Source organism: Podarcis vaucheri (genome assembly GCF_965113315.1).
Source record: "Podarcis vaucheri genome assembly, chromosome: 7".
In the NCBI taxonomy this organism is placed as follows: Eukaryota; Metazoa; Chordata; class Lepidosauria; order Squamata; family Lacertidae; genus Podarcis; species Podarcis vaucheri.
In genome coordinates, this window is record NC_138765.1 from 61,564,499 (window position 1) to 61,708,677 (window position 144,179).

Here is a 144,179-nt window from a genome sequence, read left to right on the forward strand (position 1 = left end):
TCGCACTAAAAAGCATGTTATTTCCCACACTATACATTTAAAGCATGTTCAAAGCACATTTACAGCACATGGCTCCCCCCCCCCCGAATCCTGGGGCCTGTGATTTCCCACTCACAGAGCTACCATTTCCAACACCCTTAACAAACTATCGTCCCCATGATTCTTTTTGGGCAAGGGAGGGGAACCATGTGCTTTAAACATGAATCGAGTATGTTTTTAACGTATTGTATAGCGTGGATCTGTTTTAATTCTAAAAGTTGCACTGGCTTCATTCAACCAGCTGATGGCACCAATAACCTCAAGATATCCAACAAGGAAAAGTGTGTAGGGTTTTGTTTTTAAAGGCAGATGCACGTGGACTGTAAAACAATCAAGAAATAAGAGCAGTGCCATTTACCTGTTTACAAACAATTGTGCATCGCTAAGGAAGCAAGAGATTGTGTATACTAGTGGTCCCCCCCCAAAAAAAAAAGTTTGGGCCACCATGGTTGCGTAAGCTCATCCCCAGTACACCTTACCCCACCCTATAAAAAGCACTACTTGGAATAGCAGTTTGCACAACTCACTAAGGAAGATAATAACGCAATAAAATTGAAAACAGTAACAATTCATTAATTATCGGATTCAAAATCCAATTAAAACTAGTCAGTTTAATTAAGTCAACAAAGCTGATGAACTTGATCCAGTGAAGCCAGCTTTTCAAAGTCTGGTAGTTATTTGCACCTCCATTCCCCCCTCCCACTGCCCCCTTGCCTCTTAGCGCGCGCCCCCCCCCCAGTCATCCCCCTGCCAGGGGCAGCAGCACCACCCACTTTGGGAACCAATGGTGTATGCCAATACAGTGGAACCTCGGGTTGCGAACATGATCCGTGCGGGAGGCACATTCGCAACCCGCAGCGCTGTGTCTGTGCATGCACGTGACGGGATTCAGTGCTTCTGCGCAAAGCACAATTGTCTATTCATTTCCTGGCTCAGTCCAAAGTGCTGGTGCTTACCTTTACAACAGGAAATTAGTGGCTGGGGAACTGCAACATTGGGTCCAAGCACAGCCCTTCAGGTCTCTCTACCTAGCCCTCACTCTTTCTCCCCAAGATGCCACACGTTTTGTTTGCACCACCAACTCCGGTTTGCCCCTGCCTTGAATGTTTTTGCTTGGATGCTAGGTGCCTTGGAATTCTGATAATTTTTCTTGCTTGCCTGGATGGAAGATAGAGAGGGGTGTGTCGAAACTAGCTTACTGTACAAAGCTAACGTTTACAACAATGGCTCTGTATCAGATTACAATAATAATAATGATGATGATAATAAATCAAAAGAATATCTTGGGAGAAGGGTGGATAATGAATTGTAATAAGAATAATAATAGAAAATGGGCCTTTTCTGCAGTGGCTGCATTTGTGGAATGCTCTTCCCGGGGAGGTTCAGGGGACACCTTCATTATCCACCTTTAGGTGCCAGGCAAAAACGTTACTCTTTAACCATGCCTTTGGCTGATTGATATCCAGTGCCCTTTTAAAATGTTACAGATAGGTAGCCGTGTTGGTCTGCCATAGTCAAAATAAAAAAATTCCTTCCAGTAGCACCTTAAAGACCAACTAAGTTAGTTCTTGGTATGAGCTTTCGTGTGCATGCACACTTCTTCAGATACACTGAAACAGAAGTTGCCAGATCCTTCTATATAGTGAGAAGGTGGGGAGGGGTATTACTCAGAAGGGTGGTGGGAATGGGAGATAGCTCAGCTAAACTGGCAACTTCTGTTTCAGTGTATCTGAAGAAGTGTGCATGCACGCGAAAACTCATACCAAGAACTAACTTAATTGGTCTTTAAGGTGCTACTGGAAGGAATTTTTTTATTTTGACTTTTAAAATGTGTTAGGGAGAAGGAGTTCTTGGGTTGTTCTTGTTTTTGTTTTTATTATTTATTTTGTGGTTTTATGTTGTAACCGCCCGAGACCTGCAGGTGGTATTCAAATTTAATAGATAGTAGTAGGAAGACAGGAGTGCCTGGCGTGCTCTGGTCCATGGGATCACAAAGAGTCGGACACGGACTAAACGACTAAACAACAACAAAGTAGGGATATATATAAATAAATAGATAAATAAAGATAACAAAGTAAATATATGGGAAATGGCGGACAGGGGTGGGGAAGAAACAGCTGTAGCATATTAGATTACTTTAAACTTAATCCCCGTCACCATTCTCATCCACCCAAATAATACCGCCTGCTTCAAACAGGGCGCCAGATTGCGGCTCTCCCAAGAGTCACTTCGCCCACACCCAAAATGGCGGCCGGAGGCATCGCGTATGGGCAGAGCGACGGAGTCCCGCTGTACCCAGCCAGCCCTTAGCCATCACAGAGGAGTAACTGAGAAACACGCACCGCCCCCTCCTTCCCCCCTCCCCCCCCCCGCGCGCCACAGCTCTGTGTGTCGCGCCGGCGCCTCATGGTGACGTCGCCGTTGCATAGCGATGAGGCATTAGCGCTTCCGGGGTGTGGGGCAGGGCGGCGGGGGGAGTTTCCCCGATGGGGTTGTTGTCCTGACTCCCTCGCAAGGCCCGAAGCGATGGGAAGCGGCAGGGGCGGCCGCCGCCAGCAACGCTCACGCCGCCGCCTCCGCTCCTCCGACCGCTCCTCGCCGCTGTAATGGCGGCCTTCACTACGACCAGCAACGAAGCCGCTGCTGCCGCAGGCGCGCTACCGCCGGAAGGTCTCGGAGCCGAGCCGGTGCTGGACGAGTTCACGGCCCCGGCGGAGAAGAGCGGCTCCCTGGAGCGGAGCCGCGCCAGCGTAGAGCGCCTGTTCCGGGTCCGCCTGGCCATCCTGGGGTCGCTTAGCAGCGGCGGTTGGGCCGCTCTAGATCTCGGGCAGCAGCAAAGCGCCGCCGCCGGGCGCAGGATCTGGCTGAGCCTCCGAGGCCAGCGGGAGGACGTTCGGGCCGCCAAGGTATATTTGGGGGGGGGAGAGATGTTAATCTCTTATTTGTTTTAATGCATTCATACCTTATCATCTCTCCAAAGCAGTTCAAGATAGCTTATCCATTGTTCGTTAGTTTGTTTATTTCCTTTATTTCCTTTAGACCACCTTTTTCTACTCCCAAGGAGCTCAGTTGTTCTCCCCCCCCAATCCCCATAGCAACAACCCCGGGAGGTAGGTTAGGCTGAGAGGAAGTGACCGTGTCCCCAAGTCACCCAGTGAGCTTCATGGCCCAGTCGGGGGGTTTGAATCCTGGTCTCTTCCAGGCTTCTGCCTGACACACCACTGCACCTCCTGCTCTTTGTCCTTACCACAACCCTGTGAGGTTGTAGAAGCAGAGGACATCCAGTGCAGAGGAATGTCGAGGGTTCAGGGCAGATGAAATAAAGGGCTTCTTCATGCAGCGCATAGTAGTAGGCAGGCAAGGGAGGGTGTATGTGTATTTAAATTTTACATGAATATCCCACCTTTCCTCCAAGGAGCTAAAGGTGGCAAACACACTTTACTTCCTCCCCAATAATCCTGTGAGTTAGGTTGGGCTGAGAGTGAGTGACTCGCGGGAGGTCACTTAGTGAGAGCTTCATAACTGAGTGGGAAAATTGGCCTCCCATCTCTTAGTCCAGCACTGCACCACAACAACTCTGGACGGCTTCTGTTTTAATAAGGCTGTGATATATTTGTGTATATAGGGAAATGATTTTGATTCAGTGGCAGAACATTTGCCTTCATGTAAAAGCTCCCATCTTCAAACCCTTCCATCACAAAGCAGGGATGGGAAAGACCTCCAACTGAAACCGTGGTACTAACAGTCAGTGTTGACAATACAGAACCAGGTGGATGAATGATCTGACTCAGTATAAGGCAGCTTCCTGTATTTGTGTATTTGTATATAGCTGAGGTGGGGAGGCTGTAGCCTTGTTGCACGACAGCTCCCACAATCCCTGGCTGTTGTCCGTGTTGACTAGGCTGATGGGAGTTGGGGTCCAACAACATAAGGACAGTCACAGGCTCCCCCGTCCTTGGTATATTGTGTGTAAAATAGAGAGAGAAAGCCCAAGTCATGCTGGGTAAGATCAAATGTCTCTCTAGTCCAGTATTCCCCGCCTTGTCTCTGAGAAGCCTACAAGCAGGACTGACGACCTTCTGCGTGCAAAGCAGATGGTGTACCACTGAGCTACATCCCTTCTCCTTATAGATGAAGGCAGGAACCCTTTCCTGTTGTTGCTCCCCAGCAATTGATATTGTTATGGCACCATGTGTGTAAATGGTTCTTTTTTTAAAAAACGGATATGACAGCTTCCTCTCTGAGGGCTTAAAATCTAAACTATACACAGGGAATGGAGGATAGGGAGGAATGAAGGCTGGGGAAGATTGTGATATTTTAACAGCATGTGCGTTGGCTTAGTTACATTAAGGTGTAGTATAGGGGGATGATCCAAAAGTTTCCTGGGGAAAAATAGAGACATTATGATATCTGAACCTGGAGGCTACACATAGCCATTTTGACTAGTAGTTGTTGATAGCCTTACTGTGTGCGTGTGTGTGTGTGTGATGTAACACCTGTTATTATATCATAGCATTAAAGCAACCAAACAGCTCTGCTAACAAGTAGGTTATGATCCCAGTGCAGGCATAGGCAAACTCAGCCTTCCAGGTGTTTTGGGACTACAACTCCTATCATCCCTGACCACTGGGACCTGTTAGCTAGGGATGATGGGAGTTGTAGTCCCAAAACATCTAGAGGGCCAAGTTTGCCTATGCCTGTCCTAGTGGGGTACTATCTTACACTGGTTTACAATATATGAAAGTAAGGTTTAACAAGCCAATTTTCATTGGGTCATTCATTTCCTTTCATATAGCACCCACATACACATTCAGATCTGTCTGTCTGTGCACACACAAATACTAGAATTTAGTGTGTATATTACTCATTTTGAGTCCATGAGATAGGGTGGGGTGTAAATGAGTTTCCTTCTTCCTCATTCAAGTATGTGTGTGCATACGTGCTTGCACATATAGACATGCGGAAAAGGGATTTATAGAACACCCTATCCTAAGTACCCGGGTGAGCTGTATATATTTTACACCTGACAAGAGAATGGTTTTTGCACACCCTTACCATAAGGGCTCAAGGAGATTAATAGCTTCAGATACAATAGAACATGATTATAACTCAGTGGCCTTAAGGCCTTGAGATAGAGTATTTCTCTTGTGTACAATGTATGTCAACAAAATGCACATGAATCTTATTGTGAGTATCTAAAAATACAGGCAACAACTGTTTTATGTTTATCCAATCTGCGTGGCGACGGGGCCAACTGATGCATGCTCCGCTGACACGCAAGGATCCCCACGCAAAACGAGGCTCTTTAGTCAAGGCGAACTATATGTATTTGAGTGTGTAGAAAATAAGCACAAGAGGGATATATTTGCTCTATAGCATGCCTTATTCTGAGGGCTCAGGGTGAGTTAGAGCCACTCAAAAAGTGTGAGAAGCCTGCTGTTTCAGGATGAGCTGTTGCTATGTAAAATTTTGTAGTGGACAAAGGTCATGAATCTGCCTTGGCAGCATCCCATCAATTTTAACAATTTTTAAATGTTAACACTCAGTTGGCACCATGTTAACTTATCTTATGGAGAGCCAGTGTGGTGTCGTGGTTAAGAGCGGTAGTCTTGTAATCTGGTGAACCGGGTTCGGTCTCCGCTCCTCCACATGCAGCTGCTGGGTGACCTTGGGCCAGTCACACTTCTCTGAAGTCTCTCAGCCCCACTCACCTCACACAGTGTTTGTTGTGGGGGAGGAAGTGAAAGGAGAATGTTAGCCGCTTTGAGACTCCTTCGGGTAGTGATAAAGTAGGATATCAAATCCAAACTCTTCTATCTCCTTTCTGGGGTCCTCAACAGCATGATCTACAAATTCAGCTGCTGCTGCCACCTGAACTAAAGCTTGCTGTAGTGGGAGTTGCTTTCAGAGGAACTGCCAAGCTTTCTCTATTGTAATCTTCAAAATCAGCAAAAGACTGTTTTCTTCTGCTAGACTTTTTGAGATGTATAAGGTTGCCCTCAACCAGGACTGTATCCCTCTGGGCATATGATGTGCTGATACTAGCAAGACTCTGCCCATCAATCTGGGGACTCAGTGTACGTTTCTTGATACCTGTTTGTACTTCTCAGTTACACAAATATTTGAGTATACTGTTTAGAGGGAGGAGGAAGAGATTTCTTTAAAAAAAAAAAAATGCAGTGGAACAGGAGCCTGAGCTGGTGGCTGGCCAGCAAGTACTTAGGGTGCCACTATCACAAAAAATAAGCATGTGGGTGACAGATGGAAGGAGAGAAACATGTGGCCTTGATGGTGCTGCCCTTCAGCAGTATTGTATAGTCATTTCTAGTTCCACAATTAACTGGCAAATCCTGGCCCATTATGAATTTCCAAAGACATGGGGCCAGCACTTGCCAATTAGTTGTAGAACCTTGTTAGTAGCAATTTGTGGGTTGTGGAAATGGTGCCAGCCCAGTAAGAAAAGAGAGAACTGCCAACACACAGTGCCCAAAATGAAGGAGGCGAAAAGCTTTGGAGTGATTGCCAGTTGTTAGGTTGGAGGAGCTTGAAATTTGGGCCACCCATCACTTCGGTTTGCAAAATTGTTATTTATATGTTTTTATGCATGGAATAAAACGGGACGCGGGTGGCGCTGTGGGTAAAAGCCTCAGTGCCTAGGGCTTGCCGATTGAAAGGTCAGTGGTTCAAATCCCCGCGGCGGGGTGCGCTCCCGCTGCTCGGTCCCAGCGCCTGCCAACCTAGCAGTTCGAAAGCACCCCCGGGTGCAAGTAGATAAATAGGGACCGCTTACTGGCGGGAAGGTAAACGGCGTTTCCATGTGCTGCGCTGGCTCGCCAGATGCAGCTTGTCATGCTGGCCACGTGACCCGGAAGTGTCTCCGGACAGCGCTGGCCCCCGGCCTCTTGAGTGAGATGGGCGCACAACTCTAGAGTCTGTCAAGACTGGCCCGTACGGGCAGGGGTACCTTTACCTTTACCTTTATGCATGGTGTCAGGGGTTCAGGAGCAGAGGCAAGGGCAAGGGAGGAAACAGAGAGCGAGGGGGAGGAGGCAGAAGAAAAGATGAGTGATGACGACGACCCGAGATCTCCGAGTCTTTCCAGTGAATCAGAAGATTCACAGAAAGGAGCACCAGTGGCCAGGGCAAGGGGGGAGCCTAGGGGGACACCCCAGGAAGATAGAGCCAGAGGGGACTCAGAGGGGAGCAGTTGGAGATCGGGACCAGCGTCACCGCCAGAGAGCAGGGAAGAGGAAGGGCGCCAGGGATCAAGCGCTGGCAGCTCACAACAGGAGGGAGGGCACGAGTCAGGGGTGGCCACACCTCCATCAGGGAGCGAAGAAACGGTCAGACGGAAAGTGGAAGGTTGGGCGCGCGCGCCAAGTTCAAATGCACAGGAAAGTGACGCAGTAGGCAGCCCGGAGAGGGAGCCAGGTCCTAAAGCCCGGCGCAAGGAGACAGAAGGGTCCGGGGGGTCGGCGTCGGAGGAGTCCCGGAGGGAGGAGACCCCGGGGGGCAGAGGGACCCAGAGGAGAACAGTCAGGCGGAAAAGGTGGAGCAGGGCTAGGATATTAGGTTGGTGCACAAGGGGCGGAGACTCAGACGGAGCTTCGCCGATCTAACCATAAGACGTAGAGTTGCACGCAGCAGCTTGAGAATGGGAACTGTAACTCAATAAAGACTTTTACTTAATGATCGCTGGCTAGCGTGATCCTCTGTGAGCTAGGATCGGGGAGCAACTCTGACACATGGAATAAGATTTTTTTTTGCTTCAGCCAAATAAAATATTTTCCTTAAATGGTACTGTTCTTGAATGTATGGAAAGAGATATGCTTATATAAACCTTTAAAAAATAAAATAATTATAGAGAAGCCGCTTAGTGCTTTATATAGGGGACATACTTGGCCATACATCCTTATGAGTGTGTCTTGCTTTCCTAACCGGCAAGTAAATTCCTTTCCCTTTATACAACTTATTCAAGTGTTTGGAACTAACATAATGGGGGAGTTGCCTTAGGACTTTTAGCAGTGGGGGAAGTGTACATTTTCTGGGTAGGAAGTATACCTTCCACTCCTTCCTCTCCCCCCCCCCCGCCAAAAAAATCCATTCGTGTTTGCCTTTGTGATCAGGTTTTGACAATTGTTAGACCCCTGGTTTGCCTAAGAGCCTAAGCATTTGGCATACAAAGCATTATAAAAATAGTTGCATGTACCCTGAAATGGGAATCTCTTTCCCTAAACAGCAGTTTTCTCCACACACACACACCCCTCTACCACTCAGCATAGGCACAAAGCATAGACAAGCATCGTCAGTAGTCAAGAACAGCAGGTGTCTAAGTCATCTGGGGGGCTCTAGGTTGTTGAAGGGTGTTCTGCACTGACTCCAGTGGCTTCCTTGGGGTTTCAGGCAGGTGATTGAACCTGGGCTTTCTGCATGCAAAATCACTGAACTACAATCCTTCTACCTACCAAAAATAAGGTGACATGAATATTTCTCCCCTTCCTTGTGTCAAGGGAGGATTGAAAAATACTTTTTGACATGTGTTTTATTGTTCAGATGGAGGGACGGGGAGGCAGGTAGACTCCATAAGTTTGAATTTATAATCCTCAGGCCTGGCTACATAACTGTCCATTCTTAGTTTGGAAATACTTTTCCAGCCCTGGACCAAAGTATGAGAATTGCTTTGCTACCACAGAGTTAAGCAATTGTCTTTCAGTGTGAGCTATTGTAATGTCTAGAGACATTGTGGGAAATAGGAAAGGTGATCAGCCCACAAAGTAATGACATGGCTAAACGACAAATAAGTTTTACACAGGATATATTTATAGTCACATGCAACTTCTTTCGAAACCCACAGAATGATACTTGCTTTACTCCTTAAAAATATTCAATGTGTCTGAGGCTTGTGCTGTTTTTGCCAGTTACAGCTGTACCTTGGAAGTCGAACGGAATCCGTTCTGGAAGTCCGTTCGACTTCCAAAACGTTTGGAAACCAAAGTGTGGCTTCTGATTGGCTGCAGGAAGCTCCTGCAGCCAATCGGAAGCGATTGAAGCCCCATCAAACATTTGGCTTCCAAAAATAGTTTGCAAACCAGAACATTTACTTCCGGGTTTGCAGTGTTCGGGAGCCAAAACATTCAAGAACTAAGCTGTTCAAAAACCAAGGTACAACTGTATGTAAGTTTGAGTTCAAACCCAAACTCATTCTAGATCAGCAGAAGAGCTGCTCAGATCTTCAGGAAGGGGCCGTTTCACACATTAAGGAGAGGCAAACACAGGAATGCCACAGAAATATACCTTAATGTGTTGGTAAGCATAGCTGTGTAGTACAAATTTACAAGCAGTTTTTCATGCTTACACTTTACACGGTTAGTTTGTAAATCAACATAAATGTGTTACAGGAAATGGCCTTAAGACTGGATTGGGGAGAGATTCACTGCATGTTCAAAGGAATTTTTGCTCATGTGTAGGTTGTTCTGTGGTAATATGGAAAATTCTAAAGAGTTAGGTTATTGGATGGTTTGTTTCAAAATATCTCTACCCTGCCTTTCTGATTTCAGCCCCCAAGGTAGCTTACAAGACAAAACACTTAGACAATAAAATCCTCATTAGCAATATTAAAACTGATAACTAAGTAGCACCATTAGAAGAGGTAACAATAAAATCAAATGCAATGGAAAATAAGTTGGTTTTAATTATGTTAACCCCACACTCAAGCTAATAAGGCACGCAGAACAGCATACATAATGTTTTGGATCACTAACCTTTTGAGACCCATGGGTACATTTGGCATTTTGAGCGACTGCTGTGATAGCTTCTCCCATCCCCACTCGAATGAATATATAAATTATTTGTGTTTCCATGGAGGTTGGGTAAAAGCTGGATCCGGTGGAATTAAAACATTTTCACTTGAATATGCATGATTTTACACAGGGCCCTCACCACCATCAAATTAAAGCTCACATTAGTAGACTACTCTGTAAAAAAACAACCCACAGATTCACTGCTCGCTAGCACCACTACAACATGGATCATCGTGGTTTTTAGAGAAGATGACAACAAACCAATGGCAAACTAAAAAATGCATATATAAACACAAAGGTGACCTGTGGTTTGAGAGAATTCCTTGTAAAATTATAAGGAAGCACCATGACAGAACTGAAAAGAACTGGATCTGTGAGTTTTATGGTTCAGTTAATGAGATCTGTGATTTGGAGTGGAGTGAGGGTACTGTGAAAAAACGATGTAATTTCAATATAATCTGTTTTACTAGATCTGGATTCACCCCCCTCCTTTCTCTCAGAGTCACATTTCTTTCTCTCCGGCACTACATTATTATTCTTGCACTCTCCCTTTTGAATCCAGCAAGCATTCCACTCCTCCCTGATTATTCCCTTTTCCCTTCAGCTCCTATTTCCCTCTTATCCTTTCAGCCACTCCCCTTTCTGCTCAGTTTCTCAGGTGCCTATCTGAGCCTTGAGAAGCACACAGAGCTAAAAGAGGAAGTGGCAAATAGTATTGCTTACCCTACTTCCTCTGGCACTTTTTTGTGCTTTGAAGGAAAGGTTCCTTGCCACCTCATCATAAAGAGGCTGGTGAATGCAGGCGGCACTGAGGTTTTGTGGGCACCAGGAAAGTACTCGAGGATGCATGGTGCCCTCAGGCACCATTTGGCAATCCCAACCTAAGGTCATTTAAGAGCAGTAAAACTTGTGTGTGGTATTTAAATAGCCCATCTGAAGAGGTGGAGGTGCTGACAGTTGCCTTGCTGGTGGCTCCTCCTTATGTTCACAGGGAAGGGAGATGGTGGAGCAGCAGCTGTGAAGATGGCCATGACAGTCTCCCTGACATATTTTGCTCACAGGGTGATTAGGTTTAGTTGGCACAGTTGAATATAGTTAGGGAGGTTATTTACAGGGTACAGTGGTACCCCGCAAGACAAACGCCTCGCAAGACGGAAAACCCGCAAGACGAAAGGGTTTTCCTTTTTGGAGGCGCTTCGCAAAACGAATTTCCCTATGGGCTTGCTTCGCAAGACGAAAGCCCATAGGGAAATCTCCGGGGACCTCTTTTAAATGCTAGCGGTGGGGAGCAAAGCCTTCCCCCCCCCCTCCGGCCTTCAGAAGAGGTCCAGGAAGGCTGGCGGGGGCCGAAAGGCTTTGCTCTCCAGCGCCAGCATTTTAAAAGCAGTCCGGGATAGCAGGGAAGCGCTTCCTGCTATCCCGGATGGCTTTTGAAGGCAGGAGAGTCTCCGCCAGCAGCGGCAGCGCTGCCGCTGCTGGCGGAGAGATCCGCGAAGCCTGGGCGCGCTGCGCACAGGCTTCTGCATGCCGGCAAGTCTCCGCCAGCAGCGGCAGCGCTGCCGCTGCTGGCGGAGAGATCCGCGAAGCCTGGGCCGGACAGCTTTTGAAGGCAGGCGGGGGGAGCAAAGACTTTCGCCCCCGCCAGCCTTCAGAAGAGGTCCAGGACCTCTTCTGAAGGCTGGCGGGGGGCAAAAGTCTTTGTCCCCCCTGCCTGCCTTCCCAGGGGCTTTTAAATCGCCCCGACAGCGGAGAAGTCCTCCGCTGTCCCAGGGTTTTTTAAAATGCTGGGGGTGGGAAGAAAAGCCCTTGTCCCCCCCCCAGCCTTCAGAGGAGGTCCGGGGACAGACTGTCCCTGGACCTGGTCTGAAGTCGGTTTCCCTAGGAACGCATTAATTGATTTTCAGTGCATTCCTATGGGAAACCGTGCATCGCAAGACGAAAAACTCGCAAGAAGAAAAAACTTGCGGAACGAATTAATTTCGTCTTGCGAGGCACCACTGTATTCTGAAAATGAGGTATTGCTGCAAAAAAAAAAAAAGGTCCTCTTTCTATCAATATGCACCAACCTAGTACCCAAAGGCAGAGGCACTAGAGCACTCAGACGAATTAAGTTTTAAGCCCAACAGATTTATGCAAGGATACTGTCCTTCAGATACCTCAGCCACTTAAAACTTTATACAGCCGTACCTTGGAAGTCGAACGGAAGCCATTCCAGAAGTCCGTTCAATTTCCAAAATGTTTGAAAACCAAAGCGCAGTTGCAGAAGCCCAATCAGACGTTCTGCTTCCAAAACCAGAAACCAGAACAGTCACTTCCGGGTTTTGATCGTTCAGGAGCCAGAACGTTCAAGAACTAGGCTTTTCGACTTCCAAGGTACAACTGTATGTTTAAAAAGCAGCTTTCTGGGGGCTTGTGAAAGATCCTGAAATGCCAGCATATCATGATCATCTGGCAAGACCTCATTTATGACCTCACCACAGCATTCTGAACCAAACAAAGTTTCTGATCATCAAATACAGTTGTTTGTATGATACATTGCAGTAACACTCACATTTCTGTGTGCAAGTTACCTTACAGTAAAACACACATTTCTGGTTTCCCTTCTCAGTACTCTCTTGGATGTAGGCACAAGAACAGCAATGCAAAAGAGCACGGGATCTTTTCTTTTTGCCTCAAGCAGTTGCCCAATTGTGGGTTTATTACTAAGAAATATACCATGCTATTTTTTTTAAGGGATAAAGCCAGAATGTTGCAATTGTTTCTGTTGTTTATAAGTAACCTCTTCAAAGCTGTGAAAATTTGTGTTGGGGATATTAGTACGAGAAGTACAGGATGAGTCCTTTAAAAGATGCCCCGTGGATACAAAGTACAGTGGACGCTCAGGTTGCGAATGTGATCTGTGTGGGGTGCATGTTCGCAACCCGCAGCGTGCACGACCGCCAAAACCCGGGAGTAACAAGTTCCAATACTTCCGGGTTTTGGCAGTCTGTAACCCAAAAAAACACAACCTGAAGCGTCTGTAACCCAAGGTATGACTGTACACATGTTCCATGAAGCCTTTTTAAAAAGACTCACGCCGTACAACTCTGTCTGAATGCAATGCAATGCAGTAGTATATGCTCATGATTTGAATATATGCTGCTGGACTTTATTTCTGGAGTTTATATTAAACTTTTTGTTCTCATAATCTGAAATACACTTATGTTGAAATGGTATTAGGGCATGCTCCTCCTCCTCCTCTTCTTTTCTCTCTCTCTCTCTCTCTCTCTCTCTCTCTCTCTCTCCTAGGACCCATAGTTGCAAACTAGGGATAGGTGTGACAAGGAGAAAATGGCATATTTGGTAACGTGTCATTGGACTTCTTTGGGAGAGGGAGGGAGAATGAGTCTTACATATGTTCTTCTAAACATGTTCATATGTTAGAGTTAGGAATTCTGTAGAGGCTGAGGGCCTTAGCTCAGTGGCAGAGCCCGTGTTTTGCCAGGTTCAGTCCCTGGCATCTTCTGATAGGACTGGAAAAGACTCCTATTGGAAACTATGGAGAGCCACAGTACTAGTGAGTTTTAAGTACTAACAGACAGGCCTATGGTTTGACTTGATATAAGGCAGCTTCCTATGCTTCTGTTGAGTAGGGCAGTGTTTCCCAACCACTGTTCCGCGGCACACTAGTGTGCCGCGAGATGTTGCCTGGTGTGCCGCGGGAAAAATTAAAAAATTCGAAAGATTTTTTTTTTAAGTCAAATTTTCGATTGGGGCGCCGTCACTAGATGACCCCTGGGGTTCCCTCCCTCCCTCCCTCTCTGCGCCTCCCTCCTCCTCCTCCTCCTCCTCCGGGGAGGCCCTTCCTGGCTCTCGGCCAAGGCTTGGCGGCTGCCACTCACTCGCTCGCCCACCCGTCCCTCCATCCCTGCACCCGGCCTCTCCCCCTCCGTCCCCGGCGCGGGGGCTGCCGGGATCCGTAGTCCCCTCGCCCTTGGGCTCCGCGCCCGCACGGGGTGCGCGAACTACGTTTCCCAGCGTGGCCTGGCGGGCCGGGCGTTTTGTTTGAAGCGCTCTTCTCCCGGCCATGGAATGAGCGCAGCGGCAGCGGCCGGGCGGGCAGGGGCTCTTCCGCGCAGACCCCGCGCAGCCTGCCTGCACCCCCACGGAGATCGGGCGGCAGGATGGAGCCCGGGGATCCCCGCGGAGGCGGAGCGGCGGAGGCTGCCCCCCAGGTAGGGCTGCGTCAGGGTTTTTTTATTTTTGTAATGCTGCATCCGCGCCGGAGGGGACGCATCGGACCGCGGGGAGACCCCTTGGCGGGTGTGCAAGGCAATGCATGCGTGCAGGCGTTGCATGGAGTGCAGTGCAATGCAATGGCAATGCGGCACCCTGCATGCATGCATGCAACTTCCACCGGTGCTCCGGACTTGGCAGGTGAGGGGGGTCCCCAGTGGGCGGCAGAGAGAGCCGGGAGGGCGAAGGGGAGCCGGGGGGAGCAGCGCTGCTCCCCGAGCCGAGCCCGGGGGGAAACTTCGGCGTCGTTGCGCCGGGTGTTGGAAGCGGAGGCTGGCGGGGGCCCCTCACCTGCAAAACCTGGTCGCCTCTCATATATTTCGTGCATTGCATTCATCGCCCGCTTTCTCCTCCAAGGAGCTCCCGGGGGCGCGCGTGGTTCTCCCCGTGTTATCCTCGCAACAACAGCCCTGCGAGGTGGGTCAGGCGAGTGGCCCAAGGGAGCACCCAGGGATTGTCCTGGCCAGGTGGGGTGATTTGAACCCTGCTCTCTGCCCGGTCTTCGTCCTCATTTAGCCCCCACATGTGCATGACTGTGCATGACTGAGGTTTTCCCCCCTCGTCTTGGCTATGGTGTGAGTCTGTGCTGTTAATTAATGGGGTTCTGCCTTTGGAGAAGATGAGCCAGCCCTCAAGGAGGTGATTATGTAATTTGCTAGCAATTCATGTCCCTCCCGGCGTGACGCTGCGCGCTGACGTCACGGGGCTGTAATGGTGGTGTGCCTCGAGAATTTTTTCATGAAACAAGTGTGCCTTTGCCCAAAAAAGGTTGGGAAACACTGGAGTAGGGTATGTGCTCTTGGAGATTGCGTGTGCAAATAAAGTTCGGTTCCTGAATGGAAATGCCCTTGGGTTTTTTGGTTTGTTTGTTTTAATAAGTCTCTTGCACCTTCCTCAATAAAGTGGTCACGACAGGGCTGCTTTTTTAAGAAAGAGGAAAAGCTCTCTTAAAAAGTGGACATATACTGAGATCTTCCATGGAATACCTGTTTTCCACCTGTTTCAGGAAGACCAAAAAGGTCATGGGGATTTCTCAATGAGTAGTTCATATCTTGCAGGTTGTGTAATGTTCTAAAAGAGTAAGTGATTTCAGAGCTGAACAGCTCTAAATTGGGGGGATGAGATATATTCTTGAAGGATAAGGATATCAGTAGCAATGTAAAATTTCCAAGAATTTTGAAGACATGATGGGAATTGGCTTTTCTTTTCTTTTTCCGGGGGCATGAAGCTTTTGGGGGAATGGGAAAATATGCAAAACTTTTCTTTTTCATCACACTTTACAAATGGAAAGTCACTTTGTTACTTTCAGAACTTAAAATGCATAACTTGGTTTGCCATAAAATTAACTTGTTTGTTAACATAAGTATCGTTTATTCAGATGATAAATACATTCTTAGCCAATGCTAAGGGGGGGGGACATGGTTTCAAATCTCTGCTCACCCAGGAAGCTCATTGGTTAGTCACTTTTTCTCTCAGCTTACCCTTTGTCGTGTGTTTTTGGGGGGCTGGGGGTTAGAACAAAGTGCAGGAGTGGACCATGAGAAAATGTTATTAACAGAGACCTGTAATGATATACAAGCTTCCGTAAATAGAACTTGTCTCGCATTATCAGTCTTTCCATGCAGTGTGCAGCCTTGTACAGTTCCCAGAGTGTTCAAGGCCTCACAAGTTCCCAATGTGAACAGTGTGACCCAGATTCCTCTGCAGTGTGTTTTGGTGTCTCTGCAGGTGCTTTAGTGTGAGAACGCACCAAGTTGCTGTGGTGCTTTAGTTCACTGTAGCCTCCAGGGAGCTGGAGCACAGGTTTCAGAGAGTCTTGGAAAATAGTTCATGTTCCTCAGGCCCAGCAGTAGCTCCTGTGCAGAGCAAAAAGATGGGGAAATAACTGAACATTGTGCCAATAACAAATTCTTATTCACAAGACCCCAGCTGGCTCATTGTGTAATGTTGCTGTTCTTAAATTGGTGGCAGAACGTGGCACCGTCATTGCTGCTGTTGAGCAGTTTCTGCTTTTCTGGCCCTTTTCTATTTGCTGGTGGTGAATCAGGGTTGACCCAACATAAAGGCCCTTTTAAGAGTTCCAGTGTGGCCTAAGGCACCCCTGCATCATTTTGTAAAAATGTGTAAACTCATCCATCTTCAGGGCTAGGAAGCTGGTGCATAATAATAAGCAAGAGGGAAGGCCCTTGCAAGGCTGCCGTTGCATGTCACAGTCAGGAATTACATGTGTACTCATTGGGACCCTGAAATTCACTTGTTGGTGGGTGATTATAATTAGGTTTGGAGGAAGTGCATCCTTTGAGTTCAATTCTCATCTCTGACAGGCTTGTTCTAACCAATGTGGTGAAGTAAACCTTAGAACAGGAGCTGTCAACCTTTTAGATCCAGGACACACTTCCAGTTTCTGAATTTCTGCTTGCCTACTTCATTTTTCTCCCTTTCTTATCTTTAAATAACAAATAAAATAAAATGGTGATGGTGCATACGTGTATATAACCAGGAGGTGACTGCCAGTGATTCCAGTATATTAGGTGACCCTTCAGATCCTTGATTGGCAGATTTGCTTTGAGTGATGTTCATTTCAAGGAGTGAGGGAAGTGAATTGTGTTGCAAGTAGATATCTGAATTAAAAGATGCCAGTTTCTCTAATTTTTCTTTCCTTTTTGTTGTAGGAATATATTAAAGGAATTTGTGAACCTGAATTAGAAGAGAGGGAGCATTATCCCAAAGACATGCACTGTATTTTTGTAGGAGCCCAGAGCCTCTTCTTGAACTGCCTTATTCAGGGGACCTGTGCTGATATTACTGTTGTGGAAATAGGGACCCTGAACATTAAGGGTGGTGCTGAACCTGTTGTCATGGCCAGAAGCCACGTTCAACAGTTTGTGAGTCTCTTCAGAAACAACACAAGTCTGCTGAACAGCAGAGAGTCAGAAGTGAAAAAACAGTTCAAACAACTTGTTGAAGCCCATGCGGATAAATATACAATGGACTTGTTGATCTTACCAAGCTCACTGAAGAGAGAACTACTTAGCCTTGCACAGAGCGAAAGCCAGAAAGCAGAAGGTAAAAATGTAGACCCTGCCAATTTTGATGGGACTCCAGAACTTCTTCCCAATGAAATACAGAAACGGTCTGCAATGAACAATGACTGCAGAACAGGTCACGAGGAAGCAAGAAACAATGCAGGTACCCCAGTCACTGAGTTAGCAAAGCAAATGGACACTCTCTTCCCTGATGCTCCAGAAAGACATTTCTTACCTATAAATGGACTGAATTCCTTAGAGACATCTGCGTGCAAAGAGAGACAGTCATGTAAAAGGAGGTCATCAGATGCTGAGGAAAGGCTACCAAAGAAACAGTTTTCTTTAGAAAACAATGTAGTAGTGGTTGATCTGGTCACTGATGAAAGCAGCGAGATGGATGGTCCGGGTTTGAACGCTAAAGAAGGCGATGAGATAAGTGAGGAAATGGAATACAACATTTTGGTGAACTTCTTCAAAAGCATGGGCTACTCACAACAGATTGTGGAGAAAGTGATTGGAGACCTCGGACAGTTGGCTGAGCCTCTACTGCTTTTGGAAGAAATTGAAAGAGAGAGCAAAAAGGTCCCGGAAGAGAAAGACCCGGTTGATGACCCACATTGGACTGCTGGGACTTGGGCAGAGAAAGATAAAGGTAGCTCCAGCAGCAAAGGCCAGCAGGACCGAGGTCTGAAATTAAAGCAGCCAAAGAATGCAGAACAAAACATGACCTCTGCTCCACGAGCACAGTGCAAAGTTGAAGGCAAACCGCATATATCAAACAGTGAAAACCAGACTCCTCTTTCTGGAAGCCAAAATCCACAATACAAAGGCTGCAGTAAAGCAGTCTCAAACTATTATTATGAACAGTCTCGTATTTCCCAAACAAATGATATAGAAAGTGACGGTCATGTGAATGCTTGTGATAGTATGCAAAGGGTAGTGAAAGGCAGGAAACCGAAAGAGCCCAGCTTGGTAGCAAGGGGGGGCTCGGAGACTCCACACCCACCAGTTGAGAAAGAAACTATGGTTCTTCAGGCATGTCCAGACCCCTCATCTGCGAAGCATGATCAGCATGGACGATGTAATCCTTTGCAGCTTGGAGCCAGGCAGTTCCCACCCCCAAAAACAAATCATCTCCTAGAGCATCTGCAAATGACTGCCCCTTCCTCAGAAAGGAGAAAAGGAGGGTCATACAGTCATCATGCTGACCCTTCAGTCACTGGGATTCAGAGGTTTAAAGAATCTTTGAAAACACCATACAAGTTGGAATTGAAAAATGAGCCAGGGAGAGACCACTTAAAGTACATAGTAATAGATGGCAGCAATGTTGCAATTGCGTGAGTATTGATGACTGTTGGGTTTCAGTAGCATTTCAGAGTGAAACCAGGTGTGGGAGGGGGGCTGAATTACAAAAAAGTGCATGTATTTAGAGCCAGGGTGGGGTGGGGAAGCAGATTTTACCAGGATTTTATCAAGATCCTTTATTAGGCATAGCAAACCACACATTCTCAAACAGACACCGTATACAAATTGTGCAAAATACGAACGCATAGCTTTTCCTGGTGAGAGGTGTGGGAAATTTAGATCAGACTCTATTCTCTCTCCTTTTGACATGTTGGACCATTTAAATGTTCTGTAGCAATGAATAATATCCAGATATCTAAAGTAAAGAAAACCTCTTGTTTTGTACTCCAATAGTTAAATGAAGATTGGCCAATGTGATGGCCAGACATGAATTTCTTAACCAGAAAAGCATTGGCAATATAACCAAACAGTTCCCTCAGCATGTGCCAGTCTGGAATATCCTGTTTGATTTCTGAGCAAGCCAGCTGTAGCACACTCTTAAGACATGCACTTCGGTTGTCACTCGTGCTTTCTTTATGGTGCTTGAGTTATGTGTCCTCAGCCAGTTCTTTACCCTGTTTTGGACTTGCCTCTTTTCACAACCATCATGCGTGCTTAAGCTTCACTGAGGAATATACTGCAGGTTCAAATCATCCCACTTGTGTGAATGAAAGCTACATAACGATTGAGATTGTTCCTTGTGCTTCATATATGTTAGCTTAATCATCCTTACAACAGCACTATAAGGAAGGTCATAATTTTATTAGTCACAGCTCAGGTGAGGGTGTGAGTAGGTTGCTGAGGCCACCCACTAAGTTCACCTTTGAAACAAGATTTGCGCTGGGGACTTCCAAGCAAACTGCTTACATTCATTGTTGCTATGCTTCATGGGCTCTGTCATATTTGTGATACGTGTTCATATTTCTGAAGCTTTCTGATTAACCTCTGAAAAGTCACCATCTCTCAGCCTTACCTGCATGAAGATTTCCTTGTAGGAAGGGTGGAATCCAGTAGCAGGGTAAATATAAATTGTCAGACTATTTGTCTTTTGTGAAAAGTGTGAAGAGGAAGGGTTATCGGAGGCATTTTAGACATGGCTGGGAAAACCTGAAATGTTTGTGGCCATCATTTTGGAGCTGGATTTCTTTTGGTTTTTTTACATGTTACATTTATTTAAGGCCCCATATGATAAGGGCTGTCTTACAATTGAGAGCCCTTCTCCGCATCCCAGCTTCAAGATTTTGGGGGGACTTTGAGCAAGACACCTTCAATTGCCAACTGTTAAACAAGACGAGGCAGAAAATTCCCCCTCAGTGTTCCCACCTTTCTAGCTGTCCTGTACAAAGTGAGGATTGCTGTGTGAATGAAAGAGTGGGCACTATTGGTCTTGGGGCTTGGCAGATATCCTCTGCTGCTCTTAGGGCTCTTCGACCTTGAATTGCTGAGTCTACTGTCATTTGCTTGCATTTCATGACCTTGAGTTCTAGTTTTACAGGAGAGAAAGAAAATACTGTCTCCACCTCAACACATGCCATCCTGTAGCAGCTTCTTTTGTAGTATGGAGCCTTCTTTCCTCTTACCTGTAGTATTGAACTAAAGGCATGAAGTAAAACTAAGCACTCCACCAAGCAATGCCAACAATAGTCTATAATAATAAATCAAGATCATGTACACACTTGCCCCTCCCTCTTAAAACTAGGGTTGTTATCCAGTTAAAGACATATTAATTAGATGGGTTTTAGTTGATTGGTGGATTCAATTTCTGTTCAGCTAGTAAAAAAATAATAATTCTAAAACACAGTGCATGTATAGATGATGCAAGCATGTGTCATGGACGCCACCTTAGAGCCATTCCATTTTGTTCAATGAAATTTGGGACTACTTCTTTTGTTTATGGTTGGCAGTTTTTTATAAGTACAGTACTTGTGTTCAATAATATACATTGTTGTTGTTTTTAAAGAGTCTTGTAGTGCCCTAAAGACTAGCAAATTGATGATGGTATAAGCTTCCATATTATCCTAGTTATATGAATACACGCAGAAGCTGCTACTTAACTAATCGGGACACATTCCTGGTCTAATTTAATCAGAATATTGCAGCACTTGTAAGACCTAATTTTCTCTTCTACTGTATGCCACTGACTTTAGAACAGGTTATTGCAGAACAGTTTTGTTTTGTTCGTAAATCATAGCAGTGGGGATTTGCTTACCTACCAAAACACAGAATGTAAATAATCTTTGGTTAACACTGGAGAGCCTCTTTTAGGTTCACTATAACAGTTGCTCCAAATTTTGACCCAAGCCATTGGCTATTGAAACAAATAGATGTTACACAACACCACACTTACTGTTGGGCAAACCTATTTCTTTTGATTGTGTTGGCACAAGGAAATGATGCAGCAGAATTATTATCATTTATTGTATTTATATCCTGCCCTTCCTCCCCAAGGAGCTCCTTTTTAACTGTAGGATCCCTGCATCATCTTTCAATGAAATTACAGAGTTAAAATTAAAACTAAGCCATGCAGTAATTCCAAAATTAAGAACCTGTGAGCACCTTAGCAGAGATCAGATCTAGCCACTAACTTGCAGCCCAAAAGCTTCCTGAGAGAAAGAGAGAGGTATTGACTACTCCAGAAAACCACAACAGACCTTTTACATCCAGACTAACAGGCAGGTAATTTCAGAAGGAAGGTGTTACATGAGTTCACTGTGACCTCACTAGATGTCAACCTCACCCCTGAAGGCAGTGGCCTTCAGGGTGGAACTACCCATTGCATGGATATATGTGTAACCAAAAAAAACCGCCCTGATTGCTGAATTTCCTAGGGAAGGGAAATTTTGAGTAGAGAAATTCTGGGTGTACATCCTGAATCCTGTCTATACCTTCAACACCAAATTGTTTTCCCAACGCAAGCTGCCTTTCCTCATTCCAGAGAACTTCCAGAGGCTTGTTTCTTCATTCCAGGGATTCATTTGGAGAGAACCAAGCAAATGCTTGGAACACGAGAGAGAGGAGAAATTAAGTACCCTATTCCCTAGTTTTGTTTTTCTTTTGCAAATCCCTCTCCCACTGAAAGAAAAACATTTCCTGGGAGTTTTCTTCCTCTCTGAGGAGAAATATTAATCATATTCTTCTAAATGAATTGTCAAGTGGCAAGAGCCCTTTTCAGGCATTCTACATCCAAGTAGAATAAATACACATTGGGGACTAGTGTGTTGGCTCTGCCTCCCCATAGCTAGTGTGATTGCCCTTCACAAGGTGGAGGATGAAGTTCTGAAGTGGGGATTTCTGTGGCCTCTCATTGAGAAGAGTAGGCTTTGCATTTCAGAAGATCACCCTCCACCTCATGGAATGCACCTGGAACAGCAATGGGGGGGAGCAAAGCTAGCACACTTGTCTCTGCTGCTGTGCTTTTGTGATGAAGATGATGCTGTGGCTTTATCCTACTGTAGGGGAAGCAGTAGTTGGGGTTTTGTTACATGTATCTGTTGTTAGGCCTTTGGATCAAGGCCTCTCTGGATGATCTCCACATTAGGAAGATGCCCATAGTATTCCTCAGGTCTGTAGTTAGAAATGTGCTGAGGAAGCCGGATAGGGGAGGTATTGTAGAACAGATGAAACCTAAATACAGGTAGCCCAATATGTTTAAATCTGTATTAAATATCAATATAGACTAGAGTTTGTAAAAGGAAAAGAAAAGAATCAATACTTGTCTGTTATTCCAAGCCCCTGTAGTAATCGACTAGAACAAATTTACTTGTTAGTGTGTAATTGGGTAGACTTTTGCCTCCATGTTTTCAGGACCAGAAAAGAGGTTTGGAGCCATAGGGCTGTATCTGAGGGCAGGGCCAGTGGCTTGGATGGACATGTCCTTCTGCCCAGCCAGTCAAACTGTCCACTGCCAATGATGTGGAGCTTCCCTTTCAGCCCACCAAAGAGGCAGGCAAAAGTGCCGGTGGCAGCCAGTGGAAGTGTTTAGATGAAGGAAAGGCTGGTCTGGCCCAGGGTCTGTTGAATCTGATGCCAGTCACACTGCCAGCCCATGGTGGCATCAGGCCTGATTGCTATGCCAGCTCCTGATTGTAGCAGCAATCATCCTTTTCTTCTCCCCCTCTACGTCTCCTCCCCCTGGCTTGCTGCTGTGCAGGGCTGCAAATGGGGCCATGGCCTGCCCCTCCACAAAACTCTGCTGGGTAGTGGCCATGGTTTGTATTGCAGGGACGAGACTCGCTGAAATTAGTTGACTTAAGTTCATCATGATTGAGTAGATTCATTGAGATCAATGGACAGAGTATACCCATAGTTGAAAGACGAGAATTCAACCAGGGCCTGGGTTATCCCTGAAGGGCCAGGTTTCTCAGGGGTTACATCCATGGTGCTCTTCTTCATTTCCTACAAAGATCAAGGCAATCTTCCTGAACTGTGCAAGTGTAAATTTGTCAGTGTGGTGTGGAATAGTTGATGGGATATTAACACCACCAAGTTCACTATCCAAAAAGCTAAAGGGCCAAGTTAGGGTAGTAAATATGAGGTTCTTCCAATGTTGTTGGATTCCAGCTCCCACAATCCTTGGCCATGCTGGCTGGGGCTGATGGGAGTTAGTCTGCTGGCCACTCTTGGACTAAATAAGGTAGCCTGTGTGTTGTCAGCACATGTTGCCAAGGCTGTAGTGCCTCACCATACTGCTTTTTAAGCTGAACAGGGGGGGCAATTTTTAGTTGTGATACTGCAGGGAGGGGGCAGTCTGTAATATGGGGGTGTGGAAAATGCACCATTGTGAAATCACTGGACTCCAGAATAAACTGCTATTACAAAGGGGGAGGGGGTGCATTAAAAATCCGCTGATGTGAACAATTTCTTAGTTCTTCAAAAAGCTCAGAAAATAGTGATGTAAAATGAAAGTCACAACTATGATTCATCTTAAATTCCAGTTTTTGCCCAGACTGGGACTAATGGGGAAGGGTATGCAAATAGTTGACACTGTGTAATAATTCTATGCATCATGTTTTAACTGTGAACTTATTAAAGGAAGTGTGTGGCCTTGATTGGGTATTTTGATACTTTTGCAATGATCACTGAAGGGTGGATATCGTGCAATGTGTAAACCAAGCAAAGTTGTGTGGTTTTGCCTCTGCCATTAACTCATGATTTATTTTTTCCAAAATTCTACATCTATATACAAAATAATAATAATAATAAAAATCCTTCCAGTAGCACCTTAGAGACCAACTAAGTTTGTTATTGGTATGAGCTTTCGTGTGGATGCACACAAAAGCTCATGCCAATAACAAACTTAGTTGGTCTCTATGGTGCTACTGGAAGGAATTTTTTATTATTAATATTATTATTTTGTTTCGACTACAGCGGACCAACACGGCTACCTACCTCTAACTAGTATCCATATATAGTGAGGTGATTATTTGCACCCTCAATTTCTGCTTATTTATCCTTCTCCCATATGCACATAAATAGAATAAACACCCATATCGTGGACCCCTCCTGTAACTCAGGATATTGTATAGAGAAGTCAGTGGCTGGTAGCCAAACAAATAGGATCTGTGACAAAACGTTGCAGTGTAGTGTCAGGGTGTCAGCATGCCATGCCATCTCCCTTATTTTCTCCTTTTCACCTCTCAACACAGAGTCCACATTCCATGTCCCCGATCATGCTTGGTTCTTGGTGGACTGTTCTTCAGATTCCTGCTTTAGAAATATAATAATAAAAACTTTATTTGGGTGTACTTCCGCAGACCTTGGTGCTCCCCCAAGTCCGCTGAATCTCTTTGCAGGGAGTCATGCTATTTTGGCTATATATGGTCCCACACTTGTTGAATGAACTTGGTATTAATCCTTGAGATAATTATACCTAGAAGTTATTTCCAGGTTAAAAGGGCCACTGATTATCACTTGCTGGGGAGCAACATTGCCTCATTCTCCTATGGACTTCATGGGGCATCTGATTGGCCACTGCAGGTCCCGGAAAGCTGAACTAGATTGGACTTGAACTGCTCAAGCATTGCTTGCCCTTATGGTCTTTGAATGTAGAGGGATAGGCTCCAGGCTGGTAAAGTGTAGAAAATTCTGTTCCAAAAAGTCATGATTAAAATATTGTGTGTTGGTATGTCAGTCATGACGCTTCATCCAGTCCTCCTTGCCCATCATACTTTGCCAATCCTCCAACCCACCTAGCATGAGTTGCAACTCCTGCTGAGAAGCAACAGGCAGCCTCGTCTGAGGACAGATATTTCTATTGCAGCTCTGCATTGATTGGCTCATTTTGCTACATCCAGGACAGAGATGTGGTTAAATGCACCTTTGCAGTGGAATGTTGATTTGTAAGGGGTCAGGCCTGAAGTACTGTCTCTTCCAGAGTTTCTGAAGGCAGCCTCCTCTGTGGATTGATCATTTGGGCTCACATAATTTCTCCCATTGCACAAGTGTGTCCTGGTGCATGGTTTGGAAATTATACCTGAGCAAATCTTTAAGGGTTTTTTCCCAAGAGGGAAAGAGGAAATAAAAGAAATAGGTGGTGGCAGGTGTTCTTCTTTGGGTTGTCTAGCAAGACAGTTCATAAATTGCTGCAAAGTACACGACATCAACTCTGAAGCTTCAGTGCCCTGTTTTCTTAGACTGCATCCACACTGGACATTTCCAGCACATGACTTCTCCCAATGAGACCAAGGAAGTGGGCATGTGCTTTTAATGGCTGGAGTGTATGCAACCTTAGTTTGGTATAATGGCCTTCAGCCTTCCCAGTTCCAAAGCCCACATTTAGTACAACATGGGGCCTGTTTTGCTGTTTCTTTCTCTATATCTTGACCTGGCCTTGGGCAAGCTTCTCTTTCTCTCACCTAATCTGCCCCTTGTTGCTTGCTGATTGTAACTAGCTTTGAAGCATACCAGGAAGGAAGTCTAAATAAACAAAGCTACCAAGAGTGAAGCACGTACAGCTGGTTTATTTTGTTCCTCCCAGTTACTAAGCTTGCAGTCCCTCTTCTGTTGCAAGGACATGAGTGTGCAATAAACATTTTAACGAAGAGTTATTACAACCCTCTTAGAGATCTTGAAATGTTGTGATTGACTATAAGGCTAAAACTACAAGATAATAGTCACGTGGGGTTTTTTTTCCTTGCAAAACTCCCTTTAAAAAAAAAACTGCTGCTCAGGCTGCAATCTCTAATGCAAGGTTGGTGTGTGTAGGGGGTGGTTTTGGACAGTTTTCCACCTCCAGAGCAACTCTGACTGCTGTTTGGCCCCATGGGAGGGAGAATGTTTTCACTATGGGGTCAGAAGGGGTTGCTGTTGCAAGTAAGTTGTTCAGTTTTAGTGTGCCAACAAGGAAAGTAAATAAGATGGTGGGAATGAGACACCAATGGGCCTGTGGGAACCCTGCTTTAAAAACCTTGAAGTAAGACAATACAAGAGAAAACAACTCTGTTTTTATGTAGCACTGAGCGGCATAACATAGTATTAGCTTTGCCAAGGGAGTTCCTGCACAAACATGACTGGTTACATAAGCCTAAATGTTTCTCTGTCACAGGTTAGCGGCAGCAGGACAAACAAGGGGAAGAGAAAAATTATTAAAGGGCAAGACAAGTAGAAAAGGGGGCAGTTTTCCATGGCTCTTTTGAGCTTTCCCATGTAGCTGCTGCAGCAGGGAGCCTTTTCTACTCATGGGGGTTTCTTGCGTGATCAAGGACCTTGGAAGATGGTTGTCCTTAATTGCATGGGAAGCCTTCATGACTGAACATGGAGAAGCAAGACATGGTGCCCGAGGGAGGCGCGGTCCTACAGAATTTTTCTACTTATGTTTCCCAACTGACTTCGATATAAATGACTTTGATATAATGTCCTTCCAGCATCCAAATTCCATAGACCTTTAGATTGGCTAACCCCCCCCCCCCCCATAAATCAGCGAGGAGTACCATTGGTGGACTGCATCATTTCATTTGTACAAACAGTTCACTTCTTACCTTTACATGCTTTTTCATCTTGTATGTTTAGCAGTTGATTTCTTGTAAAGCAGACTCTGATGATTAGCAAACATTACTCTGCTCCTTTCTTTCCTTTCTGCAGCCATGGTCTACAGAAGATCTTCTCATGTCGGGGAATTGCAATTGCTGTTGATCACTTTTGGAAACGTGGCCACAGAAAGATCACTGTGTTTGTCCCACAGTGGCGAACAAGGAGAGATTCTAACATTACAGGTAAAAGATCTAATGGGGTTGTGCTTGCTTTGGAGTTTCACAATTCCCATCTCCTGTGTTCAATTTTTATTTACAAAATGACACTACCGGAAGTAAGCTGGTACCTAGTAAACAATTTGGATTTGTTTAATTTTATATATAAAATAAAAAGGGACACAGGTGGCGCTGTGGGTTAAACCACAGAGGCCAGGGCTTGCCGATCAGAAGGTCGGCGGTTCGAATCCCCGCGGCGGAGTGAGCTCCCATTGTTCGGTCCCTGCTGCTGCCAACCTAGCAGTTTGAAAGCACAGTGCAAGTAGATAAATATGTACTGCTCTGGCGGGAAGGTAAACGGCGTTTCCATGTGCTGCTCTGGTTCGCCAAAAGTGGCTTAGTCATGCTGGCCACATGACCCCGAAGCTGTCTGCGGACAAAAGCCAGCTCCCTCAGCCTATAGAGCGAGATGAGTGCGAAGCCCCAGAGTCGGTCACGACTGGACCTAATGGTCAGGGGTCCCTTTACCTTTTATATATAAAATGGCACATCTTCCTAACATTCTGTCCTATATGAGCATGACCAAAAAACTGGATTCTGGGGAGGTTGTACAAATGAATGAATGGGGCTATACCATTTTAGTGAGGAGCTCCAAGGGCTTGCTGTTCTTTCAGCCTCTTTTCCTTCCTTCCTTCCTTCCTTCCTTCCTTCCTTCCTTCCTTTCTCTCTCTCTCTCTCTCTCTCTCCCCTTCCCCCTACCCCCCCATCCCCATCTCAGGGATAACAAAACAGACCTTTGTAAAAGTTAGTATAATGGGCACTCTTTGAATGCTCTGATTCACTTGATATAATAGTACATTGCAGTAGTTACTTTTCTGCCAAAATAAAATCCTGCACAAAACATCTGTTCTTTCTAAACTCAGTTCTTTTCAATGTGTTCTTTTTTATTTTCATTTTAATAGAACAGCATTTCTTAACCCAGCTCCAGGATGTTGGTATTTTGGCACTCACCCCTGCAAGGGTTGTATTTGGAGCCAGGATTGCATCTCATGATGACAGGTAAAAAGAGTTTGTGTACCTGATGGACAGTTATGCGACTCCTAATTCTTCTCAAGAGGAGCCATTTATTGAGTTGGGAAATGGGATACGCATCTGTTTTGTCCTGTTAACATATTATTCTGTGTTGCTTTTAAGATAGCATACCTTTGTGAGATGTGTTCCACTTAATATAAGTCTCCAGGTTCTGAATGTGAATGTATGAAGAAGCTATTCTAGGGACTTCTTCATACTAAGAGTGGGCTCTGCCACTGAGCTGTGGTCCCTTCTTCAATCCACTTGACCATCTCACAGTTTTGTTACCTCTTTTTCCTGCATATGCTGAAGTGTTGAACAGCCACACATCATTCATGCACATCTGATTCAGCTCACCCTCAAGGAAAACTGTGTAGTGTAGACTTGCCCTGTTGTTCTGCAGACTGAGCACTGTCCCTGTGTGTGTCCAGTTCTAAGTTGGTACAAAATGTTGCTGATCACCCTCTTTATTTTTATTTTTTTAATGTTTGAGTTATTTCATACATGATGCATTTGCAATATTTAGAAACCTTTTCTGGAACACATTCATTGTTATCTTGCCTTAATTTAAGAATTAATAATGAATTTAATTATAAACCTATAGCCCAAGTTTCCTAATGGATATAATTCCTGGAACAGGATCCAAAGATCTACTTTGCATATCGTTTAGTCCCAAGCCTTCTGTGAAACAACAGACGCTTGGTTCTTTTGTATGCTGGCCAGCTTACATTTAGGCATCCCCAGAACAATATATGGTCTGCAGCACTGTAATAATTATAGTAGTAATAATATCATCCTCATTTCCCATCCAGGCCCTGACCATACCCAGACCTGTTTAGCTTTAGTAAGGTGGCCAAATCATCAGCCACCTAGGAAGCACAGCAGCTGCTTTCCTGTGTGACTTCTTGCGGGTCACAAAACCAGGATTACTCGATCCACAGTAGCACATGGCTGCTTTGTTGCCCAGAAATTTATTCAGTGCAAGGATGCTGATTCTTCCAACAAATGTTGTTGTAGGTTTTTGCTACATCTCGCTGAAAAGACTGGAGGAGTTATTGTCACCAATGATAATCTCAGAGAATTTGTGGATGAGTCCACATCCTGGAGGGAGATTATTCAAAAGAGGTAATGTGTTAGTTTTGTTCAGTTACAAAAATGTGCAGTGGGCAGGTGGACAAGTGATTGGTTACAATATTTGGGGGGGGGGGACTGATAAAGGTTGCTTTGGCTTAATCACTTAATTTAGGTAGTCTTATTGATTTTGCCAGAGATGGGGAACCTTGTAGCCCTATAGTTCTTGGGCTCCAGACTTCCAAAACACATTATCCTCAGCAAGCACCGTCAGTGGTCAGGGGTGATGGGAGTTGTAGTGTGGCCACACCCTGCGAACTACAGGTTCCCTGCTCCTGTTTTATTTTGAGGTGGTTGGTGTTCCCTATCCAATTCCGTGTCTTTATTTCTCAGGTTTGTTTTTGGATTTGGGGCACAGGGCAATTGAATTTCCAATCAACTCTCTGCCATGGCTGGAACATGAATTCCCTGGTGGCAAAACCCCATCAGCACACATTCACCAGCTTTATAACCTGAGAGAGCTCATACTTAGTGAGCCACTTCCGGATAGAGCAGAGGGAAGCTTGGCCATCATGTGTCCCCAGCGTCTCACAGGCAAACTCCTGAAATCACTCTGTTGAGACTTCTTGTGGATTTTTAGATTCTGAGACTGTGAATGGCATATATCTTTGCAATACAATGTGGAACAGGTGATTGGGAAAAGACCCAATTCAACAAAGCAGTGTTTGAACTAAAGCTCTCCTAGGATTAGAACTGCAGTGGATTTCTGTGAGGCTGGATTCCGCCCGCTGAATTTGTGCTGCCCACAAGCATAGAAGTTCAGTACTAAAGTGCACATGTTGTATGAAGAACGTCCCAGGCTCAATCCCCTGTGTGTCTCTACAGTTAAAAGGATCTTTGATACTATAGCTGGGGAAGACCTCTGCTCAGGATCCTGGAGAATTGCTGCCAGTTAGAGTATAGCAGCCTTCCCCAACTTGGTGCCCTCCAGATATTGTTAGGCTACAACTCCCATCATCCTTATTAGCCATAGTGGCTAGGGCTTATGTGCTTGGATTCCGGTTGTCTGGAGAGCATCAGATTAGGGAAGGGTAAAGAATGGAGGACTAGTTAAACCTATGGTCTCATCAGGTTTAGGACTGTTTCATGATTTGATAGTGTCCTGCCAGAGAGCCCTCCCCGCAAAGAACACCAGCTGTATGTTTGTATAGTGTGTGAATGTTGAGATTACTTCTGTCTATAAATCTGAATGTTGCTTTCCTTCCTACTACTTTTCCTCACTGCATGTTTTGGTGTTGCAGGCTGCTGCCGTACACTTTCGTTGGAGACTTCTTCATGGTTCCCGATGATCCTCTGGGGCGAAATGGACCAGGAATAGAACGTTTCCTTCAGGAGGAAACCCGTTTCAGGTAGAGTACCCTGTGGGGCTTAAGGGGGAAACAAGCCACCATTGAAGCAAAACCCTTCGTGTGACTGAGAAGGTCAGGAGATGTAAATCACACCACATAAGACCTTAAATAGGAAGAAGCAGTGGTTTTGCAGGAGGAATTGCTTGTCGTCAGTTACCACAGCTATCTCTGTGTGGTGATGCCAAGTACGTTTGTATAACATTGGATTGTAACACTGAGAAAAGGAAGGCAAGTGTTCTGGTAACATCCTTTGATGTTAGATTGTGGTGGGTCACATGACGACATTGGACACACTGCAGTTGGGGCTGTGATGCACTTTCATGAATAGCTGGTCTGCTGCATCAGCTGTTAGAAGATCTGCTGCTTAGTTGCGGTGGGCACATGGAAAGTGCTTTGTTACCTGTGTCCGGTCTGCATCTGGGAGGGGCTCAGTTCTTTGTCCTTTATCATGTAAAGCTTTATTGTGCTTTCTTATGTTTAAAGGTCAGGTAAAAATGACTTGCATAAAATGTTGAATACATAAGCAAAGCAAGGTCTAATCTGAACCGCTGCTTCTATGCTATGGCACTTCAAGGTTAGAAAGTTCTGTAATTGTATTGGTGACTTGTAAAAGTCCATCAAATGCAGAGGAATATTTTATTATGATTAAATGTGTGCATCTTCCCTTATCACCAGCCATATCAAGATTATTATTATTATTATTTTAAATGACAAATGTGGAAAGAGACAACTTGAAATGTCAAATCAGTGTTACTTTCTCCTGAAAGCAAAATAAATTACTGTGTCATCCAGAGTTCTTTAACAAATTTAAACCTTAAATCAGGCTTCCTCAACCTCGGTCCTCCAGATGTTTTGAGACAACAATTCTCATCATCCCTGATCACTGGTCCTGTTAGCTAGGGATGGTGGGAATTGTAGTCCCAAAACATCTGGAGGGCCGAGTTTGCCTATGCCTGTTTTAGAGCATCTTTCTTTTTAGACCCCATGGAAACATGGGAGGTGGTTGTTCTCTTGCCTTCCTAGTTTGAAATGTTGTTTTTGTTCTCCAGAGGTGTTCCACCCCAACATGGCCATGGAAGTGGCGGCCCAACTCCTTTTGGGACATCGCATTTCCTGATGCCAACTGATGGTAGTGGACAGTTGCCAAAGAGCCCGTTACCTGGTGCCGTACCTGCCTTGACTATGTTTCCACCAGCACCTCATGCTAACCCAGCCCTCCCCCCGCATCCAAGATCTACTGCAGAAACAATCCACTTAAGAGAAGCCTTGAGAAAAATCTTCCCTACGTCCGAGCAGAGGGAGAAGATAGAAGAGATACTTGCCCAGCATCCCCACATGAGGGACATGAATGCCCTGTCTGCGATGGTGCTTGATTTGGGCTGATGCACACAACCGCAAAGCTTTGGATTCTGCAGTTTGGATTGTTAATGTAAAGATGCATATGAGCTGGTGTTAGGCCATCTGTGAATAGTCAAAACTTAATCCTTTTGTATAAAAAAATTGTTAATATTTGGATGATTCACTGATCCCCCTTTTTTATTCATCTAAGTTATGTTGCTTTTACAAAATTGTATTGATGCATTTTTTTTAAAAAAAGAAAACAAGTCTTTATTTCTGACTGGCTTGAAAATTGTTTACAAAACTTCAAGTTATTTGGGACATAAGTAGATCTGACAGCAGATCTAAGTTCTGCTTAAAATTGAATTCATATTTGCAGGTTTCTTAATGGGCATTATTTCTTCTCTCATTGCCTGATTTAATAGACAGAGGTGAATTTTCAGTGAGCAAATTATGGCCATTTCATATATCCTGGTCATGCAAGTGCTGGAGGTCTCCATCTTAAGGCAAAATACTTTCCTGACTACTGCATGCAAGCCCTTGGCTTGCTATTGGCTGAATTTTTACAATATCGCACAATCCAAATACAGGCTAATGGGGATAGCTGTGCCAATGAAGCTTCTGGAGAATGCTCAGGAAGAATATGTTAGAATTTTGTCACTTCCTGAAAACCATTGTAGTCCAATTTAGTTTGCTGGCTTTTATTACAATATGTGTTGTTTCTCAGTTTGGGGAAAAAACATTGGAAGGAAACATTTCTTCCCAACTTCTTATAGTGGGCAATAAAAACAAATTGTTTTATGGCATTACCACTTGATATCAATGAAGTTGTTGTAGAGCATTTGTACCGGTAGGAAGCTTTTGAAGCTCTGCTCAAGCCGAGTGCTCCTCCTTCCTTTGTGAGAAGCTACAAGGTGCTTCAACGCTTGGGTTCACATAGTACCATTTGAACACTGATTTAGTGTGTTTGGGGTACAATATGCAACCACATCTTTGGCTTGACCTGAGAGAATATATCCGTGACCTCATGGGTGGAAAAGTGGGGAGGGAAAGTCAGATGTACAACCACCTTAGAATGGGCCCTCACTGAAAAACCAGGGCATCTACAGCAGGGTTGTAGAACCTGCCTTTAAAATATATCTCAGCATCTTTCATAGAATGGGTAGTTGTGCACACATGCTTCCAGTAGTAGAAGCATGTTTAGGAATGCAAGGAGCAAAGTAAACTTGGAGTGGCACCAACTTTGCCTTGCACTGTTAAAGAACACCATCTCTTAACAATTCAACTTAAGGGAGAGGAAGGAAGATGGCACAAGTAATTGTCAAGGGAACAGTTCCATTGCTCCCCCACCCCATTTTAGCACACCAACAGTTGTCAAACAAGCCTCTTGACAAGTGTTCTTGGCTTTGCAGGAATTCCCCTCCGCTTGAAAGAATGATAAACCGGTCTGTTTAACCACAGTCATGTCTACCAGCTGCTTCTGTTTATTTACCCACCTTCCCTCCACTGAGCAAGAAGAATTTGCAGAAACAGCCATGCTGAATATGTTAAGATAGCAGAAATGTTTGTTGGAATTTTCTGAGGGCTGAATGCAAAAGCTTCTGCATGGAGATTCTGTGGAGTGTGTGACAGCTATTGAGTCATTTAATTAAGAAGCTCCAGCTAATGGTGAAATACAAGAGCTGATCTTTAATGGTCCGTGAAATAAAGTCATTAAAGGGGTGAGCTGTCAACAGAGGCTATTCACAGCAGGAATGGGCTGACTGTTTACTAGAACTGCCACTGATGCTTTAAATTTACAAATAGACTGTATATTCAGCATACCTTAAGGCAGGGATGGGCAGCATGATACCCTTCAGGTTTTTCTTTATTACATTCATATCCCTACCTTCTTTCCATCATGGGACCCAACAGGGTATACATGTGGTTCTCAGGCAGTCACCCATCCAGACACTGACTGGGCCCTAGCAAGGTGGTGGCTGCTGTGCCTTCAGACCCCATGATTAGGCATGATGGGAGTTGTAGTCCAACATACCTTCCACATTTGCTACCCTTGCCTAAGGAATAACAAATCTGTGTTAAGTGATACTGTATGCTTTTGCTTAAGACCCTGTGTTTATTGTGTAAGGCCAAGGTCCCCAAATCCACCATACTTTGCCAGAACCCTAAAAAGTGTTAGTGGTAACCAAGTTCACTAGAAGTGTGCTGGTGAGCTCTGGTGCACCCTATGCCCATCTCTCTAACCCACAAATAACACCAGCAAAATAGCCCTTTGAAACGTTTGCTGCAAGCATGGTGAATTTAGCAAAAAATCAAACAACTGAGAATCTGCATGATTTCTCAGTAATGGGGCTTTATTCCTTATACCATGAAAGGCCTGCACCAGGCTTGAGGGGTCAGCCCTCCACATAAGGGTGCTGTAGTGGCCTTCTTGTGGGGGAAATGCTTCTCGGACCCTGGGAGTGCTGCTCCGATCGAGGCAGGTTACTTCCATTTCTCACAATGGCTTGCTGCTATCCTGCAGTGGACATTTCAGTACAACTTCCCCAGAGCTGGTGGCCACAACATAGCAGAGGGGGAAAGAACCCATATTCCCCCCCCCTTTCTTGTAGTTGGTCTGAAAATACAAGTGAGAAAAGGCCAGTTTTATTTCCTATTTGGCTCATAACCCAACACAAACTGCTACACAAGAACTGTATCCATCCTACCAATGAGATTGTTATCTTTCATTTCCAACTGTGCTGTGCTTACAGAACTCTGTACGCACCTCTTCTTGTTGGGGCTTCCAGGTCAGGAGCACCCCAGACCCTGAGATTTCAGTGCCCAACCCTGAGACTTTGGGATGTCCCTTGTGGGTGTCATGGGGAGTGGTACCTCGTGATCCTTCCTCTGCACTCCCACCACTGAGCCCTGGAGACAGGTTAATTGGGAGAGAGGAGGTAGGAAGACTCATGAGAGAGTCAATGCAATAATTTGCAACCAGCTCCAGCCAGAATGATGCTTGCAAGGCACAAGTCCTCCCTCTGCTGCCTTGAGGGGACCTGGCAAGCCTAGAGACTTCATGTCAGCCCTGGAGGTCTGGCAACCCTATTCATGCACCCCTGAGCAGCCGGTGAGATGGGGCATGGCAATGGACATCTTGTCATTGCTACTAGGAAGGAATTTAGAGGCCTGCCTTCCCCCACCCTCGCCTCAACTTTTGTCGAGGGCAACAATACTGGTTTTGACATTCCAGGACTTCATCCGCTCTAGATCCTCTGAATGAAAATGGTCAAAATACTCGAGCAAACAAATCAACAGGAAATATCTTATGAAACAGTTTCAACCAAGATTGCTGCAAAAACATAACAAGAAGAGGAAGAAGATGGTGGCAGTTGGAAAGCACAGTTCTGGGAGGTGCTGTGAGTTCATCTCAAAGATACGCAAGGGAAAGGGAAGAGCTTCAAGGGACAAGCAAATAGTGCAGTGAATTCAGGCAGGTCAGCTCAAGGAGAACGCAGGTTCTGCTATGAGTTTCCTCTTTCTTCATACATGCATTTCACATTCCTGTACTGTTGTGCTTTGGTAATGAACGTCATCTATTGAAAGCTTGGCCCGGCAGCTTGCGACCACAAAGGGGCTGCATTATTTTGTGAAACTTGAACAAGATGATTTACAGAGCAGCTTAAGTCCAGGCCTTTGGTTAAGCTAATTGACTCAGCTGGCTTTGTTCCAAGTACTCTGTCTTAATTGGTTAGCAGCTCAAGCTGCTGGAAACCAGGCCTGCAAAAATAATACTGTAGCCTGGTAATAATGTCACTTAAGTCTAGCTGTGTTTATGTGGCATCTTCCTCACTGGACTTCCTAGATATGAAGATTCATGGCATGGTGTTCTGAGTGATACTGCTTGTATGCTGCTTATACTGCATCATGAGTGTTCTGTCAGTGGTGGACCATCAGTCTGAAGCAACAATTTCCACTGATTCCCTTATCCCAGAGTCATTTTAGCATGTAATTCAGTTATAGGATGGAGTGATGAAAGAAAGACAGACATCTGTACAACCCCAAACAAATGTGACTAAAAGCTTTGCTTAGTGAAGCCTCAGCCCAATAAAGGAGTGTGTCCCCCAACAAGGATATACTGCAGAACAGGGAAGACAGAGCAGCCAGAGGTGGCTATTTAAAATGCAAGTACCAAAGGTAGGACTGGACGGAAGGGCCATACTCAGTGGGAGGTGCATGCAGAAGGCCCCAGGTTCAATGCATGACGGTTAGGAAGGACTCACACCTCAAACCCTGGAAAACTGCGGCTGCTGATACTTATTTGGCGATCACTTGTAGCGGAGTAAGATTGTCTGCCATGAAACAGTCTTAACAGTGAGTCCGTAAGTGAGTGGAGGCCAAATTATGGATCCACACGTCCTTCCACGGTAAGGACATAGGTTTCCAGGCAGCAGTTGATCACGGTGAGCATTTGCCAAATGTGCCTTCCTCTTAGCACATTTCTCCCTTTCATCCTGAGTTCGAGCGTCTTCAAAGTGTTGACAAGGCTGAGCTAGAGTGATCAGTTATCTGATGGCATAAGGATGTTTCCTGTGTTCCTAAGGGAAGATCAGCTATAAATGCTTATAGCTCAGCGCTTTGTTCCAGCTGTGAAATACTGAGCCACAGCTGCCTTTACCTTTTCCCTCCACTTCTCTTCCTGCTTGTAAGCCTGTTTGTAAGGCTGGTCTTTCTGTCTCTTGTCTCTGCTATTTTTGTGTAAACCTACTCTGTCTATAAAGAAAGATATAAAGGCAGCAAGCAAGCAAATAAGTCATTTCCTTGCACAATGCCAACCCATGACTTAATTCTTCCCATACAATCCATTCCATAGCATATTGGTTCTGGACTCCACACTCTTTTGCTCTCTTTAGGGAAACTGAAGGTGTGAAGCAAGGCTGGGGAGGGAAGGCGCCCTGAGGACAGCTCCAAGGGCCAGTTTGACAGACCTGACCCTCTCCCTGCCTGTGTGAAAGGAAGTGTTTTATCAAGATAGATGCTGTGAACTTGCAGGGTGCCTCAGCCAGTCAAGAAACAAGCGTGCTTGGGAAATCCTACCGCAAAAGGGTTTGGAAAAACAGGTGTAACCTTCCACCAGTAGGTGGAGATAAACCCTCGACAATGCTGGTTTCTTTTTAGTTTAAACTAAGCATTAGCATCAGATCATCAGGCCTGGTTACAGATATTTCAGAAGTGGGTAGCCTCGGCAGCCTGCCTGTTGCCACTTTGGTGCCCTGGTGATGGCACAGGCAAACATTAGGAAAAGGCTATCAATGGCTAATAGCCACAATGGCTATGTTCGACTTCCACTGCTGGAGGTTACATGGCTCTGAATGCCAATTGCTGGAAATTACAAATAGGGAGAGTGCTTTTGTACTCAGATTTTGCTTGTAGGTTCCACACAGGCACCTGATTGGCTGCTATGAAAACAGGATGCTGGAATGGATGAGCCATTGGCCTGATCTAACAGACTCTTCTTAGGTTCTCACACAAGCATTAAGAGGAGGTTGGAAGCTGCAGCAATGCAGCCTCTGTGAGTCAAGCAGCAGCAGGTACTTTGGAGGGCAAACCAGGCATCAGCCCTGGGGTACATAAAGGTAAAGGGATCTTTGACCATTAAGTCCAGTCGCGGATGACTCTAGGGTTACAAAGCTCATCTCGCTTTACTGGCCAAGGGAGCCGGCGTACAGCTTCCGGGTCATGTGTCCAGCATGACTAAGCCGCTTCTGGCGAACCAGAGCAGCGCACGGAAACGCTGTTTACCTTCCCGCCAGAGCGGTACCTATTTATCTAATTGCACTTCGTGCTATCGAACTGCTAGGTTGGCAGGAGCAGGGACCAAGCAACGGCAGCTCACCCTTTTGTGGGGATTCAAACCACTGAACTTCTGATAGGCAAGTCCTAGGCTCTGTAGTTTAACCCACAGTGGTGTGCATAGCCCCCAACAAATGCCTCTGGGTGCTGGGTGCTTGGCCTCCTGTTTGTATTACAATCGTCCTTATATTAAAACATTGAGTGAACATGAAATGCAGCTGCGCAATCCTAAATCACTTAATTGTCAATTTATCAGTGATGACACCTGAAAAGTTCTGGGGGAACACACATGATGAGGCAAAGTGTACAGTGGTGCCCCGCAAGACGAATGCCTCGCAAGACGGAAAACCCGCTAGACGAAAGGGTTTTCCGTTTTGGAGGTGCTTCGCAAAACGAATTTCCTATGGGCTTGCTTTGCAAGACGAAAATGTCTTGTGAGTTCCTGCGGGGTTTTTTTCCTCCCCCCCCCTTTTCCCCAAGCCGCTAAGCCGCTTATCAGCTGATCCTAAGCCGCTTATCAGCGGATCCGCTAAGCCGCTTAACAGCTGATCCGCTAAGCCACTTATCAGCTGATCCGCTAAGCCGCTAAACCACTTATCAGCTGATCCGCTAAGCTGCTAATAGCGCTAATCCGCTAAGCCGCTAATGGGCTTGCTTCACAAGACGAAAAAACCGCAAGACGAAGAGACTCGCGGAACGGATTCTTTTCGTCTTGCGAGGCACCACTGTACTTCTAGGTGGGCATGTTAAGATCTGTGAAATAAAAATAACAGTATATTTTAATGACAGAAGTCCAACAGTGAGGGGCGAGCTCATTGTTTGGCAGGTACTTGCCTTCCCTGGTGCTACCCATGCAAGTTATTGATAAACAAAACCTTCTAGATTTTGTTTTATCTTAAATTGCTCCCCCATTTTCAAACACTACTGGATGCAGGGAATGGAGTTGGTGAAAATAAAGAAGATATGTGATAGAGGGGACCGATTGTTTTTAAGGAAAGGGCTGGTACTTTGATGTTTTTATTGTAATGATGGATGGATGGATGGATGGATGGATAGATAGATAGATGATAGATAGATAGATAGATAGATAGATAGATATAGATAGATAGATAGATAGATAGATAGATAGATAGATAGATAAGAGAGAGAGAGAGAGAGAGAGAGAGAGAGAGAGAGAGAGAGATATCATACTAATGATTAATTGTGTTGTTGTTTTTTACTGTTTGGTGGTTTTCACCCTTAAGGAGGATGGAAAGCAGAGCTGGTGAGAGGTGTGGCCTAGGAGGAGTCCTGAGGGGGGCAGACAGTGAGGTCTGGAGGGCCACATTTGGCCCCAAAATCAGAAGTTCTCCACCCCTGTCTTAAGTGCTAAAGCCACAATGTTACAGACTGTGCCCAATGCGCCCCAACCACTTTACATTCTCTATCCCCGCCACTTTTTTTTTTTGGATAAGCGTGTGTTTTACTAATTTTTCAATTTAACATGTGAAATTGGAAGAGGGAAAGCATCCAGCCGCAATCATCTGGCACATGTAAACTAACAGAGGGCACTTGAAAGCCTTGTTTACTCCAAAAAGACCAAAGAGAAATGCCAGCGGTGGCTGTCAAAACGCCCAACCAACATTCCACTCCTGCATCAGAGAGAACATTTGGCTCGTTCCCTGAACTTGTTATGCAATCTACGGGATGGGGCCCTGGGCTGCTGCTTTGGGAATATCTCCCTTACATAACATGGCATGGAGCCTTTCCTATGCAAGCTCACCAGGATCTTTCCTGGGACAAAACCCACCCCCTGCTTCTAGATGTTACACACACACACGACCCCCTCCCCCCACTTATCCCAAGAATGATACTCGAAAGAGGGTAAGCTAAGGTTACCAGATTTTTTTTCCAAGGAATCTGGGGACACTTTTCAACTTCAATGGATTTTGTATGGGGGCTGATTTGTAAATCTGGGGACTGTCCCCGGGAAACGGGGACGTCTGGTAACCTTTGGGTAAGGAAATAAATACTCTTTTGCCTTTGGAACTGTGGTTATTGGAACATGGTGCTCTTGTTTTCATTTAAGTTGTTTAATTAAAGCCCTTTTGCTGAGTTCAGCGGCAGTGAGAGGGCTGGCCCTACCATTAGGCAGAGTTAGGCAGCTGCCTCAGGCTGCACATGCAGAGGGGTGAGGAGTGGGCAGAGGTGAAATGTCCAGCGTGGCCTGGCCTGTGCTCCTCAAGCTAGGCTGAGGCGCTTGTAGGTGCAGTACTCTCAGCTCAATTACTGTCAAAGGCTTTTCTTTCTAGAATTCACTACACAGCTCAAACATAAATCAGGTTACAAGGTACGCAAGTCAGAGCACTATGGCATGTGGCTAGGCGTAATCTAACATATTGTCCCCAACACTTGACACACACCCTGAGCTCATCTTTTGAAGAGTAGGGTGGATGCAGTGATTTACATGGTTGGTGTCTGGAGCCTCTGGCAAGCAAGCAAACGAACCCTCCTGTGAGTAGGTTGGGTCTGCTTAAGTCGGTGCAGCCAGGATTGTATACCTGGAAGTGGAGATGTGTTGATCAGCTCACTGTCCTATCCATCCTCGGGTGCCTCCCTGGGGGTGCAAAATGCTCTGATGGGAGGCAGAGGTGCAGCTGCATCACCCAATTTGTCCTCCATTCCCAGAATGTCCAACATGACCAAGGCAAGACTTTTCCCTGCCAGATCCCTCAGCCCCTCCTTAGCATCTGGAACAGTGCCCCCCAAACCACATCAACCCTTCCCAGGATTGAGTTCCTCATTCCATTTCTCCTCCCCATCAGAGGTCCAAAGGTTCCCCACCCCAATCTAAGGAGTGGGGAGTGAATCAAGAGTCTGAGATCCTGAGGTTCAGCTACAAGGCAATTTCAACAAGATTCCAAGTTGCTTGCCCAAGCAGATTATCTGCTTATCAGTGGTTAAGCTGCATGGTTTCTTTATTTATAATATTGCTAAAAAGAAAATCAAATAAGCTTCAGAAATAGCCTTAGCTGAGGCCAGATAGCCAGCTCTGCTATTGCATTACTGAGAAGCTAATGTATTATGAACTGATGCCAAGATATTCCTGCGTAGCACAGAAGAAAGTAAATGGAAATTTCTATTTCTGGGATATGCTTTGCCGCATGCCATGCAATCATGGGAAATGTCAAGATCACAAAGAGTGCATAGATAACCCAGTTAATTAGGAATGTTTGATTTTTTTGTCCCGTCCCTCCAAATGGTTAGGATCTGAATATTGCCTTTATAGGATGGGTTAAAAAACAAGAAGAAAAGAGATCAACAGACAGACCTCCCCCCCCCCAAGTATTTTGTAAAGGAACTTGCAGAATGCTGGATAGAGAGAATGTGATTTTGCATTGGCAGTCAATCAGTTTTTTTTTTATCTCCCCGCCAATTTATTTTGCAACCACATTAAGTTCCCAGGCTAATAGAGGACACTGGTAGAGAGGCCTTAAAAGTGATTACATGAATTGATAGCTTAGCTGCAGAGATAGCAACAAACAATTAGCAAGTGCCTTGACAGTTCTGTGAGTCACCTGTATGGAGCTCGCTGACCACCAATGTCCACAGACCAGAGTTTGAGAACATCTGTTTGGAACATCTGTTCCTCCAGATGTTGATGAACTACAACTCCCATCATCCCCAGCCATTGGCCATGTTGCTGGAGCTGGTGTGGGAGTTGCATTTCAGCAACAGCTGGAATGCAAAAGGTTCACCACACCTGCTAGGGCCATAGAACTCAGCAAAGCTCACATCCAACAGTTTGTGGAATGCTCTCCATGGGGAGGCTTGCCTGGCACCTTCATTATATATATTTAGGCACCAGGTGGAAAGGTTTCTCTATAACCAGGCTTTTGGCTGATTAACATTCTATGGCCTTTAAAATGTGGGAGGGAGGGTTTTTTGGGCTTGTTTTTGTTTTATTGTGTATTTTATGTTCTTATTTTATATTTTTATATTGTGAACCGCTCTGTGATCTTCAGATGAAGGGTGGTATACTACTACTGATGATGATGAAATGGCTTTCAGGCAACACTGCTGGTGACTCTAGGAGACCTAAGAAAAGCAATCACAGTCTTATCCAGACACTGTCCAAGACTTGATTTGTCCTGGACAGTATCTGGATACGACTAAGATCGCTTTTCTTAGGTCTGCTAGACTCAGGTCTGGTACACTAATAAGTGCACAAAATCCTGATTTGATTGCAGCAATAACAACAGTTAATTGGGGCATCATTAAAAGCCAATTTAATATTTCCTCTATTAAGGGGAACCTAATTACTTTTCTCTATAATGACTGTAATTGGTTAATACAATGGCAAATATGATTGTTTTTATTTACATTCCAGTTTTAATAAGGGAATGATTAAATTAATCTCCCACTTTTTGCTTGAAATTGAAAAGCATTTATGTCATAGGTATTTTGGAGAAATTTCTGAATGTGTGAGGATGTAGTTATAGCATGCTTCATGTTAGCTTGGTTTGGGGTGTTTGGGATTTCCCCCCCCTAGTGGCACCTTTTGGTACAGTGATTCTCAAACCTGGGAACAAGAATTAAAAGTGCCAAAACAAAGAAAGATCAAGGAAGGGAAACCATATATGGAAAGTTTGATATTCTTTTTTATCCTATGTAGAATCTACACACCTTAAAAAATGCTGTGAGAATGGTGTTTTTAAAAAGTTTTGAAAAATATATTGAATTGTCCATAGCTCACTGCTGCCATCTAGTGTCACATTTGTATGTTGCACTTTGCAACACACTTAAAACTTTTTATTTGCAGCTGTATAGCTGAGCCCCTAAAGGTAAAGGTAAAGGTACCCCTGCCCGTTCGGGCCAGTCTTGCCAGACTCTAGGGTTGTGCGCTCATCTCACTCTAGAGGCCGGGAGCCAGCGCTGTCCGCAGACACTTCCAGGTCACGTGGCCAGCGTGACAAGCTGCATCTGGCGAGCCAGCGCAGCACACAGAACGCCGTTTACCTTCCCGCTGGTAAGCGGTCCCTATTTATCTACTTGCACCCGGAGGTGCTTTTGAACTGCTAGGTTAGCAGGAGCTGGGACTGAGGAATGGGAGCTCACCCCGTCGCGGGGATTTGAACCGCCGACTTTCTGATCAGCAAGTCCTAGGCTCTGTGGTTTAACCCACAGCGCCACGCGTGTTGCTTAAAATGTGGCGGTTTAAAAAATTAATATATAAATCAGGCCTGCACTGGCTTTTAAAGATAACAGGCAGGTCACAAATTAGCAACACTGAAGCAGTCACCCTCATATTCCTGTATTCCTGTCTTATGAAATTACAGCAAATGATCCAATAAACTTTAGATTTATTGCCTTCTTCCTCCCATCACTGATGTGTCACTTAATGCTGACACACACTTTCTTAAACAAAAGCAAAAACAAAACAAAAAGTGAAGCTCAGTTCCCAATAACATCTCACTCTCATAGTGCAAACTGTATCTTGCATTTTTAAGATGCAAAGTCATGCTGAATCCCAAACTGACTGCTGTGGTTATTGCAAAAGTGGCAACCAAATGGAACACCTGCCTAAACTGGATGTACCAGTTTGAGGCTAATTACAGAAGAAAAAGATCAAGGTTTTTACCCAGGAGGAGAACCAACCACAGCAGCATTGGGCAGCAAAGGATTACAGTGTCTCTATCCCAGGAATAGGGAACCTTGGGCCCTCCAGATGTTGTTGAACTACATTTCCCATCATGCAGCTATACTCGTTTGTGAGAAAGGCTTTGGGGGTAAACCCTGAGGGAAAATCTGTACCCTCTCCCTTGTGGTACACCTTTGAGAGAAGGAAAGGATAAGGAGTAAACCTTACATAAATCCGGAGTAGAGTCCCTAAGGCCTCATCAGTGAGACCAAGGTGGGCCCTTGACAACTGGGCAGCCTAGGACCTCCATATACACTGCCCAGGCTTGTGCTCTGCAGAGATTCACCCCAGGAGGCACGCTCAATTGTCTCTCGATAGACGGATGCCAACAACAACAACAAGAAGAAATGCAATAGATCTAGATTGTGTGTGGACTATGTACGAAAAGCAAGTACTCAGGCTCCATCGATTCTAGAATAAAATGTGTGCAAGCAGCCCAAGGCTGACCCTGCCCAGCAACAGTCCTGGCTTGACATAATAGTCATACCTTGGAAGTCAAACAGCCTAGTCCCTGAACGCTTTGGCTCCTGAACATCGCAAACCTGGAAGTGACTGTTTTGCTTTACGAATGTTCTTTGGAAGCCGAACGCCCGACAGGGCTTCTGCAGCTTACAACTGGCTGCAGGAGCTTCCTGCAGTGAACCAGAAGCCGCGCTTTGGTTTCTGAATGTTTTGAAAGTTGAACGGACTTCCGAAACGGATTCCATTCAACTTCCAAGGTACGACTGTACTCATGAGTACTAAAAGAAAGGTGTGATCTTGCTCCTTATAAACAGAACTGTATATAGTGTCCGCAGACACTTCCGGGTCACGTGGCCAGTGTGACGAAGCTGCTCGGGCGAACCGGGACCAGAGCAGCACACGGAAACGCCGTTTACCTTCCCGCTATAAAGCGGTTCCTATTTATCCACTTGCACTTAAGGGTGCTTTCGAACTGCTAGGTGGGCAGGAGCTGGGACCGAACGACGGGAGCTCACCCCGCCGCAGGGATTCGAACCGCCAACCATGCCATCGCTATTCTTCTCCATGAGCCTCTAGACAATCTCTGCAACAATGACATTCCACCTAACCATGGCAGGAACCACATGAGTTGGGCTCATCTCTGCAGCATACTCAATATAATTGTTAATTCAGCTCTGTTTCTTCATGAGAGGTGGGGGTGGGGGCATGGAAACATTTGAGAAAAGAACAAGCAGTACAATTTTAATCACTTACATAAACAGGATAAGGGTTGCTTTCCTAAATGTTATCCTGCATAACCTTTCAGTAATAACCTAGGCAAACATTACTTTTAAATGGCTGTAATTAATTAAATTAGAATAACACATCCTTCTTTTATTAAAATAAATAAACTAAAGCTGACGTTTGGCTAAAGACTTGGGTGCCACCCTAATGATTTTTCTTTTCTTTCTTTTTTGGATTCGTTTATTAATTTACTAGCTCAATAACTATTGGCTGCCCCTGGGAAATGTTTGTTAATATTTTATGTCATGTAAACATCTGGATCCAATTTAGCCAAGGAACATTTGTGAGTCAAAGCTGGCATCTTGCCAAGACAATCTTGTAGGTGCCTGACTATGAGATTGCTCCATTTGCATTATGCTTTGGAGATAAAATTACTATCAGTTAGCTTTGCTGAGATTTGTTTAAGACACACCCCTGTCTCCACTTGTCTAAGCACTAAGCATCATAGGGAAAATGAAGAAATGAAACCCTTTTAGGATTCTGCTATGGGAAAATTAAGGCATTAGTCAGGGTATATATGGAATAATAAGGATTTGTTTGCCGAGGGAGTAGGCTGGCTTTGTTGATAGAGCAAACGAGGGTGTCAGAGAGAAAGTCAGGCTATACCTCACTACCTAACACTCTATTTTCTAAATTCAGAGAAGGCCCTTTGTTTTGTTTCAGTGGGAATGTCCCCTTCCACATACAGGCCACATTCACACCATGCATTTAAAGCTGTATGGTATCACTTTAAGCAGCTGTGGCTTCTGCCAAAGAAGTCATAGCCATAGAAGTCATAGTCTATAATAGGTGCTGTGCTAGGAATTGCTTGGAGACACCTGTCCCTCTTGCCGAACTTTGAACTAAATTTGAACTAAAACGCTAATGAATTTTCATGACATTTTTTTTTTAGCAAACTGATGTGGAAATGCAGGAAAAATGAACGGAAATGAGAAACTAAAAGAAACTGAAATTGAGAGATTTTGCACATCCCTCCGTAGCTCAGTGGGAACTAGCTGGAACCATAGGGCTTGACCACACTTCCATTTGTCCTGCCACTTTCTGCTGGGGAAACCCACTGTTTATTGTTAAATCAGAACAAATGCCAATCAGTTTTTCTGCAGATTTACTTTTCCCCCATTTTTGTGGTAAACAGTGGGTTTTCCTGAGGAGAATGGTGGGACAAATGAGAAACTGCCCAAACTCACACCTAGAAAGCATGGGACAAGCAGAAGTGTGGACAAGCTCTTAGTCTTACCCATGTACCAAGCACTGGCTGATCTATGCAGATGTTGACCTTTTATTGATTCATAAATACAGCTACTGAAGTTCTTGTGACTCCTGCTGTTTCCAGGTATGAATGCAGACCCACTGTAAGTTATCCTCACATAGTGAGTACCCTTTTGAAACTCATGGGATACTACCAAGTTGTCTATAAGAAATGGTTACGATATTTGGGCTTTTAAGTTTAGAAAAAGGTGAGTAAGTGGGGACATGATAGATGCACAGTGTGAAGAAGGTTGACAGAGAGAAGTTTTTCTCATAATACTAGAATCTGAGGCCATCTAATGAATCTGAAGGTTGGAAGATTTAGGACAGACAAAATATAGTACTTCTTCACATACGACATAGTTAAACTATGGAATCTGCTTCCCCAAGATGCAGTGATGGCCACCAACCTGGATGGTTTTAGAAGAGGATTAGCAAGTTCATGGGTAGGGCTGTCAATGTTCTACTTCCAATATGACCCAAACGAAGAGGATGGGGAATGCTTAAAACTCAGTGGTAGAGTATCTGCTTTGAATGCGGATGGTCCCAAATTCAGTCCCCAGAAACATATCCAGGTAAGGCAGGGGGTGTCCCCTATCTGAATTCATGGAGGGCCACTACCAGTCAGAGCAGATGATCCTGAGCTAGATGGACTAATGTTTCTATGATATTGGGAAGGAACTCTGGGTAATTAGCAGGCTCAGAGCAGGACAAGGAAGAACGAAGGATCACAAAAAGCAAGTAAATTTAGGCTACAGATTATATCTGAGGCCCAGCCAAAGGACTCGAAGCCAGAGCTGTTGAGTTGCTTTCCAACAGCCTCCTTCATCTTCCTTTCGTGGAGACTGCCAAGAGTCTGGGCTCAATGAGTCTGGGGCAGGCCAATTAGTCCCAATTGTGCTTATCTGAAAGTCAGTAGAGTGTAGCTATTTCCTTTATTCTAGGATGGGATTCCAAGCATGAGTAAAAGGGTTATACAAGCCAGCAAACTAATCTGCCAAACTCTCTTTATCCAACACCCACTTCATACATTTCAAGGATGGTAGCTGCTCCCCTAGTATCTATGAGTAAACGAGGTCTGCACCAGGTTTGCATTGGATGTCCAGGCTCTCAGACTCTTTTTTTTGCTCTGCTTTAGGAGCAAAGGAAGCTGCGTTCTAATGAGTAAAATCACTGGTCCATCTACTAGAAGCAGCTTTCCAGGGGTTCAGACAGGATTCTTTACCAGCCGTACCTAGAGATGACAAAGATCAAGCCTGGGACCCTCTGCGTGCAAGGCAGATGGCCCTTCCTTCAAAATTATTCGAGTCCTTGTGGTTCTGAATAAAGGATGTAATTAAATATCGACACAGGAAACTGCACTGAGTCAGACCATTTGTCCACCCAGCTCAGTATTGTCCATACTGACTGGTAGTGGCTCTCCAGGCAAAGGACGTTCCCAGCCCTACCCAGAAATTGTGGGGATTGAACCTGGGACGTTATACATGCCATGTCTGTGCTCTACCATTGAGTTATGACTCATCAGGCTTAGGAGAAAAGATGGCTCCCAACCTCCTTCCCTAGGCAGTGGGACCCAGCAGGGCATGGGAAGCGGCAGCAGCTCTGTCATAGATTCTCCACCTGCTTACCATGTAATTTCTGTCAATCAATTTCTCTGTTAATCCATTTGTCAAGTAATATTTTTGTTATCAGATGTTTTGTTATCAGAGCTCAAAATAGGAGATGATGCCAGACAGCTGAAATCATACAACTTACTTGTTCCTTTATTTCATTTTCCTTCCTTCCTTCCTTTAAACTATGTACACTAGAGGTTGTGAGCCTAGGTCCAAATATGGAACTCCAGGCCCCTTCATCTGACCCTCAGGTATCTCATCAGGCAATGCCCACTCCCCAGGCCACACCCTTTCTCTCCAGGCTGCACCCCCTCATTGGCCTAGATGATGTGCTTTTCCTCAGTTTAGATCAGGGATAGGCAACCCAAGGCCCGTGGGCTGGATGCGGCCAATGGCCGCCTCAGTCCAGCTCACAGACGGTCTGGGAATGAGCGTGTTTTTACATGAGTAGAATGTGTCCTTTTATTTAAAATGCATCTCTGGATTATTTGTGGGGCATAGGAGTTTGTTCATTCCCCCCCACCACCACCACAAAAAAATATAGTCCGGCCCACCACATGGTCTGAGGGACGGTGGACCAGCCCATGGCTGAAAAGGGTTGCTGACCCCTGGTTTAGATGGATGAATGGCCTGCCTCAGTATAAGGCAGCTTCCCTAGGCAGAGCCACGCCTCATTAGTAGAGCAAATGCTTTGTAGAGAGAAAATCCAAGGTTCAATCCCAAATGACGTCTCCAGGTATGAATTGGAAAGACTCTGTAGGAAGCCCAGGAACATTATTGCCAGCGTCTCAAGATAGTAGCAGACTTTGGTAATATGGCACCCTGAGCGAGGACAAAATTTGGCACCCTTCCCCAAAATACTTCTCATTTTCACAATAATTCCTTTAAAAAAAATTATTATTATTTTGTGCCCCCTTGGCTCAGTGTCCTCTGTGCTCACACCACCGTAAATCCAGTATTGCTTAGGACAATACTGAGCTAAATGGACCAACCGTCTGACTCACTTAAAGGCAGCTTCCTATCTTCCAAAGTCATCGCTGACAATTACTTCTCATCTGCCTTCAAGTACAGAGTCATTTTGTCCACATTATTCTCTGCACTCCCAAAGTGCTGCATTAACTTGCTTGCTATCAGCCACAGACACCAGACGGGCTCTTTTTCTATTAAAAGACTGCTCATAAATGTGAGATATAGCATCATTTAAAATCCATGCAACATCTTCCTACCTGGCAGTTTAAATTTAGAATTTTATGCTGTCAATAAAAAACAAAAACAAAAAAAAAACCACATGCAATTGTTTATCATCTGCCTTGCTTCAGGCATTTGTAAGTCAATCTCAGATGTAGCAGGTGCTTGTCTCTTAAATTTGGGAGTATAAAGATATAGTGGATTTTTGCCACTCTCTCCACTGCAATCAGCTATCTTGGTAGTTTAGGTAAGTTTTTCACTGTAGCAAATAATAGCAAAGTTCTGTGCCAGCAATTGTTTTAGTTCTAACAATTAATCCACGGTGTGTAGTCTCTCTTTCTGGAACGCTAGGGATGGCAAAATAAGCATACTTTCCTACACTCTAGAATTTTGCAGGAAGATCATTTGTACTCATTTGCCCCTACAAAAAACCCTCAAAATTGCTTCTAAAATGTACTGCTGCATTACAATTTTTACTCTACAGTAGTGGTCTCTAGTTTGGCACCATAGTGCCTTTCTTTGTGGCTGCCAAGATCTCCTGCTGCTCCCACATTTTAAGAATTGTGTCTTGGTTTGGTTGGGGAGGGTTGCCTCTTGTTTTGGGGGTAGAGGGGGCTGTTTTTGCCTGTATTTTGTTTTGGCATATATGTCTTGCCTTGTGTAATTTTGGTTCCCCTCCTTTTTGGGGTGGATTTTTTTGAGCATCTTTTTGGAAGTGGGTATTTTGTGGTGTCCATGACAGTTTCTTAAGATTTCCAGATATGCCTCTGGTCCCCAAAAGGTGGGGGGTTGATTTTTACATCCACCACACCCACCCACCCACCCACCCGCAGTCTTGTTGCTGAGCAACGCGAAGGGCTCAATGGAGTGGGAGGCCAGCCAACCAGAAGAGACTCTGAGGTGAACTTGCCTTGAGGCAGAATCCACATCCAAAGTCAGGTCCAGCCCTAGGGTCGGGCAAACAGTAATCCATGTGGCAGTCGATCCAGGGGTCAGGGAATCCGATGCTCTTGGGGTCAAGAGTCAAAATGAGCAGGAAGCAGGAAGATAGAACCAGGAACCACAAGTGTTGTAACCAGCTTCTGACTGCTGCTGGAAGCTCTGCTTAAGAAGGCTGAAGCCACCTAGTTCTCATCAGCACCTTCTCCTTTGTGTCCTTGAAGGCTGATCAGCTGCAGGTGGAGTCACTCTGCCTTCAGGTTACTGTTCAGCAGGTGAAGCTGACTCCTGGCCCATGACACTCACACATATACACTCAGATATACACTCATATATATTGACAATGTGTGGCCTCCAGGCATTGTTGGACTACAACTCACAGAACCATATAATTGTAGAGTCAGAAGTATGGGGGTGATAGGCGTTGTATTTCTAAACATCTGGAGGGAACGTGTTTGGAGAATTTATTACTATTGTTTATTAAATTTGTATATTGCCCTTAATCCAAAGATCACAGGGCGGTTCACAAAATAAAAATATAAATTAAGAACACAAAACATATTTTAAAAATAGCAAACCAATAAAACCCTTCCTACAAACACATTTAAAAGGCCATAGGTAAGGTTACCAGATTTTTTTTTTAATGAATCCAGGGACACTTTTCAACTTCAATGGATTTTGTATGGGGACTGATTTGTAAATCTGGGGACTGTCCCCGGGAGACGGGGACGTCTGGTAACCTTACCATAGGGAACCCAGTCAGAGGGGCAGCATATACGGTAAATAAATTATTGTTATTGTTAACAGCCGAAAGCCTGGTTATAAAGTAACATTTTCACTGGGCACCTTAACATAGCTGTCAACGTTTCCCTTTTTTAAAAGGAAATTCCCTTATTCCGAATAGGATTCCTCTCAAGAAAAGGGAAAAGTTGACAGCTATGCACCTTAAGATATGTAATGAAGGCTCCAAGTGAGCCCTTCTGGGCCCTAGTGAGCAAGTTATTTTATTCAGTAGTTTACTACATGTGTCCCCCTGCCTGCCCCTGCTGCCAACCAGTACAAACTACTTCTCATACCTCTTGCAATGGGAATTAATCGGCAGAATTTCTTTTTATCAATGGTTAATAGGGTAAGGCCGTGGCCTGATGACATTTTCATTTCCCAGATCCGTTTATTCCTCACCCCTACTAATTCATCAAAAGTGCTCTCTGCTTCCTTTTCCCTTCCCTTCAGTACTTCTTTTACCCCTGTGGAGCATCTGATTAACATGAGGGCTAGAAGAAAATACAAATCATGCAGTATCAGCGAGACTTAATTTACAGCCACTTCAGCATTGGGCTTTATTCCTTTTGTTGTCCTACAGCTATTCCAGAGAATTTGGGATCCTGCATATAAAATTGAAGACATTCGATTCTAGTTAAGAATCTTTCTTTCTTTCTTTCTTTCTTTCTTTCTTTCTTTCTTTCTTCTTGGGAGATTCAAAGCTGGGTACTAATTAAATTTGTCCACTAGGTTCAAAGAGCTCAAGGCAGAAATGTGGAGATTTCGACATCAATCATCTCCAGGCTTTACTCTTCTGAGGGGTTTCCAAACTGAGCTTCTGTAATAATCAGAAAGGTGATAAAAGGAATGGTGGGTGGACATCAGCTATTTGCAGACTCAAGCTGAAGGATCTGCTTGTCAGAATGACAGCTGAGGAATTACATCTGAGCAGACAGGCATTTAAACAGATTGACTTCCTATCTTGGAAGTGCAAAACCTCCCAATGACTCACAGAGGAAACTAGGGACATACTGGTAAAATCCTTGATCTCAGTGGAAGCGTTACTGCCCTGGCTGCCTCATGATATATTGCCGAGGGCTCTACTCTCTGTTACTAGCCTGCACTGATAGGTCAAAGATACACTAGAAAAACATAATCAGGTCCAGCATTAGGTAGAGATGTTGGAGAATTCAGACAAAAATGAAAACAAGAATGAAAATGTTGCTGATGTTCACTTATTCAGCCCATGCCTAGAACAGAAATGAATCCAGTGAATAAGATTGGTATTTGCTGCTGTTGTTGCTTTCAGTCCACAAATGTTAGTAAGTGATTCCACACACCCATTTGCATTGCATTTCCTTAGCACTGAAAATAATAGGGTGGAATATCATAAGTTACATTTTGCCAGTGTGGAGAGTGAATCAAATAATAGTGTTTTTGGCAAAATATGAACTGCAACAGAACAGAAACTTTTCTGTATGTGGTAACTATGGGGTAGAATGGGAAACGATGCCTTCTTGCATCCCTAGCACCAGGGGCTGGCATAACTGGGAACATACTAAAGCTAAACCACTGGAGCCTCACAGTCTTGTCTTCTGCTGGGCAATGGTGCAGATCATGCCCAGATGGAATGGAGAATTCAGTGCGCAGTGATGACAGTCGTGACTTGTGAGCAATAGAGGCCTCACTGAGCATTTTCTAGCGTAGTCTCATTATAGAGGACAATCTATTGTTTGAAGAAGCATAGGAAGGCAGTTCTCTATTTGAAGATGTCCTTGATTTGAAGGACTGCCCAGTTCATGTCCAGTTTAAAGATAAAATGACCCCTAAGACGGGAGATCAGGAGTCTTATTGTCAATCAGGAACAGTGAGTAGCTGGACAGCAGACTGAGCAGGCACGTGTGCTACCTGGTCAAAGTCTTCCTCACTGTTGTGAGACAGGCTGTATTTCTATTTGAATTGCAGTCATTGTTTCTAAATTTGCACATAGACCTTAGCATATGCTGATTTTATGCAAATGCATGCCCTCTTTTCTCTATGGTATGTTTCCTTTGGGTGGGTAGGGGGAAGCTAACGCATAAATGGTTACCCTAAGTACCTGCACACCTTTGAGCCAAAACTGCATCCAACTGTCCTACAGACTATTAAGAGTACAAAATGAGCCTCACTGGCATTGGAAAAAACAGGCTATCTGAGATGCAGCTGGGGCTTTTGGTTCTCAGACACAGCAAAGCACATTTGTACAGGAGCAACAGTGCCTCGGGCTGCACGGCATAAATTTAAAGCATGTTCTCTCTTCATGATGCAATCGGTGGTGTCCAGATCTGGCTGGCAGGAAAAGTGCATGCCCCACCCTTTGCTTGAGGATGTGCTGTGTAATGCTTCTGTTTATCCCCTCCAGGCCAGCTCGAGCAGGATTTATTCCATACATTATTGAAATGGATGTTTATTTTACTCTGTGCAGATGTCCGGACAATGCGCCAGCTTTAGCTCGTTTATAGAGAAAATTCACTTTTCAGCAGTATCCACCAAAAGCACTGACAGAGCTTACAAAAGGATTTCAGTTGACTGCCTCACTGCACACTGTGGTCATGTCATTTCCTCATGTGTATACACGCAGACATACAGATCAAAATACTTTGGAAGGAGGGTATCTTTATGAGCTGATGAGTGATAAATTTTCTTCCAGGCAGAACTCTGAATGTATCATCTTCCATAATACTTTTTTGTTTTTGTTTTTTAAGAAGAAGGTGGTGGTGGGGCAGGAGGCTTGAGATTTATTTCAAACAGAAGAGCTTAAGGGATTTTTGTATTTAATTTTGTGTTTACTTTGGGGCATATATTTAACCTTGCACGGATGAAATCTAGAGCGCCTTGGCTCAAAGTCAAGAGAGCATATTTCCTATTTTCTAAGGAGGACACTGGTCACAGAACTAACTCTCTGAGGACAAAGTAAAAGAACACCACAGCCTATTGTGAATGCAGTGGTTTTAATAAATAGAATTAAGGAGACACTGCTGGCAAACCTCAATATTACCATACCAAATTGGATAGCTAACATAATCCCGCTGTATTAACTTTCTTTGAATGATCCTGCCGCAGAGGAGACAACCCTTTCCAAATGCATCTCATGAGACTCAGAATAATATGATTATGGTGACTTCACCAATGAAAAAGAAGCTTGTAGGCTCCAAGGTTTGTTACGTAACAGTAGAATAGGAGGAGGGAATCTCAAGCCCAGGGCTAGAATGCAGTGTTCAAGCCTTTGCTATCTGGCCCTCATGACTCACCATAGGCTCAGGAATGGAATGTGGCTCTCCAAGTTTATGAGGCCCCTGAGACTTTTCCCAGAACACGCCCCCCCCCTTGAGTACTTTGCCTTGCTGGAATATGTCTTTGAACTGTGATAATGCTTCTTGTTTGCCTGGATGAAGACATGTGTGTATACATAGGGACAAGTGAGTGCATGCACACATGGAAAGCTGATTTTTGCATGGTTGAAGCATAGCTTACTGTACAAGATCATATATTTTGCTCAGTTCACTTTTGCCTCTGGCACCGCCCACCACTAGCATGGGACCCTTGGGAGGTTGCCAACAAGGAAATGCAACCCTCATACTGTATTGAAAAATAGTACTGGAAGACACAAGATCTACCCACCCGGGAAGAATGGCAGATGAAATTGATAAACTACATGGAGTTTGCAGAAATGACTGGCAGAATCCGAGACCAGGGAGAAGAGTCGGTGGAAGAAGACTGGAAAAAATTTAAAGTTTATTTACAGAAATATTGTAAAATTAATGAATGTTAGAAGGATGCTGGAATGAAGTTATATGGCCTTAGCAGAAATGTTATAAAGAATTAAGTAAAAATAGATTGTTAATGGGTCAAAGTGGAAATTTAAGGTTAGATTGTGTTAAGATAAATTATAGAACAAAAATTAAGAAAGATGGAAAGGATTTGCTGAAATAGCTAATTGAACAAGAATACAAAAAAGGGAGGTGTGAGGTCGATGATACAAGTAAATGAAAGGTAGAGATATAGAGATATTGGATGTGTTTTTAAAATGTTTTTGCTTTTCTTGTTGTTTTGTTGTATTTTTTTCTCTTTATTTTTGATGTATTGTGAACTTTTTATTGTTTCTTTCTTCTTTTTTCTGTAACTATTAAACTTTTAATAAATATCTTTAAAAAACAAAAAACCCTCATACTGTATTGAAAAAGGTTCCCTAGCCTAAAAGCAGAAGTGACACTGTAAGGTGGCAGGCTTCTAAAACGAGATTATCTTCCTTGAATGAACTATTGTCACTGTAGGCATTCATCTCAATGAACATTATGCTTCTTTGGCACTCAGATGTGCAACATGACACAGCCTGCATTCAGACAGCACCTTATTCCATTTTCCTGATGTTTCCTTATCTGATAATTTACATGTTTTGTGTGATCTTTCATGTGACTTAAACACTACTTCTAGAAATCTACAGGAATGTGGTGGAAGTTTAGCCTTCATTTCTGTGCTAATTGCTTCCAGAACAAAATCTGTTTGCAACCCCCATTAACCCGCAAAATCGTGGGAGGTTTGTAAGATGCTAGTTCCCTGAGGTTTTCATGGATCATACACTGGGACGAAATTTGGGGTTGTATTCTGGCATACAGTTCTTTCCTGTCGTTTTCATGGAGGAACCGTAGGGAAAACAGAAGTGCACATCTGCATACACAGCGGCAACATGTCCAATGATGCTGGCTGCTGTGTCACACCATAGTCAAGGATGTGAATGAAATTTAGGGGGACATGGTGATACATCAATAAAAAAGCCACAGTTCCATAATGAAGCAGGTAGCGAAGTGTAAAAGGAACATTAGAAAATGGCACAGCACTAGCATTATAACCAAGAAAACTAATGCAATAATCCTGTCTGGATGCAGCCATTAATGTCTTTTTTACAGTCCCCTCACTGCTCTGTAAAATCAGCCGCATTAGGGTAATATACACACCTGACTCCTTCCCCCCTCTCCTTCCTGCTCCTTAACCAGAGGACTGTTCCTCTTATCCTTTGACTCCTAAGTGTACTCAGACAGCTTTGGAGTGGGACTGTGTCAAAAGCTTCTTGGAAGTCCAATGCATAATGGACCATCACTATTACATTCTCAAAGTAACTCTAAAAGGTTAATGAGAAATGAGTAGACTTTGCACAAGATTTTTCTTCAGCTAGACTTGCTCTGCATCTGCATTATACATGTAAATCAGTAGCATAATACTTTAAACTGTCATAGCTTCCCCAAAGAATCCTGAGAACTGTAGTTTGTTATGGGTGTTAAGGTTGTTAGGAGGTCTGTATTCCTCTCAGAGAACAATAATTCCCGGAGTTCCTTGGGAATACAGATTGACTGTTAAATGACTCTGAGAACTGTAGTTCTGTGAGGGGAACCAGGGTATCCCAATAATATTCATAAACTATATTTTCAGTTAGAACCCATTTCCATTTTAAGTGGACTGTCTTGAGTGGCCACCCCACTCTACCTCAAAAACACTTCCAGGGTCCTGGGAATGTGGTCTTTCAGAATATGCAGCTCAGGGAAAAGAAATGATTGGGAATCCCAGACACAGTGATTCAACAGCATTGTAAAGATGCTTAGCATGAATGGAAGGGAGCATTAAGAGTATTAATGGCTGTGCAGTCCAAGGTAAGGTATTACTTTCCATAGTGCAGGCTGCATTTCATCAAATATTGGGAGCACTGCTGTCTAGTTTCCCAACAATTCTCAACCTCAGAATGAGTGAGGAACCTCCACTCATGTCTGCCAAATCTCAGTCACAGTTGGAAAGAGGCTCATTCATTTGGCCTCTGTTTCTTGCCAATTTCTGAAGTGTTGTACTCTCATGATAAAAGGTTTTGCAATTGGTCTCAAGCAGGGGCATTTAAAACATTGGCTAATTTTGTAAATATTTCCCCTCGTTTTACACTTGTTGCCCAAAGCCATATTACACTAGGGTGACTAGTGAGCTATAGCGGAAGGAGAAGACAACAGCTTCGCAGGAGGTTTTGGAGGAGTCATAGAGGTTAGTCCAATTATGAATATGCAAATCAGATAGGCTAAATGAACAGGCTATTTGTATTATAGCCAACAGGAGAGCAGGGTTTTGTGCATAAAACCCAGATTTCTAACACAATAGTTCGGATAAACTGGTGGGATGAAAGAATGATGGGTTGGATTGGAAGAAGAAAGAGGGTGGAAAAAGAAGGGAAGGAAAGACAAGAGTTGTGATTATTGTCAATTATAGCTATTGTTTATTGCCAATCATTTATATCTCACTTTGCCGTCTAAAAGAGGAGTCCCCAGACTGGTTTGCAGACCTTCAATGGTCTGTGAGTTTCATTCAGGTGGTCCGCAGAGCATCTGTGGATTTATGGTTGAAGATGGCACATTTATCACATTAAATATTCCTACTGACTTTTAATTTATATTTTTATTGCTTCTTACATTGAGTTTTTGTTGTATTACAATTTGAATTCAAATTTAAATCCAACAACATATGGAGGCACACATCCCCTACCCCTGACAAGTAACCCATGATCTGATGTCATCTTGTCCAGGAGTGGCTAGTCCAATACATGTAATCTTGTCCAGAAGAGGCTAGTCCTGACCCTCTCCGGAGGGTGGCAACATGAGAACAGGCCTTTTAGGAGAAATGGAATAAACTGTTGTGTGAATGCATTCCTGCAGGCATGTAATGCATGTATTGGACTAGCCTTTCCTGGACAAGATGGCTGCAGATCATGAGTTATTTGTCAGAGGTAGGGAATGTGTGCCTCCATATGTTGTTGGACTATAAATCTCAACATCTCTGGCCGTTGGCCATGCTGGCTGGGGCTGATGGGAGTTGCAGCCCAACAACATTTGGAGGGCCACATGTCCCCATTCCTGCTATTGGGAAAGTGATCTAACAACTGTTAAGTGGTGGCAGAGAAGCAAAATGAAGCCTTGGGGCTATTGCTCACCTCCAGAATTGCTGTCAATAGGTAAGAGAATATTTAAGTACATGGGAAATCAACATAATAAATGAATTATATAGCTTAGATTGTATAATTTAATGACAATAAATTCATTATCACGAATACTGATTTAGCAGATAAGCAAACAGTTCCTTATCTAATGAAATGGCACCCAAGGTAATAGGCACCCAAGGTAATTAATGACTGTATCTACTTTACTGCACCTAATGTACTGGAATGCAAAAGTAATTGTCCTCCAATCTCAGGAAATTATAAATCATCAGAGTTGATTTACATTATCTAGTATTACTAAACTTAAGAGCAGAATTTATCAAACATTTCCATAATTCAAAACAAATGTCATTTATTACAACAATTAATAGATAATCTAATACTTAAAACAGATAGCTCACTTGAATGTTTCCATTACAGTACTTTCATTCTGGTTAAATCATAATTTAAATCAGGAATGGGGAAATTTTTAGGCTAAGAACCACACTGGGAAGGCACATTCCACTGGGCAAGGCCAGACCAGCATACACAAACACATGCCCTTAAAACATAGTTATTATAGCAATGGGGTTTGCCAATAATTCCGGCCAGTATGACCAACAGTCATGGATTATGGGAGTTGGAGTAGTCCCTCAGTGATTATGAGAGTGGAGGGGTCTCTATCCCTGGCATATAATGTGGGTGGGTTCTTTGTTATTGCCTGATTGGTAGGTTGGTGAGAGAGAGAGAGAGAGAGAGAGAGAGAGAGAGAGAAAGAAAGAAAGAAAGAGAAATAAGGTGGTGTGGAATTCTAACTCAAGCAGATAATATGAAGCACCCAACACATTATGCCAAATCGTGGTTGGTTGTGGTCTGTTGTTCAGTGTTAGACACCCAGACCAAGAGGTGAGCCAAACAAAAATATGATAAATGTATACGATGTGTTCTGGAGCCTGATATAATAACAGTGTGTGTGGATGTATTCACTGGTCAACCACCTCTTTTTCCGCTGCCCATGTCAACCATTTTGTGCTATATCTTGTACCAAGATACAAGTACCAGCACATTTTATTTTTAATAAAAAAAGTACTGTATGTACACACACACGCGCACACACACACACAATTATGGATCATATCCAATGTTAATCCTACTCAGGACTAGTCAGAGTAGGTTCACTGAATTTAATGGACTTAATGTTACCCATGTTTATTGATTTCAGTAGGTCTACTCTGAGTCAAGCAAAAATGGAATATAGAATCATAGAATCATAGAGTTGGAAGAGACCACAAGGGCCATCGAGTCCAACCCCCTGCCAAGCAGGAAACACCATCAGAGCACTCCTGACATATGGTTGTCAAGCCTCTGCTTAAAGACCTCCAAAGTAGGAGACTCCACCACACTCCTTGGCAGCAAATTCCACTGTCGAACAGCTCTTACTGTCAGGAAGTTCTTCCTAATGTTTAGGTGGAATCTTCTTTCTTGTAGTTTGGAACCATTGCTCCGTGTCCGCTTCTCCGGAGCAGCAGAAAACAACCTTTGTCCCTCCTCTATGTGACATCCTTTTATATATTTGAACATGGCTATCATATCACCCCTTAACCTCCTCTTCTCCAGGCTAAACATGCCCAGCTCCCTTAGCCGTTCCTCATAAGGCATCGTTTCCAGGCCTTTGACCATTTTGGTTGCCCTCCTCTGGACACGTTCCAGTTTGTCAGTGTCCTTCTTGAATTGTGGTGCCCAGAACTGGACACAGTACTCCAGGTGTGGTCTGACCAGAGCAGAATACAGTGGCACTATTACTTCCCTTGATCTAGATGCTATACTCCTATTGATGCAGCCCAGAATTGCATTGGCTTTTTTAGCTGCCGCGTCACACTGTTGGCTCATGTCAAGTTTGTGGTCAACCAAGACTCCTAGATCCTTTTCACATGTACTGCTCTCAAGCCAGGTGTCACCCATCTTGTATTTGTGCCTCTCATTTTTTTTGCCCAAGTGCAATACTTTACATTTCTCCCTGTTAAAATTCATCTTGTTTATTTTTGCCCAGTTCTCTAATCTGTCAAGGTCGTTTTGAAGTGTGATCCTGTCCTCTGGGGTGTTAGCCACCCCTCCCAGTTTGGTGTCATCTGCAAATTTGATCAGGATGCCCTTGAGTCCATCATCCAAGTCGTTGATAAAGATGTTGAATAAGACCGGGCCCAAGACAGAACCCTGTGGCACCCCACTAGTCACTCTTCTCCAGGATGAAGAGGAACCATTGATGAGCACCCTTTGGGTTCGGTCAGTCAGCCAGTTACAAATCCACTGAGTGGTAGCATAGTCAAGACCGCATTTTACCAGCTTCTTTACAAGAATATCATGGGGCACCTTGTCAAATGCCTTGCTGAAATCAAGGTAGGCTACATCCACTGCGTTCCCTTCATCTACCAGGCTTGTAATTCTGTCAAAAAACGAGATCAGGTTAGTCTGACATGACTTATTTTTCAGAAATCCATGCTGACTATTGGTGATCACAGCATTCCTTTCTAGGTGCTCACAGACTGTTTGCTTAATGATCTGCTCCAGAATCTTCCCTGCTATTGATGTCAGACTGACTGGGCGGTAATTATTTGGGTCCTCTCTTTTCCCCTTTTTGAAAATAGGGACAACATTTGCCCTCCTCCAGTCTGCCGGGACTTCGCCTGTTCTCCAGGAATTCTCAAAGATGACTGCCAGTGGTTCTGAGATCACATCTGCCAGTTCTTTTAATACTCTTGGATGCAGTTCATCTGGCCCTGGAGACTTGAATACATCTAAACTAGCCAAATATTCTTGTACTATCTCCTTAGTTATTCTGGGCTGTGTTTCCTTTGCTGAATCATTTGCTCCAAATTCTTCAGGTCGGGCATTGTTTTCTTTATCGGAGAAGACTGAGGCAAAGAAGGCATTGAGTAGTTCAGCCCTTTCTGTGTCCCCTGTTTGCATTTCACCATCTTCTCCTCTGAGTGACCCCATTGTTTCTTTGTTCTTCCTTTTGCTACGAACATACCCATAAAAGCCTTTTTTGTTGCTTTTAACCTCTCTAGCAAGCCTGAGTTCATTCTGTGCTTTAGCTTTTCTGACTTTGTGTCTACACGTGCTGGCTATTTGTTTGAATTCCTCTTTGGTGGTTTCCCCCCTTTTCCATTTTTTGTACACATCCTTTTTTAATCTTAATTCAGTTAAAAGTTCTTTAGATAGCCACCCTGGCTTCTTTAGGCACCTTCCATGTTTCCGTCTCATTGGTATTGCCTGACGTTGTGCTTTTAGTATCTCCCTCTTAACAAACTCCCAGCCATCATGAACTCCCTTTCCTTTTAGTATTGTTGTCCATGGGATCTCACCCAGCACTTCCCTAAGTTTTATGAAGTCGGCTTTCTTAAAGTCAAGAAATTGAGTCCTAGTATGCTTGGCTGCTCCTTTCCGCTGTATAGTAAACTTCAGAAGAGCATGATCACTCGCGCCTAATGATCCTTCCACTTCTACCCCACTAACCAGGTCATCAACATTTGTTAGGACCAGATCTAAAATGGCTGTTCCTCTTGTTGCTTCTCCCACTTTCTGGACAATGAAGTTGTCTGCAAGGCCAGTGAGGAATCTGTTTGACCTTATGCTCTTGGCTGAGTTTGACGTCCAACAAATATCCGGGTAATTGAAGTCCCCCATTACTACTATCTCCCTTCCTTTTGCATGCTTGGCCATCTGTTCCAGGAAGGCATCATCTATGTCCTCCGTTTGGCTTGGGGATCTATAGTAAACTCCCACAATGAGGTCTCTGTTATTCTTCTCTCCCTTAATTTTGACCCAAATGCTCTCACTTTGGCTTTGAGGATCTAAATCTTGGATCTCTTCACAGGTATACACATCCCTGACATATAACGCCACTCCTCCTCCTTTCTTGTCTGGTCTGTTTCTCTGAAATAGATTGTATCCCCCCATTATTACATTCCAATCGTGGGACTTATCCCACCAGGTTTCAGTGATGCCTATTATGTCATATTTAGTTTGCTGTACCAAGAGCTCAAGCTCATCTTGTTTATTTCCCATGCTTTGCGCCTTAGTGTACAGACATTGAAGTTCATTAATCATTCCCCCGTGTCTCTTATTTAAGGATTTTTTCCTCCCACCACTAGGTCCGCGTGCTGTTTGTTCCATTTGGTCTATGACATTTGGATGATCATCTTCATTAATTGATAGACTCCTACCTTCAGGAGCACTGTCTCCCTTCCCCACATTAGTCAGTTTAAAGCCCTCCTGACCAACATAATAATCATTTCAGTCCTCTTTCAAAAAGCCTTTTAAAATATTTCTCAGTCAGTATGCGTTCTTTTAAACTGTTTCTAGATTTGCTGCTGTTGTCCCTAAAATTGTTTTTATATGCAGATACGGTTTCTGTATACATAACTTCTACATACGTCATTAGTGCACATTGCAAATCGCTTCTAGAGGCCTCATAGGAAGCAAATAATAATAATAATAAAAATAAATAATTTTTAAAGTTTATTAAAATTAGCTTGAAAGTTAATTTCGTAAACATTTCTGCCTTAAATGGTTAAACTTTACTATTATTTCCTGTTATTTAAATATCACAGGACATTATTATTAAAGGAGATCCCAAGTTAACAACCATATATTTCAAGATTAACTAGGTGAGAGGAATAAATCTTGTCTCACCTCAGTGAAGGATGAGGTACATCCAAAAGTTGAGGCGGCGCCACAAATCCAATTCTATCCTCCCTCCACCTAACGCCGCTCATTCCCCGTCAGGCGAGGTCTCGTGCGCGTGCGCAAGGAGAGCGAGCCAGCTCTCTCTTTCTGAGCTGCAGCTGCTGCCCTTAGCCGGGGTGCGCGCGCACGCGAGAGGGAGAGGGCAGGGTAGGGTGTGTGCGCGAGCGCGCGCAACCGCTGGAGAAAGAGAGAGCCGAGCGCGCTCCCCTCCCGGCCTAGCGCTGGTGGTGGCGGTAGAGGGAACGAGCGAGCGAGCGAGCGAGCGAGCGCGGGGTCGCTCGGCCGGCCGACTATTTAACTCCCCCCCACCCCGACCCCGCTTTCTCCCAAGGCTGGTTCTTCCTCCGTTTTATTTTCGTGTTTGTGAGTGTCGTTTTGGCGGCCATCGTAGAGATAAGCCCGCCCGCCTCTTTTACTCCTTCTTTTAACCCCCTGTTTTTTTTAAATTCCCTCCTTCCCCCCCCTCCGGTGCTCGCTTCGCCAGCTCATAGCGCCCTCCTCACACGGTCCTCTCGCGGCCCGTCCGGGGGTGGGAGCCAGGCCGCGGCTCGCCGCCCAGCCCAGCGCCCACAGGTGAGGAGGCAAAGAGTGAGAGGGAATGTGTGGTGTCGCCGCCGCCGCCGCCTCATGCCGGGCCCGAGCAGGCCTCGCCGCGGCCTAACGGGAGTCTGAGGAGAAGTGGCGGCGGCGGGCCTGCGTGCGAGGGGGTGGGGAGAGTCCGGAGGAGGGGAGGCCCGCGGCTCGCCTCCTCGGAAGGAGGGTGGGTGGGCTGACTGGCTTGGTCGGATTCCCAGGCCCCGCCGCGCGCAGGCCCCGCTCCGCCTCCCTCGCCTTCTTCCCTTTGTGGTGGAAGAGAGGGGCTGGCTGGGCGGCCGGCCGGCCGGCGTCGCCTGCTTAGCCTCGGGTGTCCTTTTGTGCTGAGTTCGGAGGGGAGGCAGGCCTCGGCGGCACCAGAAACAACAGCGTGGCTTCGGCGGCGGCCTCCTCGCAGCCCTCAGCCTCGTCTCCCACGGTCACCGCTTTAGTGGCGGGGAGGAGGAAGTGCGAGGCGGGTGGGGAGCGGCCCGTGCGGCGCGGTTTCCTTTGGAGCAAAGCCCCGCAGCTTTCAAGAAGCGGCGCTTACTCTTGAGGAAGTCTGACAGCCACGGTGTAGTCGTGTTGCTGCTTAGGGAGCAAGCCCCGCTGCCTTCAGATGTAGCGCTTGCTCCCGAGGAAGGCCGGCAGCCACAGTCTGTTGCTGCTGCTGCTGCTGTTAATGTTGCTAATAAGGACTAATAACTAAGTAGGACTGACGCCAAAAGGTCGTGCAAAGCCACGTGCAAAGTTTTCAAGTTCCCCAGAACTCTTCCTCAGTCAAGATGTTAAAAGGAAACAAGTGGTAGTGGGTGAGAAAGGGGGAATGGTGAGCCCAATGCTGCTTGCTGCCCAAAACTTGTGTGCAATTTGTAACGGTCTTTAAGCTGGAATGCACGTGGTGGCTAGATAGATGTAATGATATTAGCCACACTTGCCACCATACAAGATGGCAGCATGCAGGGGGGGGGGAGTACTTGGGACAAAAGAAGCAATGAAGATAGTTCCCCATTTTGGGGTGTTTGGAAATGCACATTTCACTTACTGGGTTCTGTCTGTAGCCCTTATTAGAGCACACTGGTTCTTTGGTGTGTGGGGAGAAAACAAGAAGAAAGAGAAACAGGTTAATTGTGGATTGGAACATTAAATGATGAGTGTGACACTGGAGGGTTAAGCTGCACTTTCTCTCTTACCTTTCAAAACTTATTGGGAGCTGATCACATCTCTCCACCCCCACTTCCCTGATCCCCAGATGTTTGACATCCCTTATATGGACAATTCCTAACATCAAATAAAATTGGAAGGGATGCTGATCACCTTTCCTTTCTAACAAAAATGCAAGATCTGCTGTACAAGTGTTTACTTAAAACTGTCATTATATCCTGTATGCCTTACTCTCCAGTAAGTGTGATTAGGATGCAGCCCAATATCATTATCCACTGTGTTCAAAGTAACTCCCATTGTTTTCACTAGGACTTAGTCCCAGCTAAGCATGCATAGGATTGTAGCCCTAGTTGTAATTGCTGCTGGACTTTCTAATCTCCCTACCTCTCCTTACCAATTTATTACACCAGAGATCTTAAGAGGTAGGGACATTCCTCATCTTGTATCTACATCTCAGTTGATCTGTTTATTGCACACTTATTTTCCCTGTTTAAATTCCTAGTTTGTGATATGTTTCTGCTTGTTTGTCTCCGCCCTTTTTTTGTTCTACAATGCATCACCATGCATTGTTATATGTACATAATGATATGTTATTACTTTACCTGTGTAGAGTGAAGGCATTACATAAAATACGGAAAGGGCTGTTTATGTTTAGTGTACATTTTTTATTGCAGAAGTGGTTCCTGTTCTTGTGTAGTTTGGGGAAGTTCAAGACTGGTTTTGAACTGTGGAAACTTGATAAATTAGGGGCAATGTGGCCTTAGAGAAACTGTGTGCAAGTGGTAAAGATAGGAGTATGGAAATATATAACACATCTTGCCACTTTCAATTTCATGTTGTTTTTTTTTTAAAAATCTTTAATACATGTATCATGAAAATTGCCTGTGTAGGCTTCCTAGCTATATACCAGGGGTTGGATACCTAAGGCCCATGGGCTGGTAGCGGCCCACGGGGCTCGTCTATCCGGCCCATGGTGCTGCCTGCTCTTACTGGCGTGGCGTGGGGACCAACTTCCGGGTTGATGGTGCCTGTACACACATGCTATTTCCGGCGCACATCCGGGTCGGAGGAGCACCAGAAATAGCATGTGCGCACGGGCTCCGACCCGGAAGAGCACGCGTGCGTGCACACATGCTCCGGCCCATCTGAAAGACAGAGTGTGGACCGGCCCATCGTTCGGTAAGCTTGCTGACCCCTGATGTATACAGAGAAATATGGTATTTTCCAGAATAAAGAATAAAATCATTATTTGCTTTAATCATATATGACAGAAGTGGACAATTGTGTAATAACACTCTTTAAAAATGCAAGGTTCTATGCTGTTTGTGGGTTTGTTTTTTACATGTTTGAGCCATGACCTAGTTCTTCATGCTCTCCCTATAGATGCTGTATGCTTACTTTTAAATCACGGCTTTTTCGAGTACAGAATAGTTGATTTGGTATTGTGACATCAACCTTGCATGATGACTTGGTTCATGAAGTTAAATAAGAGTTGGAAAATCAGAAAGCATTGGGCCACCTGTGTATAAGCAGACTTCTTGTGAAATAGCTAAATAATATTAAACATTCATGTAGTTTAATTCACCTGTTCAAAACACCTGGCACATTATTTGATAATCCTTAATATAACATTGCAGGATAGTATAGTCCCAATATTATTATCCCCATGCTGCATATGGGTCTGAAGCTATGAGATAGTGGTTTGCCTAGGGCTACTTTTTAATCCCATGGCTGAGGTCAGATTTGAACCTGGGTCTCTGACTCTTAGTTACTGAACTAAACTAGTCCTCTATAATTCTAGCTTGGATTTGTGAGGGTCATTGTGATGAAAGGGTTGATGATTTCATAAATTTAGTATAAAAGAAAGGTTCTAGAGAAAGATAGATAAGATTGGATGATCACTAAGCAAATATGGATTCTGCATACATTACAACAATTTTAATTGCTTCTTTTTCTGTGTCTGAATTTTTTTCCATCTCTTAATTGGGTTTAAAGAAGACTGACATATTGTTCCTTTCCTGTGTTGAAATAATCATTATCTAAGAAAATAGGAATTTGTCATCATGTGTGAAACAGTGCTGTGAGTAAAAATATTAAATGTTCCAGAAACAAAAAAAAGTCTTCCAAATGCCATACTGCAGTTACCTGTGGTAGTATTGGCACATTTGCTATAAAATATTTTCATTGATTACAAAATAGTTCAGAAGCCTAGGGCAAGATAACTGCAGTCCTGTCCTGTTTTTCTTGTACTAAAATTATAGAGAAACTGAACTTTTGGTAGTCCAATAAATTAGTTGTTTGTACTAATCAAGAACTGAACTAGCCTAGCATAAGGTGGTTAGGATAGTGTAACCTAAAAAAACTGTATTTAATGTGGGTCTTATTACAGGGTTAGTTACAAAACTTTCTTTAACTGACATCAAAGTGACGAACAGCCTTCACTCAAATCAACACTTTCATGTAGTTCAGAGCAATATGCAGAGATTCTATGAATACTGCTATATTAGGTGAGAGAAGTAAATATTTGGTACATGTTTCCCACATCCCCTAGTGATGATAAAAAAACTCTGTGGCAGGACTTATCCGGGATCACTGGAGATTTCTGGTGTTTTCTGTAATAATTTGATTTATTGTTCAGAGACTGCAAACAGAATAGGTGAGTGCAGATGGCATAAATGCTTCCAACAAGCAGAAAATGCACTATCCCATTAGTCCCCAGTGAGAAGCACCCCTGCACCCCAATATACTTTCAGCTCTTAATAAAGTGCTGTCAGCTAGGTTGTAAATAGCTTATTTAAGTGTTTATACATTTATAAAACACTGGTTTAGCAATACTATTTATTTAATTGCAAAAGGGCGCCTAGAAACTCCATTGTGGCAACCATAACCTACGGTTAAGGCGCCATTTGACTTTTAGCTTACATATCTGAGTTTCTAACACTGCTGGGAGGGGAAGGGTCTGCATTGCCACCACAGGAAAGACACTGGTGAAGCAGCACCCAACAGGATTGAACCCTGCTCATCTGATAATTGGCAGATGTGGTTTGAGGCAAGTGGCCTTGCTGGCCAAATTGCATCCCTGACAGACAGAGATTTGGCCCATGGGCCAGAGGTTCCCTACTTCTAAAGTAGCTCTTTTTCAATTCAAGGCTTATAGTTGCCTTTTAAAATACTTTAAAGTATATTTTATGCAAGCCCTTTTAGTTCTTTTGATTCATTTTGCCTCACTAGCCCTGCTTTTTCTTGGGGAGATTATGGCATGAAGTTACATATTTTCTCCTAATTGTTTTTTTCTGTTTGTTTGGTGTATGTCGCATTTGCTGCTCACATAGCTTAAAATGAGAAAAGCCTGAAAAATCCTAATGGAGCAATCAAACTATGTTAGATGGACAAGGGACCATGCAGGCAGTAGTGGGGATTAAAGATTTCCCAGTGCCTCTGCCAATTTTTTCATGAGCAGCATTTGGTTTCATGGCATTTCTTGCACAGGGGTAAAGAAAAAATGTTTCTGATTTTTAGGTACCTGAGGAACCAAGCACTCAGAATACTGACTTAAGTTCATTTCTGATGTTAACCATCATACCTAAGGACAGATAGTTTCAATAATAGATTAATGTAATAGACAGTGATCGCAGAAGTTCAAATACATAAGCCATATTGGGATAGTTGTGTGACTGAATTTGAGCACAATTTTCAGCGCTTGAAAATGTTGTTGAAAATATTTGCTATCCCAGGTTAAAATGTATGCACAATTTTAAAAGCAAGTAATCTGGTGCTCTTGGGGGTCTAATATGAGAATGTGTATTGCCTGCTTTTATTCCACAGTGCTAAACAAACGTAACTGGAAGGAAGTTGCACACAATAATGCAACTTGCTTTGAAAGAAGTGCAGTTGGGATGAAAACTTTTGTTGAAGTGAGCACTTATAAAATGGCATTCTAAGCACACAAACAAAACCCAACAACCCCACCTCCAAATTATTTAAGAGCCCTGGGAATTGTAGCTTGTAGTCATTGTAGTGAAGTGGATAGAGTATCTGACCAGGAGCTGGAAGAGCAGGGTTCAAATCCCCACTCAGTCATGAGGCTCACTGACCTTAGGCCACTTATTGCCTCTCAGACTAATGTACCTCACAGGGTTGTTGTGGGGTTTGTATGAAGAGGGGGACAACAACATAATCATCTTGAGCTTCTTGGAGAAGAAAAGGTGGCCTTTAAATGCAGTTTAAAAAACAGCAAAGCTGCCTGAGGGTTATTTTCAGACCATTGTAGCACTGTTTTTCATGATTTCTTGCTGCTGTAAAAATGAAGTTACAGTTGTTGAATCCTGTGCATTTAACTGAACATAATACAGTGGTGCCCCGCAAGACGAATGCCTCGCAAGACGGAAAACTCGCTAGACGAGTTTTCCGTTTTGGAGGTGCTTCACAAAACGAATTTCCTATGGGCTTGCTTCGCAAGACAACAATGTCTTGTGAGTTCCTGCTGTTTTTTTTCCTTCCCCCCTTTTTCTAAGCCACTAAGCCGCTTATCAGCTGATCCGATCAGCAGATAAACCGCTAATAGTGCTAATCCGCTAATCTGTCAATGGGTTTGCTTCGCAAGACGAAAAAACCGCTAGACGAAGAGAATCACAGAACAGATTCTATTCGTCTTGCGAGGCACCACTGTATGTCTAACGGGACGCGGGTGGCGCTGTGGGTAAAACCTCAGCGCCTAGGACTTGCCGATCGCATGGTCGGCGGTTCGAATGCCCGCGGCGAGGTGAGCTCCCGTCGCTCGGTCCCAGCTCCTGCCCACCTAGCAGTTCGAAAGCACCCTTAAGTGCAAGCAGATAAATAGGTACCGTTTTATAGCGGGAAGGTAAACGGCGTTCCGTGTGCTTCTCTGGTGCCGGCTAGCCAGAGCAGCTTCGTCACGCTGACCACGTGACCCGGACGTGTCTGCGGACAGCACTGGCTCCCGGCCTCTAGAGTGAGATGAGCGCACAACCCTAGAGTCTGTCAAGACTGGCCCGTACAGGCAGGGGTACCTTTACCTTTACCTTTAATATGTCTAACACCAGAAACCACTTGGGCTCACGTGCCTCTTGAAATCTATCCATTTTTTAAAATTATTATTAGTAGCTAGTCATTTTAATGATCTGTACTGCTTTTAATACAAGGGACGCGGGTGGCGGTGTGGGTTAAACCACAGAGCCTAGGACTTGCCGATCAGAAGGTCGCGGTTCGAATCCCTGTGACGGGGTGAGCTCCCGTTGCTCGGTCCTTGCTCCTGCCAACCTAGCAGTTCAAAAGCACATCAAAGTGCAAGTAGATAAATCGGTACTGCTCCGGCGGGAAGGTAAACGGCATTTCTGTGCACTGCTCTGGTTCGCCAGACCCGGAAGCTGTACGCGGCCTCCCTTGGCCAATAAAGCAAGATGAGCGCCACAACCCCAGAGTTGGTCACAACTGGACCTAATGGTCAGGGGTCCCTTTACCTTTACCTTACTGCTTTTAATTGCTTTTATTTTACTATTCACAGTCCTGATACCTTATGAGAGGGTGGTATAGAAATAAATAAATAAAATATGGTGTGGGGAGAATTCTAAGCTCTTGGAGAATGCTTTTCTGCTAGCTCTTATGGTTTTGGTTTTGATACATAGATGGCATAATTCAGAGTTTCTTGTTGACCTTAAGAGGTTGTGGTTCATGCTGGGCCCAAGCTGTTTAGGACTTCAGAAGTCCTAACTAGCTCTTTGAATTGGGTCCCTGTGCTCTCTATTATCTGTTAAGTCAGTTTGTTTATCATTCTAGCTGTGATGCAAGGCGAAGTAAATACTTCTTGCATCATGTAAGCCACTAGATTAGACTAATAGCATTAATGTAAACACTCTTGGCCCAAGGACTGAGAATTTCATGTTGCATTTCAAGAACTTTTCACAGAAAATGTATTTATTTTAGGAAAGGAGCATTCCAGAAAATACATGCAATATTTAAATTGGTTCTCTTATTCCTAAATCTAGTTTAATCTTCTTCTTTTTTGTTCACTTAGAATACCCATGCAGTTGTATAACAATATGGGGCCCTTATTGCTTCTTAAGTTTTGAAGTGAACTAGAATAGACTTCTAAGATTCATCTTGGGATTCCTGAAAAGGCATCATACCTTTAAATGAAGAACTGAAATAACTATTTTACATTTTTAATTAAGGTGCCTTTGAGAATTTTTTAATAACCCAACCACAGTCTTCAGTGGAGAAGTTGGTTAGAGACTCAGATTAACATAATTGGTGTCAAATCTGCATCATGCTTGATATTGTAAAGATATGTTATATCCAGTCATGGCTTTTTCGATAGGTGTCATCTGTGTTGTATTCCATACTTTTTCAAAAGTGGAGTAGTTTTTCTAGGTGTAGGTGGGCTTAGGTGGGTAGGACGGATTGATGAAAATTGGGTGCTCCACTTTGAAGATGTGTTTCCCAGGTCTAGGGTTGCAATATTTTGAAGAGCAAAAAAGAGGACATATTTGCTGACTTCTACTTTTAACTATCAATGACTAAAATGAAAAAGAGGGCGTGTCCTGGAAAAAGAGGACATATGGCCACCATTAGATACTATCGAAGATGGATGCAAATACAGTGGTACCTCGAGTTAAGAACTTAATTCGTTCCGGAGGTCTGTTCTTAACCTGAAACTGTTCTTAACCTGAGACACTACTTTAGCTAATGGGGCCTCCCGCTGCCATCACCCCGCCATCGCACGATTTCTGTTCTCATCTTGAAGCAAAGTTCTTAACCTGAGGTACTATTTCTGGGTTAGCAGAGTCTGTAACCTGAAGCGTCTGTAACCCGAGGTACCACTGTAAGGTGTGTGCCACTGATAGGCAAGGAAAGAGTCCTACCCACCTCCCCAGTCCTGACTGTATACCATATCTAGGCCCAAACTTCTGCCTGCGTTTGTACAGCTACATGTACCTTTGGCTCAATAGGCTAGTGGTATAACCAATCAAACAGTGCTCTTGAGATCCAAATAGGCATTGCAGTGTACACTAGAAAAAGTCTGTCTTGTACTCTGAACATGATTTATAGCAAGCTTTCCAAAAAGGTTGGACACTTCTGTCCTATAAATTGCTAGCAGTCTGTTGGAGTTTGAAGGATCTTTGCAATGGCTGTAGTCCTGCAAGTACTGTTATAGCCACCATGCAGGTGTAACTCTTACTAGCAGCATCAAGCTTATTTTGTACTTTGTATAGGCTTGAAAATGTTGCCTTTGTCCAAGCCTATGCAGGCAGAGCATTGCTGCATCCAGAGAAAATGCAGCAACACTACTGTGACATAAGTCACAGAAGGAATAGCATGTCCTGCCCTGGCACTGTTTTGTCATTTCCCCTGGGGTGGGATAATGGTTTCTACATCGCTCTGTTTTCCCACCCCGTCTTGTCTCCTCCACCCAGAGCTTGTCCTCACATGCAGGGGAAGTACCTAACTCACCAAGGGTTTGAAACCCATCTGCTAAGTATTGCCCTATGTATTTGAATATTATGATATAACTTTCCCTTTTGATCTAATGCATGTACTGAAAACTGGAACTTGATGCGAAGTTTCCTGACTGATAGGAGTTCAAGAAAACCCATAATTATCTCTCCTGAGGCTTTTGTGTTTGTGTAATACAAAAATAACTAAACTACAGTGGTTCATTAACACATTTCATTACTGGGTTAGTGTTTTGAAAGGAAAATTGGTAGGATATATAGTCTTAAATAAGACATGCATTAAATTTAAGAGTTGCAACAATCCATACCCATTGTAGTCAGATCTGTCTTGGTCTATTATTATACAGACTTCTGGATAGTAGGCGGATTAAAAAGAAATCATTACTATTTCGGCAAATATTTCTTACTTATTTTCTCCATTTCACTTACAATGTGTTGATATATAAGTCAAATACATTTGGACTAGGTTTAAAATATTGGCTTAACTTCTATTTAAGAGTGGGGGGAAGCACTTAAGATTATTTTTATTTAGTGGTAGGTATACATGGATGTAGCCTGGGGGCAGCCCCCCCCATCAAGTGAAACAATAGAAATACTTAACTAATAGTCCAATCATGTTAGTTCTGCCCCCCAACAAAGTCCTGCCCCCCCAAATCCTGGCTGCACCCATGGTGTTATTTTCATTTTGTTAAATAATTTTTTTAAAAAAAAGCCTGCACATGAATAATTGTGAGAGAGTGTGCCAGTGTTTATTAGTGAGTGGATACTTGCATTTCCTAGTTCCATCTTTTTGAACTTCCTCGGTTGTGTTTTGATACAGAGTTAAGGTAGTTACATGTAGTTGTTTTTAACAAAATGTATCTACCACTTGAATATTATGAAACCTCTAAGTGGTTTAAAATAACTATATATTTTTTTCAATTAAAAGAAGCCCAAGCAGCCCTACATAAAGAATGCATTGCAGTAATCCAATCTTGAAGTCACCAGTGCCTGAACTACTATGCCAAGCTCTCCCAGCCCAGGAATGATCATAGCTGTAATACCAGGTATAGCTAGTTAAAGGCACTTCTAGCCCTTGAGGCAACCCAGACTTCCAGTGACAAAGCTGGATTAAGAAGCCCTCCAGACCGCATACCTGCTTCATCAGGGGGTGTGCAATCCTGCCTAGAACAAGCAGTTGACAGATTTCTTGGACACAGGAACAATGTTTCCAATTTTGTCAAGATTAAAGCCCAGCTTATTGTCCCTCATACAGTGGTATCTTGGGTTACATACGCTTCAGGTTACATACGCTTCAGGTTACAGACTCCGCTAACCCAGAAATACTGCTTCAGGTTAAGAAATACTGCTTCAGGATGAGAACAGAAATTGCGCTCTGGCGGCGCAGCAGCGGGAGGAGGCCCATTAGCTAAAGTGGTGCTTCAGGTTAAGAACTGTTTCAAGTTAAGAACGGACCTCCGGAACGAATTAAGTACTTAACCCGAGGTACCACTATACTTGGTTCACTTTTTAAATACCTAAGAGGTGAAAAAATATACAAACAGATACAATTTTAAGTTATCCTAAAAGAACATGATAATCAAAACTTCTAATATAGAAACATTATGACTACAACTATTGAGCTCTTTGATGTAGAAGATTAAATTATTTATATAATTATACATTATTGTGTCTGCAATCCCAATGCCACTTATCTGTGGGAGTAAGCTGCATTAAATTCAGAAGGACTTACATTTATTATTATTATTAGTAGTAGTAGTAGTAGTAAAATTTGTATTACTGCCCTTCATCCATAGATCTCAAGGCAGTTTACAACATAAAAATACGAGATAAAAAAAACACAAAATAAAAAAGAACAAAAGCAAACCTTGTCTTGTGTGGGGAAAGCCTGCAGGAGACTTTTGCTTACATTTGCTTGAACACAAGCAGCCTGTAAGGCCTTGTGGTGGCAGCAAAAGTGGCGGCAGCCTGCAAGGCCATGTCGCAGCAGGAGGCAGATGCAGCAGTGGCCTGCAAGGTCACTTTGTGGTGGCAGAAGTGGTGCCAGCCTGGCACTAGTGGCATGATAATCAGCAGCCTGTGAGGCCTTGTCCAGCAGGAGGAGGAGGCGGCCTGTGAGGTCATGTTGCTGTGGCGGCAGAAGCAGTGGCCAGAAGTGGCAGCAGAAGCAGCCACCTGCGAGACCTTGTGGTAGCAACGGGAGGTGACGGCAGTGGTCCAGCAGTGACAGAATCAACACTGCCACGGCAATGCAGTAGTAGTGGTGGCAGCTTGTGAGGCCTTACGTCAGGGGCACAAAAGTGGCGGTTTGCAAAGCTTCTCAGTGGTGAGAAACAGCAGTGGCCATAAAGGCCTCACCAAGGCAGGCCGCTTCTGCTGCCACCTCCCGCCTCAGTGACATGGCCTCACAGGCTGCTTCTGCCGTCACATCCCACCACCACCATGAGGCCTTGCAGGCCAACCCCAACTTCTGCCACATCATGCTTCCACAACATGGCCTCACAAGTTGCCTTCATTGCTGCTGCTGCCTCCCGCTGCCATGAGGCCTCGCAAGTCCCTGATTATTGTACCACTGCTGCCAGGCTGCCACTGCTTCTACCACCACTTCCCGTTGCCACGGCAAGGCCTCACAAGCCACCACAACTTCTGTCGCCACCTCCCACCGCCATGATATGGCCTCACAGGCTGTTGCCACTTCTGCCACTGGCTCCCTGAGGCCCTGCAGGCCACCTCTGCGACAAGTAGTAGCAGTTGCCAGGACGTTGCCCCGTTCACCTTTGCATAGTTCCATCCTTATTTCAACATCACAATATATTGGTATATCACAATTTTTAGCTAGTGATATATCACAATTTTGAAAACCAGATATCCTCTAGTCCTACTCATTAGAAGCAAAGAAGTAAAGCATCTCTGCCTACTTTCTCTACACCATGCATCATTTTATACATCTCTAACATACACCCCACTTTTTTCTGAAGCTCAGTATCTCAAAACGTAAAATTTCCTTGTACTGTAAATGAGTTGCTCCAGTCCCCTGATCATTTTAGTTGCCATTTTTCACACGCAGAAGTCCCTCATTATCTTGCCCAACTTCTCGAAATAGGTGATCAGAACAGTAAATGGCAGCACAGTTTGGGAGCTAGGCAGACACAGTGAGCAGTATGGAGGCCTGAAGGAGGAAATGGCACTTAAAGCTTTATTGCCTTAAAAGGAGAGGGAGTGTGGCTATCCTGATCATTAGCTGGTTGCTGGGAGCCCTCAGCCCCCTTTTAAACTATGTAAAGAGCTCTCTAGCAATTTGTAACAAGACTTGAAGTGGCCTGCTAGCCAGAAATGTGCTTCTAGCCCCTCAAATCCTCACCATGATGCACTTGAGCTTGCAAGACAATTAACACATTCGTTAGCTGTTTGCCAATTTTCTTATGACTTAATTAGTTGATCATATACATTCCTTAAAGTGTTTAACTAGGCAGGAGTATAGGCATAAAGATGAACCTGTTGAGCTTGGAGTGGTTTCTTCCATGTGTCATTGCTGTGGAGCATTGTGGTCAGTACTATCCCTGGCATTTTGTGCATAGTAATTGTCCTCTGTTGACTGCATGGTCTGTGTCTCCAGGCTGCAGGCACTATCCTCCCTTTCCTTGGTACAGAATTTGGGTTAAGGAATTTTGTCAGCAGAAGTTCCTCAGTTCCTCTATTGGTATCAGTAAAATCTCCGTGGAGTTTCCTGCTCATGCTATCCCAGTTTTTTAAAAATACTCAGGGTGTATATAAAGACCTTTTATGGGAAGGTCCATAGTTCAGTGGTAGAGCACATGCTTTGCATGCAAAATGCCTAGGGTTCAGTTCCTGGCATCTTAGTAGGGCTGGGAAAGATTCCTGCATCAAACCGGAGAGTTCTGCCAAGTAGTGTGTAGACAATATTGAGTTAGGTAGACTAATAGTATGATTTGGTAGACGTCAAGATTCCTTTGTTTCAAAACATCAGCTGCGCAAATTACCAACATTCTTAAGAGTTAAAGGGGAAGATCCAAATCAGATACGTAGTAAACTGTTTTACTAGACGGTTCAAGTCCATTGTTTTGACTCTGCCTACCAGCCTGTCAAGTTTGACTCATTCACTCGAATTTTGCTCCATATTAATCCTGCTGTGCAGGAAGGACAGTAATTGAACTCTGTCAGCTGCTTTTGGAGACAGCTTAATCGCTGGAGAGGGAGGGGCTGGGGGTGGATGGGCCGGCGCTCGTTTGCCTCCCGCTTCGAGAGCGTCTTCCGGGCGAGCAGTGACCGGGATCGTCCCTTCGTAGCGAAGGAAGGACCAAGCCTTCTTTTCCCGGCGCGACCTTTGCTGCGCTAAGCAGTCTCCCTTGGCGGATGCTTGCGATAGCTGGCTGCAAACGGAGTCCGGCTGATCATGTGAGGCAGATCTGCCCGCCCAGCCTCCTTCCCTCCCTGGGCCCAAGCAGGATACCGCCGCCTCGTTCTCACTGGCGTTAGGAGGAGCTGGCGGAGAGTGAGTTCAGGCTTTCTTCGGCGACCAATAGCTTTGCCACACGAGGCTTCGGACTGAACTCGGGAGTTGCTGCTTCTGCTTTTGGATGTGACCGTGCGCCTCCCTCTTGGGTTTGGGCGCAGTTGTTTCCAGTTCAGATTCGCGAGGGCTCCGGAGATCGCGCAAGAAAAGGAGTTGGGTGGGGGTCGAAATTCGGGTCTCCATCTTAGGAGGCTTCCTAATCAAAGTGGATCTAATTGGTGAGACTTTCTGCAGCTTCTTCACACTAGCACGTCTTTCACTTTGGATTACTTCGGAAACTTTCATTAAAGGAACGCCCTTCCCTTGTTCAGGGAGCTGCCTGCCTCGCATGGATTTGTGCCCCCTTCTGGGTATTGTTTTCGCGCCGGCTGTCTCTAAGCCTTGGCGTTTCCAGGAGGGGCCTCTGTTGTGGATTGTTTTTGTTTCTATGGAGAAACGCAATGAGCTGTTCTACTCCTCATGACGGGGAAATCCGCCTTCAGTTTTTTATACGCATGGAAAGGAGTCCTTGATACATGCCTGCCAGGAAATAAAACCAGCAAAAGAAAAGGTAGCATTTCTTACACTGGCATTGTTAGGCGCTGGACCTCAGTGAGATTTGTGAAAGCCAGCAGTTGCTTGGGATATCGCAAATGGCCAATTTTCCTTGTTTGGCACAGTATCAGAAACATCTTTAGTTTCTCACTTGATGAGTACAGTAGCTGATCCTGTAATCTTAAAGAGCTATCAGAAATAGGTTTGTTGCCCATGTTTTATTTTTCTTTACATTCACTACACGTTTGGAATGTAGCTCCCCTTCCCCCTCAAAATCCAACTACTACTGGGGGGAAACATACTGTATGAATGCTCATCATATAATCCATGCAGGTGCTTACCCTCTTTTCATTACCAAGGCACCTGTTAAGGAAATCAGACTTGGAGGCTGGATTTGAATGCATTTTCTTTCTTGAACCCCTACCAAGTTTTGATCCAACATTCAAATGCTTCTGTTTACTCAGCATGATCAAAATATTTTGGGGAAACAAGGTACGGAATTTTAGTTTGTTTGCCTGCACCTGAACTTTTTATAGAGTTTTTCCTTTCAGCTGGAGCAGACATTGTAGAAATACTTTGCACAGTGGAATTAGTGGGTGTACTAGTGAGAAGTTGGGCTCCTCATGTGATAATCTGATTCTGACATGGATTTTTGTATTGCGGGTATCAAGACACAATATGAAACTGGTGCAATCAAAAAGCCACATAAAATTTATGGATGTTAGAGATTGTTGCAGAATTGGGCGGGATCTGGCAGGCTCCATGATGGTGGGGCAGGATCCAGCACTTACCCACGTGTGTGTGTGTGCTGTGCAAAACATACTTAGTGACTCACAGGCTACCCTGGATTTCCTTTGTTGTGTAGAGATCCACTTTCTACCCCAAGCACCCCAGGCTGTTGCATATATGTCCACTTCATATTTATCTGTGTTGTTCCTGAAGATTTTTGTAAAGGTTTATGTGGGTGAAAAAGACCTTGGTTGTAACTTCAGTTGTAATTAGTTGGTGTGCATACTGCTCACTTTAATTTTTATTCTATGGAATTAATGTAGCAGAACAATTAACATGGCTTTAAAAAATAGACATAATGAGAGTCAATTTGAATGTCTTTTTCCTCTTGTACTATTTGTCCTGTGTTAATAAAGGAGATGGTGACAAAGCAAAATAGGTTTTATTTACTTCCTTGAATCGCAATATAGTGTCCAAGCCTGCAGCCAGAACTTTGTCAAGAGTGAGGGCTATCGTTCCAAGCTGGTGCTGATGAAAATAGCTATCACTACTACTTTTTTTTTCTTTTTTAAAACAGCAGCCTTGTGCATTGTAGTAGAGTAGCAGAGGTGAGTAAAACTCTCAGATGGCTATCAAAAAGTACAGCAACCTCCAACATCTGGTTGTGTTCCCTTGGTGACTTCAGGATTAACTATTTTACTGCAGAAGCATCTGTACACACAGTTCTGTTGCAGTTTTGTTTATGTTGTTCTTTCCCTCCCTCCTCTACTCCATTTTCTTCTGGTTGCTCACTACTTCACCCTGCAAAAATGTTGTTTACTATGCAAGCCCTTGTAATGCAGAGGAGGCATATGTACTTAGAAAATACATGACTGTTGGTCAGTAGCTTCAACACTTTAATTCTGGTCTCACAGGAATGCTTACAACTAATTCAGATTTAACACCAAATTATCTGTAGTAAAGTGTGGACACTGTGATGGACTAACTGGCTGTCAAACAGTGATAAGGTATTCTTGTGAGCACAGCTGTAGTTTAAAAAATGGGTCATTAAGGGGTGTGTGTTTTTTAAAATCAAGCTTTTAGATCTTAACAAGTGACAACTTAGCCATAGGTACAGTATACCCAGTAGAAATTGAGAAAAGTGCATCAAGGTCTAATACTTTATGACCTAACTGTTAGTTCTTTGGTTCTTAGAGAACAAAGGAGGCAGGCTCTATTGATTGAATTGCAGTACATTTGGTGCTACTCAAAGAGATAATTTGAATCTTTCAAACTTTTATTTTTGTGTGTGACAAAATTCATACGATTTGAGTTTTGTTTGGGGTTTACAGATGTCTTATGAAACATATAACAAGTCAAAACAAATTCTCATATTAACTTAAATTGGAGGTAAAGTTTGCACAGCACACTTGGTAAAACCAGCAGTTTCAGTTAGATCTTGCCTAGTAGTCAGAGCATTATGGTGTTGACTTCAGTGTCCACAGAACAAGGCCGCTTCTCTTCTAGCAAACCCTGCCAAAATGGAGATATGAGACATTCTGAGTAACTGTAAGCAAAAACTCGTAAACCTTTTGTACTAATATATTCAGTATAAACTACAGGTGTTTTTGGTGTTCTGTTGTGAGGGACCACCCAGATGCAACATTCTGAACTGGCATAGGGTAAATTCTGATTATTTTTTGAGGTTGCGGGTTTTAAAAAAATTAAAAATGGGTTGTCCGCATTAATATTAAAGGCTGTCTTATTGATTGATTTTATATATCAAATAATTTCAAGCAAAATATTACACCTTTTGTCCTAAATCCCAGGATAAGTTGCAACAATGAATACATAAAACAATCAACCATGAAAAAAAGGAAAAGTCAACTACATAAAATAGTATTATGATTATATATTTATATAATTATATATGATTATATATATTATGATTATACTTGTCACTTTTTGCAACGCAGCTTGCAGTACAACAACAAACATTAAAACCAAACAATAATAAGACTAAAACAAGAACCTAAAATGCTCATTCATAAAAATATATAAAAAGGACATATTCAACTTACCTCACTAAAAGGATGAGCACAAAAGTAGGCTAAAAACAACCACCACCTTCCAAATTAAGAGTTAAAAGCCTGGGCAATTAAAAACAATGTGATAGTTTTAGGCATAACCCCCTGGGGAGAGCATTTTACAAGTGGAGAGTCTCCACTGAAAAGGCCCTTTATTGTATCTTCACTCTGCATCTCCCCTAGAGGGACACATAGTGAAAGGTGATTGAATGCAGGGTCCAGGTTAGTTCATGTGGAGAGAGGTGGTCATTGAGATACTGGGGTACTGCACTGCCTAAGGCTTTATAGGTCAAAACCAGAGTTAAACTTGGCCACCAGTGCAGTTGTGCCAATATTGATGTTATATGCTCAAACTGTCCTGTAATTTGGCAGCTGAATTTTGCACTAGCTGTGGTTTCCAAACAATTTCCAAGTGAACCCAATCACACAACACAGTGCACTAATCCAGGGGTCAGCAATTTTTTTTCGCAGGGGGCCGGTCCACTGTTCCTCAGACCTTGTGGGGGGGCGGAATATATTTTGGGAAGCCCCCACACTGACTCTTCCCTTCTCTACAGCACTGGATGAGCCCCAGTGGCTGCTTACCTATTCCTTATGAGCGGCACAAAAGGGCTGGCTCTGGAGAGAGGCTGCTTAAAATGGTGTTCAGCCAACCGCGGCTCATCAAAGCCCAGCCCCCTTCCTTCTCTAGGCAGGGCAGGGAGAAGCCAGGAGGAGGGAGGGAGGGAAAAGGCGCAGGTTCTGGGTTCTTGTTGGACATTGTAATTTTACTCATATTAAAATGTTGTGAGAGTTGGCCCTTAGGAAAACTAGTTGATTTCTCCGGTCTTCCAGCAATGAGTTCCATAGATAACTGAAGGTTCTGATTGGGCCTGCAAGATAGTTGGGACAACCTGATATTTGTCAGTGGATATATTTATTGCATTGCAGATTAATTTGGTAAAAAGTGAGGCAACGTGCTTATGTCTAAATGGTCATTCAGAGTTGAATGTGACTTGTTCAGTGGTGTATTGAAATGTGTGTGGTAGCTGAGCTTGCCTGTTCTGGTGCCCAGCTTCTAAGCATATGCGTAGTGGTAATTACCTTGCAAGGCTTACAAGATGGGAAGAGGGGATGCCGAAATGAACATTTAACTCTTCCTACATTGGATTATCTACATGTGTGGGCTGTCAGGTGATTTAAAGGTTTTTAATGGTTGGGTCAAAATTGTAATCTGTTGGTTACACCTGTGTACAAATGAATTACCGTATTTTTTGCACCATAACACTCACTTTTTTCCTCCTAGAAAGTAAGGGGAAATGTCTGTGCGTGTTATGGAGCGAATGCCTGCGGGTGGCGGGGGGATCTGCTGCAATCATGAGCAGATGATCCATGGTTCCCCTTCCTTCCCTCCTCTGTGGTTACAAAGCATGGATCCACATGGATCCTCAAGATATTTGCATTGGGCTACTCCAAACTCACTGTCTGATCACATGTCTGTGGCCACAGCATGAACCACAAAAATCATATATCCACTATTTCGTTTAGAATATTTTTTTTCTTGTTTTCCTCCTCTAAAAACTATGTGCGTGTTATGGCCTGGTGCGTGTTATAGAGCGAAAAATACGGTATTCTGAAGGAAATTGTATTTTGCTTTTAGATGCGTACACGTGTCACAGGGGGCAGCATATGGAAAGAGATTCCTTATTGTCTGAGATAGAAGAAATGCCTGTTCCAATATGATGTTTTTGTAAGCAAAAATAATTAGTGCAGTGTGTCTATATGCATGTGTACACAGAAGTAAGGCCCACTGTGTTAATGGGAATTACTCCCTACAAAGTGTGATTAGATTCTTGAAAGAATCTGCCTATCAATTAATTGGTGGCATATTTTTATTCAAAATATTTTAATTGCTTGATCCATACCATTAATTGATTTAAATACTTGCAGTTCTATGTTCACTAAAAATGCACCATAAGCTTCTCAGTTCCCAGTGAACCTTTTAGCAGGCTATTAAGGTTAGCTATAGTCTCTAAGGTATGTAATAGCATTGCAACCACACACAAAAAATGTAGCCAGATGGTTAGAGACTTTGTGAAAATATTTTGACTAATGTGAAAAACCAATTTGTAAGCTATTACCATGCTTGAAGTGTGAATAGTACAAAGTGTTTCTATTTTAGTCTGCTTATTTTTTTTAAAAAAAGATGTTACTATCCTATCTTTAAAACAACACTACATGCAAAGTATGTGTCGATACATACACCAGGAATTTTGTCATTCTTTTTCCTTGTAAGGTTACTGCTTGTCTTTAAGTGAGGTAGAGATTTCTGTGCTGCAAACGGCTAAGCAAAATTGCTAATTGCTGCCCAGAGTACCGTATTTTTCGCCCCATAAGACGCACTTTTTCCTCTCCAAAAATGAAGAGGAAATCGGGGTGCGTCTTATGGGGCGAATGCCTACAAGCCTCGGGCGCCCGGCAGGAGGTCCCACCGGGTGCGCGAGGCTTGGGGCGGCAGCCTGTCGCCCGAAGCACGGGGAGCCCTCGGGAGGGCTCCCCCTGCTTCGGGCGAGTGTCTGCAAGCCTCGCGCACCCGGCAGGAGGTCCCACCGGGTGCGCAAGGCTTGGGGCGGCAGCGGACTGCTAGCTTCTAGGTGCGCGCAAGCAGTCCGCTGCCGCCCCAAGCCTCGCGCACCCAGTGGGACCTCCTGCCGGGTGTGCGAGGCTTGGGGCGGCAGCGGACTGCTAGCTTCTAGGTGCGCGCAAGCAGTCCGCTGCCGCCCCAAGCCTCGCGCACCCGGTGGGACCTCCTGCCGGGTGCGCAAGGCTTGGGGCGGCAGCGCACCTAGAAGCTAGCAGTCCGCTGCCGCCCCAAGCCTCGCGCACCGGGTGGGACCTCCTGCCGGGTGCGCGAGGCTTGGGGCAGCAGCGGACTGCTAGCTTCTAGGTGCGCTGCCGCCCCAAGCCTCGCGCACCCGGTGGGACCTCCTGCCGGGTGCGCGAGGCTTGGGGCGGCAGCGGACTGCTTGCGCGCACCTAGAAGCTTGGGGCGCTCAGCACGCCCCAAGCTTCTAGGTGCGCGCAAGCAGTCCGCTGCCGCCCCAAGCCTCGCGCACCCGGTGGGACCTCCTGCCAGGTGCGCAAGGCTTGGGACGGCAGCGGACTGCTAGCTTCTAGGTGCGCGCAAGCAGTCCGCTGCCGCCCCAAGCCTCGCGCACCCAGTGGGACCTCCTGCCGGATGCGCGAGGCTTGGGGCGGCAGCGGACTGCTAGCTTCTAGGTGCGCGCAAGCAGTCCGCTTCCGCCCCAAGCCTCGCGCACCCGGTGGGACCTCCTGCCGGGTGCGCGAGGCTTGGGGCGGCAGCGGACTGCTTGCGCGCACCTAGAAGCTTGGGGCGCGCTGAGCTCAGCACGCCCCAAGCTCCTGGTATAGCGCAGCGATCTGCTAGCCCTGGGAGAGCCCCACGGCTCTCCCAGGGCTAGCGGACTGCTTGCCGGCACGCAGAAGCTTGGGGCGCGCTGACCTCAGCTTGCCCCAAGCTTCTGGATTAGCGCAGGGGTCCGCTAGCCCTGGGAGAGGCGCCCGGCTCTCCCACGCTAGCGGAGACCTTGCCGGCACGCAGAAGCTTGGGGCGCGCTGAGCTCCGCACGCCCCAAGCTCCTGGTGTAGCGCAGCGCACCTGGGGGGGAAATAAAATTTTTTTCCTTTATTTCCCCCCAAAAAATCTAGGTGCGTCTTATGGGCCGGTGCGTCTTATGGGGCGAAAAATACGGTATATTGAGCAAGAACTTTGAATGTATCAAGGATAAGGTTTCCTGAATAGCACAAAACTTAACTAGAGAAGCTGTTATGTTTTTAAGTAGACACTAATTAGTCTTATTTTTGAGATGGTGGAAAGAATCACCTCATCTCTGAGATCATTAGCAGTTGCCCACTGTTGCATGCCTCAGGGATTTTTCTTTGTGGGGTAAATCTATGCAGTAAAACAAACCAGCTTACTGGTCACTTGCAGGTTTTGCTTGCAGTTGTTATGACAGAAGGATTGTGACTGCAGTCCTGTGTTTTTATACATTGTTCAGGGTGTGGCTACAATCACAGGTTTGATGTATCCTACATGTAGAGAAGCTCTCTTGGCATTTGCGTTTCAGGAACATTTTAACTCCGAGATACTACTTTCTCAAACAGACTGTGTTACTCCATACAAAACCAGCACCTGAATGTCTGTACTACTTATTAACGCCATATGACTAGTTGCTATATAAGACTTTTTAATACCCTGTTTAAACTTCATTGGTACTTTGGCTGTAGTCCAGACACAGTTAAACACGCTTAACTTCCACTGCTTCCACTGAGACCTAGACGCAGACATGAGCATGAACTTGATGGTGGCTCTTATGTTTTAATGCAGATCACATCAGGTTCTGATTTCAGACATTGTGAAATGTGGTAATATTTAGCATTTATTGGGTCCCCTGGTGAAATTAATTTCAGGGGAGACAAAAGAAAACACCTTTCACACAACAAATTAATGTATGGCATTCCCAACCACAAGATGTGGTGTTGACCATGGCTTAGATGGCTGTTAAAAAATAGATTAAAACTCATTTACCCTAAACCACCTTATTAGGTGCTCTAATTAAGCAGTATTCCTTCACAACTATCTCATCCATTTCTTTAGTTACAAATTATTAATAAATGTGGTTAAAATACATATTCCAATACATTATATATTGATTGCAATTCAAGTAACATGTGTTGGTATTATTATTATTATTTATTGAATTTATATACTGCCCTATACCCGGAAGTCTTAGCAAAACCTCCCCAACATCCATCCTCTTAGATGGCTTTGAAAAAGGATTGGAAAATTTAATGGAGAATTGGTCTAGCTAAGTGGAGCTTCTATGATCAGAGGCAGTATCACTGAAAATACCAAGTTTCTGGGGAAGTTGGCATATAGGATAGGTTGCTGTCTTCATGTTGTGCTTGTTACCGTTCTGGAAGCTGTGAGAAATAAATGCTGGACTAGATGGACCTATAAGCCCTGTTGGATTAGACCAAGTTTTCCTAAACTTGGATCACCAGCAGTTGTTGAACTACAACTTCCATTATCCTAGCTAGCAGGACCAGTGGTCAGGGATGGTGGCCTGTAGTCCAGAAACCGCTGGATTAGACCATTTTTACATTTAGTAAATGTGTCAGATTCTCCCCCCCCCCCCTGAAAAAGTAGGCTTGCTTGTTTTCTTTTGAAAGAAGGAGCTTTACAAATGTGCTCATTTTGTTTTGCTTTCTTACAGAAATGAGTCGTCAAACTGCTACAGCGCTTCCCACGGGTACCTCCAAGTGCACACCATCACAGAGGGTGCCTGCATTGACTGGCACCACCGCTTCCAACAATGACTTGGCTAGTCTCTTTGAGTGTCCTGTCTGTTTTGACTATGTACTGCCACCTATTCTGCAGTGCCAAAGTGGCCATCTTGTTTGTAGCAACTGTCGTCCCAAGCTCACATGCTGTCCGACCTGCCGAGGCCCACTGGGTTCAATTCGTAACTTGGCTATGGAAAAGGTTGCCAACTCTGTACTGTTTCCTTGTAAATATGCCTCCTCTGGCTGCGAAATCACTTTGCCCCACACTGAAAAAGCAGACCACGAAGAGCTTTGTGAATTCAGGCCTTATTCGTGCCCATGTCCTGGTGCTTCTTGTAAGTGGCAAGGCTCTCTAGATGCTGTCATGCCTCATCTCATGCACCAGCATAAGTCAATAACGACACTACAGGGAGAAGATATAGTTTTCCTTGCTACAGACATTAATCTTCCTGGTGCCGTTGACTGGGTTATGATGCAGTCTTGTTTTGGCTTTCACTTCATGCTTGTATTGGAGAAACAGGAGAAATATGATGGTCACCAGCAGTTCTTTGCGATTGTACAGCTGATAGGAACACGGAAACAAGCTGAAAATTTTGCTTATCGACTTGAGCTAAATGGTCATAGGCGGCGATTGACTTGGGAAGCAACTCCTCGATCAATTCACGAAGGGATTGCAACTGCCATCATGAACAGTGACTGTCTAGTCTTTGACACCAGCATTGCACAGCTTTTTGCAGAGAACGGCAATTTAGGCATTAATGTGACGATTTCGATGTGTTGAAACCGCGATCTGACGTTTTCAGGCCAGTGTCTAAAAACAACCCACAGCATTCAGTTTCATAGAACAAAGGTAAACATCTTTGACTGCCAGATGTGAACAATTTGGTAGGGAGAGGTTAGCATATATGAAGGTAAATTAATAGGAAGGCTGTTAAAGTACAGGAAACAGTTGCATGTAATAACACTAATATATTTAAAATAAGTCAGCAGTAAACCACTGAAAATATATATATATGCGTGTATGTGTATATATATATATATTCTACCCAAAATGGGCATCTTTTTGTATTAAGAACTGATTGAATGAAATGTGTTGTAAAATAATTCTAAACTTGTTTGTAGATTGATTGTACGTTTGGAACAGATACTGTTTTGTGTTTAATTTGTATTCTTTTCCTTTGACTGACAAGCCATGCAAGGCGGTCCAGTCTCTGGCCGCTACTTCCCCCTATTCTTCCTCCCCTCCCACTGCGTAAGTCACTACATAGTATTGCTGCTGTTCTTGTGTAAATTTTCTGTGTATTTGCTAATTTTTATTAACTTCTAGTTTTTCATTAAATAAATGATTTTTTTCTTTTATGTAATTCAGGTTTTTCCTTTTTCCTTTTTTTGACCCTTTGAGATTAATTACAGGTGTCCATTTTCTGATACTTATAATTACTTATGGTAAAGTGTATACTTCTGTATGTTTGGTATCATTTTTAGGGGGGTGCAATCCTGCCACTGGTTATATAGTACAGATAAGTCCTGTGGACCTATATGGAACTTAAACCTGAGTAACTCTGCAAAGGATTGAAGTCCTTAGTCTCTTTCCAGTAGTTCATTCAATGATACTGTTGTTCATTCAGCTATTTTTGTGAACATAACAGTGTCTAAAAAGGGGCAACATTGAACTGATTCCTAAAAAGGCTTCTTTTAAATTGTAGATGCCATTGTATTTTGAGTTCAAGCATAACTGCAGATTTGTTTGAGAATGTTCTAATTTAAAAAAGTGGAAGGTCAGGCACATTTTCAAATGACTTTAGAGACCTTTAGACATTTTGAAGTCATTCTTGTATTTATTGGTTGTGCAGTACAAGAAGGCATTGTCTATACAGTATTTGTAACTATAAATTACAGACCGTTTGTTTAAATGAGGCAGTTGAAATAAGCTGTTTTTGGTCTTTTTTAAATTCTGTCATTAAAAGAATTCCTGGCAAACTGAAAACTCTTTTAAGTGAATTTTTTGCCTTAACGGAATAGAAGCTCACTTGAATGCAACATTGCTCAGAATTCCTTGTTCCTTTGTCCAAGGATATGCTGCCTGTTCTTGCACAAGGGGAACACTGATAGTGTTCCTAGCTCCTAGAGGAATTCCCAGTGGTAGTGGTGGTGGTAGTAGCAGCCATTCTTTGACCTGACCTTTTTTTTTGAACGTTAATGGTTGGGATTTCTGGGATTCAACATGCAGGGCTTAGTGCTGCATCTACTTTCCAGAAATGTCAACCAATGTGATATTTCTTTTGTTTTTACTTTTGTTTTGCCAATGGGATCTGTGCCAAGGCTCTCTTAATTTTTGTGCGGATTACACAGATGAACACTCTGCATGTCTTAAAAGTTATCCTGAGGGAAGTGCTTGTGAAAGATTAAAAGTAATCTATAAGGATTCCTTTAATAGAAGGGGCAGGCAAGAATCAATGCAAGAATGGGAAATATTCTATCTATTCAACAGCTGGAATAGCACTGTGGTGGGAAGGGGGTCTAGGAAGCAGAAGGCTGCTGGATGCAGATAGGTGAGGCACAAAAAGAACCTCATTTCACCAAGCTTCAGCACAATGCAGATAGGGAACTGGGAGGAGAGAGGGTTTGAATACACTGTGTGAGGGGTACTTCTCCATGTCTGCTGTGGCTGAATCAGCCTTGTGACTAAGCTCAGGAGAGTTACTAGTCTGTCATAGGCTAGCAGAGGACAGCTGTAGAGCTTTCTGTGCTAGGTGAGGTGGCAGTGGGATTTCCTTTTTCTGGCAGCCCAATGATTTCTATACTTTGTGTAGAGGAAGAATGAAGCACTCTGTCCTGGTAATCAGCCCAGTCACTCTCCCACATGCGATTCCTTGGTTATCAAAGTACTTCAAAGTACTTAAATATGGCTGATCCTGCCCATTTCCTCCCCCCCCCCCAAACTGCTATGTTATATGTAAATATTTAGTTGTAATCTAGAATTCAATAGATTGCAGTTTGCTTTAACAGGATATCGACTGTGCTACTAATTAGTTTTGACTTCAAAGCAGGTATGAAATGAGCAGCTGCATTAAGGTAAGTGCCATTCAGCCTGTTGCGTATTAAGCTTGCTTAAAAATACTGTCTTCTACCTAAAATACTCAAACCAGGAAATCCAGGATGCCCCATTATCTCAGGTATTGGCACTATTACTGTGGGTGTTTCCGGTTATATGGGCTCTGTTTTGAAACCATATGCCATCAGTGCTCCCAGCTACGTATGTGGCACCACAGATTTTCTGAGGAAAATACAATCTTTGAATAATCTTCCTAACAATACTATACTAGCCACTATGGATGTGGAATCTCTGTATACCAACATCCCACACAGTGATGGATTACAAGCTATAAGGAACACCATTTCAAATAAAATCACAGCGGACTTTGCTACCAAACTCTGCCATTTGTCCTTACCCACAACAACTTCTAATTTGGTGATGACCTGCTCCTCCATATCAGTAGCACAGCAATGGGCACCCACAGTATGCCCAACAGCTTCATGGCAGATTTAGAACAGCATTTCCTAAACTCCTACCCACTCAAACCTCTCTTATACCTGCGATACGTTGACGATTTGTATTATCTGGACACATGGTCAGCAGACCCTGGACACCTTCCACCAGACATTCAATGACTTTCACCCCACCATCAACCTAACAATGAACCAATCTATGCAAGAAATACATTTTTGGACACTACTATAAAAATACAGGATGGGCACTACCTTATACCGTAAACCAACTGACCGACAAACATATCTACATGCCTCTAGCTACCATCCCAAACATACCAAACAATCCATTGTATATAGCCAGGCCCTACATTACACCCGCATCTGTTCCAACTCTACAGACAGAGACATTCACCTAAGAGATCTACGGCAAACCTTTTTAGAACTAAAATACCCACCTGATGAAGTTAAACAACAGATCAACAGAGCCACACTGATACTCAAAGAGAACTTGCTGCAAGACAGACCCAAAAAAGAAAATAACAACACCACTAGTAATCACTTGCAGCTCCCAAGTTAAAACAGTTCAACACATCATCAGAGATCTACAACCTCTCCTAGACAATGACAGTTCTTTCTCAAGCTCTGGGAAGAAGACCTTTCATTGCCTACAGACAGCCACCCAGTCTTAAACAACTCCTAACCCACAATAATACTACAACCAGACTTAACATGGACACTGGCACCAGAGCCTACAATAAACCCAGATGCCAACTTTGCTGCCACATACACCCGGACAACACCATTACTGGCCCCAACAACATAAAACATACCATCTCAGGACTATTTAATTGCTCATCTAACATTGTGTATGCCATCAAATGCCAACAGTGCCCTTCATCTCTCTATATTGGACAAAAAGGCCAAACCCTACGCCAAATAATAAACAGACATAAATCTGATATCAGGAATAACAAGACAAGAGAAACCAGTAGGAGAACACTTTAATCTCCCAGGACCTTCTATACAAGATCTCAAAGTAGCTGTCTTATTACAAAAGAATTTCAGAAATAGACTGGAAAGAGAAGTTGCTGAATTGAAACTTATTACCAAGCTTAAAACCATGGAGAGACTTGGTCTGAATAGAGACATTGGATTCTTATCTCATTATACACGATAAAGCTATTTTAAGCCATCTCACGCTTTGCTTTTTCCTGTAAGACCAATTGCAGTCGTTAACAGTTGTCAACAGGTTTACCACACCTATCAGCCAATCAACCATTCTCACTATCTTGAGTAATGCCCCTCCCCACCATCTCACTATATATCAGGGTCTGGTGACTTCTGTTTCAGTGTATCTGAAGAAGTGTGCATGCACATGAAAGCTCGTACCAATAACAAACTTAGTTGGTCTCCAAGGTGCTACTGGATGGAAGGAATTTGTTTTGTTAATAATACTAGTCACTATTGCTTGGTTCTGTCTCTGATGGTGGAGGCAGTATGTCTCTGAATTCTAGTTGCTGGGAATTTCAAATGGATAAACCACTGTTGCATTTTGGTTCTGCTTGTGGGCTTTCCACAGGCATCCAGTTGGCTGCAGTGAGAACAAAGTACTGGACTAGTTGGGGCATTGTCTTGATCCAGCAGGGCTCTGCTCACTTTAAGGTGTAATGTACACATAACCAATCAATGTATTTGCATAAATACTTTTTCAGATTTTTTTTGTTTGGGGGGGTCATTTAACTCTGAAGTTTACTTCTGAATGTTTGCCCCTCTTTTCCCCTTGTATTTAAGGAAGGGCATTGAAAATGAGTAAGAATTATGCAGATATTTTAAGATAACCTTGGTTTGGACAGTGATACGTTTCAGGGCATCAGTGAAATGGCATGCAATTTGGATGGCATGCATCTTTGCAGTTGTATGTTTTCTGAGAATCTGTGCCCTGCTGTTTTCTGTGACATTGCAAATATACTTAGCACCTTGGACCATTGTGCATACTGCAGCCAATTATGCTGGATTTGTTTGTTTATTTAAAGTATTTCTATTCCACCTTTCTCCCAAGTTGGGATTCAAGGCAGCTTACAACAGTTTTAAAAACATTTTAAAATGTGAAGTAATAAAAACAATCTAGTTAAAAACAATAGTTAAAATACGGTAAAACACACTTAGAGCCAGTATTAACATACTCTTTGCCCTGATAACAAGCAGCCCAGTAGTGAACATAAACTGCACCTGGTTTTTAAAGCTCTGTCTAAATAGGATGTTCTTAACCTACTGGTGAAATGATAACAGAGATCTGGTCTAACCCCTTTTGTGAGGGAATCCCACAATATAGGAAAAGGCTTGCTATCCTGTCACCACCAACTTTGATGTTGATGGGACCAAGAGAAGATGCTCTCCCACAGATCTTAGCACCAGGGCAGGTTCAAAAAGAGAGATAATCTTTCAGGTAACATGGATCCTAGCCATATAGGATTTAGGTGTTGAACTGCTGCACTACTGAATTTGCAAAGGTTTTTCTTTGAGTTTCCTGAATTATCTTGTGTTCTGGGAATGTTTGCAAACCCACTTGGCAGTATAACTAAGGTTACATATATTTTTAATATGTATATATCCCCTGTCCTCCGGGATGGAACTCAAAGCAATGAACATGGAAGCTTTTCAGACCCTGCCCAGATCTAAACTTGCTCAGCGTCAGCAAATCAGTTGCACTATGTGCCTTCAAACTATGTGCCAAGTCATAATGAAGCTGCCCAGAGTCTGTCTAAGCTGCTAGTGTATACCCTGATCACCAGCAGCTCTCAGGTGGATTTTTCTTTTCTGAAAAAAATAAAAAATCCAGATCAGTTGGGGAGCAATTCTAGTTGACATGCACAGACATTTTTTATTTTTAAAAATCTTTTTAAATGGTCCAAGATGAATGCCACACGTTTGTTTAATGAAACAGAAAGTAGCTGCTGATTTGTTCTTGTTGCCCTGTGGCTTCTCACTCTCATGCAGCTTGAAGTGAGAGCCATTGCTGCAGCATCAGTGTGCAGCCCTCTTCTACACATCTTCACCCGTTTTCAGTAAGAACTACTTCCTAGTAATGGTGTGTTTAGGGTTGAAACCTTCGTGCTTAGAAAGTCAGAGATGTGAGAGAACAAAAGAGGTAAACAAATCTCAGATCCTTTGTTCATACACTACACTTAACATCCTGGCTTTTGATGTGCAAGTTAGACCGGTTTGAATCTCTTTTGTTACTGGAGACTCCTGTTATACTTGCTGGGTTAAATTCAGAAATGGACTATGGAAATGAAATATTAGCATATGGGTGTGGGGCTTTGTAGGAGTCTATGTTGCTATGACATGTAACGAGAGAATGAAAAAAGTGGGTTTTTCCAGAGCATCAATTTTATTTTTTGTCACAGTGTTTAGCCCCATCCTTGGCTGCTTTCAGCTCATGTATACATGCAATAATTGGAGGGAAGGCATTATGTGTGTTTTCCGCTTTGTGAAATACAAATTTCATGACAGACAATAATGATGCAGCCTGGCTGTATTAAAAAGGAAGTGTTTACTTGGTTGCTTTTCATTCTTGAGTCCCTTACAGTGGCTGCCTGCACAGGCCTTTGGAAGAATAGGGTGGGAACAGTATTATGGCATCAAATCCTGCTGAAACAGAATTATGACCACATATTCAATAACCAATGGGACAGGAGATGTGTATTCATTCTTCCATTTTGGAGTAATATCTTGGAGCTGCCTCCTTGGTTGGAGATGTCTCCCTATGAACTTTTGGTTGTAATGTGGAATATTTTTTGGGGGTGGGGTAGTGAAGTGTTGATCCCTGCTGTAACCTTCCTTTACTGAAATTCTATTTTGCTTTTTACGAAGCTTACTCAAGTATAAGACTGTAGCTTGGCATCAGTGACAATTTGACTATAGCTCTGATATTTCAGCTGCCTTTTGCAATGTGCTGTGCTAGATGCTGTACCATTCTTAATCTATTTTTATTGCTGCTTTTATTTCTTACATTGTATTATACTGTACAGTGGTACCTTGGTTTGCCTAAGTTTGGATTACACACATCAAACCCGGAAGTGCATGTCCCGGGTTGCAACCTTTTTTTGGATTACAACCCTTCCCCCCTTTTTTTTGAGGCCCCATTGGCAAAAGCGTGCCTTGGGTTACAACCTGTTTTGGTTTACAAATGGACCTCAGGAACGGATTATGGTTGTAAACCAAGGTACCACTGTATTACAGTTTGAATCGTAGAATTCAGATTATAATACAATAAAGTGCATTTAGGATTACAATAAAAGAAGCAACAAAAGTATAATTAAACACATGATATCTAATGGCGCTATACCATGGACTACCTGTATGTGGCTCATAGACCAGAGTTTGGGAGTTAGAGTTGCTGCACTAAGGAATACTTCCCTTCTGGTTCAAGATAATTTTTTCATGCCCTGGATTTGGAGTAGATGGAGAGGGTGATTTCATAGCAATGCCTAGCAGCTTGCTTTGAATCATGACTCAGTGATGTGTTGGAAGGGGAGCTTACAGAGCTTTTTCAAAAGGGAAGTTCAATCAGTTCTCCCTCCCAGTTCTCCATTAACATTTCCTGCCTGGGCCAGTGGCTTCCTATAACTTCAGGCGGGGTAGCTTCCCATTCCAGGAGAGGCAAGGGGTGCCTGCAGGATTTTCTCATCAAGTGTCTCCAGACTGGCTAGCAGGAAGACAAAGGGTTGCATTCCTTAGCAGTGAGGGTCGGAGGGCAAAATTTCCCACAAAGCTTGCTCTACAGGAGCAGAGGAGGGAAAAGATTAGCTGAGGAATCTCCCCGCTTCTGAGCCAAGGAAGAATCTCCCACTGACAAATACAAATTGAGCAGGGTTCAAGAACGATAAAAATAAGCTGGTTAACGGGAGCCAAGAGAAAGGAAACTCCAGGAATGACGCGCGTGTGTGTCCTCCCCTTAGGGTTTCAGTTCTCTGTCTGGAGAAAATATATTTAGGAAGAGGAGGGCCTTCATCTATATGCATTTGCTGCCTGGTGCCCTAATTGTATACCCTGCTTTCTCCCTTTTAAATAAGACTCATCTAAAAAGTTCTAGTGCCTTTTCTGCAGTGGCCCAATACAAATTTAGTCTGATGATAATGGAGCATGGTCAGCAGTCAGTATGTTGACTGTCAGCTGGGAAAGAAAAATAGGGCAAGAAGTGGGGACTTGAGTACCTAACAGCTTACAGTATCCTTACATGGCTGCCTAGGTTTTTAGGCATCTGTTAGAAGGTGAGGATACACTGCACAAGAAGATCCCCACTGACTTGGTCCAAAAGGCCCATCTAGTCCAGCATCCTGTTCTTACAGTGATCACCAGATGGCTGTGGGAAGCCTGCAAGCGGGGCCTGAGTGCAACAACACTCTCTCCTCTTGCAATTTCCAGAAACTGGTTTTCTGATTGCTGCTGACAGAGGAGGTGGAATATCACGGCTTGCCTTGTCTCTTATCACTACAATAATCAAATGCCACCCTCATTTTTGTTTAGTGTGTATGAGAACTAAAGCTTTTAGCATCATGGCGCTAGTACTTTGGATAACTGTTCCCATGGAAATTAAACAGGCAATTACAATGTTTTGTTGCCAAGTGTTTTGTAGAGAATTACTTTGATTCAGGGTTGGTCATTGGCTTTGTGTTTTATGATTTTTTAAAATGATTTTAATCAGCCGCCTAGAGTGGTTGGGGCAGCCCAGTCAGATGGATGCAGTACAAATAATAAATTAACAAATTATTATTATTTTACACCACTATATATATATATATTGTTGGTGGTTTATAAATACTTTTATCAAACACATCTATAAAGGAACATGTTGAAAAGCACAGGTTGCAATACTGAAACGACGGGGACTCCACTATCTCACTCTCCATTAGGAGGTCCTCTTATCCCATAACTACGAAGCTTACTCAAGTATTTTTTGTGAAGGGTTTTTTCAAAGTCAGAGTTGTTTCCAGTGTTTTTCCTAGATCTATTGAAAGTAATGGATATACCTAACTTACGCCCATTTATTTTATTGGGTCCACTCTTGAATTGGATACAACCCTATGTACACAGTGTTGAGTAGATCACCTCTATATGTTGGTTGACACTCAAAAGTAAAATATTTACTAGGAGTTCTAAAACATCTATTGTTCTTTTGCAGGACTCAGTTGTCCTAGGGTGAGGGTTGCTGTACTTGACTAGATTGTTTTCAGTTGATGTCATGATAAACCTGAAATCCTACGTTTGCCTGCAAAAGCAAGCCTCATTGCATTCTGTGAGACTTGCTTCTAAGTAACTGCACAGCACTGTGCAGCCCTTAGTTAATGAAAATTTCCCAGTGGCTTTGAAAACGTTTTTAAAGAGCAGTACTGAATATATGAACCAAAAGCTGGGCTTGTGTGGGGCAATTATGATGAAAGCTTATTTTGAGAGTGAACAAAAGGAATTGCAGCTGGCCCATTAAACACACAGAGTTTGTGGCAGGGAGCATATTTCCAAGAGTGTCAAAATAGTGGGTGTGTCAAAAATGGTTTAAGCAAGCTGACCCTACCAGTATCGCTTGCAATCTTGCATTGATCAAATACCTCTGGGTGTGATGAGGTTGTGACTTCAGAAGCCCTGAGCTATTCATGACCAGAATAGATTTGCCCTGCTTGATGTGGGAGAAGATGGGGGAGGGGCAGGAACAGCTGAAAGAGCAATAAATAAAATGCAGTGGAAAGTGATCCAACACCACACTGCGTATCTGAAGTGCTTGCCTGTAGCCTTGTATGTTTGTAAAACAAAATTCCCATAAATACTAATTGTACCCACAACTTTGTACAATAAAGTAGTGCTGCTCGTGTGTTCACATCTATCAATCAAATCAAAGTGCCTGTAGCCTGCACTTGCAGAACCCCATGTCCTTTGTACACTGGGTGTGGTAAGAAAGACCCCCTTCCTTCCCTACGGTATGATTTTGTACACTAGTCAAGTAGTGTGTTGCACATGGAGTTCTTAAAAGCCAAAATTGCAGCCATATATTAAGCCCTGTGAAGGATGCGTCTCGCTCACATGCCCAAGCTACATTCCATGGAACAAGGCCAGGGCTAGTGCTGTCTTGCATAGTATCATATGACATTTAAGCACTGTGCTTTATTCATGCCATACTACATGGATGGACGTTTACTAGAACTTCTTTTATGTGAAACAGAATGCTGAAAACGTGTCTGTGCGAAACGTAAGGCTATATAACCTTTAAAAGGTTATTTAAAATGTAATTTAAACGGAAGTCATTGTGTGTGGCCTCTGTGAAACAAGGTTTTTAGACAAGCAAGAGCTTCAAATAACCCAGGGGGTGGGGAACGTGTGTTCCTGTGGATGGTGTAGGACTCCACCTCCCATTGACTCCAGCCAGCAAGGTCAGGGATAATGGGAGTTAAGAGTACAGTAGTGTCCAGAAGGCCACAAGTTCCTCATCCCTGCAATAACCAGTGAGCATTATTTAGGTAACTGGGTTGTGTAAACAACCCATTTTGTATCGAACGCAAATGGACTCCTTTGTGGAAATGAATGAATGTGCTCTGAAAACATCCTATGATGACCATCCACAATATATTTTGGGACAACAGCTCCCATTATCCTTAGCCATTGGGCATGCTGGCTGGGGCTGGCTGATGGGAGTTAGAGTCCAACAGCCGGAGGGCTGCTCAGGGGGGAACAGTTGCTACTGCTCAGTCTGGGAGACCTCATTCTCTTCTGTATGTCACATCTCTCACAGCTGTTATGTCACTAACAAGCCTCTGTTCAGAAATGCCCCTGTGAGCCAGCTGGCATCTTGAGATACTTCAGGCAATCAATAGATAATTATTTCCCCCTTTTTTACCAGAATGATCTCCTCTCTCTTTCATATACTTGTTTCCCTAACCATAACCACTGCAGATGTGGCTCTTTCTCATTCCATGTAGAAAGTGTTATCAGTGCTAGGAGAACCTTCAGCCTGAAAGGAAAGTTGGCTCTTGTGTACCATCAGCTCTTTATTTTGTGTCTGATCTCATTACAACTTTTCAAGGCAATAAAGTCTTTTATAATAATCAAAGTTAAGTTTCTGTTGCAACACTTCCTAGACTGTTCTAAATTAGACTCTTCTAGTTTCAGAGACTCTCCTATGATTCAAAGCTGCAAGTCCCTGGTCTATTGTAAGAATGAGACCTCAGGACAATCCCATGTGCAAGACCAGAACTAATTCATTTGCATACCCATTCAGCTTAAAAACCCGAAGTGAACAATACTGTAGCTTGGCATCAGTGACAGTTTAACTACAGCTCTGATATTAAAGCAAGGTAAAATCTCAACATTTGCATCAGGCTCTTGGTGGGTGGGGGTGGAAGAAAGCAGGCTTCAATAAATTAACAGGCAGATTTCATGGAGGCTCATGTGATTGGATATTCTGCTGCTGTATCAGTCTACCCCTTAATTGCACAGGGGATTAACAATTAAGAGCTTAGCATTCAAATCTATCTCTTTGGACTCCTGTCCACTAATGCACATAAAGACCAGTAAGAATGGGCAGCAAGTTTGTACTGCCAAATGAAGAAGAGCCCTTTCAAACATTCTAATCTCATTCCAGTGTTGGCCAATTTCAAACACTCTCACATTTTTTTTGCATCATGCCAGATGAACATCAGCTTTGCATTTTGTTCCTTGAGTGAGCCCAAGTCAATCTGCTTAGAGTTTACTGTTGAAGTGATCAAGTTTTGTCTTGGCTGAAAATCCCCCATCAAAAGCGGCATTAAGAACTTCATCCAGGCAGCTTGTCATCACAAAATTCAGATCCTGCCGTACGTTGGCGGCAATCTCCTCAAGATCCTTTTCATTTCTTTGAGGAATGATAATTCGCTTTAGTCCAGCTCGGTGTGCTGCTAGAACTTTGTCCTTAATTCCTCCAACCTGTTTAAATACACAGAATGAAATGGGGAGAGCAGAGAGAGTTTAAGGAGGATGCTACTGGCAGAAATAAGGCATTGTGTTATTACTATGCTATGTGCAAATAATTTTCTCAACTTGTTTTGTTAATGTTTTCACAGACCAATGCATCATACTCCAGTGTTTTCTTGCCAACTCCTCTCTTGTCTCCATGTCCATTTGTTCCCTTCATCCCTTAAAGAATCCAAATTATGTGAATGCTTGTCAAACATATAAAATGTAATAAGCATATACATAATTTGGGTTTGCCACGTGCAGATTTGAAGGGGGGGCACAAAAATACATGTAATCCTGGACTATGTGTTATTTAATCAAATTTATATTCCACCTTTTCCCATCATTAAAGACAACATACATGAGTTTCCTAGATGGTCTCTCACCTAGGAACTGAACAGAGCTGAAGCTATTTTGCTGCAGAAGGCTTGCTTTGTGATGTGTGTGAGCCTTCAGGTCATTCCCTGGGATCATTAACCAACAGGACTGCCTTTAACCTGAATCACTTGTTTGCCGATCTACACAGAGCAAAGCAAGTGTAACTGTTATGCAGATTCTGGTTTTTGTTTCTTGTGTGTATTGGGGATGAGAGCAGTTAGCCATATTGGTTCAGCCACCCCATTTTGGCCCCAGCCTGCGAAATGAGAACACTTAAGACTACAAATACTGCATTTGCAGAAGACCTGAAACCAACCTCAAGGGAGGGAAAGGAGCAGAAAAGCCCCATCATCAGTTTTAGCCCAATGACCAATCCTGAAAAGGTCTCGATTGGAATAAGGGTTGAAACTGGCAAAGGACTAATTCCGGAGATTAGTCAGTTTCTGGTCCAGTACAAACTTGCTCTTTGCAGGCTGAATAGTGCCTTGAGATGTCACATGGAAGAGGGAGTGTTTTCTTGCTTGCTGTTGGTGACGTCAACCAACACTATGCACATTCCAGAAAGCACTTCAGATCACAATGGCCTGGGCTAGCTGAGGCATGTGTCAGTTTTGTATTTTTATTTTTGTAGCAAACCTATGAAAGATGATTTTGGGCAAGTATAATGAAATCCCCGCACAAGTAGTGCCTTTTAAAAAGGAAGATGATGATTAAAATTTCTATACCACCCTTCCATCTGAGGATCACAGAGTGGTTTACAGTTACACAGATTGTTTAATTTTGCCTGGCACCTAAAATATATGTAACAAAGGTGCCAGGTGAGTCTCCCTGGGGAGAGCATTCCACAAGTGGGGAGCCACCACAGAAAAGGCCCTCTCTCATATTCCTACCCCCGGCACCTCGTGGAGGAAGCACATGAAGAGGGGAAGTTCATGTGAGGAAAGGCAGTCCTTGAGGTATTGTGGACCTGAGCCATTTAAGGTTTAATAGGTCAAAACCAGCACTTTGAATTGGACGCGAAAACTAACCGTCAGCCACTGCAGTCAGGCCAGGATTGGCATCATATGCTCAAACCATATTGCCCCAGTGAGCAACACTTCCAGCTCTTGGAAGTGGTGTTTAACCAAACTTCTAGGGCAGGCACATACAACTCCCAAGGGACTGCGATCTACTCCCAGTATAAAAAAACTGGCAGTGATCTACCCATTGACATTAGAGGGAGGAGGAGCCAGAGTTGTTGAACTTTTGGGGGGGAAATGCCATACATTGCTCACCAAAAAAAAAACCGTAAGAAAACAAATGCACGCACCAATTAAGACAATGATCATATCCACGATCGACAGCAACAAACGCCAAACAAGCGAACACTTTACGCGACGGAGGAACAGAGGGGGGAGGGGGTTGGAAACATTATTTTAATCCTGAGATCGATAAGGGTCCCGCAATCAACCATGATCTACCAGGAGCACCCAGGGATCTACCTGTAGATCATGGTCGACTGGTTGAACATGTCTGATCTAGGGGTATTCTTAGCTGTCATCAAGACAGAAGTGGGAAGGAAGTAAAACTGGCTGAATCTGGTAAAACAGCTCCCCAGAGAACAAAGTGATGATGTGGCCACAGTTTTCAATTAGGCAATATCTGACAATATAAGCCCCACCCGCTGGAATAAATTACTATTATCTTCTCTGTTTTGTCTTGCAAATGTCGCCTGTGGCAGATCACTAATGTAGAGCAGATTTGAAAAATAAAGTATCTGCTAACTGTTTGTTTTGTTGAACTGTGCTATCTTTACCAGACAACCTTCAGTAGCGTGACTAGATTAAAGAATTAGAACTAGTATTGGAATGTGCGGTGTGTTGGGTTTTTTTGTTTTGCAGGGGGTGGGGCAGGGGATGAGATAGAGAGATAGAAAGCCTCAACAATATCGTTATCTGCAAAGAATACTTACTGGAAGAACAAGGCCTCTTAGTGTAATTTCTCCAGTCATGGCTACATCTGAACGCACGAGCCGCCCACTGAACAAGGAGGCAAGGCAGGTTACTATGGTAACACCAGCAGATGGTCCATCTTTTGTGACAGCTCCAGCTGGGAAGTGCAGATGGATGTCTGTGTTGTCAAGGAGATCAAAACTTCCAGAAGCTTTAAGAAAGAGAATTGGGGAGGGGGGATGTTCAGTGTGGAAAATTCAAACCTGCAGTGCTTCTGGTCTTTTGTTCTTTGGGGGAAAGCAAACAAACAAATAAACAAACCACATCACTGGAGGACTTGCATTCCAGACGCTTGTTCCACTTGGCAGCAGAGCATTTGAAAGGAGATCTGTGCCGGGTGGTGGAGGAGGGGGGGGAGGAGGAGGGGGAGACAGAAGGATTAAGGAAGAAAACACCTGTGTCAATATACTCTGCTACACTTTGAATCTGGAAACACTTTCCCAGATAAACCGGTTTAACAGCAGTACGAACACTTTCCGTGGTACTAAAATGAATTGATTGGATTAAAAATGGTGCCCCCCCATAACTGGACAGCAGATTATTTTTTTTAAAAAAGTTACTTTTAATTTTTTTAAAGTGTTTATAAGAACTGTAGCTGAATAAGGGCCATCTCAGCAGAGGCATTCCCTTCTGCACATGTGAGAGGAGAAATGCTTCTTTGGTGATGATACGGGGTGCAGGCAATAAAAGCACTGGTTTCTTTCAGAATTGCTGGTTTTGATCAGGCAAAAATGTATGCTGTTCGAAGTAGTCAGTCAATAGTAAATTCACTTGGATAAATCTTCAAGTGAATGATAAAATTAGTTAGGACTTTTATCTACTGGGGCTTGCACAAGGTGGGACACCCAATTTTTGCCAGTCGTACCTACCTGCTTAGGCACCCCTCCCCTCAAATTCCTTGTTGCTGAGGTTGGGGGACACTGAAATAGTATGAGCTATGGCACAGAGGGGGACACGGGTGGCGCTGTGGATTAAACCACAGAGCCTAGGACTTGCCGATCAGAAGGTCGGCAGCTCGAATCCCTGCAACGGGGTGAGCTCCCGTTGCTCGGTCACTGCTCCTGCCAACCTAGCAGTTCGAAAGCACGTCAAAGTGCAAGTAGATAAATAGGTACCGCTCCGGCAGGAAGGTAAACGGCGATTCCGTGCGCTGCTCTGTTTCGCCAGAAGCGGCGTAGTCATGCTGGCCACATGACCCGGAAGCTGTACACCGGCTCCCTCGGCCAGTAAAGCGAGATGAGTGCTGCAACCCCAGAGTCGGCCACGACTGGACCTAATGGTCAGGGGTCCCTTTACCTTTACCTTTTATGGCACAGAGGGCTGCACAAGGCAGGGCCCCAGTGGTGAAAATCAGCTGCCCAGGTGGAGATGCTTTCTGCTAAGCCTGAGGCAAAGTCACCATTGGAGAAACACACTGAGCATCGCTAGGAAGTGTCCTGAGTTTTCAAAGCATACTTTGAAAACACACACCACCTTTGGCATCTGTAAAGTGGATCTGGACTGTAACTCGTGAGTAGAGCACGTGGTTTCACATGCATTCAATCCCTGGCATCTCCAAGCAGGACTGGGACTGCCCCTTGCCTGAATCCCTAGAGAGATGCTGCCAGTCCAAGTAGGCAGGACTGAGCAAGGTGGACCAAAAGGTCTGACTCACTATAAGGCAGCTTTCAATGGTTTCATGTGCCTAGTATTATCTCCGTATTACAGATGAGGGGCTGAGGCTTAAAGCACATCTTTAAAAAGCAGCTAGAGGGAAAACAGCATTCTTAGCCTTTTGTAAAAGCAACCTTAAGAAACCAAGGTGCAGATCATTCACACGAAGGCAAGTCCCTCAAAACCAATACTCTGCTGTTTTCAATAGCTGCGCTGTTCTTAAAAATGGAATTTCCAGCTGAGGCCATTTACAAATTCTTTGTTTATTTGGAAACATTTCTATCTGCTTTTCAGTTTATGTATGTCCTGAGAACGGGAGTTAAAAAAATACAATCAAAGCAATTACTGCAGCAAGAAGAAAGAATTCCCAGACTAATTTAACCAGACAGCAGTGTCAAAATATACAGTACTAATTCAATTCCAAGCACTCTTAAAGATCAAACCCTTGCCCAAAAAGAGAAATTTAAAAAGAAAAGCTACTGTTTTACATTGGGTTGCTATAAGGCTCTTTGGGTTAACCAAAGTGGTGGCATAAAGACATTTAATATAATAAAATGGAGACATGTCAGCGCCTTTCTTAGCCAGCCTACTGTGTTTTGAGCCTGCTAATCATAAGCCTGATTTTAACTGGTAAAAGACTGGTAAAATTGGGACAGACTGCCCTGTTTGTTCTCTGCCAGTTCTTATGGGTAAAAAGTAGGCTAGTAAAAAACTGAGCAGGCTAGTATTGTTTGGCGGCTAATTTACATGGGCTGTGCTGAGGCCCAAACCTGGGACCTTTTCCATGCAAAGCACTTGCAACAGTCTCCTTTTGCAACTTGCCCCAAGCTAAAAATGCCTTCCACCCAAAATGTATGGTGTCTTCCAGAGGCTTGATGGCCTCCACTTCTATAGTCCGAGGCAGGCAGCAAAAGCCAGACATGTTCAAAACCTATTCTATGCATGCATGAAGCATGCGCCAGATCTTTCCATTCATGCCTTCTCACATACCATTTGTCAGTAGGTATTTCTTTGCGTTGCTGCGCAGCCAGCTGATGGCAAGATGTGCCGACTCCTTCATGACATCGCCCAGCTGCCCAGTCAGAGTCAGCTGGCCTTCCCCATCCATGCGACTGGCTTCTACAAACATGATCTCCCCTCCTAAAGGAGTCCAAGCCAAACCTATTGCTACGCCGGGTTGATTCAGCCGCTCGGACACCTGAAAGAAGCATAGTATTTCTGTGGAAAGGGACAGCTTGGTGCCGAAAATAAGGCTCCCGCTTGAAATAGGTCTTCTGATTTCAGTACTGCAGAAAGGCCAAGATGGGTTTCTCCGAATGACCCTAATAAGTGGTTTCATGTAAATGTTAAATAGCATAAGCATGGGTGTAGCTGCCCTCCCCAATTAATAAGAATACATAGCAAACTGAGATTCTGCTCCCCCTAACAAAAGGTCAGCCCCCCTGACAAAAATCCTGGCTGCGCCCATGAGCATAAGGGATAAAACTGAGCCATGAGTAACTCTGCATTGATGGGGCCAAAGAGCTGAACAGCATCTTGAACTGAGCCCAGAAACAAAGAAGGAGCCAGCAGAGACGGTATGCCCATGCTATTAGAGCATCCTTGATTATCAGAAATGGTCCTAGTTCACAGGCATTCTGGACAAGCTTCTAGGAACATTCCTAAGAGGATTACAGGAGGGAATCTCAGAAATGACTTCTGCTTATTACTGGGCGCAAAATAAAATAATAATAATAATAATAATAATAATAATAATAATAATAATAATAATAATATTTTATTTATACCCCACCCTCCCCAGCCAGAACCCAGCTCAGGGTGGCTAACACCAATAAAATTACAATAAAATGTAATAGGAAGGGGGGGCAGTTAATTAAAATACGGGTTAAAATACAATTTAAAATGCAGCCTCATTTTAGCAGTAGCCCATAAATCAAAACCATAAGGGGAGGGAAACATAAAGGTTAGACTGAGTCCAAACCAAAGGCCAGGCGGCACAGCTCCTTCTTGCAGGCCCTGCAGAAAGACGTCAACATTTTGCAGCATGGATCATTTCCAGAATCCTAGCTTTAACAAACAAAGCAAGCAAAACTTCAAGTGAAATGTTACCCTTTCACTACACACATTAATATTTTCCGGCTACACATATTTTTTCTTCCCTGCATCAGGCCAAGGAAGTTAAGGACTGAAACACCACTGATAACAGCTTTCTGAAAGGGTGGAGCTGCAAACATATACTCTGAGGAAAGTTTCCTAAGGCTAGGGTGCATGTGGGTAGGGGCTTAAAATGGGTGCTTCATAAAGCAGAGAATAGAGTACTGTTTTTTTGTAACAGCAAAAATGAGTTAAAGTTTTTTGAAGTTGGCAAATGGAACTTTTCATTTATGCAGCAACCCAGAGATCTACCCTGTTTTTCAGTTTCTCCAAGTAAGGAAAGGTCAGCTCTTATACCTTCAACTTTAACTGCTATAAAGGAAGATGCTTTTTAAAAAGTGCTCTATCAAACCTTCACATGGGCCATGATCTAGCCAAAGCTAGGTGCCTTTCTGTCTCCCTGATTTAATTGGAGAGTTCTACAGAACTCAATGGGATTCAGAAGTGTTCCAACTCTGGTAGGTAGTGTCTGCACCCACAGAACTTCAACTGCCTCAGGCAGTTGTTACACAGCTGCCAGACTGCTGACTGAGGCTGGTTGAATAGAACACATCTCACTTACAGAGCATCACTGCCTAACAGTTTGTCTCCAAGTATAATTTGAAGTGCTGGCTTAAAACCATTTAAGCCCCATACGGTTTAGGATGTAGACATACAAAGGGCAACCTACTCCCAAATATTGAAGCCATATTTAGAGGGCCTTTTCAGTGGTGGCACCTCAACTGTGGACTTTTCTGTGAAATTCTCTCCCCAGAAGGGCACACCTATTGCCAAGTCTTGTGTCCTTGTAGCATCAAGTGAAGACTTTCTTATCCACCCAGATAATTCTATCTTAAAAGTTTAGTGTTAATGCTGCAGACAAACACCCCGCCCTGATTTTTAACCCGTTTTCTGTTTTGCCACACATATGAGAAGTTTAGCTTCCAAATGGTGGGATGAGCTGCCACTGAATGCTCAGAAGAGTCCATTGTTGTAAACTTAAGGCAGCATTTTTCAAGCAAAGTGCTAGGCGAGTCAGCCTTACCCCCCCCTAAGTCTGGGGGTAAAGCCTGTGGCTTCCCAGCTGCTGTCTGGACCCCCATCAGCCCTAACCAGCATGGTTGATGGTTAGGAAAAAATGGAAGTTGGGCAACATCTGGAGGACATCTGTTAGGAAGAATGGGAGTTGGGAAACATCTGGAGGACCACAGGTTTCCAACTCCTGCCCTCACCTACAGCTTCCAGGTTGTCAACAGTCCTAAACACCTGCTGTTTCCAGTGGCCATTAAGCAGCCCAGGATTCATCAACAATATTGTAAAGAAAACATTGCAGTTGGGACCAGGGTGGCAGCAGCCCTATGGAGCAGCAGAGACAGATGTGAGAAGAGGCAGGCCACAGGGTGTTCCTAGGCACACAAAGGGATTTCGCATTTCAGGAAACCATCATGAGTTAATCATCCTCAGCCAGCACTGAGCCATCTCTCTTGAGAGAGGCAAAAGGGTGCTTTAGATATACACACTCAGACTCTGCCAGGATCGGATTTCGAAATTCCAGCGAGTGACATGTATCCGTCTGGGGTGTGCCATATTCTGATTCCACCAAAAGAGGTTTTGACTCTAAAAGCGAACTGTGACTTTGGAACAGCTGACTGAATTGATTCTTTCCAAAGCACCCTCGCTTATGAGATTATAGGCCTAACTTCTCTCTAATATATATATTCATTTGAAAAGGGCCTTCCCCTTCCAGAAGGGCCAGTCAATTCAATTACGGGAGGTTTTCAATTTCTCTCTGCCGGGCCTCCTCGAGCTGAGCGCTGACATGTGACTGGCCTTTGCAGGGTCTTGATTTCCAGCTAGTTATTGATGGCAGAGCGAAGGTTAGAGGTGAGGCTTTCTGAGCCGGGGGTGGGGTGGGGAGGGAGAGAGGCCCCACTGCAGACTGCAGCAAAGAAAAACAAACGGAACCAATCTGGAATGTTTTTCACAGAGACGGAAGTTCAGCGCTCCTCGCTGCAGAGAGAAGGGCAACAGCAGCTTAAGAAGAAAGAAACCCCTTCAAGCATGCCAAAGCCTCACTTCTTTTATGAAGCTGCCATCCGGTAATCTTGGCCCCTGGATGTGGCCAGATCCTGGTGACAAAATCGCAAGGAAAAACACCCCAATGGTTCAAAGTTGCACACAGAGCTACTGGAGGTTTGACATTCCATCCCTAGGTCCTATTTTTTTCACTGGTCTTATAAGACCTACAGTTCAGTGGAAGCTACCTGCTACTGCATGTAATAAGAGGGGTTTTACCCTTGCGCCTGAACAGAGCTCAGAGGCTTCAGATGTAGTCTGGATGTAACCAAGTAGCTTCTGGAAGAGCTTAGATTTCATGCCACTAGCATAAAGTGGAGAACAGCAGGCCTGGGACCCAAATTCAGGCCCCACCCCAGCCTTTCTATCTGGCCCATGGGACTCTCCCCAGAAGTCCCTTCCCAACCTGGCTGTTCTGAAGGTGGGAAAGCAAACAAACCACCACACCAACTAATTTATACAAGCTACAAAATAAAAAAGAGCAAAGATGGAAAATAGTCAATAATTACCTCCAGTTCGTACATTGGTGGCCCAAGAATGTCCTTCAAGGCATCTAAGTCAATTAGAATGGGCATTTCAGGTGGCAGAGCCAGATCGGCAGTGTCGCTGAGAGAATCAGGCTTCGCATCTTCCGCAACATGCTCTCTACACTCTTAAGGTTAGAAAAAAGGTCACTTCACAGATATGATCATAAGAAACATTTGCCGGCAACTTCTAGAGCAGGCATAGGCAAACTCAGCCCTCCAGCTGTTTTGGGACTACAATTCCCATCATCCCTGACCACTGTTCCTGTTAGGTAGGGATGATGGGAGTTGTAGTCCCAAAACAGCTGGAGGGCCGAGTTTGCCTATGCCTGTTCTAGAGAGAATATTGACTGGCTCCACTAAATGGATGGGCAACCACTTGATGGAGCTACTCCTAAGGCTCAATGATTCAGTCACATCATTTAACACAGCTATACACACACACACACACACACACACACACACACACACACACACACACACACAACACCATTGTAGGGAAGATGCTGTAGGGAAGATACATCTTCTCTCAAACACATATGCGTCCAAATGTGTGTGCATGAAGACTGCAGAGTGTGCAGCCTGCCACTTCTCCCACAGCAGCTGGTGAGGTGCAAGTGAACACAAAGATGTTTTACACCAAGTAAAGACCACTGTTCTCATTGAGTCTATTTGACAAGCAGCGGCTCTTCAGGGCACAAAAGGCAGGGGTCTTTCGCAACACTTGCTACCTGATTCTTCTTTAACTGGAGATGCCAGCTATTGATCATGGGACCTTTGGCATGCAAAGTATGTGTTCTGCCACACAGCAATAGTCTCTCCCTGACGTATGTTTTGAACAATGGATAACACATTGTAGGAGATTTTATGTTCTTCGAGAAAAGAAGAGGAGAACCTTTGCTCCTCAAAGTGTTGCTGGACCAACTCCCATCTTCCCTGCTCCTTGCTCCCACTGGCTGGGCTGATGGGAATTGGGAATCCAACAACATTTCTGTGTGTGTCACAAGCCCCCACCCATGTTCCAGGTCGGTATTTTTAACCAAAAGAACAAACACGTTCTTCGTTTTTAAATCCACAAAAGAGAGAATATAAGTCCATGAGGAAGACCCTATGGGAGAAAGAAGCAGCTAAGTGGTTGTGCACATGACTATGCTTGCAAAAGCCCCCAGATTCAGCCCCGACATCTCCAGGTAGAGTTGGGTAGATGAAGAGCTGCTGCCAGTCCGTGTAAACCACTATAGACAATGTGCGTTGTTGTACTCCAATGCTCATCAGCCCCAACCAGCATGGGGGTTCTAGTCTAACAACATCTGCAGGACCCCACATTCGCTTCTCCCTGCCAAGACAATAATGAGATAGATGCACTAAGGATCCGTAGAACAAAGTGTCCTGTGTTCTTAGACCAATAGAGCCAAAGTGGGAAACCTGTGGCCTTCCAAATGCTGTTGGATTCCAACTCCCATTAGTCAACTCCAGCATGGCCAATGGTCATGACCAATGGAGCAGGAGTCTGACCACATCTTGAGAGCCACAGGTCCTCCACCACTGCAGCATAGCACACAGAGTGAGTAGAGTCTACAGCAAGGGGTACTGGCAGCAGGAGGCAAGCTTTGCACAGGGATCCTTAGAATGACAGAATGTATGTTACTACTGTGTCCCGCAGTGTCCCTCATCAGCACAATGGTGGAAGGCACGGGAAGGAAATGTGTGCAACGAAAGACACCAACGCATACATAACACCATAGGAATGCTCTCCAGCATTTTGCTGGAAGACGTAAGCAGCTAGTTTATTTGGAAAACCCATACATGCCTTCTCAACCATTAAGATAGGAGGAATTAGCACTGTTGAAGGTGTTACAGAATACCCATTCCGCATTTGTAAGAAATCAATCTTTTAGTGTGGCAGCACCTACACTCTGGAACTCCTGGTCTATTGACGTCACGCAAGCATTTTCAATGTATTCTTTTTGGTGCCCACTAAAATAATTTTTGTTAGGCAAGCCTACCCAGACATGTAGAATGTTGACATAAGTCTTAAGTCTGTTTTTAGTTTATTGCTGGTTTTATCTTTTGAATGTTTAAAAGAGTTGTTTCTACTGATATTTTCATTTTTTAATTCTCTTGTAAACTGCTTTGAGGGTTTTCTTTTTTTACAATCAAGCAGTGTATAAATTTTATGAAATAAAAATAAATAAATAAGAAACTAAAAGCATACAGGAAACTATTCATATTTTAACTGGGACTTGGTCCAGTTTTATTTCAAGCTGCTCACTCTGCAGACAGCACAGAAGAAGTATCTGGTATCTGAAGAAGTGTGCATGCACACGAAAGCTCATACCAAGAACTAACTTAGTTGGTCTTTAAGGTGCTACTGGAAGGATTTTTTTTATTCTGCAGACAGCAGTTGGCAACATGGGGGACTTGTAAATGATTCTCTCCTGAAATTGTGAAGGGCATCTGTCCTATTGAGAAAACCACGTTTCTTTCTTTCTTTTTTTGCTTTATACTCAGATAACCCAATTAGGAAGGCCTGTTTCATAATATGTCGCAGTGACAAACAACAGTGTCCCATCTTTCGGCAGAAATTTAATCCACTCTCTGACCCCCTCCCCTACTGCCCCAAATCTGATGCAACACAAAATTTGCAACTTTGCATACCAAGTTGTGCAATCACAGCTAGCGTTGTGGTTTCTGCTTCAAATAATAAGCTCTCTTAGCTCATTCTGATTACAAATAGAACACAGGCCGGACTGAAGCATCAATAATCAGATTGGCGTTTGTTACATAAACATACAAACCTCACAAGAGGCTACAGAACCAAGCAGGCTGAAGAATAGTAATAAAAAAAATATTGCCTACAAAACAGGTTGGCTTATTTTAAATTAGAAAGATAACAACTAGATTAAAAAGTATGATGTTAAGATTTCACACAAGTCCAGTGAGGGCAGGAGGAGATTATCCTAAATTGTCCATTGAACTAAATTTGGTCCTGAATGGATCTGTCCATGAGGAAGGCTTGGATAGGACATCTTTCAGAGGGATGGGGAACCTGTGGCCCCTTCCACATGTTGCTGGACTTGAACTCCCATCACCTCTGACCACTGGCCATGCTGGGAGGGGGCTGATGGGAGCTGGAGTCCCAAGACAACTGGAGGGTCTCAGGTTCCCCATCCTAAACTGTGTGGGGCTTTTGGTCTGAAGGGAGCCTAGAGAATCTTCTCAGAAGATTTGGGCTCAGAGAGTCCTGTCTCTGAGGGTCCCAGTTAGCTGTGGGGACCTGCACTTGGATATGGTACTTCCACAGTCTGTGTTGCTAGGAAAGAGGGGCAAAATACTGTGACCCAGCTTCTTGGAGGAAGCCCCACCGAGCTCTGTGGGACTGACTGCCAAACATGCAAGCACAGGCTTGGGGAGCAAACTTAAGACAGGGTGCATGTATAGTTTGGGGGAGTCTACTGGGTTCCCTCCCTCCAGTCCCAGTTAGCACTCCAGGAGTTGCATTCCATGAACATCTGGAAGGCACCAGGTTGCCTGCCCCTGCTGTTGATATTATTCCTTTACACAGAGTGTTTGGGTCACAAGCTTTACTTTGCCATTTTAGTGGGCCAGCACCAGATAATTTTCTGGGCAGATTGTGCCAGTAGACTTCGACTTTTGCAACAGGGCAGAGTGAGGATTCTTTTGCCCTCCAGATACTGTCAGACTCCCATCATCTCTGATTGCTGCCCATGCTGGTAGGGTTGATGGGTCTTTGAGTTCAACAACATCTGGAGGGCCACAGGTTCCCTTCCTCTGCTTTATAAGCTGTGGGGGGGGGGTGTGGAGAGAAAAGAGAAGGTGCCAGAGACTGGGGGCCCCGTCCAAGTGCTACATTTTTGCTGACATTCCTTTAAGTGTGTTAACCACAGTGCAGCTTTATTCAAAGCTCACAGCTGCCTGCAGCCGTATCACCTTGGGATTTGCTCTCATCAGATTTTCGTTAATGTTTCTGCAGCAAGATTGGCTGAAGTTGAACCCTGTGCTCTTTTAGAAGGGGAAGGGGGGAGAAAGCCCCAAGGCAAATAAGAGAGACTGGCTACTTTTTGTTAAAAGCCCAGGTGTTTTAAAGCCACATGCTTGCTATGCAAACAAATGAATTTAATAATAAAAAAATTGAGATCCCGAGATTTTATACCCTTCTCATAAAATTCCACATTTTAGCCAAAACAGACCCGAGACTGACTTTAAAATCCTAAGTATGAGGCAGTGTGGGTTATTAAGAATGGTGCCTAACTCGCAAGAGGATTTTTGCCTGGAATTCATGCTTTTCAGATTTCCTTTCAAATTTGTCGGGTCAAAAAAATGATTGCAGCAAACAATTCAGTTCTAAGTAGTAACTACTTTGTTATATTTCTCTGGCACACTAAACAGGGAATCTCAATGCGTTAACTTTTTGTTTTAGTCATGCAATGCTAAGGTTAGTTTGTGATATGAGGGATCTGGCATTTGGCTGGCTTGTAAATCCTTACTCCTTCATTCATCTGAGGCAGGGGTGGCCCCTCCAGATATTGATGGACTACAGCCCCCTCCCCCATCACCCCTAACCACTGGCCATGGTGGCTGGAGCTGGCGGGAGTTGGAAGACTATAGATTAGCTACCCCACCCCAGGGCCTGCTTCACACCATCTCTATCATTTCCTTTTAGGAGAAGGACAGGCACTGTATGAGAAGTCAGGCACCCTCTGTTTGGGCTTGAATACTGTATGATGATATTTTGAGAGTCTCCTACAGAAACTGCAGCTGGAGACCTGAGCTGAAGGCTTCCTACCACCTACATAGTACAGACTGTTGGGTGGGTGGGCTTGATAAATCTCCTGGCTTTTGGCTGCTAAGGTCAACGAAGACTGAAGAAACTGAAATGTCGCCAAGGACCCAACAAGTCACGATACATGGCAGGTGGCTTGCATTGGGCTAGGTGTTTTGAAGCTGGGCAGGCCTGAGCAACGTTTTCCAAGACGGCTTGATTCATTACAGCTCCTTACAATTGCAGGGCTTGCGTGCTGCAAAGCATTTGCCCTCCTCCTCCTCTCTCTCTCTCTCTCTCTCTTTTTACAAAACAACCCACCTCCTTCTGGGGCTAAAGCAGTGCCATTCTAATGCCAGCGCAGCCAAACATCAAGCCCTTTCCCTGTTTGTCAGGCTCTCTTTTATTTTGCATTGTTTTGCCTGCTGTCAATTTCAGGCCACACAAAGACAACTGTTCACAGATTAGGATTTCTGGGTTCTCTCCAAACAGCCAAAAAGAAAAAAAAGAAAAAAGACAGCCCTTAACAAACAGGAGTTTTACACCATTTGGAAGCACTCAGCTTGCTATGACTTTCCTAGCTGGCAGCGATTGCCAGCTCTAATTTTAACACTGTAAATAACTCCTTCGCTGGATTAGCTGGAATGCTGAAGACAGCCTCCCTTTTGTTCTGCGTTTAATAGTAAACAAGTCACTGTATCATGTGAAGGGAAGAGCTTCCAAACTGCTCTGCTAGAAACACAGGAAGCTGCCTGCCTCATAATGCTTCCGACCATTGATCCACGTTGCTCAGTGCTGTTGTCTGGGAGTGGCTCTCTGGAGCTGCAGTCTGGGAGTCTCTCCAAGCCCTACCTGGAGTTGCTGGGAACTGAACCTGGGGCACCCTCTGCAAACAAAAAAGATACTCTACCACTGAGCTTTGGCCCTCTCCCTAGTAAAACTAGATAACTAAAATGTTATCCTTCCTCAAGTCACTAAGACTTCAGGGCTCTTAAACTGATTACCAGCACTGCATGTGAGGTTTTTTTCTTTATGAAATATCTTAGTTTCTTTATCTTCTCCAGGGCTCCACATTTTAAACTTATTAACTGGGTAGATTAATTACTTATATTAAAAAAAACCACTATAACAAAAAACAGTACATAGGTTACATAAAACCAAAAAAGTACAAATAATGGCATGCAGTAAAATCTCTAGAAAGCAGTTAGAAACAGAACAAAACTCTATCACCGATAAAACCAATTACTCCATTTACAATATTTTTAAATGGACTAAAGAATCCCCAAACAAGCAACATACTTAAAAGGCAACGGTTTTAAAAATTGTTAATGTGCTTTAATATGCATGCTTCATCATAGAAGAGTCACTCTCCCATTCTCACCTAGGAGAAGATGCCTTTTTCTAAGATGACACCCATCTATGACTTACAAAACAAAGCAAGCATGCTTCCTCACCTTCAAAACTTTTTTTTGTTATATGTAGATTTAATTTAATATTTGATTAACATACTTTTTATTGACTAGGATTTCTTTAGACAAGATGCAGCCCTTGCCTTGCATTATTGGAAAGCATGTGGGCATTCTATGAAATCTGAGATGACTGCAAAGATTAAACATATTTGAGGTTTTCCTGCCTCTCTCTTGGGAGTGCTAAAGAGGACACATACATGGGGATCCTCCAATGACAGCTTTCTGCAACTTAATACCAACCAAATTGTTTGGACTACAACTCCTATCAGCCTCAGCAAACATGACCTTTCAAGGGGAAAAACTGGCCTTTTTAAGCAGGGATGATGGAGCCAAAAAAGCCACACAAACAACTTTTGACTCGACCAAGGATGCACTAAAAAGGTTTGACAATAAGCATTCTGCATAGGTAATATAGTTGTATCAGCTGAGACTATTTGTGCATTTACCAAGCCTCCCGTATCATCTATTCTGACAGGGAATCTCAGGTGGGAGGCCTGTTCCACTACTTGCTGCCAGATCTCCAGGCATGGCCAAACTTGGTCCTCCAGATGTTTTGGGACTACAACTCCCATCATCCCTAGCTAACAGGACCAGTGGTCAGGGACGATGGGAATTGTAGTCCCAAAACATCTGGAGGGCCAAGTTTGGCCATGCCTGTAGATTGAACTTGGGACTTTTGGCATGCAAAACATGTGCTCTGCCATTGAGACATGATCCCTTCCAGAGTCCAGGCTGCGAGGGGAGAAATGTGATGGTGAATGCCGCTTACTAGAGTTAGATCTGCATGTGCAGTTCTGGACCACAAGGCCCAGCTATCAGATTCCCAGCCTGCTCAAGCAGGCACTGTAGTACCTGGGAAAAACCAAGCATCGTCATGAGCTGTGACTTAACGCTCTCTGAGGCTCCAATGCACACAGAGAACTCCAGATGAGCCTGCACTTCACTTCAATTTTGGGAACACTAAAGAGAAGAGAACAGTGTGTGTAGCAAACTCCTGATACAGGAGCTCCAGCATACAGGACAAAATTTTGAAAATAAGCATCGCTCTCTTGAAGCAGCCCAGAATAGCAACATGGGCTGCCAAATACCAAAAGGTTTTTACTGTATGCCTTACATAGGTCATCCTGCTGCTATGGTTGTATGGCCTGTATTCAAAACAAATATATATATATATATTTTCATGGGCTTGTTACCACATGGGGAATTTTCTATTTTTTCCCTACCAGCTCCCACTATGAACTGCTTTTTTGAAACACCCCTTGATTCTATTTTTTTTTAAAAAAAAATTTTTATTAGGTTTTCACATTTTATATAAACAACAACAAAACACAAAAACAAACACAAAAAACAACAAACATGTATAATTTCCAAAAAACTTATTTTCTAACCCTGGTCCTTGACTTCCCCCCACCCCCTCCCTTGCATCCCTATTCCCAAATTTATGTCAGCAAATTGGCATTCTCTTGTCCATCTTGATATTAATCCTCTTATAAAGAAAAAACAAAAAAAAAGCAAAAATAAATTTTTCTAAGTTGGACCCCGATTCCCTTCCATCGATTTCCCATTTTGTCTTGAATAATAGTCTTATTATCTAAACCCCCTGGTCTTGAGTGTTGTTATAATTAGTTCCTTCCCTCCCTCCCATCCCCGATTTGCGTCCCTTCCCGAAACATGTCTAAAATAACAGTTCTTAGCCCGGGTTCCTCACGTCCGAGGCTCTCAAGTCTCTTTCAGTCCCTCTCCGCCGGTCTTGTTGGTAATCCTTTATGTCGGTCATCGAATCTCGAAAGAGTTCTTTTACAGTCAGTCCATAGTCTCTTCCCATATTTAAAAACAGCTGCTGGATAATTTCCACAAGGCATGGATCTTGAAAGTAATCAAGGTCAGAGTCTATGTGGAGGCCCCAATTATATTTCTTTATTCCAAAGCCCTGAATTTCATAAACTCCCAGGGCCTCCACTTTCGTCTTCTGCATCTTTCGTAGACCTGTAGTAAATTCAATCCAATAGTCTCCTTGCTTGTATTCCCCAGGTGTCAGCTTCTGGTTAGTGTTTTCCCACTTCACTTTTTCTCTTTCTTGTTTTGTCTTCTCCTCTTCTTTAGTTATCATTTCAAGTTCAGCTGTGGATTCTTTCTCACTCGGGTCCTCATTACATTCAGCAGAACTACATGTTTCAGAAGTCAAGGTCATCAATTGTTTACTCATAGCCGTAGTCTGCTCTTGTAAGATTCCCACAAAATGGAACATCCTTTCGATTTCCCCCAGTATCTTTCCATCCACAGCCATTGTAATTCCACAGAATTCCCCCTAGAGGGAATCTGGTTACTTAGTGTTCTTTTCTCCAACAATCCTGTATCTTGTTATTGTTTCTTTATTTCCAACAATTTTAGTTCAAATGTAACTCCTTTTAATCCAGAGGAATCTTAAGTTGCAATTTTTCACTATTAACAGTCCGTTTGACAGCTTTGACAGCTGTCAAACTCTGTACCTCTTACACAAGCTCCAAAACAGGACGCTCCCGGGCCCGGGAGGGGGGGTTGTTTACAGCAAAACAAACGACTTCCAACACTCCACTCTCCTGCTCAAAGTTACTTTTCCAAATCTTGGAAGTTACTGTCTTTTTAAACTCACCCTTTACAGGGTAGGCACTCCAGCTTAGTTCTTATATCGTTGCTCTGGATCGTCTGCAAGGGGGGGGGGTGCAGACTTCCTTTTAGCACACACCCCGATCGTCTCTAATTCTAAAGGTAAAATTCTTAAAGTCCAATTCCAATTTACTCACGGGTTCTTCTTTTCAGTCCAAATTTCAAGGAAGGAAGTCAGCGCTCTCCAGTCATGGCTCGCGGCTTCACTCAGCGGCGGTAGCGATCGACTCTCAGCACCGCGCCGTCCCCTGTATCCCCTCCGCAGCCTTTAAAAAGGCTCTTCGCGAATCGGGGGGGCGCTTGAGGTGCCCACCGAGTCTTCAGTCCGCAGGCTTCCGCGCCTGCGGTTTTTAAGGGTCCCCGTGCCGCCGGCACGGCAAAGACCCATCCACCGCTGAGCCGATTCCCTCCGGAGCTCGGAGGGAATCCGCCATTTCCAGATCGCGCCAACCCCGGAAGTCGAAACACCCCTTGATTCTAAACAGAAGTTTGCCATGTGGTGGTGACAGATACAAGTCCAAATGGTTTGGGACCTTCTGGAATTAGCTGCATTGTTCTTTGACTCCTGGTTGAGGTATTCATAGAATTGAAGAGCTGGAAGGGACCCAAAGGGTCATTTAGTCCAACCCCCTGCAATGTAGGAATCACAGCTAAAGTACTCTGACAGATGGCCATTCAACCTTGATTTAAAAACCGCCAGTGAAGGAGAGTCCAGCCCCTTCCGAGGGAGTCTGCTCCACAGCTCTTACTGTCAGAAAGTTCTTTCTAAAATTTAGTCAAAATCTCCTTCCTTGAAATTGAAAACACTGTTTTGGGTCCTACCCTCTGGAGCAGCAGAAAACAAGCTTGCTCCATCCTCCATGTGACAGCCCTTCAGATATTTGAGGGTGCCTATCATTGCCAAAATACTTCTTGTCTCCAGGCACATACAGGCAGCCCCTGGATGCCATCTACACCCTTTCTTAAATTACAATAGTGCAGGGTGTCAGCATCTGAGTGCACATGCCATGTAAGATATCAGTGGTACATTATCTTTTTAAAAGGTGTATTAGCTGTTCAATTTTATTTCTGATGATTAATAACAAAACAGTAAACAGAGGGCTGCTTTGGGGGGGGGAGTATGAAAAGCTTGTACAGACATCTGGGTCTCCCCTGTTCTCAGATCTGAAAAAAAGAAATTGGCATAAAACTCTTAGCTGGCAATCACTGTATCAACAACCCAGCTGCCAATGAAGTCCCCGCCCCAAGCAGTTAAAGAAACCTGGAAATGAGGTAAAAGTTCAAGGGCATGAGGCTCTTCTACACAGCACAGATGCCTCAAAAAACATGCCTTTAAACTGCCATGTGGTAGGTAGAATGATGAAGAGTCCTCCATAATGTCTTTTTGCTATCACTCAGACAAGAAGCGAGTGCTAAATGATCGTATTTAAGTCTGCCAACCAACACAGAAGCATCTGACTCATCAGCAAGACTGCAGTCTCTGATTATGTTTGTTGTGTAGGCGGTTTATAGCAGGTATGCCCAATTGTAGTACAATGGCCTCCTCCTTGACAACAGCACGTGGGTGATTTCATGCAAGCTTTTAAAGGATTTCTGAATGGCAGCATCATAACCCACAAGTAAATATCCACTAGAGTCAAAGGTAAATATCTACTGTCACTGATCACTTCTTGTTGCTTTCATTACTCTATGTCAGGGATGAGGAACTTCAGGTCTGGGGCTCAGTTGGAGCCTGCCAGGCCTCTACCTGGCCCTCAGGACTCTCCCAAGCCTGCCCTGCTTCACACTCTCAAGTGTTTTGGCCTGGCTCTCTTCACTGCCCTGCTTCGCACCCTCAAGTGTTTTGGCCTGGCTGGAATGCACCCTTCAGTTCTGACCATGCCTCTTGCTTGTCTACACAGAAGACAGAGAGGGAGGGGTGTGTGACTGTGTGTAGGAAATTATCCCATTATACCAAGGTAAAATTCACATTCGTTGCTCCGCCCACTTTTGCCTCTGCACCCACCCGCCACTGGTATGTGGCCCCCAAAAGGTTGCCCAGAAACAAATCTGGCCCTTGGGCTGAATAAGGTTCCCCACCCCTGCTCTATGCAGAAATCCTTTTGGTGCTACTGTTACAGAAAACTACCGTATTTTTCGCTCTATAACACGCACCTGACCATAACACGCACATCATTTTTAGAGGAGGAAAACAAGGGAAAAAACATTCTGAATGAAACAGTGGATGTATCATTTTTGTGCTTCATGCTGTGGCCACAGACATGTGATCTGATGGTGAATTTGGGCTGACCCAATGCAAAGATCCTGAGGATCCATGTGGATCCATGCTTTTTAACCACATTTTTGCACCATTGCAGCCCCAGGCAACAGTGGGTGCATGATTTTTGGGGGGCAGGCTGTAGCCATGGACATGTTATGTGCTCTGATGGTGAATTTGGGGGGTGACCCAATGCAAAGATCCATGTGGATCCATGCTATGTAACCACGTTTTTGCACCATTGCAGCCCCAGACAACAGTGGGTGCGTGATTTTGGGGGGGGGCAGGCTGTAGCCATGGACATGCTATGTTCTCTGGTGGTGAATTTGGGGGTGACCCAATGCAAAGATCCATGTGGATCCATGCTTTTTAACCACATTTTTGCACCATTGCAGCCCCAGGCAACAGTGGGTGCATGATTTTTGGGGGGCAGGCTGTAGCCATGGACATGCTATGTGCTCTGATGGTGAATTTGGGGTGACCCAGTGCAAAAATCCTTAGGATCCATGTGGATCCATGCTTTTTAACCACATTTTAAGTGGGGAGGGAAGGAAAAACACAGAAGGGCTAAGAATGCAGGAGTGGGGTATAACAGGAGGGAGGAAAGGAAGGCAAAAGTTTCCCCCACGCACCCACCCAAGCCAGCCAGCGCTCTCTCTCTCTCTCTCTCTCTCTCTCTCTCTCTCTCTCTGTCTCTCTCTCTCCCACCTGCATGTTTTCAGCCACACCGGAGCACAGAGAGGAAGGAGCGACAGTCTGCTTTCCCCTCTTCTTGCCTGGAGGGGAGGGGCTTTCCCTGCTCTTTGTTCCGTTTCAGCAAACACAGCAACGAAACAGAGAGGGTGGGCAGTAAGACCCTGAGGCAGAATGCAGGAATGCACCCACTTCCTCTTTTCAGGTTTCCCTTCTCCGTGAAGCACGGTTTGATTTTTGCCCGATTTTTCGGCTCCAGGGACCACACATTCGCTCCATAACACGCACAGACATTTCCCCTTCCTTTTTAGGAGAAAAAATCTGCGTGTTATAGAGAGAAAAATACGGTATCTGGCCACATTGCTCTGGCAAGAGGACTCAGGGCCTCTTTTCACATGACCACATCACAGCATTGCTGATGCTTCTGTTATTGCTGGAACCTTATTCATCACACTGGAGGGGCCTGGCGATGCTGGTTTATCTGCATCCTTAACTGTTCCTTCCCATGTTATCTCCAAACTCCCAACATCACCCAAGCAGCATAGGGTGACTGCTCAGGCTCTATAGTGTATTCAGGTGCTCAATAACTGCAGATAGCTCTCTGGAAACTCCTGTTTTACTCCCTGCCTTTCTGGATAGCACTTGCTACGGGGGAACATAACAGGATACAGGACAGGAACAGCTTATCAAGGATGCTAGCCCCATATCATTAATGGCTTCACAGTTCAAAACGTGGTCTGAGCAGCCAGTCCTCACTGTGCACCCATTTCTCAGCCACAAACTTGGCTTGAGTTTTCCTTTCTCCCCAGAGATGCACTGCAAATAATTCTATCGCTCATCATGAGCGATCGAAATGAAAAACACTGCATATTTATTTCCGTCGAGGACAAAACATATGCAAATCTACAAACTCGGAAATGTTGACGGCCCCCTTCCTTGGGCAACCTTCCAAGCCAGAGAGCTGGCAAAGGCTTGCGACTGGCAGAAGGATATAAAAGGCACACAAACCTCCTCCTTCTGTCACTTCAGAGCGATCTGGCTTTGCCTCCTTGTGCTGGCCTTCTGCCACTTTCACGGCAACTGCTCGGCAAATGGCTCCAAATTTGCGATCCAAAGAGCGGACTCCTGCCTCCCGAGTGTATCTAGTACAAAGAAGCAGCCAAGATTGTCCTTTTCAGTGCCCGTCTAAATTGACACAATCCTGGATCTGTTTAAGGGCCCTGTTCCACAACAAGGAAAGTTATCTCTTAGTTTGGGGAACATATTTCTATGAATGGTTTTAATGTGGAATAAGGTATGGGGGAAAGTCTTTGTTGGACATTATTGCGTCCTAATGAAGGGGTGAGGAATCTGTGGCTCTCCTTGTGCTGTTGGACTCCAACTCCCATCAGCCCCAGCCAGCTTGCACAATGGCTAGGGATGATGGGAGTTGGAGTCCAACAACTTCTGGAGGGCCACACAGTCCCCATCCTGGCAGGAATGAATCCAGGTGCCATGGAACAACATTTTGAATGCAAACCTAAACTTATCAATTTTCCTAGGCAGCTGCAAGAATGTAGCAGAGCAACTAAATGTACCAAACAGCAAAATAAACATATACAGTCGTACCTTAGAACCTGAACGCCTTGGTACTCGGACATTTGGCTCCTGAACACCGCAAACCCAGAAGTAAGTGTTCCGGTTTGTGAACGTCCTTTGGAACCCAAACATCCGATGGGGCTTCTGCAGCTTCTGATTGGCTGCAGGAGCTTCCTGCAGCCAATCAGAAACCACAGTTTGGTTACTGAACGTTTTGGAAGTGGAACGGACTTCTCGAACAGATTCCGTTTGGCTTCCAAGGTACGACTGTAAATACGTTTTTAAAATTACCGGGTGATGATTGCCAGGGTTGCATCTTGAGGAATCTGAATCTGCTGAGGAGTCAGTCCATGTTGCTCAAGCTGCTTTGGAATCAAGTGGCGATGTGCAATTTCTATCTTCTCTTCTTGCGTGTATCCTTTGAAACAAGACACATCCTTTAGAAGAACTAGGATATTGAACTCAGATCAGAAGTCACATACAAAGCCAGATTTCTAAAGGAAATGAAGTTTTAGCCTCACCTGGAAAGAGAGCGAGATGGGAGAAGATACCGACAGTGGCCGTCTATGATATACAAGTATGGCAAGCAGTGCTGACAAGCAGCAGGAATCATTGATACATCCTGCCTTAACATCACCCGCACCCTGGTCAGTTCTAATCACCTGGAACTTGGATGATCTCCATTCTGTCCAGCAAAGCAGGTGGGATGGTGGCAGTCGTGTTGGCTGTGGCAATGAAAAGTACTTGGGACAAGTCAAAGGCTACGTTTAAGTAATGATCTGTGAAGCTGTGGTTTTGCTCAGGATCCAAGACCTTAAAAAGCAAATGAAAAAGATTTGCAAATTTAATTCCTCTCAGAAAGTATGACCGTAGTTACAGCCACATATGCAGTTACATTCTCTAACAGTTATATTTAGTTATATTTTAGAAGACAGTTGGCGGGAAAATAGTTTTTTTTAAAAAAATAGCTACACTTAAAAAAAAACTTTGGCTATTAAGGAGTGGACCCACAAGAGGTTCACACTAGTAGCACCACAAACTTCCTCTTTTTTATTTCTTTTTTTAAAAAAGATATTTATTAAAGTTTTTTAAAATATAACAATGGAAAAAAATAAAAAATAAAAAGAAACAAAATACAAAATACAACGTAAAAAGTTAAAAAACAAATAATTTTCCATAATATATCTTCCTTACGCTTATTTCCCCAGACCTCCTCATACCTCCCTTCTTTGTATTCCACTTCAATTTGTTAGTTCAGCAAATCCTTACCATTAAGCTTTTACCCATTTATAAACCTTTTTTTTGTATCTCCTAAAGCATTACAGCTGGAAACCCCTTAGTTTCTATCCAACATCCTTCTAACATTCATTAATTTTACAATATTTCTGTAAATAGTCTTTAAATTTCTTCCAGTCTTCTTTCACCAACTCTTCTCCCTGGTCTCGGATTCTGCCAGTCTTTTTTATTTCTGTCCAAAAGAGACCAGGGTGTGGGAAGAGGAGATGGCGAAAATGAAGGCATAAGTACACTTCCCACTTTTATTTTATTAATATTATTTATTAACAGCCATCTACACAACAGTCTGAAGGTGATATACAATAAAAACAGCAAAAAAAACCCCAAAACCATTTAAAACACAAAGAACAGCCAATACAGTTAAAACAAAACTGAAACAACGCAAAATAGATGCTCATGGCAAAGACCCATTTCTCCAGCTGGGAGAGCCTGTCGGAACAAAAATGTCCTACCAATTGTTTTCAGGAAGTGTAGACAGACGGTGCCTGTCGTATCTTGATGAGAATGATATTCCACAGAACAGAGGAAGGCACACCAAATGTACACAGGTTCTCCATTTGTTTCACTGCCGTTATTCCCTCACATCACATTCCTCAGAATTTCAGTTTTATGAAGATGGAAAGAATTCTCTGCTAGAGCTCCCTAAGCGTCACCACCTGAACTTCAATTCCCAGAGCTCTCAAGGCAGAAGAGTGGCTCAGGGAGCGACAATAGATCAGTGGTAGATTAGTAATGGAACACATGCTTTTCATACAGAAAGTCTTCCAGCTCGATGTCTAGCATCTCCTTTTAAAAGAATAGACAGGCATGGTGCTTTGAACAATTGCAATATGCCGTATAAATGCAAAGTATTATCTTAATCTCTGATTCTATTATTCCCTGGGTTGTAGCCAACGTTAGCTCCACTCCGAGTAAACCCATTCAGATGAATGGACATAGGCCATTAATTTCAGTGGGTCTACTCTGAGCTGGTTACATCCCATTATTATTATAATTACCATCCTCTCATGGTCAGAGCAGGAGAATCAACAGCCAGTGAGAAGGTAGAAGTGAAACTAAATTGCACTTGTGATTGGACGGTAGAGCTGCCCATATCAAATGTAACCCCGCCCTATTTTCTGAGTGTGGTCAGCTGAAGGAAGTGGGATGGGCAGAAGCCAAATGAACAGAGTAAAGGGCGAGCAACGCTCCAAAATCCAAGTGTCAATACAGTGGTACCTCAGGTTACATATGCTTCAGGTTACATACGCTTCAGGTTACAGACTCCACTAACCCAGAAATAGTCCTTCAGGTTAAGAACTTTGCTTCAGGATGGGAACAGAAATTGTGCTCCGGCCGTGCAGCAGAAGCAGCAGGAGGCCCCATTAGCTAAAGTGATGCTTCAGGTTAAGAACAGTTTCAGGTTAAGAACGGACCTCCAGAAGAAATTAAGTACTTAACCTGAGGTAACACTGTAATCAATTGCTGTTTTTTAAAATGACTTTTAAATGGGTACATGTGAAAATTTAGGGTGAAAAGGGAAATTAGAGCACATCGGATCTGAGAAGCTACTTTGACTGTACACAGCTAGGAGGGATGCATTTAAGTCACTAGCTCTTATTCTGCCTGAGTGCTTGCAAGCATGGATCTCTGTTGAGGCTATCAAGAAGGACACAGCAGGGTAATTTACCATCCATTAAAGGATGAGCTAGTGTCACTGATACGAACACTTACACTCCAAGCACCTCCCTTTGCTTATTTCTCTGTCAAACAGCCACCAAGCAAAATTGCCACTGTCACTTGAGTAATGGGATGCTAATTAAGGATAAATTAAAATGGGCACTCCACTCTGGTTCCTGCTGTGTTTCAAGGTGAACACTGGAGCTTACAAGCGCTCACAATATGACACTTGTTTCAAGCGGTCACTTGGTGAATTATTTAGGAGTGTGGGGCCATTAGGTGGCCGATGGCACAAGGACTTTCCCGTTTAATTCTAGGCACGTTCTCAGAGCTGACCTTCACATCACAGGCGATGTTGGAAGTCTAAGACTCCTGCGTGGAAGATATGCTGCACCTTGCAAATAATTAGCAGATTGCTTTGAAGAGAAGCGCCACTTCCGGAGGGGTAGTTGTGGTCAAACATGAAAAAGTGTTGAGGCACCTTAAAGAAATGCAGCATCTGAGAAATTGCAAGTTTTGTGAGCCTGCTTTTCTGGAAGTCCTTGCACTATAATGTTTGGATCAGTCTCAACGTTGCTGCAACCCAGTGCTTTGGCTCTGTTTTCAACATGCGTGTTAGTCAAGACTTTTCTCTCTTATTTTCTCCCCTCCACCTTTCCTTCTCTCTCTTTCCCCCCCTCTCTCGTATCCTTCCTGCTGGGAGGGATAAGTTTCAGGCTAGGTAGGTAAATGATCATATGCTGGTGAGAGGGCAAGGATCGGGAATTTTTTTAAAAAAAGTAGATCGTTTTGTTTAAAAACACTGATATACAATTTAAGTACATTTTAAATTTTTTTTAGAAGAATGGGATAGTGGAATTCTGTACCACTCCTGATGGGAGCAGAGTTTTGTTAATGTATAAGGGCTTATTTATGCAGAGAAAAAGAACAGGTAAAAGTTAGGTTTGCTGGTTAATTTGGGGTTTGTTTGTCCTGCACCTGCAACTAGTTTAGGGTTGCCATGCACCCAGAATTTCCTGGACATAGCAGGGATTCGGCCGTCAGAAACTGTGCCTGGGTGGGAATCGCTTAAATGTCCGGGAAAATCCGGACATATGGCAACTCATGTTGGTAGTGTAGATTTTTGGCAGCTTTCCATTAAAATAGCTCAAAAATTTCCTCTTTTTTTTGAGATTTCGCTCAACAACTTTTGTGTCCGGATTTCCACCTTTCGAAATATGGCAAGCCTAAACCAGTTAAGCATGTGAGAGTGAGTCAGCAAGCATGTGAGAGTGACTCAGCACAATCTAAAGTATAAATATACTTGTGTTTGAAGCAAGCTTGCTCTTGGTCTTTGCCTTTGGCCAGAGCCTAGTCTGTGCTGGAAAACTGCAAGGAGACTGGAAAGACTGCTGTAAAGACTGTATACTACACTAGTAGGTAACTGCTAAGCTGTGGAACTGCAATATATTGTCAGTAACGGAACCGACCCTACCCAAACTGTCTGGTGCTTTTTTCTGTTCCATTGGCACACCCCACTGGCGTGTTGAATGGGCACTCAGTACACGCCTCAACAAGTTTACATTTTCAAAGGCTCTCCCACATTAAACATTCCCTGCACATAGTAAATTCACACACCAGAGAAGAAGCTTCAGCATAGGTGTGGAGAAACTTTGGCCCTTCGGATGATGCTAGGCTACAACTTCCATCAACTCCAGCAAGCACACCAGGAAGGTCAGAGATTCCCTGCATAATTCTCTCTCTGGTTAATTACTACTAACCATGAGGACTGTATTCAGTATTAAGAGGTGCCATGGATCTAAATACCAGTTGCTGGGAAACATGGGAGAGACAGTGACACTGTGCTCATGTTTTGCTTATGAGTTTACCAGAGACTTCTGGCTGGCCACCATGGGAACAGAAGGCTGGACTAGATAGGCCTTGGGCCTGATCCAGCATGGCTCTTCTTATGTTCTCTTATGATGCAAGTTGACTATAATGAGTTTTTCTCTGCAAAGGAGCATCCAAGATTATTAGCAATCCACACACACATAAAATATACTTGTAATCAGAGTGGATACCACTCAGAATACTACCACCTCACTTTACTACCTCATGTCAGGTATTGTGCAGAACTGCACTAAGAATCCCAGGCTTTGGGGCACCAAGATAAAACACTACTGTACATGTTTCTGCAACTGCTTATGCCCACCTAAGGGCAGGTGGAACACAAAAACTTGAAAGAAAACGTTAAATCTATTCATAAGGCACAGCTGCTCTTCACAGTGTTTGCAAAAAGGAACTTCTTAATCATTTCCAAGCTTTCTTTTGCTTTCCTGAGTTGCTGCCAGAAGCATCAGTTAAAGCAGAAGGCAAAAGCCCAACTATTGTAGTACAGAGGAAACAGCAGAATGATGCCGAATGAAAGAAACAAACTGACTTTATGGAGGTGCATGGCACCAGTCATCTTTAAAAATGACTCCCGATGAGATCCGTTTCCTAAAAAGCAGCACAGCTTTCCAGAAAGCAGCCTGCAGGATGCATTACATCCCAAAACAACATTCTAACTTGAAGGAGTAGGGCTGGCATTCAAAGTGAACATGCAGTGCATAGAAAAGAAAATCCTGTAATTAATGTAATGAGGGAGGGGGATTTAATTTGTGGGTGTGGCTGAAGCAGAGCTCCAGCATGTCTGAAGTCGAGCACCCTCCATTTCACCAAAACAAAGACTCACTAATTTCTGTATGCCTCGGAGCGGGTTGGACAACCCTTGAGTTGGTCCATGCCGTATACACTGGGCGGTATATTAAGATAAGCGTTCAAAACAAAACTGATTTTAGTTTCTTGCCCTAAAAAACAAGGAAAGTCGTTTGCGTGTGCAAACCTAATTCAGTTAGCGAGATACTTGCACAGTCTAGTTTTACTATATGATAGTGCATTTGAATGGAAGGCAGTTCTACAGTACTCTCCTATAACTGATGCAAGACCAGTGCAGAAAGGACAATGTGATGCTGAGGAAGAGTTACCCAGCAGGGAAGAGGGCTGGGGAAGAAGGAGTGTGAATTACCTCTGATCCCACCCACTGCCATTTCTGGCACAGGCTGGCAATTTTCTGAAGTTTAATAACAGTACGGAAGAGGGTAGAATTTCAATCAGATTTATGGGGGGGGGAGCAGGCGGGCTGCAAAACAAAGTTAATATTTATCTGGAGGCCTCCCTTCCTGCCCCTTCCTGCTGCTTGGCTGATCAGTGACAGGGTAGGTTGTTCGCCATCTAAGATTAGGTAGTGGGCCAGAAGCAGCCCAGGAAAGGTGTACGCTGCACAATTTCTGAACAAGAAATGCAGAGTGGGGAAACATGTTTTGTGGAGACGATGCATATTGACTGGAGAATATATGCATGTTACATGGAGAATGGACAAAATTCAGCTGAGATATGCACATTCCTCAAGGCTATTCCATAGCTGGAAAATGTACAGAATTCAACTGATAGATACACATTTCCCAAGGCCTGCTGGAGATTATGTATACAGATGGGGAAATATGCATATTTCCCTCTTCATGAAAGGATTATATGCACATTCTCCATGAGGGCTGGTGAAAGGACACAGTGACTAGTTATTGTGCACATTAACTACTCAACCTGCATTCCCCTTAACATAAAGGTAAAGGTAAAGGTACCCCTGCCCGTACGGGCCAGTCGTGTCCGACTCTAGGGTTGTGCGCTCATCTCACTCTAGAGGCCGGGAGCCAGCGCTGTCCGCAGAAACTTCCGGGTCACGTGGCCAGCGTGACGAAGCTGCTCTGGCGAGCCGGCATCAGCGCAGCACACGGAAACACTGTTTACCTTCCCGCTATAAAGCGGTAACTATTTATCTACTTGCACTTAGGGGTGCTTTCGAACTGCTAGGTGGGCAGGAGCTGGGACCGAAAGACGGGAGCTCACCCCGCCGCGGGGATTCGAACCGCCAACCATATGATCGGCAAGTCCTAGGCACTGAGGTTTTACCCACAGCGCCACCTGCGCCCCTTAACATACACACTATCTAAAATTAAGGGCAGAGGATCATACAATGAAGCTCTTGTTATATAAACCTTGATATTTGTGGTTTCCTAGGTATCGAAAGGCAACACAACTCCCCTTCCTTAGTCACCTTCACTCCATCTACATAGAATTCTGTGATCCACACCTGTCGGCAACATCACACTCAGCTCACACCTTTCTTCCACCACCCTTCCCTTGAACTCTAGAGCTCTTGCTTGGCGCTTGATAAATTATCAATGTGGCTTTGACATGAAAAGTTCTCACATAACACATGACAGGACCTCTGTGATGCCCAAGCAATTGCATGCTGCTGTCAAGATAATTTATCCTTTCCATTATGGCATGAATACATCCCTTTTGCTTTAGCGACTTGACTTATGGACCCAGAAGAGTGCTGCTAATTAAAATTATATATCACACGTACACACAGAGAGTTTGAACATTTGTCAAGAATAGAAAGCCATCTCACTTAGCTTTCATTGCTGAAACTTAAAATATATATATTGAAGAACGAGGAAAATACAAGTGAGAGAGTGAGGGGGGCACCTTTAACTCCATATGAATCTAAAATAGTGGGGAACCTTCTGCTAAGGGAGTTTCTTCTTTCTTGTGCTGCCGCTGACCCATTTTGAATCAGAGATAAAGCTATAAGGAATGTCTATGGCCTGCTTAACAGAAAAGGCTTGTTACGTTCATCGATGTCTGGTGGAGGAGAGAGTGGGGGATTAATTATGAAAATGGTGCTTGGATTTCAACAGGTAAGACTGGGAAGGCTCATCGCTTAAAGCAGGTAGTCCATCTGTCGTAGGAAAGCAATAGGCAGCTCCTTCCTCGACAGACATCTGTTGGCATTGCTTAACCTCTTCATGTCCTCATTTGAAACCAAAGCTTGCACACTTCAGTCCTCAGTGGATGGAAGCCCTGCTCTACATCCCAGTTCTGATGCAAGGGCCTCCACCAATATGGCCCCAGGCTCTGGTATTAACTGCTGCAAGATGCCTGGATGACCCTTCTTTGGTGATAGAGCATCATCAAACATTATTCTGTCAGGCCTTTGGCGGCATTGTTTAATCTTATGTCATTTGGCCATGGGTGGGGTGTTTGGTGGAGGCCTAGATATTGTTTGCACTGAAACAGATGCATTGGAAGGGGGTTGGACTAGATGACCTTGGAGTTCCTTCCACCCCTATAACTCTATGATTCTGTATATTGTTGTGAGTTGCCTTGGGGTTTTGGTCAACAGTTTGGTCAATAAATGAAACTTACCATAACTGCCGCAGATTAAAATGTAAAGTGATCAAAAGCACCAAAAAGAAGAGCATACATAGTAAGGGTGAAAGGGAGAGTTTTTATGTGTTCAAAACCTCTCCCGTGTTACATCGTTAGGAGAAGTACATTATGTATGTGCAAAGAAAAAGGATATTTTCTCTGGGGACCGCCTGATTGCGGAATGCTTTCCTTTTTTATAATAATTTTTATTAATTTTAACATATAAATTACAATATATACCACAAAGCCTCATCACTTATATAATCTTTTTTTTTTTTTTGGACTTCCATCATCACCTCTGATGATCCACCATTTTGACCACCTTTTGCGCATTTCTTAAATTCATATTGCCTTTAATTGTTTTAACTAATCATCCTCCCCCTTATCCATTTTTGCAATAATTCCAATAATACTCCTCAGATTGCGGAATGCTTTCCAGAGGAAGATATGCCTGACACTGACCCTGTATTCTTTTCAGCACCAGGTTTAAATGTTTATATTTGCTTAGGCATTTTGTATTACCTTATCTTTAGCTAGTTGAATGGTTTTTATTTCACTGTACCATTGGTCTGTGTTATAATGTTTTTGTAACTTTAAATTTCTTTGTATACTGCCCTTTTGCACTTTTATGGAAGAGTGGTTTCTAAAGTTTTTGAATAAATAATTATTATTATTTTAATTAAGTTCCTTCATTTCCACAACATACCGTATTTTTCGCTGTATAACACGCACCCGACCATAACACGCACGTAGTTTTTAGAGGAGGAAAATCCGTAGGCATGCCACCCGTAGGCATTTCCTCCATAACACGCACAGACATTTCCCCTTACTTTCTAGTGCAAAAAATACGGTACATAAAAACGGTACATAGTTATAGTGCAAAAAATACGGTACATAAAAACCCCAAGAACACTTAGTGGCCTGCCTACTTGCTTTTTGCTTCATATCTGCCAACCAAGGTTTTCCATCGAGACAGACTTGGAACCTTTTCTGCCTACTCTGACCTTCAGTGGGGTCATCCAAATATAGAACAAATGTTCTCTTGTTGATGGACAGTAACTGGAAATAGGAAGACATTCTGTTTTGCTCAGGCAACACTGCACCTCAGTTCCACCATCCGAACTACCAACATTACCCAGCAATGGACAAACTGGGTCTTTCTCCCTCCAGTGTATAGGGCAGGGAATATTTGGGAAGGACCATAAGTCCTTTCAGTTTTATCACAGAGAGTTGAAAAAAAAGGAGCCCCAGGCAATGCTGGTGCCAACATATCTGGGGGATCTTGTTCAATGCTGGTGTCTACAAAACGAAACATTTCTTCAGCCCTAGAATACGAATTTGTTCCTCAGAAATATTTCAGCACAATTTAAGGAATGGCCCAGCCTGAGGCCGGGAACTTTGAGCTGATGGTGGACTCCATCTCCCATCAGCACCAGTAAGAATGTTGATGGGAGTTGCAGTCCAGCAAGATCTGGAGGGTCACAAGTTTCCCCAACGCCAGGCGCAGCCCATGTTAACCTGCCCTGGGAAGCTTTAAGGATAAAAGAAACTTAGGGATGCCTTGGAGATTGTAGTCATAGAATCGTTTCATTCACAATCAGACTAACTGCAATCATCCAAAGCCAGGTAGCAACCCCAGGTTACACAAAGCCGGCCTTCTCTTGTCTTCAGTCACACTAAAAAACAAGAGTTTTGCCACAGTACTAGTACAATGCAGGCACAGCACTTGGGGATCCTCCATACTATACGAAGACAAATTCCTTTGCACAGCCTCTGCCACGGCAAAGCATTTGCCATTCTGCAAATGGAGCCGGATCGTTCTGCCTGACTTCCTTCCTGTTGCTGCATGTTATAAATAAAAATGCCTTTTTGTAAGAATGTCAGCTAGTCCCACGGCAATCAGATGAAGGATCCAGCAGCTGCCCAAGGACTCTCCCTTGTGTTGTTGTTTTCTTATCTCAGTGCTCCAAAATAGCTACCAATCTCAACATGCCAGAAAGTATCTCTGATATCATCATAACACACACACACACAAAATATATCGAAACAAAGCACCCACATTACTTTCAATAGCTCTTCAAACACACAGGGCCCAACATGTGGATACAACACTGGCTTCATGTTAAACTTGGTTAACGGACTGGAAATCAGCCTCAAGAACACAGCTGAGTCACCTCATATACTGGGGTCATGCTCCAAGGGTAGCATGCCTATGTCAAAATCATGTATTGCCAAAATGACCTTTTCATGGCTGGTTGCTGTCTGGCAAGCTCCACTGGGAGACCCTTTCCTGGTGTACCCACTGCCTCTCCTCACTCCTCCACCTGCAAGGGAGGAGGATGGAGGAGGGAAGAGAGAGAAAGCATGGCTGATCAAAATGGCTGAAATGGGTCCTGGAATGGAGATGCAGCCAAGGGCATACAGTTGAAATTGTGTATTATTTTTTTTTAAGAAAATTGAATTTATATACAGCCAGAGGTTTCAGTAAGCTTATGCACATTAAGATGTGACCTGACTATATGCCCCTGTCCCTACAGTACCCCCCTTTACCTGAAGCAAATCTCTACCCCCACCCCCTTCATGGTAGTTAAGCTATTGACTCCTGATGTTAACAGCAATGGGGCTAACTGGAGTTTCCCTTTACCCTGGATCTGGGGCCCATATCAAACATTCAGATTAATATGCTGTCAAAAAGCAAGTCACTACTTTAGTTTTTGATGCACACAAATCCCCAATTGTTAATGCAACAGTTTTATGAATACCAGAACCTGGGGACAAAACAACATGAGATGGTTCTTGTTCATTCCCTGCTCATGCATCTAGTTGGTCATTGAGGGGAAAACAAGATGCTGAGCTAGACAGATTTTGGTCTGATCCAGGAAGGCTCTTCTTATGCTCTTAATCATCAAATACCACAGTTATTAAGCAACTGATGGCTCCACATACACAAATGGAATTGGCTTTCTAATTGTTTTTTTTTTGTCCAGTGTTATTTGCATCTCCAAAAGCCCTACACTGTGATCAGGAAAAATGATATCTCCATTTGTCAAGCTCAGAATTAGACAGCTGAACTGAAGAAAAAGGTGAGCTACATGCAACAGAGAAGGAGCTCGTTTCACTTCTTACCTCAAGCAAAGCAGCCGCAGGATCCCCCTGCAGGCTCTTTCCAAGCTTGTCAACCTCATCGAGCAGGAACACAGGATTGTTAACCCCAACAGTCTTCAAGCCATTGATGATCCTCCCAGGCATGCTGCCAACGTAGGTGCGCCTTGTGGGGAGCAAGGGATGAGGTTGAAGTACGGAACAGCAAACTGGAAGCAAATTGTTTTATGTTCTCTTTCTAAAGTCACCCAAAAAACCCCAATCAGCTAATCATCAGCCTCCTGCAACCTGTTGCTCTCCAGATATTTTGGACTACAGCTTCGTTCGTCCCCAACCATTAGCCATACTGGTTGGAGTTGATGGGAGCTGCAGTCCGTCTGGAGGGGTCTAGGTTGCAGAAGGCCGATTTAGAGATTGGCTGTGTTCTGATGTTTAAAATCAACCAAAGTCAAAATACAAAGAAGCTTCAGACACACACATGCATATGGCTCACTCCACCTTTTGAACAAATGGGGAAACAAATGGCAGGAAGTCACAGTGAGCTGCCCTGTTATGTCTGGCTTGAGAACGGTGTTTAATGGCTTCCAATGAAACCTGGAAGCCAACTTCAAACTATGGTTTCGCATTTGGGATCTTTTAGAAGCCATGAATCATATTTCCTGGTATGGATGTGCGCCAACAGAAAAGTGCAGAATGTGGAAGCTGTGCCTGCAGGGAGGAGCCAACAGGGGCTGTAGAAATCCAAAACAAGGGAGGGGCAGAGTTGAAAGGAGGGATACCCCAGGTGAGCAGGCACACAAGCTCTGCACCTAGTCCTTCTCTTTCAAATTCATCGCTGCTAAATTAGCCACTGTCACACAACCCTCAAGGAGTTTTACATGATGATACCGCCTTTGATGATTCTCCTCCTACTACTGCCCAGATACTGCTCAAGGCATCTATGAATCAAAAGTTTTTAAATGGCATTCGTGGAGCATGGTTAGGGAAAGGCCCTTAATCAGCAAAACATTTCACCTGAATATCAAGTAGCTGGAGAGAAGCTTCAGCCTCCAGCGTTGAAACCAAGGGGGCAGAGGCATGATCCCCATGTCTTCTTCACTCACCCTTCCCTCGGGCCCTGGATTCTCAGTGCTCTGCCTCCTCCCTCCTCCCACCACCTCCCTTGCCATGGTGAGCCCTGGAAAATGTCAAGCAATAAGGAAATAGGTTTCTTTCTGCACTGGCCTGGTTGTTTACAACCGCACACACACCAAAAACCTTTGCTTGGAATCTTTATGTTGGTACTATTCCCAATGAAAAAATAAACTGTTCACCCACGCTGCATCCAAACTCTAATATTTCCACTGCCTCTCCAGAATAAATAGAAGTATTTAATACATTTAGACAATTTAAAGGAACAAACTGTGAGAAAGTTTCTAAGCTCAAAGCAAAATCATTTAGTTTCTGCTTCGGCATGGAGGTGGGAATTCTTTGATCTGGAAAACAATAGTAATCAGAATTAGACTCAGTAGCCTGTAATGACACTCTTATTTGCAAGAAATCTCCATAAATGGATGGCATCAGCTCTCTCTCTCTATATATGCCTGTAATTATCCTAATCTTGAGGACTGGTACTACTCTAGCCATATTAAAGCACTACATTGGCCTGAATCAGATGTTATGACTAAACCAGGGTTTGGTTTGTAGGAATGTGCTGGGGGTTCATTCTCTCCATTTGTCTCCATACCAATTCCCTGCTCAGTTTCCTGGTTAGTGGTAAACACCATTTGCCAGGGCATCCAAACTGGGAAAAGTATAGATACAGCTATTATTTACCACCAAACCAAATCTGAAAACCCACTTCAAATTACTGTTTTCAGTTTCTGGTTTGTAGAGAAACTCTCAATAGCTTGCTTGATTTGGACATCACTGTAAACTACAAGTAAAAAGGGTTGGGGGGTGAGACAAACGAAGCCAGCCTGAGAGTCTGCTCCAGCTGGACAGCTCCCCTCCACATCACAGGACAAGTCTACCATCAACCAGCCAGTGAGAAGGATCCTGATCACTATTCACGTATTGCTGCTGCCTATTGCAGTTTTTAAAAATAACAAATGCCTTGGAAAGATCTGCACCATGAAAAGTGAGAAGGTTGGGTATGCCTAAAGGGGGTATACAGGGGGTGGGTGGAAGACAGATGAACAGTGGGCCCACTGGCAGCCATTCACAGAACAACTTTAGCACACACAAGTTCAAAGGAATTTGCTCCCTTAAGTCAGTTCCACACACACACACACACACACACACACACACACAAAATCAAAAAATCAATGGGACTTCAAAGTGCTTAACATCAATAGAACTGTGTTCCTGGAAAGTCAGCAGGATGAAGTGGATACAGGGTTGGACCTTGACCAGGGAGATCTGGGTTAAAGTCCTTGCTAAACCATGGGTTACCTTGGGCCAGACACATTTGCTCTCTGTCTCTCAGTGTAAATTACTTAACAGGATTGTTACGATGATAGCCATTTAGGAAGGGAGAATAACAATTTTGTAAGAGGTCTCCTTAGAGGCAGGGTGGGATAAAAATGTATTTTCTACCTTTATACAAAGCTGATTTGTTGAGTCAGAAATTTAAATAAGGAGTCTTAATATATTGGCACAGTGGACTTGATCCGTATCTTAATTAACCTATGCTGATTTCACTTTTACCTAGCCAAATAAGGAGATGCCAGACTGTGTGGCTTTCTTCCAAAGCCTCTGAATCTGCCCCCAGAGTATTTCTTTTTAAAGAAGGAAGATATATGCTAAGAATGAAGCAGAAATCCTGAAGCTGTCGCCAGTTCTATTTTCCCAAATAAGCTTGGTCTCTAACACGATGGGGCAAACTTTTCACACACAAGCACGGAACAGCTGCCCAGCGAAAGCAAAGGACAGCTGGAAAGTGTCAGTTTGGGTTCTCTATTACGAGACTAACTTTGTTTGCAGAATGGAAAACAGTAGTGAATCCTCAGAGCCCAAATGGAAGGCAGATTCACATGCACGGCAAACTCTAAGCACGTGAGCTGCCCTTACAAGGCAAGTTTTGGGTGTTCCCTTTTTCCCATATCTGAATATCACATGAGATGGTACTTAAACACACACACACACACACACACACATACACACACAACTTCTGCGCAACACAATACTATGAAGAGCTCTCATTTCCTTGTTGATACTGTCCTTCAAATTGCAGATTTAGGAATAAAGGTAAAGGTACCCCTGCCCGTAAGGGCCAGTCGTGTCCGACTCTAGGGTTGTGCGCTCATCTCACTTAAGAGGCCGGGAGCCAGCGCTGTCCGCAGACACTTCCGGGTCACGTGGCCAGCGTGACAAAGCTGCTCTGGCGAGCCAGCACCAGCGCAGCACACGGAAACGCCGTTTACCTTCCCGCTATAAAGCGGTACCTATTTATCTACTTGCACTTAAGGGTGCTTTCGAACTGCTAGGTGGGCAGGAGCTGGGACCAAACGACGGAAGCTCACCCCGCCGCGGGGATTCGAACCACCAACCATGCGATCAGCAAGCCCTAGGCACTGAGGTTTTACCCACAGCGCTACCCACGTCCTGATTTAGGAATAGACCTCATCAAAAATGCTAACTCAGTGAATATCCAACCTATCCTTTACACAAAAGAGGGAGAGCAAGGAGAAAGCAACAGCATGCAGATACCATGTCTTCATTAGTGGATGAGGGAATAAACACTTTGTTTTTACTTTATTTTGTTTATATCCCACCTTTTCTCCAAGAAATTTAGGGCAATGTGCATGATTTCTTCCCAGCCCCTCCATTTTATCCCCATAATAATCCTGAGAAATAATTGAAGCTGAGAGTAATTTTCCCAAGGCCACATAGTGAACTTCACAGCTGAGTACAGATTTCAACCCAGCTTTGCTCGAGAACTATCCCAACACTTCCAGGAATCTGGCTTCTGCTGGTGTCAGATTATTGGTGAACTTATCTCAGTACACAGATACACCTAGCTCAACTCCTAAACATGTAAACTTCTCTCCAGGGTTCCAAACAGGAGAGCTTCCCAGACCTACCTGAAGAGGCCGGGGACTGAACCTGGATCATCTGCATGCAAAGCATCTCCTCTAACACTGAGCTACAAATACAACACACTGGCATGCCTCTGGCAACTCTTCTTTCGCTTTTAGCAGAATCAGCTGGGTTTTCCTAGAGGCTAGCTTTGCCCAGGAGTGACACACACAACAAAAACAGGTCGAAGGGTATCAGCTGGTCTTGCTGCTTATCAAACTCAGTTCTAAAGAGGAATTCTGGTGCTGTCAGAGCACTGGGTCACAAGCCAGAGACTGCTGTGAAGAGATCAATGGTGCACAGTGAAGCGACAAAGTCTTCTCCTGCCATGCCCCAACAGCAGACTCAAAATTGTTTGCTGCTCTTAAAGCTGAACATTTTTAAAGGGGGCTTAACGAAACCCAAAAGGATACCTGTGGAGGTGGGGAATAAGAACTTCCAGAAAGAGCCACAAGTCCTTTGTGGGGACACAAAGGTGGAGAGCTATTTATTGCACTGTGCTCTTTTAAAACTTTGCTAGCATGTGTTCTGAAACTAGCAGGCTTCAACTGGAAGTCCAAGCTGCCACTCTCTTCATAAAAATATGTTCCCTTCACACTTCCTAAACATTGGACAACCTCTAGTGGTTTCCACGTGAACAGCAGCATGCTGTTACCACTTTGGTAGAGCACTGTCAACAACAGAGAGAGATAAATTGTAAGGTTTGCCTGCTTCAGCCCCACATCAATGGCCAACATGGGATGAGAACATCATATCACCTAGATTTAGTGCTTGATATATGTAACAACAGGAAGTCAGTCCCTTAAGGGGGGGACGCTTGGCCACTCCCATGTTTAGCATGCTAAGGAATATGATGTATTTGGACGTCCAGAAACGTCAAAGTATATTCCACAATGCCCAGATTGTGCAGGAGGCCTCCTCAAACACACACAGGAGGCTGCAATGACTAATTGTGTTGTCTTGGCTTATTGTATTAATCCAATTATAACAGGTGGTAGAAGCTGTGAAAAGAGCCTAACAAAGCTAACTTGAAGCGGAGTGATTTGCAATCACCTGGAGGATGTTCTGTCTTGGTGTCTTGATTTAGATGCATGGAAAAAGCAGGTGGGCCAGGTCATGAAAACTGCACAAAACTGTATGCAGGACTGCCTACAGTGCCATTTTGAAAGTCTATGTGGGGAAGGACTAAGGACCTTCCATTGCTTGGTAAAATTTGCCTTTTCCTGTTGCATAAACACACCATTTCCCAAGAAACTACCCACACTAAATTCAGGAATTTGTGTCCTAGCAGGCCCCAGATATATGACTGAACAGGAAGAACACATTTTGATGTATGCTTTCCCAAATCATTTTCTTGAACATAAATCTCAATTTGTTAGGTAACTTTGGCAAAGCCCTACATTTTATTTGCCCATTTGAAGTGTCCCATTTCAACAAAGTACACAATGGCAGTTGTCACAACTTGTTGCAGTCAGTCAATCACCACCTTCAAATCTCCTGTAGCAAATATGTTTCCGCTACTCTTTTTGCTTGATTAAGAAACCAATGGCCCATTACCCTCACCAAACACCCTGAAGGTATATTCCTCTACTACTAGCCACTATAACTTGGTCCTAAAGCTGGTTCCTGGCTAGCCTTCTTCAGGGCTCTCCATAATCCTGGAACCACATTGGTATTTATTTTTGAAATGAAAGGCAATATATAAATCATCATCATTGCCATCAACATTGTTTTTTTAAAGAAAGGGAGTTCTATAACAGGGATCAGCAAACTTTTTCAGCAGGGGGCAGGTCCACTGTCCCTCAGACCTTGCGGGGGGCCAGACTATATTTTTTTGGGGGGAGGGGGGAATGAACGAATTTGTATGCTCCACAAATAACCCAGAGATGCATTTTACATAAAAGCATACATTCTACTCATGTAAAAACACCAGGCAGGCCCCACAAATAACCCAAAGATGCATTTTAAATAAAAGGACATATTCTACTCATGTAAAAACATGCTGATTCCCGGGCCGTCCATGGGGTGGATTTAGAAGGCAATTGGGCCGGATCCATCCTCCGGGCCTTAGTTTGCCCAGCCATGTTCTATAAACTGCAGGTGGAAGGGAACCATCTTAGAAGAGGCACCCCCCTTCAATGTCACCCACAAAAGGGGATGCCTCTTTGGAGACGGGCCTCCTGCAACATACGCATGCACAAAGGAGTTTTAAACACAAAGTTATGCCCATTTCCTTTTCAGAACTGTTTTTTTAGCCACATGCATATTTAAATTGAATCAATCTGTCAAAACCCATCTGACTAGTTGGCTATCATTTGTTTGTTTTGGTGGAAGGACTCACTTCCAAGTATCTCACCCACCTTTCCATACACTCCTGAATTCAGTTTTGTCACAATCGCCAGTCACTTCCGAACACTGACTCCGGACAAGTGCATACCAAAGTCTCCCAGTGAGGGTGGGATACAATATATCAAATGAGGCGCAACTTCCAAAGATTAAATAGGATGAACAGATGCTGTTTTTGAATACTGCCTTTGTGTACCCCACTATAAATAAATAACATTATCCGCATCTATATTTACATGTAAAGAAACACCCAACCCTCCTGAGACATTTAAGATTCATTTTCAGCCTCCCAATTAAAATTGTTCCCCATTTCTACAAAAGGAAATTAACAGCACAATCCTATGTGTATCTACTCAGAAGTAAATCCAGTTGAGTTCAACAAAACTTACCTAAGGCTGCAGTCTTAAACACACCCACTAGAGGAAAACTCCGACTGAAAACAGTGTGGCTTGCTTCTGTGAGTAAACTTGCATAAAGGTAAAGGTACCCCTACCCGTACGGGCCAGTCGTGACCGACTCTGGGGTTGCGCGCCCGTCTCGCTTAAGAGGCTGGGGGCCAGCGCTGTCCGGAGACACTTCCGGGTCACATGGCCAGGGTGACGAAGCTGCTCTGGAGAGCCAGCACCAGCGCAGCACACGGAAACGCTGTTTACCTTCCCGCTAGAAAGCGGTACCTATTTATCTACTTGCACTTAAGAGTGCTTTCGAAACTTGCATAGGACTGCACTATACATTAAGACCATTTGTAGCAGAATTTAAGGATGCTGACCGTTAATTTTTCCCCTGCTGCAGAGACTGCTCCGGGGGGGGGGGGGGAGATGTATGTAGCAAAACAGACTTCCATAACCTGAGCCAGATACTTTGGACTACAACTCCCATCAGCCTCAGCTAGCAGAGTGGTGCTGGCTGGGGCTAATGAAAGTTATAGTCCAAAACACCTTGAGGGTACCAGGTTGGAGAAGGGGCTGTTTGTAATGCATGAGTTGCAGTGTGTCTTTCTCCATTGGGAAGACAACAATGATGTCAAGGTAATAAAAAAAGGGGGGTGGCAGAGCTGGGAACAAGCTGAAAACTCATCTACGGTTTGTAAATCACCACTTCGCAAACGGAGCACTAAAGATACCTGTGTCCTCGGATATCAGACTGGTCACACACTCCGCCGAGGGCGATTCGGTGGAACTCTCGGCCCAAAGTCTTTGCCACGGATCTTCCTACACTAGTTTTTCCAACCCCAGGAGGTCCCACAAAGCAAAGGATTGGGCCCTTCAAGTTGTTCTTAAGCTGTCTGACTGCCAAATACTCCAACACCCTCTTCTTCAACTTCTCCATAGCGTAATGGTCATTGTCCAGAAGAATCCTGGCTGCACGGATATCCAGGCGATCTGTTGACCAAATGTTAATTGTGTTTAAACGCCAAGCTTAAGCGTCTCTCCTGGTCAAATAGCCACAATAATGTATAACCCTGGTAATACCACCAATATTCCCTCCCTTTGCATTTTTCGAACAATTTGTAGTAGCCATAGTCTACAGAAGCACAGAAGACTCCCTTTACCTTTTGTACTTTTGCTCCATGGCAGTTCCACCATCAGTTCCAAGTAATTTCTGGTTAAGGCATATTCTGGCATTGACTGAGGCATTTTCTTTAATCTAGAAGGACAGATAAAACTGAAATGTGTAACTTAAGCATATTTGTTCCTAAAGATGTGCGCTCATCAGTTCTGTATTTTAAAATCCTAGCAAGTAATCTGAACATGCTAAACTTCACTTCCAACCATGCTGCACATGTTTAACTGCTTTTAAAACCACAGTTACTGGATTCATCCCCTGATTCACTTTGTGTTCCCATGATTTTGCCTCTTCTCTCAAGTACAATTTATCAGCCAGATGTGTGGTTCCCTCCACACTGGCTGGGGTGGATGGAAACTGCTGTCTGAAACAGCTGGAGGGCACTGGCTTCGGAAGGCTGGATTATGACGTATTAAAAGTGTGGTATTCAAGAATACAGAAAACATGAAAAGTCAAGCAATAGCTTCAAAGATTGTCAAACAGATTTTAAAACAACGTTACAAACTTAGAGCTTCAGAATCTAAATAAACTACCTACCTCTTTACCTCTTTTACACACACTTTTAGAGCCTGCTCAGGCATACTGGAGGTTCGAATTTTCTTTTCAAGGATAACAATATCATTGTGGTCTTCATCCTCCTCCTCGTCTTCAGCAGTGCCTGGAAAGTGGGTGATCCTTCGAATGGGACGTATCGCCACAACCTACAAAGTTTGAAAGGCTCTAAGATAGCAGGAACTTTCTCTGTGTGAGCTTGTGGCTACTGCACTAAGCAACCAGTTACCCAATTCATTCATTCACTTCATTAAAAGATTCCTATACCACTTTTCATTCACAAAAATAAATATTAAAGCAGTCCACACAATGATAAAACAAAAATCATTATTGGGAAAATCAGTAAGAACCATAATAATGACCTGCTAAAAATTAACTGCTAAAATTGTTGCTATTTAAGGATGTTTTAACTGCTGGTTTAGTGATCTGATAAAAATCACATGGCTTTATATTCAGGTGTACGTAAGCCACCCTGGGACCAGCTGATAAATGCAGATGCAAAATAAATAAATATTTCATAAAATATATTTAATAATGCTTTTGTCTTTATCACCTACTCTAACGTTATGTCAGCCCCCATACAAAAGCAATAAAACACATTATTTAATTATAATAATTAAGAGATTACCCTTTTGTCATCATCCTGTTTGGATTTTCTAGTTTTCTGAAGCAGTTTCAAGCCTTCAATCTGCCTAACAAGCAAGGGTATGGTCATCTTGAACCGTTCCTCCAGCCCAACAGCATCTAAAATCTAACAGAAAGGCACAACATATTAGGTGTTTTTCCTCACCTACTACAGTTTCCAGACTCTCTCCCACAAAATAAATTTGCTCTATTTGAAATGTGTCTGTGCCGCTGTATGGAAAAATCAACAAGCGGTTAGCTTCAAGGAACGTATCGGAATGCTTGCAAGGATGTTCTCCTGGGATAAAGGAGCAAGGAAGCCACGTTGTAATATGAAGATGCCTAACTGAAAATCTGTCCTATCTGCTGATATTTTAATCTCATGTGTATCTCTCTGAGTTTAGCCACTGTGTGTCTGCCTAGTGCAGGGCTGGGGGAGCTGTGGCTCTCCAGAGGTTGCTGGACTGCTCCCATAATCCCTTCCTATTGGCTATACTGGCTGGGGCTGATGGGCGTTACTAGTCCAGAAACACCTGGAGGCCCACAGGTTCCCCTGCTTTACCTGGAGATTGAACCTGGAGCCTTCTGCATGCACTTTACATATTTGCCATTCCTAGCGGTAGGGTAGCCAGACTTCCCCTAAAGAAGCAGAAAAACCTATAACCCATGACCCCAAAAGGAATGCGCTATACTTAATGTACAGAACAAATCCACTTTTATTTCTTTATAAACAATGCATTGCTTAACTCCAATAGTCTCTAAATGGTTTACAACACAAAAATATAAATCAGTTCAAACTGTAAGATCACACTACAATTTAAAATGCCTGCGGGAATAAGAAAAAACATTCAATAGGCACTGGAAGTTCAGTAGGGAGGGAGCCTGTCTGGCCTCAGCTGGGATTTCCATAGAATTGGGCCCACAATACTAGGGAGAGGGAGTGTTTGCCAAAGACATAAGTTTATAACGGATCTTCCATGTCAAAATGTATGAGAACAGTGTGGTTTTCAGGATGTAGGTGTATACCACTTTATCACCAAAGCTACACACTGTGATGGTTTATACATTTTTTTAAATTTATGGCAAAGGGCTCAAGGCATTTATTTCTGTGCCAGCATACTCTTGCTTCATCCTTTTGATAAATGGAACACTTGGAAACTGAGCAGAGTTGGCTAGAACAGGAGACACTCTTTTTCTTTGTTCAGTCTGTGCAAAGGCAGCACACCCTACCTGAAGCTTCTCCTGGTTGCTGGTGCGGATGATGGAGGTTAATATATCTGGTAAAGCTTCCCTAGGCAGGTTGTCTAACAGGCGTCTCAGTTTAGCCACTGCAGGGATTGACATATCTAGCATCTCAACCAGCTTCGTCATAGAAAGAAAGAAAAAAACGTATAGTGAATTTTCAGAACAGATATCATTTTGGATAAGCTGCACAAACCTATACCATTACACAGCCCAGAAAGGAATCTGTCTGAAACTTTCTCAATTGCAGCAGTTTAAAAAACCATTTGTCTTCAGGCAAATCTCCTTCATGGATCTACCTCAACAAAGAAGGATGATTGGCATCAAGAAGTCTGTCAGCACTGCTGACTCAAAAAGAGCTTGAGGGGCTTTTCTGCTGTACAATTTGACTGTCTTTCTGATGCAATCATCCTCAGGAGTTCATTTGCTTTGCATAATATGCACATCTATTACTCAGGGCAAGCAGTAGCTTGCAGCAAGCCCCGCAGCCCTGCCAGCATGAACCACATCTTAAAACCATGTATGGAAGCACTTAGTTTATGTGCTCCTTTGCCGAGTCCAAAAGGATCAGCAAAACAGAGACACAAGCATCTGTTGCTGATTATCAGGTAGGCAAGCCCTTAGGTGTCCAAAAGGATTCCCAGCAAAGGACTAACGAGAACCTTAACAGCATGAGGGACGAGGTAAGTCGCCACATACCACACAAGGAATCAGTTGTACTGAATTTTCCTATCACTTCTTAAACTGCCATCACATGAGTCCCTCTTCCTGTTAAGGGCCTTTTTTGTAGAGAACTTTGCAAAAGCAAAAATGGTGCTTCTTGGGCCCACTAGAGATTTCTGAAGTGGTGGTTTTGAATATCATCAAAAGCATAATTAACAAGGAGTTGCTGCCCCTGCTTATTCTACTCACCAACTCAGCCTACGCCCTTCGCCCATCCCCAACAGCTAACCAAGCACCCTCCTTCTATACCTCAACCACCCCCACCCAGCTCACCCAAAGTCTCTCCCCTCTTGCCACAGTTGGTGTGGTCACCTACCGGCAGCCTCATAAACATGATGACACCTTACATTTTTATGTGCATAGGAAGAAATGCAACTATAGTTGGAGAGTAGACACATATAATGAATCTCTCTTTTATAGCTTCAGAGCACTGGTCCACCTAGACAAATACTATTCATTCTGGCTGGCAGCAGCTCTCATGGATCTCCTGCTTAGTTCTGTCCTTGCTACCTGATGCTGAAATGCTGTTAACTAGAGATACCAGGCCCCCAATGCATGTGGTCCACCAGTGAACTACAAGTCCTTCCTCTATAATCAGATGGGCTGCTGTTTATTAAACCCTTCAGCCAAATATCACAGGGTGGTTCACAAAATAAAAATAGAAAATGAGAACATAATACATACAAAGTTTTTATCTTGCCCTTCCTCCCTAAGGAACCCAGGGAGACAAATACATAAATTACAAAACAACTGAAACATCTAAAAGCAATTCTGGTACAGATGCAGACTGGGAAGCGTCTCTACCTAAAAGGCGAGTTGGAAGAGTAAGGTCTTCAGCAGGAGCCAAAAAACATCAGAGACAGCATTGGTCTAATATTTAACAGGAGGGAATTCCAAAGGGCAGGTGCAGATTGTGAAAAAACAGACCTTTTGATAACATGGTATTTACAAGAGGCTCTCTCCTGCAGAGTAGAGTAATTGATTGGGTATATAAGGGGGTGAGACAATCTTTCTGCTATCTACATTCAACAACCACTATAGATCAGCATTTCCTACTTCCAACCACCTAACCTGCAATGCATATTTATAGAACTGCTCTGACAGCTCTCCCAGTTCCTCCTCGGATGTAGACTTGTTGGTGAACTGTTCCAGCCGATCCAGCTGTTCTACGTCAGCAACAGGGTAGGGCTTCTCCTTCACCAGTTGCAAAATCTGGAACCTGCAGAGGCCCGTTATCAGCAAAGTGTAATGCGGCTTTGGCCAGTTGCTGCCAACCACCTGGACTGCCAGGGCTGCTGTGCCGATCCTGGAAGCATTAAGAGGATGAGTTATTTGCTGTGACACAACAGAAAGAGTGTGCTTTGATTGGAGCAATATAGCTCCATCTCATGATTTTGTTGTTATATTGCCATTGTTTTTAAAAACTGTATTGTTTCAGCCACTTCATTGTTTGTCACACTGGATCCTTTGGCAGGACAGACAGAAGACATTTGATAAATAAAGAAAGCAGTTTTATTGACTATAGGTGCAGCTAAGATTCATTTTTTTTAAAATTGAGTTATTGGACCAAGGAGTGCAACACTACCTACCACCTTCTCTTCATTGTCATTTTTCTTGTGTCATGGGAATGTCCTGACCTGCGTGCCTAAAATACTGAAGAGCTGCTGCCAGTCTGTGTAGACGACGACTGTAATATATCATTGTACTACATGTAACAAAATGCAGCAGATTATCTGCATGTATTAGGGTGGTGTCTTTGATTGCAAAATTACTACCATCATGCTGCAAAGTCAGCCCAGGGAGTGATTAGAGCTGGTGAAAGAGCACAGTAGAGCACATGATTTGCACGCAAAAGATTCAGGTTCAATCCCTGGAGTCTGCCAGTAGGGTTGGAAAACTCCCTGTGTTTGAAGACCTGGAGAGCCGCTGCCAGTCAGTGTAGGCAACACAGACCTAGATGGCCCATGGTCTGGTTCAGTACAAGGCAGTTTCCTCTGTCCCTCTTTGAACCAGCTTTGCACACAGAAGGTTCAATCCTGGGCATCTCCAGGATGGGCTATGAAATACCCCCTGCTGAAACCCCAGAGAACTGCTGCCAGTCAATGTAGGCAATACAGAGTTCGATGGGGACAGATAGGCTTCTGTCCAACGCAGCTTCCTATGCTCCTATCGTGGCTCAGGGTGGGCAGCTAACAAGGCAAGGACGGACGACTCAACATATAATAATAATAATAATAATAATAATAATAATAATAATAATATTTATCATTTATATTTATTACTTATACCCCGCTCATATGGCTGGGTTTCCTCAGCCATATGAGGGAGAAATAGCTGTGGCCAAGAAGGGGAGGGCCGTCAGAAGGAAGAGGGCGCGGTTGCCATGGCGACGAAGACCAGGCCCTTAAGAGGTAGTGAGAAACAGTTCCCATGGCGACAGGGGGCGTATCTCTGGGAGGGTGGGCAGCTACCATGACAACAGGGGGCGCACCGCGATAGGAGGGGAAGGTAGCCATGGCGACAGAGGGTGGGGGGGGGAGAGGCTCCCGGCGGTTGCCGTGGCGACGAGAAGGGTGGGCGGGGCTCCGACCTGTGTAGCGGGGGCAGCGCGTCGAGGTCGCTGGGCGGGTCGCTGGTGTCGGGGATGACGCCGATGATGGTGCTCTTGAGCGACGTGCCCTTCAGCAGCCGGCTCCGCACCAGCTGCATGTTCCGCGGCGAGTCCACGCTGGCGCGCATGGTGGAGCCCGGCAGCAGCACGGCCTCCGGAGTCAGCAGCAGCGGCAGCCGGCTCGGGATCTGGATGGCGCTGCCGCCCGACGACTGGGACGACGCCATGGCGAAG

At 44.0% G+C, this 144,179-nt stretch overlaps 3 protein-coding genes and 1 long non-coding RNA gene across 10 annotated transcripts in view; 2 read left to right on the forward strand and 2 right to left on the reverse strand.

Moving 5' to 3' along the window:
• Positions 1-2,480: 2,480 nt before the first annotated feature.
• On the forward strand, positions 2,481-31,836 carry N4BP1 (NEDD4 binding protein 1). Its single transcript, XM_082232896.1, has 7 exons — positions 2,481-2,945; positions 16,787-18,477; positions 26,564-26,694; positions 27,630-27,726; positions 28,756-28,863; positions 30,111-30,218; positions 31,268-31,836. Exons 1-7 carry the CDS (start codon positions 2,646-2,648, stop codon positions 31,599-31,601), a joined length of 2,769 nt encoding a protein of 922 aa, XP_082089022.1. The 5' UTR covers positions 2,481-2,645; the 3' UTR covers positions 31,602-31,836.
• Positions 31,837-33,889: 2,053 nt separating this feature from the next.
• Positions 33,890-61,903, reverse strand: LOC309537887. Its single transcript, XR_014222039.1, has 3 exons — positions 61,747-61,903; positions 36,217-36,311; positions 33,890-34,173 (listed from the first exon to the last, which is right to left on the reverse strand). It is a non-coding gene; the product is annotated as an uncharacterized lncRNA (long non-coding RNA).
• A 153-nt stretch (positions 61,904-62,056) lies between these two features.
• On the forward strand, positions 62,057-86,205 carry SIAH1 (siah E3 ubiquitin protein ligase 1). Of its 6 annotated transcripts, XM_082232997.1 has the most exons (3): positions 74,024-76,093; positions 76,437-76,569; positions 84,149-86,205. In XM_082232997.1, exons 2-3 carry the CDS (start codon positions 76,524-76,526, stop codon positions 84,997-84,999), a joined length of 897 nt encoding a protein of 298 aa, XP_082089123.1. In that variant the 5' UTR covers positions 74,024-76,093; positions 76,437-76,523; the 3' UTR covers positions 85,000-86,205. The 6 variants fall into 6 exon arrangements, with proteins under 6 accessions (XP_082089125.1, XP_082089122.1, XP_082089126.1 ...); XM_082232999.1 differs by lacking the exons at positions 74,024-76,093; positions 76,437-76,569 and adding an exon at positions 62,057-62,373; XM_082232996.1 differs by lacking the exon at positions 76,437-76,569 and having other exon boundaries at positions 74,016-76,093.
• A 9,736-nt stretch (positions 86,206-95,941) lies between these two features.
• Positions 95,942-144,179, reverse strand: part of LONP2 (lon peptidase 2, peroxisomal) — a 52,786-nt gene continuing 4,548 nt past the window's right edge. The window contains exons 1-15 of one of the 2 annotated variants that reach the window (XM_082232907.1): positions 143,925-144,179; positions 142,406-142,640; positions 140,600-140,731; positions 139,374-139,496; positions 138,731-138,894; positions 138,180-138,274; positions 137,751-138,009; positions 130,247-130,388; positions 119,536-119,686; positions 119,165-119,291; positions 118,304-118,437; positions 105,433-105,575; positions 101,705-101,912; positions 99,022-99,212; positions 95,942-96,662 (exon numbers count right to left, since the gene is read on the reverse strand). The exon at positions 143,925-144,179 is cut by the window's right edge and continues 15 nt beyond it. In XM_082232907.1, coding sequence (XP_082089033.1) covers positions 96,441-96,662; positions 99,022-99,212; positions 101,705-101,912; positions 105,433-105,575; positions 118,304-118,437; positions 119,165-119,291; positions 119,536-119,686; positions 130,247-130,388; positions 137,751-138,009; positions 138,180-138,274; positions 138,731-138,894; positions 139,374-139,496; positions 140,600-140,731; positions 142,406-142,640; positions 143,925-144,172 — 2,574 coding nt within the window. In that variant the 5' untranslated portion in view covers positions 144,173-144,179 and the 3' untranslated portion in view covers positions 95,942-96,440. The remainder of the gene's footprint in view (positions 96,663-99,021; positions 99,213-101,704; positions 101,913-105,432; positions 105,576-118,303; positions 118,438-119,164; positions 119,292-119,535; positions 119,687-130,246; positions 130,389-137,750; positions 138,010-138,179; positions 138,275-138,730; positions 138,895-139,373; positions 139,497-140,599; positions 140,732-142,405; positions 142,641-143,924) is intronic. The other variant, XM_082232908.1, reaches the window with a different exon arrangement.

Bases quoted from the DNA above. Each gene is read 5' to 3' on its own strand.
- N4BP1 (XM_082232896.1), top strand. From the start codon at position 2,646: ATGGCGGCCTTCACTACGACCAGCAACGAAGCCGCTGCTGCCGCAGGC. The intron at 28,864-30,110 runs GTAATGTGTTAG...TTGGTGTTGCAG, and splicing joins AGGGAGATTATTCAAAAGAG to GCTGCTGCCGTACACTTTCG. The intron at 30,219-31,267 runs GTAGAGTACCCT...TTTGTTCTCCAG, and splicing joins CAGGAGGAAACCCGTTTCAG to AGGTGTTCCACCCCAACATG.
- SIAH1 (XM_082232996.1), top strand. From the start codon at position 76,003: ATGACGGGGAAATCCGCCTTCAGTTTTTTATACGCATGGAAAGGAGTC. The intron at 76,094-84,148 runs GTAGCATTTCTT...GCTTTCTTACAG, and splicing joins TAAAACCAGCAAAAGAAAAG to AAATGAGTCGTCAAACTGCT.